Source organism: Anser anser, assembly GCF_964211835.1.
Source record: "Anser anser genome assembly, chromosome: 3".
In the NCBI taxonomy this organism is placed as follows: domain Eukaryota; kingdom Metazoa; phylum Chordata; class Aves; order Anseriformes; family Anatidae; genus Anser; species Anser anser.
In genome coordinates this window covers 31,101,363-31,223,258 of record NC_139722.1, presented here as the reverse complement: position 1 = coordinate 31,223,258, position 121,896 = coordinate 31,101,363, and the positions used below count along the sequence as shown (strand labels likewise).

Below are 121,896 nucleotides of genomic sequence, written 5' to 3'. Positions count from 1 at the left end.
TGCAAATGCTTTAAAATATGTTAGACTGAACTATGATGGAAAAACAAGACCAGTGGAATCCTGGCCTTGAAGAATTTCATGGAAATTTTAGTATTAATCTAAAAGGAGTAAGTAACTCAAAAAAGTAAAAAGTAACTAATGTGAGGAAACTTTGGCATAAACTACATCAGAAGGGAATTATTTGTATGTGCATGCACACACACTAAGCACTCCTAAGTAGCAAAACAAATAGAAAAGCTGAATGTCTCTTTATTTCTTCTATAGGAGAAGGAAGGAGCAAAAAGCAACTGATATTTCTTTTTCTGAATTCTTATAAAGCACTCAGATTTTCAGTAGAGGGGCCAAAATAACTGTCAGAGAAATGCAAAGAGAATACTTACTGGTGTACTTTTGAATTATTGGTTGCCTTGGATCCATATATCAAACTTTATTTTCACTGATCTTCAACACTAAATTTCGTAAAATAACCGAATATTAATAGCTATAATGATGCAGCAACAACAACAACAACAACAAAATCTGTACTTTTTCCTCCAGCTCCAATGGTGTTGATAATCCCAATCTCATTAAAAAAAAAAAAAAAGTTATATCGTGTGCAATATTTAGTGCTATCTGATCTTACTATGTCATAGCTTTAATAATGAACACTTTAAGCTAAAATATATATATTTCAAATTAAATGTAACTCTTAATATATTGCTTATATTTAATAGTTGCAAACATGTCTAAACTGTATCACATAATGTGTAAAGTATTCATGACTATTCCAGAAACAAATACATTTCTGCGCATATACCACTCCTTAAAGTGTTAGTTCACAACTTCAGTGAAAAGTTATTCCAACCTGAAATGGTGTTGGATTTGTAGAATTCAGTATGACATCAGTTCAGTCTAAATTGGCTAAGAGAAACAATGCTAAGAATAGTAGTGCCAAAATATTTAGGTCCTTAATTTATTAAAAGACATACTTCACTTCATCTTCTTATGGATAGATAAATGCATGTTTATAACCACACTGCCATGATACAAACAGCTTGTCATGTGTTCTGTTGCTTCATGAACCACACAAAAAAATACACACAAAAAGAAAAAATAAAATAAAAATAACACCGAAAACCTGAATCTTTATAATTTTTTTGTGTCTTCTTTCTTTCACATGAAATCCACTCTACCTGTAACAGAGGAAATGCATGCCTTTTAGTGGCTTTTGTGTTGCAATAAGAAACAAGCATGTTATTGAACAGCTGACTACCAACTAGAAAAACAGAAAGGTGTTTTCCCAAAACAAGTCAAATGTAAATCACATCATCTGGCTTGTTTTAGATTGAAGTACCTATATGCCTTTAAAAGCCGCTACACATAATGAAAAGATGAAAGCCAGGTTTTAGGCAGCTGTGCTGGGAATTACAAATTTTGGCTCAGTATTTCCACATGAATATGCTAAAATCCTATGTGCAGGCTGAAAACATCTATAAAGCACTGAAATATGCTAATTTAAAGCTGCTATAATGCAAATACTAGAAGAAGGAAGATGAAGAGCAAGAGAAATAGCTGAATTTAAGATTCTACAAATAGACTAAGTTGTATATGCCTCTTACGGTTACAGGGCAACTTTATTCTAGGCAAAGATAAGATCATAAGGGTGAATATTCTATCCTTGCTTTTTAAAACTTCCTGAAGACAAAGTATACATAGCCCAAGAAATATCAGTTAAAATTCCACTGTAAATTGTAACAAATCTGTCTACGCAATTTCAAGTCTCGATATTAGCCAATGCCTCTTACTGTTGTGACCTTTCTGTCCAGACAATTTGCTGCAATTGTATTTAAATATAGAATGCTACATTTAAAAGTAAAATTCTTTTAGGTCAAATTATGAATGGTTTCAAATTTTTCAGAAAGTAATTTCTATAAATTTAGCTATCAGTCTTGAGTCTCTGCAAGTCTGATAGATGTTTCCACCATTTTTATCAACCTATTAACTACAATCACATTAACATACAAGATTCTGAATTCATGCAGAGCTATTTACAATTACGTAAAGCAACATAAAAATGAAACAATAAAATGACAATTATTTTGTTCATATTTACTGCCGAATAAGTGAGCACAATAACCTGGAAAGCCAAAGTATGTGTACCTTTTATCTGTGTGTCTGCATCCACATACTTTGCCTTTCATCTAGGAGTAAATATTCTCAGAATTTAACGAATATTATACTTCTAAGTCAGAAATTTTATAGATCTATGTAGGCTTGATGTCTGCCTAGAACTATCTAGTTATGATCTCAGATGTAAAAGAACTCTCAATTCAATAGCATCTAAATCTGCAGCTAGAAGTGAGACAGACGTACAAGCCAAAAAGTCTAGCTGCTATGTGCCCTCTGAAAGAACCTACTGACTGTATAGGTCAGATGTTGACATTGCAATCCCACATCGCCTTGTGTATACATGTATTTTTGGGAGCTGGGGAATTTGCGCACTTATAGAAAATGACGGTTGAAAGGAAGAATCTATCAGAATGTGTTTGCATGACTATTTGTATACTTATGCACTGCAATTCAGATAAATTTTACTGTTTGTTAGGAATGCAAAAGCAACCATTAGCTCTAGAAGGGCCAGCATTTACATACGTGGAAGGTTCTTAAATATAGCCTTGTAGTGTATCAAGCTTAACATTGGCATCAGCCTCTAAATTGTTTATTTTGGGCATTTCAAATGTGGTTTGGACATGATGGATTAATTTAATTTTGGAGAAAGACCAAGCAAACTAGCATGAATGCACCATTTTGACAAAGCTTGGAGTAGCTAGGAACTGCTCTGTTTTTTCCCTTTTCTGATAAGTGGAATCTAGATATATCCCATTGATTATATTAATTGAGTATCAAACTTAATCTTGCCTGTTAGTTACTGACTCAACAGCAGTGCTGGATCTAATTATGTCCTAACAACTTAAAGTGGCATCCTGCAACTACTTAGTGAGGGAATATTTTCACATGCAAAATTATTCAAGTGCATTTAGCGTTCATGTCTTGATCAGCAGATATAATCTATAATTATTAGAACAGTATTATCTGACACTGATATATAAGAAAGAATGTATCTAATTACAGCAGGAAGATAACCTTAGGCCAAAAATACAAATTCTAATGAAGGTAACTACATTGCTAAGATGTTATCAGTCTGTTTTCAGAGAAGAGTCCTGCTTGTGTGCATGAGGAGGAAGACGGTTTTCAGGAAGATACAATATTTTGTATAATAACTTCTGTTCACCTAAATCTTTTCAGTATGAGTAATTATGTTGCGCCAGGGGAGGTTCAGGTTGGAAATGAGGAGTCATTTCTTCTCAGAAAGAGCAGTCAGGCATTGGAACAGGTTGCCCAGGGAGGTGGTGGAGTCACCATCCCTGGGGGTGTTTAAGGAAAAGTTGGACATGGTGCTTAGGGACATGGTTTAGTGAGTGACATTGGTAGTAGAGTGAGGGTTGGACCAGACAATCTTGGAGGTCTTTTCCGACCCTAATGATTCTACGATTCTATCTTGATGTGCCTCCAAATCTATTTGGGAAGAAGTACCTTAATTTATATATTAAAACTACAAGGCTAGATTCTTAAAAAAGAAAAAAAAAAAAAAGTCAAAGAACTCAAACTGTTTCAAGACCTACTTGCTCAGGTATTCATCCGCAACATTGAGCTCATCTCTCCTGATGTAATATTCCATTTCCCAGAAATTAAAATAGAGGTAAATTTTTAAGGAACTGTTCTTAAGTGACAGATACTTCACTTACAGAGGATTTGACTCCTGGAGAACAAGATATAAAAAAAAAAAAAGAAAAATGGATGAAACTGAATAAACTAAATCTGTTTGGCAGAAGTAAAAAAACAAAAAAAAAAAACAAAAAAAAAACAAGAACAAAACCAACAGGCCACTCTTACAATAAAATGCTTGTAAGTAGAATACGTAGCTTTCTAAATAGCCATAACTGAAAACAAGACCTTGCATCAGGCACAAAGGACAGTAACATTCAGCATTTGTCTTTACACAGGGTTTATCTTCACCACATAAATTATTTCTTGTAATCAGGACCTAGAGTCGAATGCCAAGTTAGACTAGCCCAGTTACAAACAACAAAGCTGGCAAGCCTTCTTCAGTCCTCCCTACTATTGAGCTTTCCTACGTAAGTCACTGGGACTTCTGAACGTATCCCATGGTTTTGTGGTACAGCACAGCCAACTGCTCGAAGAATGTTCCCAGTGCACTGAGGAAGAAGTTGCCTACTTCCAAGCATACTTCTGCCTTTATGGGAAGACAAATACATACTCGCTTGATTTGGCATGTTTCTTCAGTGTAAAGACCACAGTGTTAATAAATCAAAAGCAATTTAAACATGAGTTTAAATCTAGCTTGAAGCAGCATCTGTTAGCTATGGCCAAGGGAACTGTGGGACTTTGAGTTGTGTTATGGTCTGCAGATGCAATCAAACTCTAAGTGCGATACAAACCGACCAGAAGGCACGTGAGATGTCTACATTTAGGGTGTAGTTTCCCTGGTTCCAGATTTGGGATTAACTCCTGTCTGCAAGTGTCCATCTTCCTTTATTTCAGAGTGACGGTATTCCCAACTTCAGCATGGCAGCTATGCTTCTCAATGTAGGCAAGCTGAATCTGTGCTTAGTTAAAGGTTTTATAGAATCTGTGGACATCCAGTACACATTTAGTTAAGTTTTAGCAAGACCTCAGCTAGCACGCTTAGTTAACAAAAATTTAATTAATATTTTCAGTGGAAAATCAGTCCTTTGATATTATGAGAACGTTAAATTTTTTAATTTGTAGAAAAGAGTTTTCCACTTACGTCCTACATGGTCTCAAGGAGTACAGACAGGTGGCGGTAACTCCTTGGATCCCCACCTTGTTTTATTTTCCTTCATCATAAATTGGTTCAGAAGTTCTAATACAGTTTATGCCACTGCCGTTATGCTGAGTTGAAATGTGTTGTCTCAAAAAACTCCCTAATCATTTGCCTTGCCTGCATGGTGACAGTTTTTCTCCAGACTGGAGCAAAATAACAAGCTACCAAGGCAGGAAAAGCCAGGCAAAGAAAAGGGACAGTGCACAGGGAAGAATCTTTGATAGTTAGCATGTGTGAGACCATGAGTGCTCACCTATGTGCACTTTGTTACTTATTTATGTATCTCACAGATATTTTTTGTTTTGTTTTCTAACAGCTAATAAAACATATGCATTATTTAAATATATATTAATATTGAATATAGACCTGAAATATCTGAAAAATAAAACATCTAATTTATTTAATGATTTATTTATAATCTTTCTATGAACTATTTATTGGAATGACAAAGTCAGGAGTGGAGGCAATAAGATGAAATGAAAGAAATAGAAACTAAAATTAAGATACTAGAATATTTTTTGACTGAGTAGCTAGATGGATTGTTTTGGATTCCTTTCAATTTCTTTGATTGTTAGAGTAAAAATTGTCAAGCTAATTTTCATTAAATCAGATGCACTTCATTTCTTTCCATGTAGATTATCGTGCAACATAGTTCTTTTTAAGATATTACCAATCTTACAGTCCTTTAAATGTTTTCCCTTTAACAATAATTAAGATAACAGAGGCATACCATTATATGGCTAATTGCACACACGTTAGTGGGTGTGGACATTAAACAAAGACAATCACAGTGAATTAAGAATTTGATCTTACTTTTCTGATGTTGCAAAAGTGTATGCTTTTGATGCCTGAGAAATACATTATCAAGCCTTATTTTTTCCATGTAAGTACTACTGAAATACTTTCTTTTGTCTGTTTACTCACTTCTCTTCTTACTTTACTTCTCTGTTTACTCTGTTCATAACTTTGAGACAGCTGAGAAGTGCCTTTAGCAGCCATTTACAGAAAACCTATCAACATTGAGATGAACAAGAGAACAACACATTAAGATATAAAAATCAAATAAATACACTTCATTATTACAAAAAACAACCAAAAAAGCCCCCTGATCACAGCTTTATCAACTTAATTTCTAATTAAATTACACTGAAAACAAAAAGAGGACATAGTTAACTTAAAAACTGAAACATTTTTAAACGTCTTTGACAAGCCAGATCTAGAAAGGAAATTTTATCATTTTCTTCTTACTATTTCTCCCAAAAGAAACTTTCTCCTACAGGTCTGATACTATTTCCATTAATCACCTTGCCCTCTGCTTTCAGATTTGCCTGCTTAGTGTTGGGTTATTCTCTCCTCCGTTATCTGCAGGAGACTACTACTTTACAACGCCATTCTAGATTCCCACTAGAAAGAATAAGCAAAAGAGAATTATGAAGTTAGTGCAAATAAAATGCTTCAGTCTTACTGCAGATCACAGGAAATGTTGGTAACTTGTTTTATTTAGAGTGAATTATTGGCTTTGCTGAAGTCAGTGTATGCTTTGCTACAGACTTCAGCTGGGACAGAGTTGCACACCTGGTTTCTATAATCTCTGTTTAGTTGCAGTTACTGCAAGCAGGGAGTACTGGAGACTTCAATGGAGCCAGGATCTCACTCTAAACATATAGTGTTACCAACACTTCCTGTCATCCTTAGAAAGATGACAATTAAGAAATAAATACCACAGAATTATAGAGCTTGCCAGAAAGGCTTTCGTGGATTCTAGGCTGTGTTGTATTTAGTGATAATAACATAAGCTGAACAATAACAAAAAAGACAAACCTTTGTGACCCAAAGACAGGAAAAATATTATTTAGAAGCTAGCTTTCATGAGCTTCTTGTCTGGATTATAATAGAGTCAGTAAGAGTACGCTAAAGTGAATACCGTATTTTTATTTTTATTATTATTATCTTTTTTAGTATGGTTGAAGTTCTTTTGTTTTCCTTTCCTAACCCTTCCCAGCCCCTGTTGTATATAGATTCTTTATTTTCCAGTGGTAGCTGCAGTTCCTGATTACAGACCCGTAGACAGACCACTGGTAATCTAGCCAGCTCTATACAGATTGAGTGATGTTTTGTTTAGCTGTTACTTGTAGTCTTACACTAAAGAAAACAAGGAAACCTTGAAGAAAACAGGGAGACTGGTAGCCTTGAGCTAGCAGAAGCAAGGGAGATATGGGATGAAAGCTAAAAAACAAGGAGAAAAAACAGCTGAAGGAAGATTCCAGATTGACCTATAGCAATCTTTTGCTCATTAAGGGGTCATTGACATATTAAAAACACACCCATCAAAATGCTAATATACGCAAGGGTGTGATTTGCGTATAAATAATGTTTATTCAAGCCTGACTTTGTTTGCTTTGTGAAAGATTGCCAAGCACCTGACTCTACAGAGTTATATAATTAATTATTTAACTAAAAGTCCTTCATGTGTATTTTGGCTCCGTGTGCTTATTGGTGAGGTGCCCCAGGTATGAACCTACGGATAACGTGCTGAAAGACAGATGAATGGTATGAAAAATCAAACTCATGAGAGGAAACCCTTTATTTTTTTTTTTTTCTAGAAGGCTTTGAGGAGCAAATAAAAAAAAAAATTATTCCCCTCCAGGGGTTTTCTGTGTCTGACCATGCTAGACAAGTTCTTGAGGTGGACCTACCTGCATGCTCTTCTGGAATTTATCAAATTAAATTTCTCCTAACTAAAAAGTGAATTTTATAGAATCTTTGATAAAGTAACTCCTTAAATAGAAGAAATTCAGTTTTATTAAGTGAAACAATATTTTAAAAGGTTTGAAAACAAATCTGCTTATAACCCAGTGTATCTTTGCCAGACAGGTATTTTCCTTCCATTTTCCAGAAAATCTTGCAGCTTTCAGTTGTTACTTAGGTTTGAGGAAACTACAGGTCTCCCAAAAAGTCTTTTTTACTAACTGTCATCAACGAGACTTGGGCTTTGGTCTTCTCTTTGATTGCTGAAAGGAGCCTTCCTTAACTATAGTTTCATGCTTCATGTTTTACCTGTCCTGCCCTAGCCTTACCATGCTGAAGCTTGGGGCATGGTAAGCAAGCACCTGAGCATGGTAAACTACTTCCAAAGAATCTGAGGGCCTCATCTTGGCTGCTTCTTTCCCTCCTGATGTTATAATACCTGCCACAACTATTTTGCCTTTTTTTCGTAATCTAGACTATAAAATGGTATCCAATCATTTCTGACAAATTCATTGTTTGTAGGTGAGATTTAACTCCATTTTTTACAGATAGATGACCTATTTTTAAATATATGAAATTACAAAGATTCTAACACATTTCTAGACTAAGAGCTGCAGTACTCAACCATATTTGTGTGTTGGTTTTTTTTTCTTGCCATGTGCCTTGTGTTTCTCAACTTATCTAGCTTCAGCCTTTGGATCATGATATGCTTTTATCTGATAGATTAAATATCAGGATGGTATTACAAGCTTTATTTCAATGTACAAACTTAGGCTGTCCTCAGATGTTCTCCTGAATAACAAAGATGGATTGAGGGGCTTTTGTTTTGTCTGTCTTTCACTACAAAGCAGGACTGTTTATTTTGTTTTGCTTTTTCTTCTGGAACCATTCCTGTTTATCAATTACAGAGCATAATGCTTGGATGCTAGAAGCAAACATAACAGTATAGTTATAGCATTAATACCATACTAAGTAGTAACACAGCTACATTACTGCTACTTAACATTTCTTTCTGTTATTTTTTTTAGCCCTCACAGTTTGCAGGAAGCTATCATTATCTCTCTTAAACAGTTAGTTTTCCAAAATGCTGGAAGCCACTCAGTAAGTGTAGCCATGCAGTATTTGTTTCCACAAGTGTAACCTTAAATTTGATTTCATTGCATCACCTTTTTCCTGGGCAACCTAAGTGACCCTACAAAAATGAACATTTAATTATTCCTTACTCTATCATCTTCATGTCAACAGCAAGCTATTTCCAGTGGTTTCCAGCTGAGTAAAGCAAAGCACTGTGCTCAGTGTAATGATGTTTACCTAGAAGTAATGTGATAGTTTTCCAGCAGGCCAGCTGAGCAATCTCCAGCTTTCAGGGAATATTCTAACTACGCGTAAGAACATTTATTTTTTTTTTTTGAAATTTGGAAAACTGGAATGGGAAAAGTAGGACTAAAAGATTTTGAAGTTGCTTAGCGACGCCTTCATTTTCATCCTAACTTGTAACTGCTTAAACTTCAAAAACTAGTTGATCAGTCATTAGTATCATTCAGACCCGCTTTTTCTCATACTGGTAGGTTTACAAAGGCTTGCAGACCTACGTTATGTATGCTAACAGTCTGTTTCTGAAAGCAGTCACCTGGAGGTCCTCAAAACCCACTATTGATATATCTACAGAGTCCTTTTTGTAAGGAGTGATTGATTCTGTGATTCTGTGCAGAAAATAAAAACAACAAAAAATTGATGCTTTAAATAGATTTATTTAAAAGTCTCTCCTGTAGATGCTAGGTGTGCCTAAAGAAAGTGCTTGTATTTTCCATACTATTTGTTTGAATGATGCCAAGAGTCAGCAAAAGTAAAACCCAAATAGAATAAAACTCATCTATAACAGCTAAGGCTTTAAAGTGATCTCAGTGTATAACTGCACTTGAGCAAATATGATGGTGAATGTAATAATCACAATGTAAATGCTTACACAATAGAAAATGTTAAAAAAGAAACTTCTCTATAAAGTCAGAGAAAATACACAGCACACAAGTACACTGACACAGAAAGCAAATTCTTTACAAATTGTATTTGCTCTGCATCTTGTACATAGCCAACACTGAACAACAATAATTTGGCTATCACCTTGTCCAGGTACATATTTTCAACTCTTCTTTATGTCAAGATTCCCACCAGAGCATGCTTTGTGAAATGCCTTGATGTCATTAGCCTTTGCAAAAAGTACGACCTGTGCAACAGGTTCTTTTGTGCACTGCCTCGTCAGTGACAGTGAGTGCATTATAACAGTTAACTTAGGGCAGAATTTCTCATGATTCCCCCCCCCCTTTTTTTTTATTTTACTGACTATAACAACGCAAATGATAACACCGTGAAGAAACAGGACTGGAAAGCTTATTTGCAGGTTTTTTGTTTTTTTTTTTTAAACAAAAATCAAGTGTACACACAAAATAAATACACGTATATAATAAGTAAATACTTGTCCTGCGTCATTATGCTTTTATGGATCTGCACGTTTCCAGTGTTTCACGTCAGCAAAGGCTATCTGTATCATCTTTTATTAAATGATAGAAAAGATCTCAAGATCTAATCAGCCGTATCAGTAGGATTTATTTTGCATTTGCTTATTTGACAAAACATTAAATTATTAGCAGGCCCTGTATTACTGTGTTGAAAACCTTGTGTGGTGAGAAGCAAAATAAGTTTTCTGTTAGCAAAACTGTTTATGTAATTAAAACACAATGAAAAACACATGAAATAATGAAAGAAGATAAATGAGAATTATGTTAATACAAATATGCATTAACTGTTTCTATAAAATGGAAATATAAATAAGATGTAGAATAAATTTCAGCAATCACCACTTTCATGGCCATCATCTGGACTCACAGCACTTTACGTATTGAACAAAAAATGTGTACCAAGGGGTATTTTAAGACACAAATGAAAGCTTTGTGGACTGACTTATGAAGGATATCTTATATTTTAATATTATATTATCTTATATATTATATATCTTATATTTTAATAGACTGTCTCAAAAAAGATAGGAAAGATTTTGGTGAATGAACTGAGCATTTAATGACAAAAAAATGTGGTTGCTGGATTGAAGGAATGAGAACAGACACTGAAGTCTGTCAGTGTCTAAAAGAAAGGGACAGGATTGTACTAATCCTTACTAGCTTGTCTGTCTTGCAACAAACAGAGACCAAAAGAGAAAAAGATGAAGGTGAAGAGATCAACATGACTAGATTTTCCACTTCTTTTTAGAATGAAAAAGTTCAGAGTTAAGAATGGAAATGCTACATTTGCAAACATGGGAAAGAATAATGTTTTAGATAAAAAAAAAATAGTCACAATAGAAGAGGATTCATTCTTGAATACATAACAGTGAAGAAAGAGCAAAATTTAGGTATGCTGTAGTTGTACATATCTACATAAATGGAGGCTTTGATGATGGCACTAAATTACAGGCTTGAATACTTTGGAAAGCAATGGAGCCAACAATAGCAGCAGAGATTGACAGACAGAGATTAAAATTTGGATCAACCCATTTCACTTTTTTAAAAAAGGAAGAACATCCAGATTTCCTTTAAAGCCTCTATATAGTAAACTACAAAATCACTCATATATTACAAGCCTACTCCTGAAGTTCTTGCTATTCTAAAACTTCTGTGGAAGTAAAAAATTTGTCAGAGTAAGGACTTGAAGATTTGGCTTCCACTGAAATCTCTGGCAAACATACTGCATAAAGCATGGGAACAATTTTGGAGAACTACAATATGGGAGCCCTCTGGTGGGTAAAATACTAAAATGCCCCTAAAATGACAATCACTAAGTAAAAAGTCTCCTGCCACTTAAACTGTATGTTTACATCTAAGATTGCAGCAACTTGTAATTATTAATTAAAATGTATTTAATTGTCTCACCTACAACAAAATGTTGAGTTTATATATCACTCCTTCTCTATAATTGCCTTCTATTCTCCTCCCTCTCACTGCTCAAACGTTGAGCTGCAACCTGAAGAGAAAAACAGTTCACTCTCAGGAAATAAATGAAACAGGAAGAACATGTGAAACTAAATTCTTGTCAACAACAATAAAGAAAAACCACATTAGTACCTCATATCCACGTCTCCTGTTTCTGTCATCAGTGACAGGGAACGTTAACTCTTAGTAGTAGCTTGTAGCCCTAGCATTCCTTTGAGTCTTGTAAAATCAAGATTATACACACCAACATTTTCAGAGCAAAGACTCTGAGACTGTTCCTCCCTAGTTACACAGACAGACCTGGCTCTGCACCATTTGCGCATACACACAGTCATTTCAGTCCTTTGACTCCATATGCTTATTCCTGCTCCCCTTCTCCCCCCAGGATACAGTCTATCTTGCCTCCTAGTAAAGAGACCAGTAGTTGGTTGTATCTATATTTATTCATAACCAAGTGATACATGATCCACATAGTTCAAAACCGTATTTTTAAGAAAGGACAGAAATAGCAGAAAGCAAAATAATTTGCTCCTCTGTGAAGTCAAAACTAAAGATGGACCTGCTGCTACGCTGATGATGATCAAAAAGGCCTAAATGATAAAAACTTAAAAATCAGCAGCTATTACCTCAGCCCATTCCTATTCTTTGTGACATTGCTTTGTGTTACTGTCCTATTACTCAAATCTTGGTGCAATTCCTAAGAATAACAACTTCCATTGCATTCTCCAAACAGTTATGTTCTATCTGAATATAGTTAGTCCGAGTGGCGTTAATCACTGACTGGTTCAGGTAGGAAGGGGCTCCTGGGACCCTTCTTGTGCAGCCTCCTGCTCAAAGCAAGGTCACACTGACTTCAGACCAGATTGCTCAAGGTTTTATCCAGTCAAGTTTCATACATCTCCAAGAACGCAGTCTGCAAAACTAATCTGTTCCACTGCTAAATTATTCTTACACTTCTTTACCTTGCATGTACCCAGTCAGATCATCCTATTTCAATCTATGTCTGTGTTGTCTCCTCACCTCACCGTGCACCAGTGACTCCATCTTCTAGATGACCTCCCTGTAGGCACCGGCAGCCTCCATTTAGGTGTCCCTCAAAGCCACCTCTTGCCCAGGCTGAGCAAGCCCAGCTCCCGCAGCCTCTCCTCAGTGCCATCCTGGTGACAACAGTTTATCGATGCCTTTCCTGTGCTGGGAAAATTGGAATCAGACTCCTTCTTTCCACATGCAAGCATTAAACCTATCCCTTTTATCATTTTGAAACAAAAAAGGAACTTTCATGCTCCTGGGAATGGGTTTAAGGCCTATTTTGCTGGTTAGAGACGAGGCTCAATCCTTCACTGTAATATAAAATCACCTCTCCTGTGCTGCTAGACAGCCCTTATTTTTCAGGATTCTTTATGCAATCTATATGCTAGGCTTAAGTAATGTAAATGACTTTGAATCAGCCTTCTCAGCCAGGGGAAATTCACCTTTATCATGAAGATTACCTTCTAACTGTAGCAAATGATCAAAATCCTAGCTGTTGATGAATTCTTAAGGACAGCCATACTGTGCTGGAATAACTGAAAGATAATAACTGGTGTGGCTGAAAGCTTACTGCATTGACCTTTCAGTGCCAACTGCAAACCCTCTGGAAAACAGGGAAGGCTGAAGAAGTTTCCCTTGCATATCTTGTCGGCTTCTGGCACTCCCCTCTCTATGAACTTTCTGATGTGGAGGTTGCATCTGGATCAGAGTGCTCAATGCTGCTTCATTTATCTCTCATCCATGAATTTCTCTATTAACTTCCAACATGACCATATTCATGGCATGCAAATCATCCTAAGGTAAGGATAGCTAGTTTATAAATTGTATCAAACCGTTGTTGTTTTTTGTTGTTGCTCTTGTGTTTAAAATTTTTATCATTTGTCCCTGAGTAGCATCTTCTCCGACACAGAAATTCCAAATTATTCACTTTTTCTGTGTGCAGAACCTACTCCTTATTAGTTCGTGCTTACCCTTCCCTAAACTATCCCAAATTCTGTATCTTTTCTGAGATGGGCAACAAAACAGCCTGAAATGTTCATGAAGTCTAAGGGCAGCTCTATCTATCTAAGGTCATCGATGTCCTTCCATTTTTTTTCCTTATTTGTCTTTTTGACTAGCAATGAATATTAATGTTTTTGAAAGTCAAAACTATTGGCAGCTTTTCATAGGTCAGAATTTAACCTACTCTTTTGCTTAATCTCCATCTAGTTTCCTTAGTCCATTCTGGAAAAATCTGCACGTCCCTACTCTATGTCTCAAGCCTATGCCTTGGTTGAAGTTTTCCCATGTATATAAGACGACAAGTATCCCTAATAATTTAGTATAAATATGCACAAAACAGTACTTTGGATGATCTAGTATGATCAGACAGTCTATCTCAGTTCATTATTTGACTAGTATCATGTGAAAAATACTTGGTAAAATCTTTTTATTCTGACTAAAAACAACAATGAGAAAGTTTAAGGGGAATACAGCAGTTCAGTCATTTTTATCTATAACCTCTTCCCACTGTAGAAGTTCACATTGTTTTCATTCTTATCAGCTTATACAGAGCTGTCATTTGCATACAGAAAAGGCAATAAAAGCTTCTACTTTAAATATAAAAATAGGCAAACATTGACCTTGGAAGCTCCTAATAATCTTTACAGCCCTCATTTAAAAAAAAAAAAGATAGTTTCCAATCTACACTCTACCTCCTGGAGAAGTCAATCACCTCTGCCTCAGACTCTTTTTTACTATTCTGCTTTCGTTAAAGTAAACAAAGTGAGGAACAGAGCAGAAAAAAAGCCTTCGCAAACATTATTGAACAGTTCTAGGTAAATATTAAAAGAACAACTACTCCACGTTGTTCCATATGTTAATTTTAAATTTGTAACTCAAAATGTATATATGTATGTATGTTCATTCAGCATTTTCCAGCCTTTTAAAAATGATCCCTACTCCAGTTAAAAAATTATTACTAAAAACAAACACGCACAGACACACAAAAACACTTTTCCCCTACTTCAGTGCTACCACAGAAATAAAAGACACACGTCTTATCACAGAATTATAGAATCACAGAACGGTTTGGGTTGGAAGTGACCCTTAGGAATCCTCTAGTTCCAACGCCCCTGCCATGGGCAGGGACACCTCCCACCAGACCAGGTTGCCCAAAGCCCCATCCAGCCTGGCCTTGAGCATCTCCAGGGGTGGGGCATCCACAGCTTCTCTGGGCAACACGTGCCAGTGCCTCATAGTAAAAAATTTCTTCCTAATGTCTAATCTAAATCTCCCCTCTTTTAGTTTTAAAACTGTTCCCCCTTGTCCTATCACTATTTGCCCTTGTAAAAAGTTGCTCTCCAATCTGATTCCCTGTCTTAATGCACAGGTTGCTATTCCTCTCTACCTTGTGACTTGTCCGATGCTTTGATAAAGAGTTTACTAATCCCAAACTTCAACAGATTTTTCTTTGCATGTTAGAAACTCCCATGTTCTGAGGACTTAGGTTCACCTAGGATGATGATCCATTTTGTGTATATCAACCATTATGCATATCAACTATACGATTTGACATATATAAATTATTTTATGGACTTCATTATCCAAAGACATAAAGAATGATATGCTAAATGGACAAAGGACATTATTTTACCAATTAATAGCATAGAAAGTCTCTTCAGCTTCCAAAAACTATGATGCAACCTTTGGCTTGGATTTCCTGAATCATACCCTACCAGTGTCGCTGGGTATGCTGGGAGGATCACCACTGTATGCTTACCGCTTTCATATATGCTTTCGCTAAATTCCACCAAATATTGAGAAAACCTTTTCCCCAATCCCATGTGACCACTTGGTTTTGCAGAAAGTGACACCGTTATTTGCTTTGAAAACTGTTCCCTTCTCTACACTTTGCCAAAATAAGAACTGAGCTGACATAAACCAAGTTAAGGTCAGACAAGAATTTTCATGAAATTCATGAAACTACGCTTTGTCCCTGTTTTTCATCTAAATGTTCAGCCATTGATAAAAAAGAAAGGAAGTACTGCTATTGAATAAAGCTTAGAGGGAAATGAGATTTCTCTTGAGCGATAGGCTAGGGTAAAGCCAAGCAGTCTGGAGACATTAGCATGATTGAGGAGCTTGAAGCAAGGTAATGTTTTAGCATAAGGCAACTACGAGGAGCAAAGACACGAAGAGCACATCATGATGTTCTCTATTAACGTATCGATAAATAATACGCAAGTTAATTTTGTGAATGTCTTCTAAAATGTTTGTTAACAGGCATGCAGACTGACAGATTCCAATTTTCTCCAAAAAAAAGTTGCTTGTTATTTTTTTCCTGCAAAAGTGGAAAATCTTATTCATGGAATGAAAATTATCTCTTAATAGTGTTTAGGAAGAAAAACAAATCTGTGTGACTGGTTAAATAAGGCTAAGTAAGCATCAAAGTGCACTGACGGAAGGAAAGTGTACTTTGCCTGTGTTCACCTAATACAGCATGACAAACCAAACTCGAAATCTAGTTTGATCTGCAGTAATGGAAGTGAGCTACAGCGTTAAGTCAAACATAAGAAAGTTCAAGAAGTTGTAGTCAATTTTCTTCACACAAGTTTAAGAACTTTTAAGAAAAATCTTACTAGTTATTATTGCCAATGGTTAATTGCATGTACTTGCACAGATCCAGGTCCAGTGCATTCCGTTCCATGGGGTTTATAGGCATTACTGGATTCTCAGCCATGCAACACAAACAGTAATTATACCTTTAAGCATAAGGTTGTGATACGTTTTGGCAAATAGTGCTAACTCCAGTTTCAGTACTTTCTTTTCTAACACTGGAAGAAAATACACAGAAAAAGTAGAGTTCCTCATTCGGAGAATTTTAAAATATGGGATTGCCATTAGCCCACACACTTTCACAGCCCCCCTGAAACATGTGGGATTATCAAGTGGTGAGGAGAGCAACTTAGTCAAGTGAGATGGTGCACCTGCTCTCTGTTGGTATGTACACTATCTAGTTCAAGTATGATACTAATCCCTCATCCTGGTCAAAATGAATACTAGATCATGTTTCATATACTTTAATTTCTACAACGTTGCTCCTCTTCTTTCTGAGTCTTTTTATCACATGAATATTAATCAGCAAACTTGCTACTCAAAAGTAAATTTGGCATGTAAAATATTATGCATGGTTTGTACTTTTTTCTGACTATACATTTTTAATATAATGCTTCTTTTAAAATAAATTTAAAAAGAAATTTAAAGTTTATATTCTTTATAAAATGAAATCTTTGCAAAATGCATTTTTTGCAGTCTTTGCAAAAAAGTCTTTTAAAAAAACTGTGCAACTGTCTTGATGAGGAAAATGAAGACAGAATTTAGGGAATGCCATATATAATTCTTTGTTTTTCCATACCATGCCTGCTACCACCACAATACACATCATTTTTTTGAGGAATATGGTAACAGCATTCTCTTCAGACTTATTCATTCTATTTTCATTCACACATTCTTTCACTGATCTGTAAATTTTTTTTAAATTTTTTTTTAAGATGTGCAATAGGAATATTTAAAGAATCAGTTAATTATTAATTATTAATCCTTGCAGTTAGGATGAGAAGCCCACACAAATTTATCAACCCTAGCTACTAACAAGCCCAACAAAACCTCTTCAGAAAATCATCCAAGCCCACTTTTTGTATTATTCTCACCCTGTGACCTCATACACTATGCCCTACCAGGTTCAGTTTACTTCAGCTCTCCAGCACATTTGCAGATCATGCTGCACATTTTGGTACTTTGATGACAAGCTTTTACTTGCAAGAGCAAGGAAATGTAAGAGGAGAAGAGACAAATCTCTGAGTCTTGGCAGGAAGAGGCACATCCACTACTGGAGTGCAGGGGAAAACAGCACCACATGGACAACTACCAGGCTTATTTTGTAAAGCTGCCTGAAAAAACAGCACTAATGTCTACCACTGCAGTTGAGACCAAGCACTCACTTGCACTTGCATAGTACCACACAGTCTTTCAGCTGTGAGATGATCAGCAATTTGGGAATTAATGAAGCTACTTCATAGGCTGGCCCATACCACAACACTTTGTCTTAAGTAGTAAAACTACAAAAATATACACCATGTCTCCTCTTCTATTCGTATGCAGTGATGTTTCCTCTGCAGCAGTGATCAACTGCCTCCTTTTACACGCCTTGAATGATGAGAATGAATGTCTTCTTAATTAGTCTCTTGTTAATTAGTCTTAACGACCAATGTACCTCATGGAGTTTTGTTCTGTAGTTGCTCGTTTTCACAGCATGACATACCAATATGATTACATTTTTGAGTCTTTGCTGATGCCACCCTGAGCACAGCCCCAGGAATACCTTTGTCTGCACCACTGAATGAGCAATCTATGGACAGAAATGAGTAAAGGAGGAAGCTAGTGTTCTTTCCTGGGTGATGTAATCTTTCTTCGTCAAACTTCAGTGAGAACAAATGAAGGTGTGTCCTCTCCTAGCTGAGATCTTCAAACTTACATTCAGCATTTTTGTACATTTAATGATGAACAAAAAATCCAGGCCATATTATATTTTTGTCTCCCTAGTTATCCAAGAAATAGATATGTCATTGAAGCACAACAAACAATAACTTCAGTCACCTATTCTCAGTGCTCTCATTTAGGTTTTGAATCCTGTGGGTGGCCTGACAGACTGTAACTCAAGTTACAGTCAGTGAAAAAAAAAAACCCTACAAATGAAGGTGAGATGCATACATGTTCATGTAAATATACTACCAGTACTGCAGTACAGCAGAAAGGCATAGTGCTAAAGAGAGATGCGTAGCCTTCTGGAGTAAAATGCAGGTAGACTTGGGGCACTACAAACAGCAGATGTCCTGGGGGTAGTCTGCAGTGGTGTGAAAGACAAACTCATCTGTGGTATGCCAAGAAATGTCTAACCAGCATACCCTCAAAGGTCGTCCTGTCTATAGACATTGTGAATATTCCAGAATTTGACCTCAAATTTATCCATGAACACCCCCTTACAGAGCTGTGAGGACAGAAACATGAAGGTTTCCCTGGTACTGTTTTCGGCTGAGATGGAGTCGCTTTCTTTGTAGCAGATGATACGGTGTTTTGAATTTATGACCAAAACAGCACTGATAACACACCGAGTTTTCAGCTATTGCTGAGCAGGGTAGACAGAATCAAGGTCTTTGTCTCTCTCACTGCCCTGCCAGTGAGTAAGCTGTAGAAGAGCAAGAATTTGAAAGGGAACAATTGCAGGACCCTGACCCAAACCAATCAAAAGAATATTCCATACAATATTACATCATGCTCAACACCTATTAATTTAATCATTTTAAACTTAGGTACATGAAATAAGTTTCACTGAAACCTTGACAGGCTTGTTTGTTACCTAATTATGAGCAGGTTAGTTAAGAGAAATTTATTTTTCTACTAGTGGGAAATGTCTGTTGTTGTTTTTTACTGTCTGTTAAGAAACTATATAAACACTTAACTGTTAAAATTAGCCATATTAGAAAGGAAAAGATTTTTTTTATTATGTTGAAGTTACTCTTATGGCTTATTTACTAAAGCAAGTTAAATATTTATGTAACCGCTTTGGTCAAAATAGAAAGACTTGTGGTAAGATAGACCTATAGCATTTCCTCTTTTTTACAGCAGCCTTAATTCTTACCTTGTTATGAGTCTCTGATGTTCACCATTTCAATATTTTATTGGTAAAGGTATGCAGCACTGTACAAATCATAAAATCTTCATATACTCCAAAGACAGATTTCTTCCCTTCCCATTTGGGAATAATTGATTTTTAATGCCATTCTTTAAGTTGTTAATTCTTCATGGGGTCTAGGGTAATTTTGAATTATAATATACATATTTAATAGTAATGACATCCAGAGAAATATTTTCTGTGGTGGAGATAATATATGCACATAAGTAGTAATATATATTAAAGAAATCTAAGAGGGTGTACACTATATATTTTTAATTTAATCCTAAATAGACAGTAGAACATTATTGAGTGTGACGACTTCCCTCTACATGCTTTCATAGTTGAAAAGGAAAGAGGATTGATTTGCCGCTTTCTGTGAACTCCCATTGCTTTAAATTATAAATATTTCCATTATTCACAGACCAAGTATTTCAGTGTTATTTGCTAAAAAATGGAAGGCTATTTGGTATTAACTAGGTATTTTTTGAGAAGTGTTTATGTGCACATCATACAGCATTCATAAAAGTAAAAATATTTAGCCTGTTAGTACCTGTAGGGCTGTTCCACGTTCTGCTTCTGCCACATTCAGACCATATGCATAAAAAGACAGGAAATGCCTTTCTGCCTTTAATTCCCTTCATCCAAGAAACTCCATTAAAAATAAAAAAATAAAAAAAAAATAAAAGAACATACCATTTGTGACTTGTGTATTCACTCCATAAAACTCTTTCTGAAGTCTTTCAATATTCACTACAGAGAACTCTTGAGCTCTAAAATTATTTTTCAAAGACCATTATCACTGGATCGTAAAATAAATCAGGCTGGAAAGGACTTCAGGAAATCACAGAACCATAGAATCACAGAATGGTTTGGGTTGGAAGGGACCTTAAAGGTCACCCAGTTCCAACCCCCCTGCCATGGGCAGGGACACCTCCCACCAGACCAGGTTGCTCAAAGCCCCATCCAGCCTGGCCTTGAACACTTCCAGGGATGGGGCATGCACAGATTATCAGGTCATTTCTGATCCTTCAATATTTGCCTCAGTCATCTACTTCAAAGCATGGTCAAGCATCAGTTGAAACCAGGTTGCTCAGAGCATTGTCCCACCGTGTTTGAGAACACCCAAAACTACACATCTCAAGGCAACCTGTTCCACTTCTGAACTGTTTGCACAGAGAAAGCATTCTCTCACCTCAAAAGCCTGACGTGCTCTTGTTTCAGTTTATGTCTGCTGTCTCTCCTCCTCCCACCACACATCATGGTGAAGTGCCAGGCTCCATCTTTACAGTGACCTCCCTGTAGGTACTGGCAGGCTGATGTCCATTCACCTTAAAACCACCTCATCCCCAGGCCTAACAAGGCCAGCTCTGTTGGCCTCTCCTCACAAGTCAAGTGCTCCAGACCACAGCCACCTTGGAGGCCTTCCCCTGAACTCACTCGTTTATCAATGTCTTTCCTGTACTAGAGGCCTAAGATTGGATGACACAGCACTCTAGATGGGACCTAACAAGTCCCAAGCAGAAGAGGATAGTCCTTTCCCTCGGTCTACTGGCTGTGTTCCTCTTGGTGCAGACCAGCATGCTGCTGCCCTTCTGTGCAGCCAGGGCACCCTGCTGGCTCCTGGTCATCTCGGCAGAGCTGCTCCCCTGTCAGTCAGTCAGTCAGTCACTGACCTGGGTTATTGCAAAGCATATTTTCTTTTCTGGGTGCAGGACTTGGCATTTGTCCTTGCTGACTTTTATAAGATTCCTGTTGGCCCGTCCCTCTAACATGTCCAGGTAGCTCTGGATCAAGCATATGACTAGATCCACCCAGGTGCACAGAAGAGCAAATGTGCTTGCAACATGGGATTCCCAAAGCAAACTGAATCAAACAATGGCTCTCACTCTGCAACAGACCTGTAGCTGTTTGGGCTGCCAAGAAAGGAACTGACTTGGCCTTCAACATTTCCTGCAGCCTGAAGGCTGTAGGATGAGTACAACATTAGAATGGAATGGTAAAAAACTATATTGAGAGCTTTGCAGAAGGGCTGTAAAAAGGGTAGGATACCACTTTCACAAACACCAATCCCTCTCATCAGGAGGCATGGTGCTAAGTAAGGCTCTACTGGCTCATGTTAAAAAAAAAAAAGAAAGAATGAAGAAGAAAGACAGAAAAAGGATGGGGCCAGTAAGGGAGTCCAGATGGATTGGCAAGCAGGTAAAAATACTGTATCCTGCCCATATTTAACCCCCCCTAAAAACCTCCTACAGCAAAGGTTGTGGGATGTGCACTTTGGTTCACTTTAAAGGATGGAAACTGTGTGCACCACTGAATTATGTCAACTCCTTACAATGACACTATACAGTGTGAGGAACAGATTAACCTCTTCTCTTATAGAATATCAACTAAGATCCTGACAGCCATCAATCAACACAGTGAAGAAGAAGTACAAGATTTATATCAGCACAATAACCTTCTAAAAACAGCTAGGAATGAAACAAGAGCAGCTGAAGCCCATCAATATGACATTTTTAGTGGATGGAATCCTACTGCTACTGCTTTGTTTCACCTTTTAACCCATCCATTGTTGTATATTGTTATCATACATGCTGTTAACCATGATGGTTACTGTACAGTATGTTCGAGTATAGTAGTTGGTGCGACAGTTTTTTGTACTTTGTAAAGTGACTTTATATCATTATAAAAACTGCCTTTAATTATATTATCATGCAGAAGAAAAGTTGAATAGTATAGCGGTTTATCCATATATATGTTTGAGAAATGAATGACCCTAGATGGCCAAATGACCTGAGCTAGAAAATAGATCCAGCCAGTCGGAACCTGAATGAACAAGCCCCAGCTGTCCAAGCAACAAAGGGCCTGTGAACAGGTTCACGCTGTTGTAAGGCAGCAGACTCTCCCAGCAGCCAATACAAAGTGTGTTGAGACACGGACCGACTGTGGATGCATTTATATGATCTATCTGAAGTTTCCATGAGGTATTCGGGATGGAAATCAACAGACCTAACAACAACTGGAGTTGCTACAAAGTGGAACAAAGCAGAAGGAGGATGCAAGCGGAGCCCACACATAATGGTACTGTGCTGGGAGGCGGCTTTCAATAACCTAGAGGCTGCAGAAAGGTTAACCACACTCAAAAGGTAGGGATGTCGAAGTTCTGTTAATTTCATTCTGACGTTATGTCTGTTTCACACAGGATGCTGTCACATAGCTCCTAAACAACATCACAGGCTGCTGCACCATTCACACCGCTCTCATGCCAAATCCTCATCTGGCAGAGGTATTTTCTGTTTATTCAGCTGTAATACCTGGCCACACATCCCTGGGAGGCCCCTTTTAACAACAGCATGAGCGTACCTGAGTGCCTGCTTAGCACCCATTACTTGATTTGCAAACACTGTAGCCTGTACCACTCTCACTGCAGACAGAAAACCAATGCAGTTGTCTGTCACTGCAGTATAAGGCTCCTACACCACCGACACACTTCTCCCAGATCCTTTCTCAAGATGTATATGCCAGTCTTCTTGCTCTTTGATCACCCCATTACTTGGCTCCCATGTGCCATCACTTAGACCTCCTTATAGCAAACCTCGACAGGAAGCACTGGCATCTGCTGCCCCAAGGCTTCCTCCTGAAACATGTCCCTTTTCCCTTGGTGAAAAGCCCAACCAACATCCCCCATCTGTCTGAAACTGTCCTGGTTTCAGCTAGGACAGGGTAGTTTTTTTTTTTTTCCTAGTAGCTGGTACGGTGCTGTGTTTTGGATTTTGCATGAGAATAATACTGATAGCACACCGATGTTTTAGTTGTTGCAGAGCAGTGCTTACACTAAGTCAAGGACTTTTCAGCTTCTCATACTGCCCTGCCAGTGAGGAGGCTGGGGGTACATAAGATACTAGGAGAGAACCAGGACAGAAGCAGGGCAGCTGACACAAGCTGGCCAAAGGGATATTTCATACCATATAGTGTCATGTTGAGCAATAAATATAGGGTGGCTGGCTGGGGTACATGGGGGTCGGGGGCTGCTGCTTGGGGTCTGGGTGGGCATCAATCAGAAGGTGGTGAGCAATTGCATTGTGCATCGCTTGCTATTTTTTCCTTCATTTTCTGTCCTACGAAACTGTCTTTATTTCAACCAAGAAACTCTTTTTTTTTTTTTTTTTTTTTTCCCCCTGATTCTCTCCGCTGTCCTGCCGGAGGAGGTGGGGTTGAGCAAATGGCTGTGTGGTGCTTAGCTGCCTACCAGGTTAAACCACAACAATAACTAACGCTATGAACGTTGTCACATGCAGCAGCAGACTGTGCTGACCTGAAAGAAAGTGAAGAGCAGATAGAGGTGACAGCCTCTCCTTAGCAAGCCTCAACCTCTGCTGCTTTTCTCATCAGACTATGAGCCACCAGATTGCCAGGAGCTCCTCTTGGCTCATGAGCACCAGAGTCACTGCACATATCTGTGTGCTGCCTGTGCCTGCACACCAAGTGGAAATCCAGAACAAGTATCTGCCTCTCTGGAATGAGTCTCCTGAACCATACTGCTACTGCATAAGCAGGCCTATTCTTGCAAGGCTACGACAGTCATTGAAAACTGTATCCATGAAGATGTCATGGATGTATGCCATCACATACTAGCACCCTCCACACTGCCCTCACAACAAAGAGAAGTACAGCACATGTCCACTGCTCTGGGGGAAGCTTTCTGTGCTCCTGTCCCCCCAAACACAGCTCTGGTCCCTGGTCCCTTCTTTCAAAACTATGAGTTCACATGAACCCCTGCACCCAACCACTTCACACATAGCTTGTGAGTGCCCTGAGGTAGCAAAACTGACATGGCTTTGTCATTCAGTGCCTTGTCATGAGTTTATGCACCTGAAAATCTCCCCATGTCTGTAAACACACATGAGACCCTAACACACCTGCTGGACTTTTTTTTTTTTTTTTAATTAAGATACATCTCTTCCAGGAGGAGAGACTGAAAGAGACTGTGATGTTTCAGCCTGGAGAAGAGGAGGCTCAGGAAGGTTATTGGCGGTGTGTATAAGGTAGCTGAAGGGAGGGAGAACAGAGGAAAGAGCCAGGCTCTTTTCAGTGGTGCCCAGTGCCAAGACAAGAGGCAGTGGGAACAAACTGGAGCACAGAAGGTTCTGTGCAAACTCCAGGCAGCACTTCTGTGCTGTGCAAGTGACGGAGCACTGGCACAGATTGTCCAGAGAGGCTGTGGGGTCTTCCTCCTTGGAGATTTTCAAAAGCCACCTGGACATGGTCCTGCTCAGCCTGCTGTGGGTGGCCCTGCTGGAGCAGGGGTTGGAGCAGATGGCCTCCAGAGGGCACTGCCAACCCCAGCCTTTCTCAGATTTTGTATATAGTAACAGAAAATATTTTAAGTGTTTTTACTGAGGAAAAAAAAATAATAAAAAGAAAATACTTGATACCTTTTAGTGTATCTTTTCCCAAAACCTCCCCCCCACTTTTTTTTTTTTGTTTGTTTGTTTCTTTGCTTGCTGTCTTTTAAACAGGAATCCCCTCAGGCTGCTCTGCCTCAGCCTGCCCACCATGAAGGAGGACACGACCCATGCGAGAGGCTACAGCCGCCGCCGAGGCGCCTCCGGGCACCCACACAGCCAGCCCGGTCGGCGGGGAAACTCCCCCTCGGCCGGGACTGGCAGCCCCCCGTGCCCATGGCGCCCATGGTGACACGGCGACACGCCTCCGCCTCCGTAATGGCCCCGCCTCGCAGGGGCGGGCGGCAGCGGTGACGGAGCGAAGATGGCGGCGGCCGCTTCTGAGCTGCTGACGGGATGGTGCCTCTTCGGCCTCGCGTTGCTGGTAAGAGGAGGCGCTCTGGGCTTTCGTGTTCTCCCGCCATGGTTGTTCCTCGGCTGGGGGCTGCTCAGAGCCCGCAGCTGCCCCTGTCAGGCCCTACAGCGGGTCAGCTTCTTCCTTCGTTTTCCCTTCCTGCCCCGCTGTTCCCCGTCCCCCTTCCCTTTGGGGACGGGCAGCCCCCCCTTTGCCTTATTTCTCTCCTTTTAGACCCCTCGTGTAAAAACCGTGGGGCTTCCCGTGGTTTTCCCCGGTAGCTCGTCGCCTGGCTGCCCGTGTGCCCCTGGTGGAGCTGGTCCCGTGGTATTGGGACGCCAGGCAGGGTCTGGGTGAGGGTGCGTGGCCGCCTCGTCTACCTGTCTGTGTGCTCGGTGCTACTTGGTGGGTCTTCGGCTGTGACTGCTGTTCTGCTTGTGGCAGCAAACTGCTGATAGTGAAGGCAAAAAGAGCTAATGTCTAGAAGAATATAATGCTGATGATCACGTACAAAGCGGCCTGAGACAGGGCCTAACTTTAGTAGATGCTTTCGGATGTCCTTGTTGTGTTCATCATAATTATCTTTCACTGTTTTACAGGCTATTCTGATTTTCTGCTGGTTTTATGTACGCAAGTATCAAAGTCGACGAGAAAGTGAAGTAATTTCTACCATAACAGCTATCTTTGCATTGGCAGTTGCACTTATCTCATCAGCACTGCTACCAGTAGACATCTTCTTGGTTTCGTATATGAAAAATCAAAATGGTACATTTAAGGTATGTACTTCTAAAAATGTTAATTTTCTCTTTGAAAGAGGCAGCTCTCTTGTGTTGAGAGAGGATGTTCTTTCCTTTACTTGGTTTGTCAAAGTATTTAAAACTTTTGCTAGCACCAATACTGTTGCTCCAGTTCCTGGAAAGCTGTGTACTAGGACTGCAAATACAACACTGTGCTCTGTTCATTACTTGAACTGGATTTCAATTTTCAGTTCTATTACTTTATATTTTTTCCTGTAAGACTTTCCAAATTCTACTTGTTTCCAAACGCTTATTCCTTTTATTGTCTTAAAAGGAGTGTGCATGCTATCCTTGGGTTATAAATACATCTTGTAAATATTGCCCTTTAGTACATTGTCATGGGGCATTGTAGAAAGGAACTTGTTGCCCTACTACTTAGAAACATACTGCTTTGCTCATTTGCAGTTTAAGATTTATTTCAATTCTTGTTTTTCAAGCATTCATTTATTCTGGTACTGAAACATGGCGTAGTGACTCTATGTAGGTCTTTATCTATGGTGTAGAATGTGAGGTTAGCTGCTTGTGAAGCAGCTTAATGCAGCTTTACCAGGGAAAGCTGAAACTCCCCTTAAGGGGTGTGGATGGATGTGGGAGGGGAATATAGTAATATCTATTCTTGCTAGATATTACAACACCTGTAAACAGGTATGAGGACCTATTGCACGGTAACTGTAGGGGATTGCTGTGTAACAAGTTTTCAGTGAGATGACTACTAGGATATTAGCGTACTATGCACTGAGAATAGTACTGAGTATTAAGAAGTATATTGAGGCTGGTAAGGTAGAAAAATAGCTATGAGAAAATAATTCCAGATGAAAAAGTGCATCTGCAAGGGACTAAGTAGAATTTCCTGTTGCAAAGGAGGATCTAGCTGGAGACCTAGTTGGTGAATGTACTCTTTTCCTGATTTGAGAAGCAAACTTGTAAAGGAAAGAGGCCAAATGTAGTCATGCAATCAATACAGTTTCAATTGAAGAAATGTGATTAATAGAAAGAATAGCACCATATTTAAAATACTGTTGTTTTTTTTTTCTAGGTTTAGATCTGTGTTAGTGACCATGTGCTGTGATATGATGGGGTAAATGAAAGGGTGGGTAGATTCCATTTAAAATTGTGCCTGATAGCAGCAAGCATCTATGCTGGTGGTAAAGGTTTTATTTCTTCCAAGTACTTTTACTTGTGTTTCTGACACTTCTTGGTCCTGTTTAGTTCCTAATGTTTGTAGATGCTGGTGGTGGTATGTTGTTCCATACTGGCCTGCAGAAGAATTCTTCCTTCTCTCCTAATGTTTAACTCAGTGAGTTTCTAGCTTTGCAGCAATAACTTGAGGTCTTCTGATTCAATGCAACACAAGTGTTGAAATTGTGAAATAAAAATATGACCCTGGCCTTCCTGATAAAGTTCAGTGAATCTGCAGTCAGAACATACAGACTTAAATGTAAGCAATAGGCTTTGATTTCAATTTGAAGCTAGGAAGTTGTCAGTATGTTGACATGTTGATCTTCATGATTAATTAAGGCTCTTAATGCTGTGCTGGGTACTGTGTACTGCTTTTCTGCTACAGCTTCACAAGTAGGAGAGGCTGGATTGGGTTCTGAGTATTTCTGGGAGTTGAGTGTCCTTACTTTAGACCGTTCCTTCAAGCCCAGCACTTCCACATCTGATGCTGGGCTATGACTCCGGCCAGAATCCTTTATTTTCAATGGCCAAAGTGACTTAAGCATTTGATATATTACTTTTCCTTAGTAAACTTTTGGAGACAGATCTAGGTAGCAGATGTGGACCATATTCTCTGTAGATCAATTATTAGTTCATCAAAAAATCCTTCAACTGGATGATTTCAGAACTTTTGCCAAAAGAGTAGTGGCAGTTATCCAGCTCCTAGGTACACAATTTTAGATGTGCATGATCTTTTTTTTCTCTGCCTCTCAACTGTGATTCACAGTGTCAGTGCTAAAGAGATGAAAGTCAAGAATATTCAACTTCTGAGTTGAGTTTCAACTTAAGGGGTACTACATATGGACTCTCAGGTCAGTTTTTAATCCATCTGACTGTCCTGTCAATAGGTAGAGCTTTCTGAGATTTTTTTCTGTGAACACACTTGAAGCTAACTAGAAGTGTTGTTGTGATTTAACCCTGGTAGGCAGTGAAGTCCCACACAGCTGCCTGCTCACTCTCCCAAGGTGGTGTCTGGGAGAGAATCAGAAGGGTAAAACTGTGAGAACTCATGGGCTGAGATAAAGGCAGTTTACTAGGTAAAGCGAAAGCTGTAAGTGTAAGCAAAAGAAACCAAGGAATCCCTTCACTACTTCTCCTCAGCAGGCAGGCGCTCAGTCAGTTCCAGGAAAGCAGGGCTTAGTGGTTTATTGGGAAGACAAACATCATCACTCTGAACAATTTTATTGCCAAGCATGATAACCATATGGTATGGGACATCCCTTTGGTCCATTTGTTGCAGCTGTCCTGGCTGTGTCCGCTCATAGGTTCTTCTGCATCCCCAGCCTGCTTGCTGGCAGCGCGGCATGACAAGGAGAGAAGTCCTTGGCTCTGTGTAAGCACTGCTCAGTAGCATCTAAAACATCGGTGTGTTATCACCACTATTTTCATCACGAATCCAAAACATAGCGCCATAGGAGCTTGTTATGAAGAAATCTAACTTTATCCCAGCCAATACCAGGACAAGTGTGTTGTGCTAATAGCAGAGACTAAACAGAAGCCAAGGTTAGTCTGGTGGTTGAAAGTTTCTGTGAATAGTATGCGTTCACTGACTAGTGAAGGGATGTGTCCTGGCTAGGAGGATCAATTTAATTGTTCTGGTAGTAGTAGTAATCACCTGTATTAGACAGATTATCTGAAGACTGCTAAAATGATGCTGTTTTCCGATGAATTTTCTTAAAACAGTGTTCTGTAGACACTTTCTATCATGTGGTTTGAGGCGTCTTCCTTGACAAGGGCCATATACTATAACATGGTCGACCCTGCTTAATCTTGATGTTTTGTTAGTTTTGGTGGCATCGTGGAGCTTAACACACTGTTTATACATCTTTCAGTGATGACAACTTATTCTTTACTAGAAACAAATGACTTGTGGCATTTGGTACCTGTTGGTTGTCTCACCATATGTCTTACTGTATTTCATAAGACTTGTCAGTGATAATGCAAGCAAAATCGAGCAATTTCGGTATGTAAAGGTTTTGCACTTACAAAGGTTTTGTAAAGGTCATGTAGTCCTTTAGGAAAGGAGCAGTGGTGCATGGACTTGTGTTGTCGTTATTCTGTGTGCAAAGGAATTCATCGAATAGAATAGTTCAGTTGGAAGGGACCTAAGGGACCTACAGAGATCATAGAGTCCAAAAACAACTGAAATATTGTATTTCAGTACAACAGTGCTATTCATTATCATAAGTTGCTAACTGGACACAGCTGCTGAGGGTAGAACGAAGATGCCTCTGATTCATGCTACCAGGAGAAGAGAATTTTCTTCATAACTAATTTTCTATTTCTAATTTTCTACAGTTATATTCATAACTGTAAAAAAAAAAAAAGGCACTTGAGGGAGCTTTTCTTTGGTTTTATCGTTTAGGTAAACCGGATCTGTCTTAAACTACCTTTTTTATATTCATGTATACATTGCAACATTTTACGGATGTGTTAGCATCTAACACTTGTAACTGTATTTAAATTCCCTGAATTCTTCAACATGGTTTGTGTTAAGGAGTATTTAAGAGTAATAGCATAGCATAGACCATCATACTCAATGTGTGTCCTTGCAATTTGAATCCTTTATCTGTCAATACAGTGCATTGTTACAGGCATTGTAAAGGTGGTGTGATGCATTCTTGCTAAACTGCATGGAACAGAACGAAGTGCAGCAGAACAGTGCAGAATGTGTGAATTCAGCAGATTTTAAGAGAATTTGTGGTCTCACTTTCACATCTTAAACTGTTATTGAAGGCAGTAGTGAAATCTCACCTTCTTAATCTGTTGTGCTTCTAAGGTATTTGCTGTGTATCCTGTAAGTTTGGGTCGTAATGGATGGAGAAGAAAACAGGCTAGATCTAGAGGCTCTCCAGGCGAGTTCTCAGCTGAGTCCTGTACCTGCTTGTTCAGTAAACTTTTATATGCCTATCAATTTGAGAAATACCAGCACTGCTGCTGACAACGTCTGAGCTTTGACACTCAAAAGGCAGCAGCGTGTCTCTTGACAAGACAGTGCTGCTGTCACTAGCTTTTGAAACATCTCAGAGGAACTGGTTACTGCTGATGAGGTGTGCATACAGATAACTTGCTGGTAAGAACAGGAATTTTTACCTCAATTCGTGTAAAACTAAGTAGAGAGTGGCTGAATGGAAGTTTGCACAGTAAGTATGCTCTGCTCTTAAGTTGGCTTGCATTACGGATTTTTCTTGTGCAGAGTAATGCAAAGTTTAACTTCAGGTACATATGTGCTGTGGTGAAATAGATCTTTGTATCTTTACATATGTTAATGTAAGATAACATCTCAATATTTTAATAAGCTGTAATATACACTTCCTATTACTGTGGTCTTGTATGCTGCTTAATTCAAGCAACAAAATTAAATGTATTTATGATGTTTTTAAGTTCTACATCTTTATTCTGTTATAAATCCTGCTAATACTCTTCTGGAGTTGGAGAAAGAACTTTTTTTTTGGTAGTTAAGTTCAATCAGTTACTTGCTACCTCTTCCTGTAAGTGGCTGTGCCGCTTAAGCAACAGTGAGACCAACAGTTGGTTGTTTTTTTTTTCTTGCTTATTCTTGCTTGGTGTGTGTTTTAAATCTCTCTGACTGTGGGAGAAACCTTTTTCTGAGACCTACTGGAAAGTGCCACCTGTTCAGTTAGCACTTTTTTCCCTGAGGCATAATTAAAGCAACACATTGCCTTATTTTTAACACTAGGCAAATTAAACACTTTAATATTCTGAACTTAGTTACTGTCAAATTCTTTCACAGTCATACAGATGCCTAGAAATTTTTCTGTTGAAACACTGTTAGGGTTTTGGCCTGACAGTTTTCAAAGTCTGGGCTTCCTGTGTATGTGACAGGCACTTAACTTTAGGCAGTGTTGTTTCTAGCCCGTCTGTTCAAGTAGTTTCACGCTTTCTTTTTGCTGATGACAAAATGTGTGTATGCTTTTCTCCTTAAATTCCAGTTGGATAATGATGTAAGTTTAAATGCTCAGTGTGAAGTGGCCTATTGGGAATCTTAATACATTAATTTGAAGGAAGATGGTGCTGATTTCCTGAGATCACAGAAAAATGGCTATCATCTGAAATGGGTATGGTCTGTCATCAAGTCCACATTCCATGGGAACTGAGGCAATTCTGAGGGAACTGATAAAGCAAGTGTCTGACTTATCTCGTGCAGTCTTAAGCAGCATTCTTACAACACATATGAAATATGGAAGTATTAGTGTGTGCTTTCTTACAGCAACTGAAAGGGCTTGAGTTTACCAATTTGAAAAATCCTCTACACAGAAATTGTAAGGAGCTTTGATAGTGCTGGATCTCTTCTTTTTCCACTGATTTATTTTGGAGGCATACCAACACAACTAGTTAGTTTTCTAAAAACTTTGCTTTTGGACAGCTATCTTTTTGCCCTCGACTAGGAGTAGGGTGGATCCCACAAGGCTGGAGCAGTTCTGGAACGTTTCATCTGTACAGACAGGCTTGCACCTCTGGATCCAGTGCCTGATTTGGGCTGCCAACAATCATGTTACAGTCATGTTAAGCTTCCTTAATCCTATAGTTCCAATAGGAGAAGGAATAGCTGGGTGCAATTACCAATGTAGCTGTAGCAGCATCTTTGCTTCAGTTTTCGGAACAATTCCCCAGGAGTGCTGTGTAACTGGATTCTGAAAATTGTTAGCTTTTGCCCTTGCTGAATAATGGATATCAGTGCTGCTACATCTGGGATCTGATTTTTAAAATGCACAGATGGGTTTCCTGCAGTTCTGAGGTAAAATTTGAGATACGCTTATTAATTTCTGTGATGAATTTTGGCTTCTTGATCAACATGTGACTTTTAGATAGGAATTTCATGAGGAAAGCAGTCTGTCCTTTGGTGTTATGTAAAAAAGCTTCTGTGCTTAGGCTGAAAACTCAAGGCTGGCATAAAGTTAGTGTCTAAGCTCCACTGGTGAGTGAAATATTAAGTAATCCAGTATTTTTTGAACAAATTGATACAAGGCACTGGTCTCTGAAGCTTACTGTTTATGTAATTCAAGTCTTATGTTAACCTTTACTTTTCAGTTTGAACTTCTGAAAAAGAAGACAAGGATTTAAACTGGGTAGTCAGCTAGTGGAAAAACAAATCTATAACCTACAATAGCATAATAAACTCTTTGCTGTTCTCATATCTAATTATTGCATCTCTGAATTTTAGTCTTGTTTATTCTATGATAGAAATACTGCGTGCAGTCAGGTGTCTTAAGAGATCCCATTCTCAGAATGCTGTGGGAATTGGCACAACGTACTTGGTAGCTGCCCAAACAACTCAGTGGTCTTCCTGGTCTGTAGTATGTTGTTTCTGAAAGTCTATTCTGTATCAGATGGTCCTCTGCTTGTTTCTGTATGCCTGCTCATTTCCAGTGTTGCTAGCATTCTACAGCCAGGAGGTTCTGTAGAAGTAGCCATTTTGTATTTTTACTTATATCCTCATCTCTATCAGTATTACATAGGTATCATTACATGCTTGTATTCTTTAATGTGTGATTATTTCAGTGTTGCTAAATAGAATAGGAACAGGAAGTGAAGTATAGTACTGCGGAGCTTCTCAAAGTCATGTTTTTTTTGTATACTATTAATATCTAGATCTATATGCTTGAAAAATAGCTTTGGTACCTTAAAAGGCTATGTGCACAAAATTAGCTGTTCTTCCCAACAAAGTGAATTCTACTCACAAAACTTGACTCTGTCCCCTCTATCAGGTTGCATCTAGAAAATGCTTCTCTACTATAGAGCTTTTCTTTCTAGAAAGGTGTTCCCAGACTTCAGCGTGTGATGCCATTTCTGTGGCTGAAATCCAGTTAAGTCACTTTCAGCCTCAAGTGGTGTTTTGAGGCTGTTATTTTTAGCAATTCCCATTGTCAGACTTCGTGATATAAAAGTAATGCTTTTCTGACTGAGAGGTAGGTAATAACTTCAAAATGAGTACATCGTTGACTTGATTACGTCCCTCCCAGTTGGCTTTCAGCTTAATGTAGGCAAGCCTCTAAAACAGTTTAAGCTGCAGCACATCTGACTACTGGGCTGGGCAATTCATGCAGCTAAGTTGCCTGTAAAATCTTTTTCTGATGTACTAGACTGCTTCAAAGCCTACCTTATGTTGGAATTTTTTGGGAAATTCGTTCTGAGAACAGCTATGTCCCTGTAAAGACTTGGCCTATATGCTTAACGTCAACTGTGTTACTCCAACAGTCCAGAAGGAAAAGGGCTAGAACTGAGAATAATCCTATCTCCAGGATTTTTTTAACAAAACACTTTGAAAAACTGTTTAGGTTAGGCTTCAGACTCAGTAGTTGTGTTATCTGATATGTATTAAATGAAAATTGGTTTCATAAAAGTGGATATTCAGATTGTACTTGGTATTTAAGTGGCATAACAACAGGAAATACACTCAGCTGCTAAAAAAAATTAGACACTAACACTTTTTATTTCAATTATTCATTAAAAATACATTATATTGTAACTAAGGATATTAATTCCGAAAAAAACCAGAGCTTTACATTTTTAGCTAATGGCCAAAATGAGTGGGTATAGGCAGTTGGGATGCTACTGCAGTGTCTGTCCCATTAAAGGCAGCATTTCTTAATCATAATGTTTAAGTTGAACTAATTCACTTATACAAAGAAGTTCAACTTAATATCAACAAACTGGGTGCCTAATGCTTTTCCTTAGGCATCTGATATATGAATGTTTTTCAGTTCTATAAAAATGCAGTTGAATAAAATGTTGATTTTATTTGGTGCTAAATGCTTTTATTCTGTTCTACTAGGACTGGGCCGATGCTAATGTTTCAAGGCAGATTGAAGACACTGTACTTTATGGATACTATAGTAAGTATTTTTAACTTTTTCCCTCCAGTTAATAGGACGTATCACTTTCATACCTTTACTTAAAGGTATTAAGCTTTCAGGGGTCATACTGATTATTGCTATTTGGTTACATTAGCCCTGCACTTAGAGCCCTTCAGTGAAGTTTTTACATTCAAGAGCCCCTCTAAAAATGCAAATATACTCAGGTCTAAACCAGGAAAAGGCTAATGGCTTCTGTTATGCAATCTGCTGTTAACATGTATCCTGTATGTGTTTAGAGGTTCATTTAGGGCAACTGATGGCTTTGATATATCTTTTTTTTTTTTTTAGCACTCAGGATATGCAGTAGTGTGGAACTTGACTACCACGTGTACAGTCAGTGCATTTATGATCATAGCACTTGTTCAGATTCAACAACTACCATATTTATGTCTTGTGAGGATCTGCTGAGGGAACTGCGGTTATTTAGCCTAGAGAAAAGGAGGCTCAGGGGAGACCTTGTTGCTCTCTACACCTACCTCAGAGTAGGTTGTAGGGAGGTGTGGGTTGGTTTCTTCTCCCAAACAGCATGCAATAGGACAAGAGGAAATGGCCTCAAGTTGCACCAGTGGATGTTCAGGTTGGATAATAGGAAAAAAATTCTTCACTGAAACGGTTGTGAGGCACTTGAACAGGCTGCCAAGGCAAGTAGTTGAGTCACCACCCCTGAAGGTATTTGAAAGATGTGTAGGTGTAGTGCTTAGGGACATGGTTTAGTGGTAGACTTGGCAGTGCTAGGGTAATGTTTGGACTCTGCTCTTAGAGGTCTCTTCCAACCTAAATGATTCTATATTTGAAACTAAGAGCTACTGTAAATGAGCATAAAGGGGCTGATTCAAGGATGGTAATTCTAAGCAACACTGAAGCAAAAAATTAACTGAAATTAGATTAATAAAATTAATCAAATAACTGATCTAAAACTACATGAAAGTTCCATGAACAATTTTTCAGTATGTCCTTATGAAAAGATTCTGCTGCTAGTGAAGATATTTAAAAGACCCTTACAGAGAAGGGATGCTCATGACAATTTGAGTAAAATGACTGCCTTTGTCAATGATAGAAATTCAAAGGCAGAGTAGTTACCTGTTTTTGGTCATGTTTCCTAGGACTCAGAATATGGTAGGTTAGTTCTTTTGAAAATAAAAATTAAAAAAAAAAAAAAAAAAATATATATATATATATATATAAAAAAAATCAGGAAAGAATCAATTCCAAATAGTGAACGCTTGTGAGATTGCAGAATATATATTGTCTGACAGACAGTCTCACAAACCAGAATGTATAATTTCATGCTGAGTGAAGCCTAAAACCAGAACTGGTAAGAAACGTGTGGTTTTAAAAATGAGCTGTGTAACTACAAATTTATCTTCCACAAAAATTCTGTACTATAGGATAGTAGAATTACATCATGTGTGCTTTCTACTCTTTGTTACATTGTTCACTAATGATGTGTGTGAATGGTCTTCAGGCTCTTCTCTGTACCATCTGTATAGATTTATCTAACCAATGGATGAATTGCCATAAAATAGTTTGGGCTAACTAATCACTGAACTTGGTCTGGAAGACTGGAAAATGTTTTCAGACCACAAATGCTTTTTCTGAAATGAGATCAAGTGTATAATTGATTCAGACTGTTTATTTTTGGATATAAGTTGAATGGGTTGCTTTTGTTACTTAATAACTTGAGACTGCATCCAACTGGGCTTTGGATGAAAAATGTTAAAATATGAACTCTATAAAAGTTCACATATTTGAGTTTTAATTAAAATCAGCTATTTTTTATTTTTTTTTAATAGACATAGAATTTGATTTTTATAGTCTGGAAAACCTTGCAATTATCTGTCTGCTAGGATTTCAGCTAGTACTATACACCACTACTCTATGTTGCTTCTGCAGCAGAGACTTGTAGAGAGGTAGGCTTTGCACTAGAAGATGTCTTTACAGTTGCTTTTTAAACTTTTTTTTGTTTAAAGACCTTTATTTTACAGACTGGTGTATACGCTAACTAAATCTACTTAAGTAAAGAAGTTCATTTTCATTACTTCTGTGAGGAGAACTTAGCTGTTTCTGCCTTGTATGTGAAATGCTGTTAACAATCAAAACCTAGTTTAATATCTTCCGAATTTAGTTTTAGTAGATGAATAGTGACTACCAGTTCTAGTATGTTTTGCTGTTATCCACGTTAAGATATAGGAAGTTCTTAAGGCATTGCCAAACTCTTCCTAGTTCATAAGTTTTGGGAGAGAATCCTTTTTAAACTGCAGTGCAGTACCCGATTAAGTAGATGTAGAGTACCCCATGTTTACTTGTAGTTCAGATGTGAGATTATAATTTTCATAGGGTTTGTTTTCTTTTATATTTGGGATTAGTCTAAATAGCAAAGATAAAGGTCTCTTTTAAAAGCAAGATATCTCTTATTAAATCCTCAGCTAACTTTTGGGATAGATTTCAAGCCTAAACCTGAAGAACTTCAAAGTTTTTGATTTTGGTTTACCTGGGCAGGTCTGCTTGAAGTTTTGTAGGACTAATGTTTTATTTCATAGTATATCCTCCAGATGGTGGTAGAGATTTTTAAGATGCTTCAAAATATTTTTCTTTTGTATCTTCTAGTTTGAGGAATTGATGCATTTTTTTATAACTAGAACTACACTGAAGTGAACAGCAATAGGTAACATTTTTCAGAAAAGAGCATCATTCCTGTACAAAAATGCAACTTGATAGTTCTCCTGTCTGTTTAGGTCTAGTTTCCCTGCTGCTGTTGCACAGCATGATGAAATGAAAGCTGAGAATGAATAAATTAAACAACTCTTCTAGTCTTGTAATGCTATTCAGTTTTCTTCTATTCCTATCTTCTAACAGTATGTGGTCTTGCCATGTTTTAAAATAAATGGGGTGACCAGAGTGAAGTCGCTTTTTGTACCTAGTACTAGTATTAGGCATGTGCATACCAGTACTCTCTTTCCAGAAAGTGCACTAATAGCTGTATAGGTCTCAATCTCTCCTGTAACTATATTGTACTTGCAATTCACAGTATGGTAAGTTAATAAGTTTAGGTCACTGCCCTTTAGTACAAGTCACTTGGAGGCTTTGGTTTAACTGCTGTAGAATAGTAAGGATTATTTTACTGCCTGTGTTGCAATTTACTGAGAAAGCTGTCACTAAACTTAAAAAAGAAAAAGGGGGAAAAAAAATGGGTGGGCTCCACAAGCGGTCTTGTTTCATACCCAGCTGGTAGATCGCTTGGCTTGACTATTGATAGAAAAGTGGAATTGCCGTGTACTGGTAGAAAGCAAAATAAGGCAACTCAGAATGAAGCTTGAAATGCCAATATTTCAAAGTGGGACTTAATGTAAGTGCTTAGCATAGGAAAACGTTTCACTGATTGCTTTGAAGCCCTAGCAGCTCAGTGTGTTAACTAATTCTCAGTTAAATACTCAGCTTGCAAGTATTTGGTACTGGGTCTTTGACCCAAGGACTTGGGCTTCTAGGAAGTGGTAGGTGGAATGAATGCAGCTACATGTCTTCTCCTATGGTCAGAATATGAAAACATGCCAAATACTGTGCAAAGCTTGCACAGCTGTACATGAGAAATACTGTATATGACAAATGGAGTGACACTGACCAAAAAAACCACCGCCCTCCTAATAAGTATGGCTTTTGAGAACCATACTACAGTGTGCTAGAATATAAATTGGAGGTCTGTTATAGTATCGGCACTTTGCTAAAGTACTCTTAACTGTCCTGCTTCAAACAAGTGTTGTATGATGAACACCTGAAATTCACTACTGGGTTGTATTTGTTAACTCTCAGTGAGGAAAACAAGCTGGTCGTCCCTGCTTTAAAAATTGTTTTACCAAGCCTTTTGTTAGATGTGAGAAATATACTGGGGAAGAAACAGTTGTCTGTAGGTCTTCAAAAGTAGCTCATAACTCAGATTTGCAGTGGAAGTGAGGGAGTATATAACAAAGCACTGTTTTAAGCATTTCTGCAATGCATCAGTATATAATGCCATCTGGAAGAGCAGATGGCTTGCATGATGGAAGAGATTTTTGATCATATAAGGTTCTTGAGCCTTCTGTAGTCTCTAAGGGATTTCGGGAACAGTATTGATCTCAGATACCCTGCATGAAATCTTCCCAAACCTTTAAGGTATATTAGTTCCTTCTACCTAGTGCTTTTTGCTGTTCCTTGTTGTCTACTACTCTTCCTAATTGTCCTCACGTACTTCTAGAAAAAAAACGAGTCAAAACACAATGAAGGGACCGTGGCAATAATTTACTTGAAGATTACTGCCAAGTCTGAGTCTCATAGTTAAAGTGTCTTTGTATTGATGTGGTACAAAATGGAAAAAACTGCTCATTTTGACTTCGTATGAGAATTGTCCTGAGAAACTCCTTTAAAATAACCTTACCACAGAATTCTTGCTGAAGATTGCTTAGACTTGTTCTGTGACAGTAATCATCATTATGCTGGCTATATGGTGAAGCCCTCTTGCAGTGGTATTGCTTCAAGCTTCTGATACAACCCAGAAAAAATGCTTTGAAATGGCAGTTGAACCTGTGAACAAGTGCAACGAGCAATCACCGAGTTATAACTGAAGTGCATGGAAGTGAAATAAGGAAAACTCAGTCAGTTATGCCACAAGGTCACAGGCAAGGGAGCCAGTGGTAAGGAAATATTTATCACTTGGCTGACTGCTTGCTGCTGCAAGACTTCTGACTTTGAAGGTTAACTTTCCAGGGAGCAAACAGCCCTTTTAGTGGGCAGAACAACAGGCAATTAGATGCTTGCCTGTAACGCTTTTGAGCTGACGGAAGGTGTTCCTCTTGACAATTGGGAACAACAAAATTCACAGCTCGGATCAGTCTCCTCCCTTGTGTTGATAGGAACTCTGCCAAATCTTTTAAAATTTTCTGTGTGATATAACAGAAAGAAAAACCGTTTTGCTCTATAGCGAGTTTTCTTTTAGGAGAAAGAGGAAATCAGGAAGCTTTCTTCTTTGTGTGCCTCTCAGGTGTTCCTCATAGGAAGCTTTAAGACTTTACCTGATGAGTGAATGAAAAGGTCTTAATTAAAATGATTGTGTGTGGGAAACACAAAGACAAAACTGCTTTTAAATTCACTTTTCAGTGGTATGGCCCTGTAAAGTTACCATGGTAACGTGGCTTTTCAACCACTTAAATCCGTTCTGGGCAAATTGCAGAGCTGTTGCAACAGGGAGGGTAACTTGGCAGTTGGTGGATGCTTGTGCTGTGCTAACTCAGACTTAGGCATTAGTAGAAATTCACTTTGACTTACACAAGTGCCGAGGTTGGAAAGAGGCAGCTGCTCACAGCAGTTCGTTCACACCAGTCTCCAGCTGGATGCTGAGTATCTCCAAGGCTGGAGGCTATACTACATCTTTGAGTAGTCTGTGTCAGTATCTGGCCACAGGTAGACTAATTATTCTTGCTTAAATGAACATTTCTATATTTCAATTTGCGCTCATCTTCCTTTCAGCCTTTACCTGTGTAGCACATAATCAGGTATTTATCCACATTGATAAGATTCCATCCAAAGCCTTCTTTGCTCCAGGCTAAACAGTTGCAGCTCGCACAGGTGCTCTGTGTCAGGCTCTCTGCTTTATGTGTGTCTCTTAACGCTGGGAGCCCAAATTGGATGCAGCTCTCCAGACCTGCAGTGCTGGTAGGGCCACGCTGATTCAAGGGGAACAACTACCTTCCTTCTCCTGGTGGTGACACATTTCATGAGGCAGCCCAAGCTGCTGTTGGCCTTCTTTTGCTGTGAGGGCGCTGCTAGATTTGTCTCGTCTGCCAGTGTGATGAGTGAAGATGACCCAGCACAGGGTCCACCACACTGGAGGTGGTGCAAAGAAGTGTTAGCGTGACAGGTGGATGGAGGAGAGAGGGAAGTGGGACCCCTCCTTGGATCAGATAGAGCTTGCCACTTGATGCTCGCTGAAGAAGGCCTTTCAGCATCTGCCAGTCGGATACGATCAAGTAAATACGATTCTGTTTTTTTTGTTATTCGTGTATGATGCTGATATGCTTCATTGTAAGCCTCTCAAGTGTTTGTCTAGAAATAGTTATATCAAAGTAATATTTTTATCTATACTTATACAGTACATATTTAAGCTATTTCATCTTTAACTTGGAAACAGGATCTAGCCCTGTAGTACAGCTTTTAAATGAGTCAAGAATATTTTTTGCATGTGCAGTGTGGACTGGAGGAGACTTGCATCTAGAAGCAACTCCTACATGTAAGGGTATACTTCACATGCTGAGTTTCTCTCTATGGATTTAATTTATCTAAAGACCAACAAAACTGCTGTAAAGAAAAATATAAACTAACCACATCTCTTTGAGGGAGAAAAGTGAAAACTCTTCCACAGAAATAAAAGAAATGACCAGAGAAGCTGTGGATGCCCCATCCCTGGAGGTGTTCAAGGCCAGGCTGGATGGGGCTTTGAGAAACCTGGTCTGGTCGGAGGTGTCCCTGCCCATGGCAGGGGTTTGGAACTAGATGGTCTTTAAGGTCCTTTCCAACCCAAACCATTCTGTTTGTATTTTTACGTATACTCATTTCTAAGAGCAGATGACAATTTTCGATATCTGGTTGTACTTGCTACTCCAAGTATAACTGTAGTTGCTTGTCAGTACCATAACAGCATCAGTCTTGCTGCTAGCTTGTCTTTAAAGTCATTTGCCTGCCTGAAAAGGACTAGTTCTGACTAACTCCAGTTATGGCTGTTTAGGGAGCCATAAAGAATGAAATTGCAGAAAGTGACCAGGCCTGCATGACTTCTCTAAATATCTCCTCCTATTGCCACCATTGGCAATTCTGTACTCACTGTTTCAGGCTTTTTTTTCTCAAATTTGTATTGAGAATTGCAGAAAATGGATATCTATTTCTGCAAGCTTTTGCTCATTAGATTCTTTCCCCAGTTCAGTAGCCAGCACCCTCTTCTTTGGAATGTGTAAGACTTCTGCTGATGGAGCTGTGTGTGAAAGGCATTAATTGATTAAACCTGGAATGAGACTAACCCATTGCAGTCAGTCTTTCCCCACCCTTCTATAGATAGCGTAGGACCAGCTAGGTAGGTATTTCTTGTTAGTATTAGTAGGTTAGTATAGCAGTATTATCCAAAAATAGCTCTTACTGTATCTTGCTGATTTGAATATGAATATATATTTGGCCAGATGTGGCTCGGCTTTTCTTAATAAAGACCAAGAGCTACATCTTGCTCCCTCTTCAGGAAGTTAAGTGGCATTTTTAATATTTGGCTGACTTTTGAGTTGATCGTAGCTGCTCAGGCAGTTCCTGAAGAACAATTCCACTGCTACCAGTTAAGGTTTCAATGAATTAAAGCCTTTTGGTTTGCCAGTTGATAGAAGTGTATACAAAACGAGATGGGCAATACTTTCTCTCAAATTAGTCGAGAGTCAGCTTGGTATAAGAGGGCTTAGTGGGATCTTTAAAAGGTTTTATCCTTCATGATGCCCAGCTTTACTCCATTTTTCCAGAAGATTCAAAGCTTTGCTACTTTGGGTTGCACAAAAGCAAGGTTAAACTCTTCTATATTGTTCTCCTGCTGGCATGACACTAAGCCAGTATGATTTTCTTTTTTTTTTTTAATCTGATAAATTCCTGGCTACAATAATACAATGGGAACATTATTGAGAACTTTGATTGGATTAACTGTGACTTCAAGGAAAGCACAGTTATTTAACCTTCTGGTAAGGCTAATCCGGATAGGAATTTGCTTTGCTTACATTGGCAAAGAAGAGAAGCCTATAGATGTTAACTTCAAAGTTATGAAACTTAGGATGTCAGGAGCTTAATATCAGGAGTTTTATACAATATTCTATTTAGAGCTGCATAGACTTGGATCTAAATTTGATTTAAGTATTCTGGAATGCCAACATTATCTTAAACTTCTTGTATGGTTTTCATGTGAGCCATTGGATGTAGAAAAGGAAACGAGATTGAATTTGAATAGAACTGTTAGTAGCAATACCTGTTTCTTACTGAATTCGTACTGAATGAACCTACCCTGATTTGATGTCTCACACTTGTTTTTTTGTATACACATGAACTCTTTCATGAACTCTTTATATCTTGCAATATATTACTCTGAATGGTGGGTTTGTGGAACTATTATGGTCATGTTTTGGACTTTCTTTACTGTAAAAGTTGGATCTATATAAAAACACTTAAGTCAGCTGCATTTATTTGGTGCACAAAGTTGACTTAAGTATTTATATGGTCATGGTAATGAACTGTTATAACTTCCATAAAATGTTTCATTTATGGAAGTACCTCTGTCTTCAGCTTTATTGTAATAGCTTAAGCCTGCTAATTCATCGCATGAGTTGAGAGGCAGCACTTACAGTCTGGAAGCTTGGAATAGATGACTTTCGGAAAAAAATCTTCATATTATATTTTTGGCAACTAACTTACCAAACTCTTGTGACCGTCCTTTAAAAGCTGAATGTGATGGTATTAATAGCAATACGTGGAAATAGTTTTTGGAATTGTTTCTTTTACTGAGTTGAAAACTTTGCTTAGCTGTCTTACTGTGTGCTGCTCAGATGCTTGTGGTACCAGTGGCTTTTTTCAACCTTTGTAAAGGCTGGGCAAGCTATGCAGCAATTCAACAGCATCAAGCAATCCAGTTAAATAAGACAGTTCAACAAAAGTAGTTCAGCTGGTGATTAGGTGATTGTCAGTGGCCATTGAGAAAGGTCCTCTGCTCTGTACCTGTAGTAGATCAGAAAAGCTCTGGATATTAGTAGGAAGAATTAAGAGAAATTACCAGAAACAGTTTTATCCTATAAAAGCATACTATACTTAGTTTTCAAAAAGAAAATAGTTTAAAAACAAATTCAAGATAGATGTTTAGCTATGTATTTGGTAACTGAACGCCAGCAGCTCAAATTCCAAAAGGTCTCTAAGCTTAGCGTCAGAAGCCTGAAATGTTGGTTTTAAAAAATGAATTAAGATAACTGCAGTAATAGCGTTTTTAGGTAGAACCAGTGTTTGGTGTACTGGTATGTGGTAGCCTTATTTCACTTGGATTGTAGATAATTTTTGAGGTTTGAGTCTTTCTTCCTTTATTGCCTTGGAGGGAACATGGATTGGTCCTGTTATTTGGTGAGCTGTGGTCATACCCCATATGAGTAAGGTATGCTGAAGCAGGTTTACAAGACTTAACTTGGAAGCAGGGTGTTTTCTGTGCTTGCAGTGACCTCTATGGGTTGATTATTCAGATCTTTAATGATGATTGTAATTTACATAACCAACTGTCACAGTGCAGTTTATATTTAGGACTTGCCTAAAAAAAAGGCAGATCATAGATTTGAGACATTTGATTCCTCGAAACACAATATTGAAGCAGTTTATATGCTGTTCTAGAGCATCTAAGAATGCTTTAAGATTGTTTCAAGTTATCTAGAACTGAATTTTACTCCTGTTGAATGTGAGACAGTTTACAAACAAATCAAGAACTATTTGTTACACTGCTTGTTACACTCTTAGCACTCTTACACCAATTCAGCATGCTAAATAGTAGATGCACATAACACTTTAAAATATTTTTCCAAAGAATGACTTCTCTTAAACTTCTCATTCACATCTAGGTAGTAGGTTTCAATACTTTATTTGGCTTCATCAGCTAAAATGCTTTTTTAAAATGATTTTGTGGAAGCAGCTGGGTATTCTGAATATACACTATCCAAGATAAGAAGCAACCAAGCTAAGTAAGGAATAACGTTGTTGTTGTTATATTCTGTTCTTTGTGCCCAGTGTGCTAGTTCTGTATGTCACTGCATGCAGGCGATTGCTTCCTTTAGGCTTTTTATAATTGCTGAATTGAAAATTGATCTGAAATCATAGTCTGAACAGGTTAACTCCAAAGGACTTTTAGAATGAAAAAAACAATAATTCACAGGCTGGCTGTTAAATTTATTAACTTTTCAATGCTTGAAATTGAGATCTAGAATGAGAAGAAACTAGTCTTTTTTTTTTTTTCCTTTGAATTACTATGTAGTAAATGAAGTGCCAATATAACTGCCTTTTCACTTAATTAATCTTTTTCCTAGCCTTGTACTCCATCATATTGTTCTGCGTCTTTCTGTGGATACCCTTTGTCTATTTCTATTATGAGGAGAAGGAAGAAGATGATGGCAACACATGCTCAGTAAGTGCACCATAACAAAGGGAGTTAAAAGTTCTTACATGAGATTTTTCTTAGAATTCATGGAAATATCTGTGAACAGGCTCTGAAGCAGAAGACAGGATTATACTGATTCTGAGATAGTCAGATTTAGTTTCTATCTTGTGCTTTCATTTTCTGAAAGTAGGCGGTAGTAATTTACGTGAAGCTAGCACTTGGTGACTTCAGTAATACTCTGAAGATTTTTAATATGCATGATGTTCCAAGGAACATGAATCCATGCCAGTAAGCTGTGAGCTACTCAAATGAAGAATCTTTTTCTTAAAGAGTCTTGTAATCGTTAATCACAGTCCCTTTCAACTCTATTCAGTTGTAATATTAACATGGGAGATAAAAACTTCTAATTGTAGCCATAATAAGCAATAATATAAAATATTGGTAGTAAGAATTTTCTTTGAGTGTTTTTGCCCTAAACAAGTGCACCCTGGCTTCTGGCCACAGCTGCCCAAGTGCATAGCTTAATGGAAGCATAATTCAGTATCGTTGTTCATAGTCTTCAAGCTACAGGACTCCTCAAGAATGTATACGACTGATTTGGACCTAAAACTACTCTTGCTTATTTTGGAGGTTCTCTTGAAAATCTGTTGCGTCGAGTATGCTTTGTAATAACCTGTTGGATAAATCCCTTTGGATTTACGTTAATATTATGATTTTCTTTTTAATATACAGCAGGTTAAAACTGCACTCAAATATACTCTGGGATTCCTCACAATTTGTGCAGTTCTTCTCTTAATTGGGTAAGTACTTGTATTGAATATTAAAGAAGGATATACTAAATAGAACCCTAAATGGAACTTTGTTCTGTGCAAGATTAAAAAATTACATTATGCTGTGCTCAAGCAATATAACCAATATCTAGCTTATATCTATTAAGGCTTAAATAACCTGGGTATTGCACACCTGAAAAGCAAGAGTTTTAACTAGAAACGAAACTGATATTTTCCTTAATTGTGGAGGTACTTGTGCTTCCAAGTTCTGACTTTTTGTGCAGTGTGAATATCCATCAAGGACGTGATGGCTGCAACTTATATTTACAATTGTATTGATACCTGAAGTACAACAGGGTGTAAAAGACTCGTGCTTTTCCTGCTTGCATTCTCTATGACCAAATGCTTTTGTGGACGTCCAAAAACATTTTTTAGGAATGTGAGTAGGTGTAATGTTTTTAGTACTACCCCCAAATGGAAATCTTCTGTGGAAAAACATGAATATAGTGTGGGGTTGTACTTTACAGAGTTGTGCCTTGTATGAAAAACACCTTACTAGAATCTGTTTACTATGCAGGTATTACTGAAGTGAGTAACTTGTTTGCAACAAGTACTATTATTTTGAAACTCCAGTATTACAAAACCAATTTAAGATCATTGTTAAACATGACATGCACACCAATATTTAATGCTTCTAATGTATGCTGTGCCATATGTGTTTTGACTACAGCAATAAAGCTGGTAAAATTTACAAAATGCATGTTAAAATGACACATGACGAAGTTCTAGAATGTAAAGTAGAAACTAGCAAAACTAATGCTTCTCATTGTATAGCTTCTCATTGTATACTGCCTTATTGTTTTATAGTATTGTTTGTAGTTTGGAGAAACACTTCAAGGTAGGATTCAAAAGAATTTTAGTGTCTTTCCAATTAAAAGCTTATTGGCTGCTAGGAGAGACTAAGGGGCTCAGAGTTAGCTTAATCTGGGTCTAAAAATATTACTAAAATGCTGTGACAAAAGCTGTTTATCTAATCATTGACTTGAATCATATTCATATAAATGTACTGTATAATGTATATTTTGGGTTGTCATCAGAATAATTCTTTTGTTTGCTTTTACAAATAGGAGGTTGCTCACTTCTTTAAAGATAGTTTGATATTGGCATCATCCTGATGCCCTTGCACTGAAAAAAACCTCCTTATTATTTAGGAGGATGCTGCAGAAAAATTGCTCTTGGCTGCCCCCTTTAAGGGACACTCCAAGACTGAACAGCTTAGTTCAGGAAGCAAATGAGAATTGTGCTGAAGAAAAATGTGGACTTCAGTTGTCAGTAATAGTGGGTGTATTCCAAATGTTTATATACCCATTGTTATGGAGGAGTTGGTCCACTGTCTGCACAGCAATGTCAAAGAGCAGTATCAGAAGCCCCACTGCCATAGGAGAGAGCTAAAAGAGTGTTGGAGCTCAAGTCTCAGCGTGAGGGGGTTAATTGAATGTGGGACTGAAGACAATCTGGCAGTACTACCTCTACTTGGCAGTAGCAGGAGATTATTTTTTTTTCTCCACTGGTTTTGAGAGGTAAACACGTGGTCAGGATCAGACCAACATGAAACCAGACTGGAACCTTATGCACTGGATTTATTTTTAGGAGGCTGGGCTTAGTGGACTAGGATAGACTCATGCATGCAGGTTGCAATAGCAGGAGGGGCTGGAATGTTTCCTGTTAACTTCCTAGTGAAATTGGCTCATAGTCTGTCTTGTTCTTGCGCTCATATGGTTAGTGTATGGTACCATCTTGGTTTAGCAAGTCATCTGTATAACTAACAGATCTGTAAGTAGCTTGGCTCCCTTAAAGATAGGGGCAAAGTCTTCTTGGGGAAACCTTTTCTGTGCAGAGTTCCTCAAAGAAACCATAAAAACTGGCTAAGCTGGAAGTCTAAAATTTATTTTACTCCTATCTGAATACTTATCTTGCTCCATTAGACATCAATGTAGCTATTTTGGGAAACGTAATATTTTTTCTTGTGTCAGTTAATCTTGTAGTTTTATTCTAAGTATCATTAAAAGCAAAGAATAGACAAACTTACACTGGGATGCTCAAAACTAAATTTACTGGTAATGCAGTTCCCTTCTTAAAATTCTTTGCTTTATTGAATTAGTTTATTATTTATCCCTAAATGTCATGTGTTGGAGGCAAAGTGCTTGAGGTACTACAATCTACGTTAAAGCACCTCTATATGTCAGCCTATTATGAACTAAAATATTCATGTTTGAGGCTAATAATGTTTGATTTAAAACATAGTTTCCCTGATTATCAGTGTTTATAATTAAACTTGTTACCTTAAATTTTCTGGAAGTACTACTGTCTAAAAAGCTACGTATGTAGCTCTAATTAACCTATAAATAATTATGATTTATAGCACAACTCATTTTAAGGAAGTGAGTTTAAATCTAGTTTGAAACTCAGTTGCTAGAGATCCCAGTTAGTAAATCTTACATCTTTGATTTAAGGATTGAATTTGACCCGTCTACACCTGTGTGCTATTAGCTCTGCCAAATGTTAATAGTCGTGTCTAGCTTGTCTAGCATTTGTTTTTCAATCTGCAGGGTAGTTCTTGATCATGGTATTCCCAGGAATTGTTTTAAGCAGGAGATTGGTTTGACTCTGTTCTGAAAATTAGTACACTTGGTAATTTCTTTTCTGCCAAGACCTCCAAGTGCAAGACAACACTATTGAGCTGCTCTGTTCACTTGAATTAGCCGAATTCACAGTTACACCTGTAAAACTGTGTGTTGGCATTTGTACTCTATTCACTCGCTGTCAATTGACTGACTTCTGTTGTAGTGTGCTGGTGGTAGGTGAATAGTTAGTTAGCAAATCAGTCTTACTCTGATGATAGCTGCTATTGTCCATTGACCATTTAGTCAACATATCAAAATGACTGACTTCTGTCAAATTTCTTCTTGCTTCGTGTGCATGAAAAACAGGCCTAAAGTGCTCTGTATCAGTATCATGATGGCACGATGGATGGGCTGTGTTTTAGAGCTGCTTTGGGACTGTGGGCTGGATGCTGGTCTGTAGACAGCTAGGCATGCTAACTGTGCCTCGCTCATGTTGTGGCCTGATAAGCTAGAGGCCAGAAGTCAAGGTTGGGCTAGTTACAGCCTGCTGGCTAGTTGGCCTCTAGTTGGGGGGGACCCTGTTCAGAAGGTGAGGTAAGATTCCTGCTTGTTTGGGATTTGAGACTCTGAATTCATAGCTACTGTGTGCCTTTCTGAGGCCCTTCTTGCTACACGGAACTTGAACAGGAACAGAATCAGATTTCTCTCATCGAGTCAGGATTTAGCTGAATACTAACTGAAGACCATGTGTGTGACAGGGTACTATACCTTCTACTCTGCTTAATGTCCTTTGACATGCTGGTTTGTAGGTACCCAGAAGAAGGAACAAACAAACAAACACCTTTTGCTCTTGGAGGAAGAAAATGGCAAGTTATATCCTAGGATGTTCTTCCATCTCATTTGTTTCCTCCATGTGGTCTGCAAATAGCAAATGCATAGTGATTTCTGAAGTGAGAGGACTTGAGCTCACTTGGCTTGCAGTTGCCTCCTATTTTTAACTTTTTTCAGCAAATAAACTGCTGTTACTTGTGTTATCTCTCATAAGTGGACAGTTCTACTTAACTTGTTTTAGTACCTGTGATTTGATCTTGCCTGGATACAATTTTAAAGAGAGAATTAGTACCAGGGGCAGTTACAAGACTGAAACCGTAAGCCAGCAAGCATGTGTCAGTTGAAGTATTAGCCTTAGTCTAGCTCTTACATGGTCAAGAAAGTAAAAGCTAAACATTTTTGAAAAGGTTAAGATAAGACCTTTTAATTTTGTTTGCAGGCTAATGGATTGATTTGGTTTTGAATTGATAAGTGTGCATAGTTTAGCACTAATCTCTGAAACACATGCTTGTATTCTATACTTGAAGTTCGAGGCAAGATGTGTGTTACTTGATTATTGGAACTTGAAGCAAGAATCCCATTCTGTTCTTCTATTTTTACAAAAGTCCAAAAGGTACTTGTTCTGGATTTTTGGTTTCTGTTCTCACGTTCTTTATCTAAATTTCTTTGTTGATTTCCGAACTGGCTTCCTTGTGACTTGCAGACTTTCATAGAATGGTTCAGATGGGAAGGGACCTTAAAGATCATCTAGTCCAGTTCTCTCTTCTGTGGGCAGGGACATCTTTCATGAGATCAGGTTGCCCAAAGCCCCATCCAGCCTGGCCTTGAACACTTCTAGGGATGAGGCATCCGGAATTTCTCTGGGTAACATGTTAGAGTCTACCACCATGCTCTGAGTGAATAATTTCTTCCTAATATCCAATCTAAATCTTCCCTCTTTGAGTTTGAAATGACTGCCTCTTATCCTGTCACTACGGGCTCTGATGTCTTTCTCCAGCTTTCTGATAAGCCTCCTTCACATACTGAATGTCTGGAAGCTGTGATTTCAGATTGCTATGGAAGTACTGGTTTTCTAGCTGTTCAATAATAAGCTGTTGTGTCTGTGGAGGTACTGAAGAGTTAGTCTTACTATTGGACTTTGGATGGGATGACTGTTTTATCTGGAACTTTTCTAAGCACTCTTTGCAACTCTCTTTCCCTGAAAGGTCAAAAATACTTAATGGGCTTCTCTGCAGTTCAGTTCTCTCAGGCAAAATACCAAACAAGAAATGGAGTGCAGAAGATTAGTCTCTCTTGTTGTAATAGTGGAACACAGACATGTCCCTCTAAATTTTAATTAAATGCTTGCTGTGGCAATCATGAATTTTATTCTAGCTTTTAGTGATGTGATTTTTATAGAAGAATATCTCAAGTGATAGTTGTTGGGTTTGGTTTTTTTAATTATTCTGCCCGTAAGTCAAGCCAGGTTAGTAAATCAACACAGGACATCGTTTAATGATGCTTGAGTGTAAGGTCCTTGCCTCTGTTAGGACTGGTTAAATTGAAAATTATTTGTTCATTGACTGCAGACCTAGCTGTGCACAGGCTCACATGAACTCTGCTGATCCAAATAAGCCATATATGAGGAATGTATATTAAATGTAACACTGACTTCAGAATTTTTGAAACTTAACATCAAACAATTTTTCTTCAGGAATAAATGGATTCCATTTGCTTAAGTTGGAAGTACAATTTTTTTATATTTGCCTGACGAGGGTAAGTGAGATGACCTTCTGTTTTGTTACAGGGCTTTTGTTCCTTTGGATATTCCCAATAAGAAGAACTCCACAGAATGGGAGAAAGTGAAGCTCCTCTTTGAAGAATTTGGAAGTAGCCGTAAGTTTGAGTTCTGTTCTGAGTTTGCATTGCTTGCTATTAGCTTATTCAGGCATGCATACCATTAACTGAACAAAAAGTAACTTTCCTGGTGACAGTTCTCTAATTTGAGTTTACTTGCTCCACTGCAGTAATTCTTCAGAATAAGATTTGGAATGCTTTGAGCTGCTGATTCCACAGGAAGGAATTAAATAATTAAAAAGAGAACATAGTATATTAGTTTACATTTCAGGAGGCACTTTAGTTTGCTGGAGTTGATTCCACTGTATCCCGCACATGCTTCTGAACTTGTGCATCTACTGTATGTACGCATAATCCAGCAGGCATTTGGCTCTGTTACTGCTTCTAGTTCTGTGGTTGTTGCACAGGTCTGAGGATGCAGTTAGTATTTTAGCAGTGTTCTTTGCAAAGTCTTTCTTAATATGAACTCCGTTTTAAGCTTTTCCTCCAAGCACAAGGGATAGGGAAACCAAGTCCGTTGTTTTGTCATACATTTTGCTGTCCCTTTGTTTGTCTGAAGCTAGAGAAGTGTTCTGACAGTATGGAATAAAATGCATCCTAAACTGTTTATATGGGTAGTGACAGTAGTTGAACTGAGATGCAAGCTAATTTCTCTAAGCAACATTGACATGGCTGTCAATTAAATATTCAGTTCTGTAGCTGTCTTTGCTCTGAAGGTATAGCATAGCCAATGTTTAGTTCTGTTAAGGTCATCAAGATGCTGGGTTTGGATTTGCACATCTGGATTTGATTTCTTGACTCTACTGGCACTTCCCTGTGACTTTAACTTGGTAGGATCAGGCAACAGTCTTCAGACTGAAGGGACCTCAGGTCATCTAGTCAATCTCCTGCTCAAAGCTGGAAGTTGTAAGGTCAGAGTAGGCAGCTCAGGGCTTTATCAGCTAGTTCGTGAAAAACCCTTACAGATGGAGACTTTCATCTCATGGTGAAAAATAATTCTCTTACCCAACATGAATGTACATGCTGTCACCCTTTGTCTCTCATTCAACCACCGTGCACCACTGAAAAGCCTGGACTCCACCTCTTTGATAAACACCTCAGAGGTACTGGCAGGCTGTGTTAGGTCTCCCAAAGCTGTCTCTCTTCCAGTCTGAACAAGCCCATTTCCCTCAACCTCTGTGTATGGTATGTGCTCCAGCCTCTTGGAAACAGGCTAGTGAATGGACTCTGGCTAACAGTTAGGTTGAATGAAAGCTGTTTTGCTCAGAGTTCTTGAATCTCCCAGAGGAAGGGGGAGGACATGAGGGAGAACACGAGGCAGTGGCCCAATTTGCAGTTTCTGTGGCTGGGTGCAGACACGAAACCGATCTGTCAAAGTTAACTTCTCTAATAGCTACTATACACAACTGTGCTGCTATTTAATGAGGAAAGTTCAAGGAAGCTTGCCAAGTTGTGTCCTCGTGGGCAGGATTAGGGACAGGGCTGTTATGCAGAATTATGCAGGAGGATTCTAGAAGCTTGTTGCCTTTGGGGATGTTTGGTATCATTCTTTCCTGCCTATCCCTTCTAATTTCTAGAGTGATAGCAAGGCTGCAGTAACTCCTCAGTTCCCTGACCTTTTTCCAGTTTGTATCTGGGTGTACGTGGTCTGAGTCAAGCTGAAGCCCACAGTCCCTGGCTTGTTTGGTTGTTTGAGGGATCTATGTCTGCCTGATTGTTTGTGTAGTGCTTGATTACGAGAAGCTGGGGGATAACAAATCAAGGATAAAACCATCCAGAATGCATGCCTAAATTGTGGAAGGTTAACCACAATACTCTGTGGAGGCTGTAAATAGATATTGAAGGTTAGACAGTGAGACATTAGACAGTGGTGGGAGCTAAGTTCATCAGTGGCTATTCAACCACTTAACTAAATGCATTACCTTCAAGTCTGTAGTGAGGGAGGGATGGCTGTCCTGCTTCTTGAAGTATTGGAGGAGGAAGAAAAAGCTGCCAAATTCACCTAGCACAGCTTTTTTAATCTAAGTTAATATGGCTGGTAATTACAGCTCGTTTTTTTTCTTTAATCTAATGAACTTAAATTTCAGGAAACCAATTCAAGAAAAATGAGTATCTCTAATGTAGGAAACTTAAGCAGGCTTTTTTTTTTTTCAGATGGCTTGACTGCTCTTTCATTTTCCATTAGTTCCTTGACTGTGATTGGAATGTTGGCAGCTATCACTTACACAGTAAGTTGTTAAACAAATGTTTCAACTTCTTATGTTAATGATATTTGCCGTTATCATGAACCACAGTTGTACAGAAAAAAGTCATCATGGTAAGTAGTTTCAGCAGTATCTTTTAGTTCTGTTTTTTCATGATATGAAATAATACTTCCGACTTCTTGGAATGAGAGGAATAACTTTACTGCAGCTTAAGAACCACTGTTTCAGAACTTGAGCTCAGTTCAGGTTTGGTTTCAATGTATTCCTGCAAGGGGAGATTATTCTTCTTTATGCCTTGTAATACAACTTCGCTGGTTCCTACTGTACTGAGGTTTGTCTCTTGCTCCATTCAGCAGGAGAGAACTAAATATTGCTATTTATGCATTGCACAATGGCATAACCTAGACTTGGCGGTGTCATTCTGACTGTAACCTTACTACTGTTCATCTACATTGATGGTTTTATTCCTACAGAGCATTATAAGCAGAAGTCTGGCAATAACTTTATGTATAATGAAATATGCAACATTTTCTTAATCACAACTACATTTCTTGTAAAAGGCTGTTCTTCATTCAGTAAACAAAACAGCAATTTCTTCAGCAGGTGGCATTGCTTCACAGTTCTGTATTTCTAGAATGCGAGTACAAGTGCATATCTATGCATGTCAATATTCAGTTCTACATACGAAGAATCTGCAGTATCTTCTGCCATGTATGCCTTCAGAAATCCAGAAAATCTTAAGTTAAAAGCAAATTGAGTTTGAAACACTGTAGAAGCTTGTTTTCCAAAGCCTGGGGAGTGTTCTGTTAGTCCTACACATGCAATTAAACTACTGCAGTTCTTAATGTAGCTTAAAAGGATTCAGAAGAGTGCATTCAGTAACAGATCATGAATCATAGGATTAATACTATTTGAATATTTTTAAGTGCAAAGGAAAAGGAAGCATTTTAATTTACAGGCTTTTTTTTATTGCTTGTAACTTGTCTTCAGATGATAACTGATTCTAAACGTTTTGTATGTGGCAAGTGACAATTGGAATAATTTGGCCAACATTTCATATTCATGTTGTCACTTTCTTTTCTCATCTGTTCAGTTTATTCAGTCACCGAATATCGGCCTATTTGTATTGCTACAGTATTAAATTGTCATCAGGGTAAAATTTTGCAGTTAAGATGATGTTTTAAAGCCTAACGGTTAACTGCAGATGAAACTTTAAAGCTTGTACGAGTTCAATGTTTTCTTAATAGGTGTTAATCTTTTAAATGCGTGTCCTTGCTGAAATAGCTCTTTTCCATTGCAGCCTGGCTCTAACATAGTAGACCTGTGTAGCTTTGCTAGTGAATTCTGAGTGGCTCAGTAACAATAGCTCAGACAATAAAAGTTATTTTGAAGCACTGCTACTAGCTTGTCTTCGGGCAAAAGATAAGTGAGCTAAACCATTGCAGAACAAGGACAGAAGTAAGAGCCCTTCAGTCATAACTAGATAAAGGGGTGAAGTGCCTGCTAAATCTTTTGACTCCTGAACAAGTCCAAATTTAATAATAAAGAGACAAAGTTATTAGCTATGCTTTTATTAATGCCTTTAAGCTGGCATAAGTTACAGCAGGATGCTGGGAGGCAATTCAGCACAGAGCTGTAAAGGGGATGTTGAGTGCCAACAGCTGAGTGGTGATGAGGCCACTGAGCCACTGCTGTAGGAGACAGCTCGCACTGCTGTAGGAGAGCACTTTGGTGGGCCACCTAATACGAGCAGTGAAGTCAATAGAGCTGAGAGCAGCTCAGCTCACCTAGCTGCTCTCATCTCTATTGACTAAGTGCTTTATTTTGAACTGAATCATAAATTTAATTACTTTTAAGCCCTTTCTGACTGACATAGGCGCTAAATTTTTCAGGCTATATTGCTGACATCTAGATCATGTCCTGGTCAAAAAAGACCTAGACCTTCACTTAGCTTGTAATAACATGTCAGCTTTTAAATTTGTTTCCCTTAATTATGGAAGGAGAGATTAATCTCTTGTTCAGTTACATTACTGCAGAGCACATGTAGAGTTTTTGACCTTCATGAGACTAAAATTAAGAACAAAATCATTAGCTGGGAGAATATCTTCAATGTTTTTGCCTTTTTTTCCAGACTAAAGCTGGCAAACAGCTACCCAAGTTTGTTTTTTTTTTGTGGTTGTTAATGAACATCTACAAGCATTTAAAATGCAGACTGTTTTACACAAGTTTATTGTTGACTGAAGTGTATACAGTGTTTCAGAAAGTAACATATGAAAGCTTTTGAATTTATTGCTAATACTCCCCACCTACATTTTATTTCCTTACCGTGCCACTGACTTGGATTTACTGCTGAGCCCAGACTGTTTCTAGGCACTGTTCAGCTGCATGTCACAATATGCTTCTGTCCTTGAGACTAACTGAACCTGGGAATATGACTTATGTTTAACGTTCAGTAACTTCAGTGCTCTGTGCTGTCTGGGGCGGGGGGGGTTATCAAATGAAGACAAAACCTGTCCTTAAGGCCGGTGCCTTAGTTTTACTGTATTTAGGACTTTGCAGTTGGTGGGTGGTGGTCATTGAGGTGAAATATCAAACATGAGAACTACAATAGCCTTCTTTGAATGCCTTAATTACTAAATTTTTAAGGTTAGTTTGCTTTGAAAACTTGGAGCTATCTATGCAAATGTTTGGAGCATGGAATTACTATTTACTTTGCTTTTAACTGCTGCATTTTATCCTTCCAAAACCATAATTTTTGTTACACAGTAGGGTTTACGACATGGTGGGAGAAATGGAGGAGTTATTCTATGAAAGACTTGGGCATGAGCTCACAGAGGAGACTGCTGTCCATCTCTGGTGGTGTACTTTTTGGCACTGTTTACAGGCAATCAAAAATCTGAAGCCAAAACAGTGAATTAACTTTGATACGTGGGTGGACTGAGGTACAAATGCATCATGTTCAGTGAAAGCCACTAAATAGAAGGTCTACGTTCTAAAAGTTGGAGTTGGAACAGCTTTTCTAGGCTCTGTCTTTTTCATAACGCTTTTGCTCACTGTAGTGGTGTTCAGGCTTCCGTAAGTATGCAATTTCTGCCTGTAACAGCATGACAGCACTGCTCTCAATTCACTATTCAGACAACTTGAGCAGCATGTGGATGCCATGTCCCTGTGTGAGAAACAATCCGCAGCCAATAACACGGGCGAGAATCTCAGTGAAATAGCATTTTTGTTTGTGATCGCAGTGAGCGGGTGTCCTGCAAGCAGGAGTGCCCAGCAAAAGTGTATCACAACCTTATATTCCCTATTATCCAACGCTGAATTCCTCCCCAGTTTTCTCATTGGCTGAGTACTACTACAGGTTCACAGGTTCACAAACTACTTGATGCTTATTACTATACCATGTATGTACAATTTTATTTGACCATCCCTTAATTTATCCTTTTCCTTTTTTTCCTTCTTCTCTCATGACTAGAGGGCCCATGATTTTTTGTTTTTACTGATTTTGCACTGCTTGTCTTGTTTTTCTTAGCTATCCTCCTTATTTTGGGACAGTGGGACCTTCCACTGTCCCCTTATCTGCTAAACATGCTCGTGAGTTATGCCTGCACAATCGCTTTTAAAGATGCAAGGTTAGTGGAATTTTCCACTGCAAAAACACACTTTAATTCTCACACCTGGGTTGTGGTTTGTATTGAGGACTGCTTTTCCCAGTGGTAGGACTTATAATTTATAAGTTACCTCAGTGAAAAGTTTGCGCATTGTCGTGTTTTCCTGAGAGAGAGAGCTGTAAGAGTATAGTCTCTTACACTGTACCAGTTTGGATAGCTCTAGTCCTTACACTTAAGAGGAAAAAAAGCATAATTCTGGAAGGAGTAACTGCTTATTTTTGTAAACTTACCAGTTCAGTCCTTTGTGCAGTCTGCCTTTTAGGTTTGTATTCTTATGTTAATATTGCATTTAAAAAAAAAAAAAGCCTCTAGATAAGAAGCATCAATGCTCAGGCAAGTTTGAGGCATTGTCTGTAATGCTTGCCTGTGATGTTAGATATCTGACAAGTAATTAAGTTCCTGTATTTTTAGACAGCCTTCTGTAGCATATAGAATTGTTTGTCATGGTTCTTAGTTGTTAAGCTATTCTTTAATAATTGCTGGTAGATTTGTAAATGCCAAAAGGAATACTCTTTTTGTAAGGGTGAGCACAAGAACATCTACTTGAAATCTTCGTACAGATGCTTAGCAGATTATGAGAAAAGGGTAGACAATAAGTGAGAATGCAATACATGTTACTGGAATTTCCTTCTCTGAACAGAGGTGATCTTAGATCTTTTGTTCTTCCTAGTTAAGAGTTGAGGATTTGCAGTGAGGATGGAATTTTTTCCCCTGGTTCCCGACTTCTGAAAATCCTCAGCCTGTTCCATTGCCTGTTTTATATTTGCACTATTAAAGGGCTGTGTGGTTATAAGAAAAATCAAGAACAGATGTATCCAGTCTTCTGTATACTGATTTATATTACTGTAAAAAAATAAAATAAAATCTATTCTAAATGAACATATAATGAAGGTTGTAGTGTAGTAAGAGAGAGCCTAGCAAATTCTTTCATAACTGAATTGCATTAAAATAAATTCCTAAGCTAAGAGTGGTTTTATGTTTAAGACCTATAACTTGAACTCAAAACACTGGAAGTAAACAGTGATGCTGTGCCTGCACTTATTGCAGCTGACTTGAATTTCATTTTAAATGGTATTTCTAGAAGAGTACCACGAAGCAGATGAATTGGTGGATTCTGCGTATGTTGCCTGGAATATAGGTTATACGTTCTACGATTAATCAAATGTTAACAAGACTGTTCTGCATGGCCTTGAATGTGAAGAATTGGGTTATAGCTATTCAGAAATTGCACTTCTGTGCTGTGGTAATATGCAATACTGAGAAAAGTTAAGGAAAAGAAGCTTTGGCATTGGCACCAGGCAGCCTTGAATTTGAGTAGATACTGGGAGCAAAAGCTCACTTCTGTATTTGTATGCTTCTAGGCTTTCTCTCTGAAAGCATACTTTCCTTCTTCCTCAGGAGGAGGGGTGCAGAGGGTGATGTTCTTTAGATTGTAAATGACTACAGTTTAAGTTATGGAACTAACAAATTTACTGTAATGACTAATCTAGTTAAAATCTATTTTTTAAGGAGTACTGTCAGCATTGATGCAGTATGCTGGGCCTCTCTGAAGTAACTATTGATTTAATGTATTGCTTTTGGTGAAATCTATGGCGAGCTCTTCAAGCAGCAAAGAACAGACTTACCAGACTACACAATATAGTCTACACAATATACATTTGATGTGATGTTCCTGGGGGCTAGGGGGGACACATGTTGAAGCATCATGCTGGACTATAATTGCTGACAACTGTCAAGGTACTGCCATGGTGAAAGATAGAGTTCTGTTTGGTCATCATCAGATTAGCATGCTGGTTTTCATTTTCGCCTGGCTTGAATATCAAAATCCATCCACTAAATTTGACAAAGTGATGCAGAGAAGGTGTTTTTTTTTTTTTCCATATTATGTGGAAGAACACAGAACACTACCATTGTTGTGAACTTCACCCCAGCTTCTGAATTGAGTATCATGAAACGCACTGTTAGAGCTCAAAATGTTAAAGAGAGAAACATTTTGGTATGGAAAAACTCCTGAGTTCTTCAACTTCAGCTAAATATTAGGTATAAATTTAGGAGGGCTTAATAATATGTATTGAACCTGAAAGCATCCTGTTCCTGAAAGTAAAGCATTAGGAGAATGCTAATGTAGAAGTAACAGCTTAAGGAATTAATGTGGAAATTGCCAATGTCAGGGAAGGTCAGGACTTACTTAACTACTTCCAGGGATGATTTAATATAGAAGATGAGGTATGTTTTTGCAAATGCTTTTGGGTAAAAGCAAGATCTGTTGTCAGAACTGAACTTGAATTTGAATGTGCTTTTTAGGAAATATTCTGAAGTCAACAGGTAATATTGGAATAAAGGAGCAAACTAAATGTTTCTACAGGATTTCTTAAATCCACGTCATTCAAGCGAGAATAGAAATGTGATGCAAGGAGAATAACTGAAGAACAAAAAGTGTAGAGAAGGGATCTCAACTCCATATTTTAAGTGGGAAAATTGGCTTGTTCTGTCTAGCTTCCTGTGTGATGACATTTGGGACAGTCCTGTAGGATGTGGCAACTGACTTCTGTGAACTTAAAACAGTGTCTGGTTGTGGGGTGTGTTCTAGAGTTGGAACCTTTTTCCAGTAGTACTAGCTTTTTGTAGAGAAAAAGAAGCTACTCTAATGCTTACAAAGGGAGATAGAAGGTGCCTGTTTTTTCACCATATTAAGAACTCCATAACAGTGAATCCTCAGATTACATGTTACAGTTGCTGTATTAAACTTTGTTCTGTTAGCTTTTTCGTGTTTTCATCCTGGCTGTTCCAGTGAACAAGTTGGTAGGTAAGGTAGGCACAAAATCAGAAGATGGGAAAAAAAATTTCTGAATTTTCCAAAAACATAGAACATGTGTGTGCAGTGTTACAACATCCTAACATATCTTACCAGAGGAATTTAAAAAATGTGCATATTTGTTGCAAAGCCAAACCTAGCCCACACTGAGGGTCTCTTACAAGATCCTTCAGAGAAGTTGGAGTATGGGTTCAGTAAACAACTAGTGAGGTAGATTGAAAATGGGCTGAATGGCCAGGCCCAGAGGCTGGTGACATGGGCAGTGGGATCAATTGCACCCTCAGCAAGCTTGTGGATGACGCCAAGCTGTGTAGTGTGGTCGACATGCTGGAGGGAAGGGATGCCATCCAGAGGGACCTGAACAGGCTCGAGAGGTGGGCCTCATGAGGTTCAACAAGGCGAAGTCTTGCATCTGGGCCAGGGCGATCTCAAGCACAAATATAGGCTGGGTAGAGTATGGATTGAGAGCAGCCCTGATGAGAAAGGCCAAGACGTTTGTTGACAAGAAGCGCAATGTGAGCTGGTAATGTTCTGGAACAGCTTAAGTCTAGAGAAATTAAAGCTTGGGGAGATCACATCAATGTCTGTAAACACCTCAGGGAAGGGGTGTCCTGGTTCCAGTTAGGACAGAGTTAAGTAGCTCATAGTAGCTGGTGGGGTGCTATGTTTTGGATTAGGATGAGAAGAGCGCTGATAACATGCTGATGTTTTAATTGTTGCAGAGCAGTGTTTACACCAGGCCAAGGACTTTTCGGCTTCTCGCTCTGTCCTGCCAGCGAGCAGGCTGGGGGTGCAGCAGGAGCTGGGAGGGGACAGACCCAGGACAGCTGACCCAAACTGGCCAAAGGGGTATTCCATACCATCTGACGTCATGCTAAACAATATATAGGGGTGGCTGGCCGGGGTGGGGGGCCGGCTGCTCGGGGATAGGCTGGGCATCGGTCAGCGGGTGGTGAGCAATTGCATTGTGCATCACTTGTTTTCTTACACATTATTATTGTTAATACTATTATCATTATCACTATTATTATTATTATTGTTATTATTATATTCCTTATATTCCTGTCTTAATAAACTGTCTTTATCTCAACTCACCGGCTTCACTTTCCCGTTTCTCTCCCCCATCCCAGAGAGGGAGGGGGGAGGGTGAGCGAACGGCTGTGTGGTGTTTAGCTGCCAGCCGGGTTAAACCACAACAAGGGGGCAAAGAAAACAGAGCCAGGTTTTTTTCAGTGGTGTCTAGGGACAAGTCAAGAGGCAATGGACACCAACTGAAATACAGGAGGTTCCCTTTGAATGTTAGGAAGCATTTCTTTACTGTGTAGGTGACGGAGCCCTGGCAAATGTTGCCTACAGATGTTGTGGAGTTTCCCTCCTTGGAGATCTTCAAAAACTATCTGGGCATGGTCCTGGGAAAGCAGATGTAGGTGTCCTTCCTTGAGTAAGGGGGGTTGGGACCAGATGATCTCCAGAGGTCTCTTCCAATCTCAAGAATTCTGGGATTCTGTCTACCTTATGGACCTGTGGCATTTAGAAATGTACTAAGAGTGGCACCTGTCATGTTTGTAACTGATGTGAGATGTCCTCTCAGGTTAAACTAGATTTTAGCTGAGGAAAAACTTCACAGGACAGTGATTGATGAGTGATTCTTTCTTTGGTTCATTTTATTCACAGTACTTGTTTTGCTCTTATAACCTCACTTAGACCACGCTGGAAAACTTTTCTGTTCTAACAGAGCTGTTGTTTTTAAGCAAATCATTTATTAGATTTTTTTTTAATATTCCTCTTTATCCACTACTGTGGAATTAATGCTCAAACAACGCTGGGCACTTTGTTTAATAACAGTATGCAGTGTATTCAGAGAAGTAGGTAGTTCTGTGTTTTAGGAGCTATGAATTTTTGCAAGATTACGTGCTGATAATTCTGTGCCAGAGGATAGTAAATGCATTTAAAGAATAACTTAAATAGTATGGTAGGAGGCAAATTTTCAGAAATTACTTGTGCAAGTGAGGGGAGTGTAGATGCTTGTTCTGCGGCGGGGGGAACACTTAATGCTTGCTCATAATCTAAACATTATAAATCACTTTATTTTCCTTTACCTTATAACTTCAGAGACTTGGTTGTACAAGAAACAAATTTGCTGCTTTTGCAAGTGGATGCGGAGGAAAAGTATTTTAAGCCTTGGAAATTGCAGTTAAGTTTCTTGTGCCTATCTTTGGTTTGATCCTTGTTTTTAGCCTGGTCTTCTTGGATGCACTGCCAAAACTCACACTTCATGTTGTATTTCCTTGCCGAATGCTCTAAAATATTATTTTCTTGGCATTGATTAATGACACTAGTTGACCCTTCTGCAAAGTAGGAAGGGGGAAGAAGGTGCAGCTAGGAAAGGTGTATATTCCAGATTTTCTTTCTGAGAGGGCAATAGTGGTTTTATCAAAAGTATAGATGAAGTCAGTTACAACTTCTCACATCATAGATATGTCCATATTACTGACAAGAGTGTGAAATTGTATCATTTTTTCAAAGTACATGCAATGTTTAAATTAGCAACATTGCTTGAACTTTTTTCTTGGTGTGGCTTAATTTCCAATATAGTCTTTAATTGCTGGTTCCTTTTCTGTTGCAAAACCTTAATAGCTCAAATCTGCTTTTTTGGTGTTATGTAATGCATAATACTAAAGTACAGCACTAGGTTTTTAAAATACATTTGTAAAAAATATGAATAAGTGATCCTTAGGGGGGTCTCTCAAGATCCATGACCTTGATGATTTATACTGACAGCTTTCTGTGTTTATAAATATGTGATATAATAAGAAAATGATAAATCAGGAGTGCAGTGCTTTGTTTGAAATGGTTTCACAGATGATGTAATTTGAATCTATTCTTTCATTAATGCGTTTTTGCATTGGAATGGTTTTACATTGCCCTAGGTATTAATACAATAGTTGTTGTCAGCTCCAGATTGCTATTTGAATTCAAGGCAGAATAACACATTACTCGCACAATGATAGGCAGATTAATTTTTGAGTGATCTTTTGCATCTCATTTAGCATGTCCTTGAAGGATGATTATAATTGGCTTTGTAATTTTTCCAAAACATTTAATAAGCGTTATTTGACTTTTTATGAAATAGTAAAGCGATCCTTTCTCCTTCATCCTGAGAGAGAAGACGGTACAAAATTCAGTTTGTCAGCTGACAAATTTAATGATCTTTTCACACCTAATTTTTGTCTAGAGTATGATTTACTTTTCTTTCATTTGACTTATTTATATTGAAGGGGAAGAAGCTTAAAGCCTTTTGTAAGCTACCTAACCTTAAAAGCACTCGTTTACTACTGAACTTCTTAGGGAGACTTCAAACAGGTATTGAGAAACCTACAAGTTAGCAGCTTTTGTGGTCATTACCACTTAATCACTTCAATATCGCTTCTTAAATACAAAAGAAACGTAGTTCTTTGATTACAGTCAGTTCTTCATGAACAAATAAGTATCCGAAATAGCAAACCACCTTGTTCTTTTGCTTTAACAGCCTGATTCCTACTGCAGCTGTGGAGATCTATAGATGTTAAACTGCTGGATCAATGATAGTTTTGTACTTTCGCGATTTTAGAGATTATACTTTGAAAGCAAGTTAATCTTTTGGTTGTTAATGCTCTTCTGTGCCTGATGGAGCAATGCAGAAAAACAACAGCTGGGTATAATAGCTAAGCTCAGCTTCTCAACTGACCAAGTAAAATTTTCTAACAGTTAAGTAACATGTCCAGCAAGCACAAGCTCGCTGTGCGTGCTGTAGAGCAGAGGCTGTTGTCCTTGAACATAAGTACTGCAACTCCTTAGCTTCTGCATCTTACAAACCTTAATGGCACTTTTTGGCCAGCTTAGTCTCACTTATTTTTCCTAGTGTTTCTTTTGACTCTCTGCAGTGGAAATTAAAGTTCATTAATATGAAATGTGAAGGTGAATGTATTAACGTAAAGCAGAAAGGTACTGTAGTGATGAGTTAGAGGAACCGGTGAACAGGTATTCAGTGTACTGTTCATTATGTATGCAGGAGATGACATAAATGTCAAACTGAACTGGTACGTTCAGTAAGATCAGTTTGTTCTGTAACCTGAGATTTTAAGTGTTCTGTGAAAAATTGTTGTGCTCTCATATCCAGTCTTCAGTTGCTAATAAAACTTAACGTAAAGGAACTGAATTTTTGCTAGTGAATATACTGAATGATTTCCCAAGCCATATGAAATGAGCATTCAGGAAAAAAAAACATCCCACAAACAACAACAAAAGCCTGTCTGTGAGATGGTCTTACATCTTCAGATGTATTTAAGAGGCTTTCTCCTTTATTCTTCACAATTTAGGAAAGATGTGTGAACCACTGTAACTGTTAGCTGTCCAGAATAGTGTTCCAGAAATAAGATTCTCTAATTCTGACTTTTATCTTTAGAATGATAGTATGGGTAAAGAGCCAGATACAAAGACAGATTTTTTGCTGTGAGGCAAACAGTTGACTATTACTTGTAGAATCAGATTACTATGCAAAAAAAAAAAAAAAAGTACAGTGTAGGTGTGCAGAAAAGAAAGGTACAGCTTAAAGAAAAGGTGCTGCATTAGTGCCTTGTATACAAGCTTATATACAAGTGTTGCCTGTATTGGTGTGACATGTTAAAGTGCACCACATTTGACTCAATTGTACTAGCTTGCCTGCTCCAAGACAAGCAATGCTGCATTGTATCCATATGAAATAGTGCTCAGTGTAGGCAATTGAACTGTATCATATGCTATAAAGGGAAAAAAAAGTATCATGTGGCTTCCCTTGTACTTAATGTAATTCAAATGAAAAAATAGTGAATATAGAACACTTCTATACCAAAATATTTCTGAAATTAAGTTTTTGTTTTTTTGTGGGGCTTTCATACCATGGAAAATTTAATTTATATTTGACTTGTGTGTCTTTAAAGCACTGCATATCCTAAGCTTAAGGTATCTAACCTGAATGGATTCCTTTTTGATAAGGGTTTAGTTGGTAGAATTGCACGTTTTGTGGTCACGCTTTCAGCTGAAGTCTTGAAACAGGCTGTTATAAGAAGATGGGAACTTTGGGGTTTATTTTGGACCCTTAGAATTGTGAGTACTTTCCTTGTTTATGTCTCTTATACAGTGATATAATAGCAAAATGACTTACCTTTTAAATTGGCTGTTTCATGCAACTTCGCTAGAGGGCAGTGCTGTGCAAGAGATGTTCATCAGGATTAATTTCTAGGCATTTTGCACAAGACTGTGTGTATACGTGCACACCCCTTTTAAAACACCTTAGGGATAGCACTTAAAAGCTGTATCAGCTATATGGACTTGTAAAATAAAAAGAACAAGGACTTTATTCTATGCTGTACAAGTACTTTCTGGTAATTTCTTGAAATCACAGGCTTAGTTCTTGTTACCTTAAAAGCTGGTGAACTACTGTCAGTTATAGTGCTAGCTGTGTACCAAGACCAGAATCAATTTGTTCTGTTTGATCTTTAACAAGGAGAGATTATTGCTTGGGCCACGTTTAAGTCATTAGACCATATTTTATTAGTTGAACACAGCAGATGTAGGTTATGAAACATAATCAGCTTTTAATTAACCTATAATGCTTGATAGCTTCAGGCATTTTTCAGTAGGTGTTCAAAACGTAGTTTTAGGTATTTACCTCATTTCTAAGTGCATCTACTACATTCACATTGAAAATATGTTTTTTTCCCTCTGCACTAATGACCGATCTGTGTGCTTATGGCTCATCTGGTTGCATATTAGGTGTTCGCAATTTCATAATACACCTTCTTCAGTGGAAATTTTTTGGTATCTTGTTCAATTTAAAAAATGTTAGACTAGCAGTTATGATTCCCAACCTTTCTGGATCTTACTAAGAGTTTATCCCTGAAGTACTTGCTTGCTGCAACTTCTGTAAAATGGGATTTTTACAACTTATTTCAACATCACTTATTTTATATCTTGCGCTTACAGATCACTATAAACTTAGCGGGTGACTAGTAAGACAGACTGATAATGCCTTATGTAGTCACAGGCTGGGGAATTTTGGCAACCCTAAGGTGTTGTAAGATTCTGAGCCTGCAAGAGACAAAAGGAAAAAAGAGCAGCATCTGTTACTTCTTAACATCTAGTTTTTCCTGGAGGATGTGAGGAGAGTGGCTGGATCTGCTGTTGACAAGATGGGAAGGAAAGAACACGAAGCCTGAAGACTAAGCAAACTGATGTAATGCTAGGGTAATCTCTAATGTGGTATCTTAGTGCTTAGTGATTTCTAGAGTAAAAAGTATATTTGTGTTCTGTGGCACACTGAGAACAGCTAGAGTATGATTCTCACTGTTCTTCAATGCCTACTGACATTGCGTAAACAATATTGAGCTGGTTGTTGTTTCCTTGTGACTTAGAATCATTAAGGTTGGAAAAGCCCTCCCAAGATCGTCTGGTCCAACCATCCCCCTACCACCAATGTCACCCACTAAACCATGTCCCTAAGCACCAGGTCCAACCTTTCCTTGAACACCCCCAGGGACGGTGACTCCACCACCTCCCTGGGCAACCCGTCCCAGTGCCTGACTGCTCTTTCTGAGAAGAAATTTCTCCTCATTTCCAGCCTGAACCTCAACCTAATTTCCAACCTAAATCTAGATGACTCATCTTTCTGTTCTTCATTCTCTGTCTGTATTGATGACTTGAAAGAGCAGTATGTCTTACTATCCCACTGATGATTAGAGAGATCTTAAAGTCTACTTTATTCTCTAGGAGTCTAAGTTAAAACCACTTCTAATATGGCTTTTTCCTGTGCAAGAAAAACTTCGGGTAGTGCAAGTTGTGAAAGATCTAACAATGTGTTCTTCACTAATGAACATTTCAAGTAATATTTTAGGGAAAATACTTTTCTCTTACCCCCTCTTAAATGCTTTCAGGTGATTTAACAGGTACCACTGTTTCCTTGGGTTTGAAGCCTGTTGAGAGAGACATGTGCTATCTGCTTGTTGAAATTAACTAACACTGTTCCACCACCTTACTGGTAACTGTCACAATGAATGTAAGAAGCCTAATAAATGAACAAGAAAAACAAGAAAAAGAAGCCATAATAAATGAACAAGACTGTGAGACTACTAAACTTCTGTTCCATTTTTTTCTAGCCTAATTTATGAAGAAATGTACCTTGAAACAATGAAATATTGTCATTTGAAGAGAGAAACTCAGTGGCATATATTTATACTGAAATACTAGCTAATGAATATTTGAGCTACAGTGCTAGTAAATAAGACTTGTGTCCAAGAGGCTTAGAAATACCTGTTTATGGCAGGGTATCTGGCTTGTTGAAAAGTATGCTGAAAATGTACAGCTTCTTTCTTTGAGTATACTGTTCATGAGACATCAGTGTGCCTGAGCAGGTTCTCAAAGAAGTCAAATCAATTCTTGTGTATAGAAAGCTCATGTGGTCTGACCTAGCATGCATGTAGACATTTATAACACTTCAGCATTTAGTTAAATATTGTAAGAAATACAAAGCTGTACTTGGAGGAGGAAGTAGTATGCCTATGAACATCTATGAAACTGCTGATTTCTGAAGTTAGATAATATTCAGATATCAAGCACTGTAGTAAACAGCATTTGTTCGTTGAAATTCTGTTCAAGAACCTTGCTGCTGAGCTCAGCACTATGGAAAAACCGTCACCAGCAGCCTCCCACCCCCAATAAAACAAATCAGCCATAGTTAACTTGTTGACTTTTGCCTAGGTCTGTAAAATTCAGAGGGGAGTGGGGAGGAATCAATGAAATGCTTCTGCGTATCTCACCTTAAATACTTTTTCTTTGTGACAGTAGAAAGCTTGTAGACTTTATGCCCAGATTTTTCCAATGTAGTGTTACATAGAAATAGGCAGACACTTTGAATGGTATAGGATTTATAGCTAGGAGTTGGTGCTAACAGATGTTTATGGATGTGAATGGATATTTAAGTAGTCTTTTGAATATGAATGAGTTTAGGCTTTTCACCTATTTTCACCTAGCTTCTATGTTTTTTTTACTACAGAAATTTTTATAGTAAATCAGGTACTTTCTAGGTAACTTCATTTAAAAAGTAAGTTGAGGGCTATTGGCTATAAGGAAACTGTTTTTGCTTTACTTCTAAAACTGTTAAGGTTCATTATGTACAAATTCCTTTATTATACGATGTTGTGATTAGGATCTGAGTTGAGGAAGTTTTAGAAAGGTGAAGGAATTGACCAAAAATGGGCTAGCTTGAAAAGTCTTCAGTGGGTTGTGCTTACATAAAGTTTTAACGTATGTTATTGTCTCAATGATCTTGAGAAATTTAATTTGGGAGCAATGTGGGACACTGGAACCTGTGTAGTGTTTATTCTGTTTTACTCAAAAATGAACTAAAAAACTACTGTGATACCTTACAGCTACAACATATGGTAGACTAATTAGATGAAACAGTCTAGCAGAAAATTTGAGTATATATCTTCTTTGTATATATTTTCTTTTCCTTTCTTTGTTTTAGGCTTATGGTATGTCAGCTTTGCCTCTAAACTTGATTAAAGGAACTACCAGTGCAGCTTATGAACGTTTGGAGAACACTGAAGATATTGAAGAAGTGGAGCAACGTATGTTAAGGATTAAGTCCAAGGTATCTGCTGTACGCTTCTCACTTAAACTAAGGATCTTTTTTTCTTGCTTGGCTTACCAGTTTATGCTCTTACTATGAGTTTCTTTTTTTGTTCCAGACAAATGGAAAGAGTAGCAAGATAGATGTGATTAGCGCTTGCAATTCTTAAGTTATTTGGAAATGGGCATGGTTACTTGTGTAGTAGAGATGAAGGTTTCTTTATCAGTCCATTTATCAGTCCATCAGCAGTAGTTATTAGTATCTCGCTGCTAATAGTGCTGATGAGCTAAACTTGAATTTCTGCAGCGCTGCTTAGATATATGGAAGAGACACACCTGGTGGAAGCAGAGAATGTTAACCTCGCTCTAGTCCACTACCAGTTATAGCATCCAATTTTTTGATGCTTACTCAGTTATTATCAGCGTTGGATACTTGCTGCATGGATCTGCCACGAGTCAGATTCATCATACTATTAATCATCTTTATGAATAAGTAACAGCTCTAAATATTCGTGCTTCAAAGTTAATGTACTTTGTTATAAAACATTTATTTGTTAAATGTGTACTTTGGGAAATCTGTTTCGATTTCTAAACGTCAGGATGCTAATGCCATGTGTAAATCTGTGATGGCTTTGCAGCTCACTGAAATGCTGTGCATAATAGAAGCAGGAAAGCTCTAACTACTTGGGAGTGCTGAACAGATTTCTCCTGTATGTGTAAGGTGCTGGGGGTAATCACCTACCCTTTTCCCAGCCCATTTCAGATAATGTTTTGACCAGTGTATTTCACAGCCCTGAGTGGGGGGGATAGGAAAGAAGGGACATTAAGATATGAGCATTTTCATCCTGGTAGTCCGTATGTGCTGTTATGTGCTCTGTGGTGGTAGATTCCCAGCGGTGTTGAAATGGTTCTGACAGGCTCTGCTTGATACTTGCTATTTCCATATAGTGTGGATACCTTCACATTCTACAAATCTTGCATAATGAAACCTAAAAAGTAGCCTTCTGTGGTTTAAATTGTAAAGTTTTGGGTTTTGTGAAAAATATGGCTACAGCAAAGGCATTTTGATTACTGAAATCAATGAGAAAGTCCTGGAAAAATAGAGCATTGCTTGTTACAGAAGACTGTTGGATTATGAGAGTTTGCAAGCACCTAGTGTTAGCTGGGCTTGGTAACAAGACAATTAAGATCAGAAGGCAGAATGACTTTGTTCTAGTTATTTCTATAATTTAATGTGACCACTGGTATCACCTAATTTTCCTTGATTTATGGATTATGGTCAGGATTCTGCATTAGTGTTTAGTTGAAATCTTAGTCGATTACATTTGTGAGAAATCATGAAGAAAATGAGGCAATGAAATGAGTGCAATGAAAACATGCAGAACTGCAAATTTATCTTACTCAATCTTTACATTAGGTTAGATGTGTAGTCTGGTCTTCTGCTGTTAGTATGCCCTCTGGATTCAATTAGTCTTACAGCTTAGGCTGGTTTTGAAAAGTTTTTTTTTTCTTTAAGTCACTTCAGGGTGTTGTAGAGGATATGGGGAAGATACCTTTCTATACCTGAAGTGGTATAAAAACAGTATGAATTATATACCAACGAATCTTAGAGTTGTTGTAATTCATTAAACTAGATACCAAGTCTGTTCTTTGCTTGTGTTCCTTGATCGCTTGCAATATTTTTTGATAATCAGTGCAGAGATGGTCGACCTCTGTCATCAAGGGATAGACGGACTGTGCAACAGCTAGAAGAGAGACTAAGAACACTTCGAAGGAGAGAGAGGCATCTGGAGTCAATTGAGAAAAGTTGGTGGGCGAAGTTCTGTGAAGCTATCCGACCTCTAAAGGTAACAAGTTTTGACACATTTTGAGAGTTAAGTTGCATGTAATACCTTCCAGGCTTCTTCCCATATAAATCATAGGACAAGTTTATCAGTTACCATACTGAATATCAACTGCTTATCGTTAATATACCCTATGACAACCTTACAGCAAGCTCTTTGAGCTCTTGGATAGCTTTTTACTTTATTAAAATACAATTAAGACGGAAAAGCAGCAAGTCCTATCTGTTTCAAATGATCCCTAGAAAGGTGTGTGTGACTCCGTGTGTGTGTATATACATGACATGTAGCCTTACATACCATATTTCTCTGTTTGAAGCCTTTAAGTGCAAGGCATAAGTAGTCGCTATAGTCTTGTGTAGTATAAAGAGAAGCGCTAGTATAAAATTGTAAGAAGCCACTTAGTGATTAAAATACCAAAACGTGTGCTTGGCTAAGATAGATAGTTAAGTTGGAGCTAAAAGGACCTTTGTCTTATTTCTGTGGTCAACTTGTTTAGCTTTTGCTATGATAACCTTACTCCTTTTTTTCTCACAATAGAGAAAATATTAATACTTGGACTGCTTCCAATGCAGACTTGCAAATGTGTTATTTTATCACTTTTCATTATCCTGCAAGTAAAATGGTTCCTTGAGTAGACGATTGGCTTCAGGGGTGTGGCAGAGTAGGGGGCATATTGCTGCTCTTTGCTCATCCAGCCTTCTCACCTAGCAGAGCTCCAAGAGCATGAGGTTACATTTCTGTCTTTCTGATACCATGTTTTCCATTCTACAACTCTTACCAAAAAATAAATAAATAGATAGCTGCTAGTTGCTAATTTTGGATATTGTGTCCACCAACTCTTTTCCTTTGTCAGTTTTAGAGATCTTGGAACATGCTCCTAACAGTGCTACCTGCTTAACTGCAGACAAATTGGTGGTGTGTGTTTTGTACTCTTGGGAAACAAATGCTGCAAATCTGTCTCTGTGGGATTCTCTGAAGACACTGTCTTGTAATCACGCTGATAGAGGATTGACACTGATCACTGATTTCAAAGCTTAGGTTCCTTCTCTTCTCTCTTCTAAAGTAAAAACAGGGCTTTCATCTCATGCACACACACACAAAGCAGTTACATTTATCCAATCCTGATCTAGCTCCTCTGGGTATATCAACCCATGTGTTTCATTTCATATCTATTATACCTTGAATTTCATTTATTCTCATCACTTAGTGCTGAGATTCTTTTAAGCCTTTGTCTTTACCTATCCTCAATGTTATTCAGTTTGTTCTAGCACTGTAGTGACCTCCTTTCTGAGAAATGACCAATTCTGTTGTCTGCTTCCTTGTTCATTAACCGTGGGCACTTCATTCCTCTCTCAAAGCATTCCTTAGTCCCCTTGATTAATTTAATTTCCCTGGTCCACATACTCTGTTGTCCTTTGAAGAATCTGAAAATTCCTAACACAAAGATTTCTTTTACAGTGTGTCTCCCAGTTGTGGTAGGTTGCCAGTGGCCAGCTGCCAGGCACCAACCCAGCTTTTTTTTTTTCTTGTTCTCTCTTCTCCACAGGATAAGGGTTAAAAATGAGGTAGAAAAAAAAAAAAACTTGCCAGTTAACATGAAGATAGGGAGACCACTTACCAATTACATCGTGGGCAAAACAGATTCAGTTTGAGGGGGAAAGGTAGTTAAGTTTACCCAAATCTATCTAAACTGGCAATAGTGTGAAACAAAACTCGAAACACCTTCCTCCACCCTCCCCACCTCCTTTTTCCTAGGCTCAACTTCACTCCTTACCCGATTCCTTTACTTCTTCCCCATTGTCTTCAAGGTTGTTTATGGTCAGTTCGTCTCCTTTCTCTTCAAGCTTTCCCTGTGCTCTAGCATGGATCTTCCCACAGGCTGCAGTTCTTGGGTGGGTAGTAGGTGGGGGAGAGAGAGAGGAGGAACCTGCTCCTATCTGGGTCCTCTACAGATTGGAGGACTGTATCACAGCATCTTTCATAGGTTGTGGAGGAAATCTTTTTTTTTCTGGCACAGAATACTTTTTCCTCTTCTTCCTTCTATGACCTCAATGCTTTAAATTTTTCATTTTTTTCTTCACCCCTCACTGCCATGCCACTAGTGTGGTGCCCTTTATTAAATGTTTTACAAAGGTGCCACCAGCTTGGATGATGGGCTCAGCTGTGTCCTGCTGTTGGAACCAGCTGTGTCCAGCAGAAGGCAGCTCCTGGCCTCTTCTCACAGAAGCCATCCCTGCAACATCCCACTACTAAAACCTTGCCACTCATACCCTATACACCAACATACTGTGTTTTGTCATTTTCTTTTTTCTTTTTTTTTCTTTTTTTTTCTTTTGAAGACTGTGTGTGCAGATAAAATGGTGTGTGTGGTGTATGTAAAGCATGCACATGTAGGACCTAGTTCATACTAAAGAAGTGTCAGCAATTTTCCAAATGAGTTTGTCTGCATAGATGCATTTACAGAAATGAGATTGACATCTTGTGGGGAAAAATAGATATAACACTTCGAATAGATTCCTGTAGGCTAAGGCCTGTTTCACTCTTAAGTCTAAGTTGCGTGACTGACAGGTTGTGGGAAAAAAAACATGTCTAGCTTGATGCATCTTCCAGATGTATCTGCTTGTCATGTGGTTAAGAAAGAGGGGATTACAGAGGTGTTATAAACTGAAGAGAGGAATGGAAATAGAGACCTGGAAGCAGTACCCACACTTAGTGTATGTCTGATAAAAAGTAGCTCTAGCATCTTTGATCATATAATTGGAACATGATTTGCTTCAAAAGCAAAATATTAAAAAAAAAAAGACATGGATTTATGAATATCATTACCTTGGATTATATGGGGTGGAATAGACTTAATCTTGTATTAGACCTTTGCTACCCTTATTGTTTTTGTCTTTAACTTGATTGGCTATAGCCCTTTTTCTTTCATCTTGTTGCTTATTCTTTAAAATCTGACATTTTCCTTGTTCTTTAACTTAATTTCTATGGCCAGAAGAGCTCTTTCCTGTAGAGAGGACATGGAAAAAGTAGTTACTTGGGGGCAGAGAGGGCACAGCGAACACATGTTGAAGATTGATGTATAACTACATCTGACTTTTTTTTTTTTAGAGCTTGCATTGTGGCTAACCATAAGGTAGTTAAGAACAGTTAGGAGTGGTGCAATGTATTAAAAACAACATATGATAAGGGGAATGTAAAATGTGCTATTGTGTTATTGCCATGGCAAATTCAATTATTTTTTCTCAGGCATGTGAAAATAGGAAGAAGAGAACAAAGAATTCCATAGCTGTCAGTTGATTAGTTGAAATTACATGTAGCCAGCAAAAGTGAGAGATGTTGACAAGAATATATGCATTTGGAATGAGCATCTTGCGAAGTAATTTCTTGATCAATAGTAAGCTGGATATGTAGAACTTCAATCCTGATGCTTAACTGGTGCAAAAGAGACTCTTACAGTGTCAAAGCTTTCATCTCGGTCTTTTGATCTTAGTTGACTTATGTATATACCTGGTTTAAAAGAAAATAAAAATAAAAGTACTTCTATGGAACAGTATTAACATATAAAGTATTTCTTGCCAACGGCAGGTAGTAATTTTAGTATGACTTTAGTCTGTACTTTGTAAAGATGAGGGGGGCTATGAGCAATTTGCTCTGCCACTGCTATTGTTAATTCTGAGTACCAATGGAAACAGGCTGAGATTAGTCGGACAGAAGCTTTCAGTGTAAAATTCTTAGTGGAGTTATCTTTCAATGATAACTTAAAAATCTAGATTAAACACTTTTGAATAAAAGATGAATGTAACTATTTTGAATCAAACTGAACAGTTTGTGTAGTTTCTTTAACTTCTAACATTAACCTTAATTTTGCGAAATGCGTTGGTTGCATGTAGTGTCTGTAGGACTTGAATAATTCATTGTATTCTCATGGGATAGTGTACGATACCAGTAGCTACTTATGGTCAGGATAGTATTTCAGTGTCTTATTGTTCTTGTGGTTTGAATCTTTTTTTTTTTACCCTCTCAGTGAGTAGCTGACCTAAGAATCCAAGACTAAAAAAGTAGAGCTGCAATTTAGTAGTTCTTCCTGGCAAATTTTAACTTGGAATAAAGCTGTACTGTGAAGCATGTTACAAAGCGTGTGTTTACTTTGACTTTTCCTAGAGCTGTCCTATGAAAGTGATAATATCCGTCACCTTAATAAACATCTCAACTCTTGCACAATTGTTTTACTTGTTATTCTAATCGTATTTGAATTGCCTCCACACACATGTAACTTCTGAGTGGCTCAATTGGTGGCTTTATGAATCATAGAATCATAAAGGTTGGAAAAAAAAAAACTCCAAGATCATCTGGTCCAACCATCCCCCTACCACTGACAACACACACTAAACCAAGCGCCACGTCTAACCTTTCCTTGAACACCCCCAGGGATGGTGACTCCACCATCTCCCTGGGCAGCCTGTTCCAATGCCTGACTGCTCTTTCTGAGAAGAAATGTCTCCTCATTTCCAACCTGAACCTCCCCTGGCACAACTTGAGGCCATTTCTTCTAGTCCTGTCAGTAGTTACCTGCGAGAAGAAGCTGACCCTCAGCTCCCCCCACCTTCCTTTCAGGTAGTTATAGAGAGCAATAACGTCTCCCCTGAGCCTCCTCTTCTCCAGACTAAACAGCCCAAGTTCCCTCAACTGCTCCTCATAGGACTTGTGTTCCAGGCCCTTCACCGGCTTCATAGCCCTTCTCTGGACATGGTCCAAGGCCTCGATGTCCTGCTTGTAGTGAGGGGTCCAAAGCTCAACGCAGTACTTGAGGTAGGGCAGAGTACAGGGGGATGATCACCTCTCTGGTCCTGCTGGTTATGCTGCTCCTGATACAAGCCAGGATGCCGTTGGCCTTCTTGGCCAGCTGGGCACACTGCTGGCTCGTGTTCAGGCAAGCATCAATCAGCACACCCAGATCTTTTTCCTCTGCACATTTTTTTAGCCACTCTGTCCCAAGATGAAGAGAAGGAAATCTTTTTATAGTCACATATAATACTTCTGATCAATATTGAAGTGCAGAAAAGTCTGTCAAACCTCAGGAGGTACTACTTGTGTCAGTTACTAGATATGGAGAGTGCTATTTCTGCTTTGTTTTGGGTTGTAGACCCTTGCTGGGATTGACAGACTATAATGACATGCCTGGGAACAACAGTTAGTTTCAGTGTGTTGTTTTTTTTTTTTACAGTATTTTAGTATTTACATTCAGACTTCTCTAATAATAATTGTATTTGTATAGTGTCTTCTTACACTCTTGCTTTAATTATTTTGTTAGAGCTAAATATTTGGTAGTAGTATGTAGTTTGTCAAAGCCAAAACTTAATTTTTTCTGAAGAGTATATTTTCTTTGATATGGACTGAAGTAAATTTCGCAGACTACGTTTGTTTTACTCAAAGCTGTATAAAAATATATCAAACTCAGAACAGAATGTCCCAAGTTGGATTGGCCCCACAAGAATCATGAAGTCCAACTCAGACATGAAGCTGCTAATTTTTCAATTCACTTAAAAACAAGACACCTGGAAGATCGCAAAGATGTGAGTAGGGGACAGCATGGGGTTATTAATGGTTATTTTAATGGTTATTAATGGTTAATTTAATGGTTATTAAGTGAAGTCAAACTAGTCTAGTTTCTTCCTACAGAATCTAACCTTTCATGTAGATAGCTAGTCTACTCCTCCTTTCTTTATCACACTTTCGTCTGATATTCTGAGCAACGAGAGATTTTTTTTTTTTCTCTGGATAGAGAGAGAAACTTTAAGGAAAAAATTATAGAGCATGTAGTTAGGTTTGCTCTCAGTATGTGAACAAAGTTGTGAAACGTGGAAGTCTGCTCAACAATGGTAAGTTTTGAGTACTGCATTGGTTTTTCATGGGGGATTTAAAAAACATTTCTGGATTGAAGTGATGTCTAAAGTGAGCAATAATAGAAAATGAGTGCTCAGTTTTGAAAATGAGTTCCCTTTGTGAGCAGAGCAAACAAACTCAAGTGCCTACCTTAAGCGGGGACTTAAAGGCATTTTCATCAGTCCAAGTACATGGAAGATGCTACAGAGAGAACAGCGTTCTTTTGGTGAGTAGAAAATGGCACATATGAACTCAGGAAGGGAGATACAAACTGTTCTTCTGTCTAATCTTAAGGACACAAGGACTTTTTGTATATATAGATGCTTCAGTTTTTCTACTTGTTGCTGAAGGCCTTCAGAGAAGTATTAAGTATGTGTTATTGAGGGTGGAGAGTCAGGTTATTCCTCTTGAATACGTTCTGTTTCTTTTTTTGTGGGCTTTTGATCTTTCACCTCTCTAGAGAAGTGAAAAAGGGGAAAGTAGGCAATTGCTGTGCAGGGCTTTGGGTAACACCTGTGCTGGCGACGTGCTTGTGCAGAAGGGTGCTGTCATGAGTCAGTTCATCTGCCTCAAGGACGTGATGTGGCTAAACTGACAGGCTTTCTTCCTGCAGTCACAGCTGTCCTCTAAATCAGGGAGGCTGAGAGGATAGCAAGCAAGAGGTGTGACTATTCCATGTCCTAAGTTTATATAATGACAACAGTAAAACTTAGGTTAAGCAAAACACTTAATACCAACAATCTTTTTTAGCCTTTTTCCCAGGTTACCTGACACATTGTGGAAAGTAGGTTGTGTCATGGCTTGACTCAGTTTGCTAGCAGATGCCCAGCCAGCTGTTCCCTCACTCTTCATGAATGGGATATTGGAGGAAATAAGATCGGAAGACCTTGTGGATCGAGATAAAGACAGGGAGATCACGTACTAGTTACCATAATGGGCAGTACAGCCTTGAGGAAAAATAATTTAGTTGCTGATTAAAATAGATTTGGAAGGTGAGAAAGACAGCACTCCACTACCACCCCCCTACCACCTTTTTCCAAGGTTCAGCTTCCCCCCTTCATTTCTGACTCCCCTGTGGCACAGGGGGATGGGCAGTGCAGTTTAAAACATCTCTTCTTTGCAGCTCCTTCATCCTCATGCTCTTTTCCCTGTCCCCATGTAGGACCACCCCACCTCTTACCAGATAGCAACCCTACAGCTCCCCGACTGCCAGCACCTTGTCAGGTAAACCTAATCCAAATAGCAGTTCTTACCTGTGAGAAATCCAGCTTTGTTTCTTGGCCAGTGTTAGCCGTTCAATAACATTGCATTTCTGTGCTACCACTTTTCTTTATTCTGCTAATGGATACCAGCTCTGAGAGGATGACTGCTCCTTTAAATTTTTCATTTTGCTTCATTGTTGCTTCAAAGTCATGGAATAGCTGTAACAAGATGATTTGCAGTTTCTTTTTTTTTTTTTTCACCATAGGAAACAATTAGGCAGGCAAGTATTCTTTTAGTTTTTTTGGAGGGGTATGCTTAGCAAGGTGATCGCGCCAGCTCAAAATGGACTGAGGCCTAACTTCCATGATCATCTCAGTAACATTTTGTAATTATCCAAGGATGAAATGGCTTAGCTTGACTGACTTCTGGGAGTAGGGATAGGAGGCAAAGAGCTCAGTGCATAACTCAAAGGGTGATAATGGGGGGAAGGTTTGGGTAGTCGAAGAGAGATACTAAGAAAAATGGTGTAAATGGAACACAAATAATGTCAGAAGAGCTTAAGCTTGTAATTTGATTATGTACAGTTGAAGTAGAAAAATACACTAATTATTAATATTTCTAAGTCATTTGCTCTGGTTTATTACACTAGAATACAAGTCAGCTTTCCACCACGACCTGGAAGTGGCACACTTTTACTATTGAGATATGCCAATTTACACGCTTTTGTCTTGGTTTTTATGTATCCATATCTCTTTAATGCCATATGTTCAAATGTAAAAACAAAGCTTTGAATAGTTCTTACTGCCCTCTGCTTCAGCTGTTTCCTTATATGCTAGTGTAGAGGCTTTATAATACAAAGATGCCAAAGGGACTTATTTCAGGGAGCAACATCAGTTGTAATAGCGAGTGTTTCTGCTCATTGTCTATGTAATGTCAGCAGTGTTGCCAAAAAAACAGTGAACCGCATTTTTATGCGGTTACTTGACTTGTAGATTTGGAAACCCAAGCAGACACAGCTGATCAAAATGATATAAGTGCAATGCAGCAGGTCTGCTACCTGCTCTTCAGCAAATGTTTTGAGTACGAGTGGGGATGAGGTTTGTGTTTTGTAGCTGAGGGATTTGGGGAAGTGGTCTGGCAATGGAGCAGCTCTGGTAATAGGGAAATGGTAACACAGCTTGAGTTGTGATTGCATTGAGGTCCTGCTTTCAAAAGAACTATGGAGTATGAAGAAATCTCATCTTGCATTGGAAGTTTAAACTTCTCTTTAATGTAGATTGAGGGTTGCTTTTTTTCCTTGAGTAATGACCTTCCTAAATTCCACTGTGTGCTGTTTGGCTGAAACCCAGGTTTTTTGTTTTCGCCTGTTCTCATATTAAAAGCTTTTTAACACCCATTGATAAATAGTCCTGTTATAAGATCAGGAGGTTTGTTTTAGTCCTGTCCTTTGCTCTGAAGTCGAACATGTTCTCAGGGATTTGGATTCCTTCTCATTTGTGCTGTGACACAAAGATTAAAACACTTAGTGAATTTTCATGGCTGTATCTAAAATCTTTTTAAGAGATTCTAGTTGGCTTGAACTAGTAGACAACAGTACAGTTATATCCCTGGAACACTGTCTGTAGAAGACAGATCTGTCTTTTGTACAGGTGACAAATAAAAGGCAACAGTGAGCATATAGCTTCAACTACAAGTTTTTTCTAGCTTGTCATAGACTGCGGGAAGGTAAGGGAGGAAAGGGATGACTTACTCTTTCTGTTCTCCAGATACAAAATGGAACCCAATTGCAGGATGCTTTAAATGTGACACAGTCAGGTTGATCTCACTTGATAAGACTCAGATCAACTGCACAAGTTGTGAGCTCACCTATTAGTCTGAGTGTTAGTATTCTTTTATTCATCAGTTACATTTTGGTTAATAGAGTAGAAATAGTCTCGATTGGCCTGTCGTCAGTTATGAGGAGAATCTAGATAATGTAAGGATATCTTCTGTGAAAGGCCTAAGTCAATAGATGCTTTGAAATTGTGTGAACATAAGCAGTTTGCAATTAATATCAACCAGTCGCTCAGTAGTCTTAATAGCACTGTAGAAGCGTAGGATGAACTAAGGCAGAACAAAGGTCTTTAAGTTTGAGATAGAAAAGGCTTTGGATTTGAGGTTAAAACAGGAAGAGGAATGCTTTTTTAACTGCTTATCCATTTTTAAGAGTGTAATGAAATTAATTATTTCAAAACACGGGCATATCACAGAATTGTAGGGGTTGGCAGGGACCTCAAGAGATCATCGGGTCCAACCCCCCTGCCAAAGCAGGTTCCCAAGAGCAGGCTGCCCAAGTAGGCGTCCAGACGGGCTTTGAATATCTCCAGGGAAGGAGACTCCACAACCTCCCTGGGCAGCCTGTTCCAGTGCTCCGTCACCCTCACCGTGAGGAAGTTCTTTTGCGTGTTGGTGCGGAACTTCCTGTGCTCCACTTTGTGGCCATTACCCCTTGTCCTGTCCCCACAAACCACTGAAAACAGGTTGGCCAAATCCCTCTGTCTCCCACACTTAAGGTATTTATAAACATTGATAAGATCATCTCTCAGACTTCTCTTCTCAAGGCTGAACAGAGCCAGGTCTCTCAGCCTTTCCTCATAGTGGAGATGCTCTAGGCCCCATATCATCTTTGTGGCTCTCCGCTGGACTCTTTCCAGGAGATCCCTGTCTTGTTTGTATATACCAGAGGAGTTACGGATACGTGTCTACTGTTTGTAGTTGGCAGAAAGTATTGAAGTAATACAAGGTTAAGACACCTGGTCCTAATTGTTTTTAAACATCTGTTTCCTGTCCAGCTAACACACAGTGGGAGCTTGCTGTGGAGGGGTATGATCTGAGAAACTTCTGTTCTTAGTTGGTATATCGGGCAGTTTTCTACTGGTGATTCAGATTGCCCTGTGCAAAAGCTTGCTAAAAGCTGCCTAACTCTGACTTTAGAAACAGTAGCTGGAGCTGATTCAGTTATAGTGGTCCTTATTAGTTATCCGTGCTTAGCTATGCTTATGACTCGTTGGCTAAATAAACATAGCAGATGATGTATTTTTTTTTAATTTTCTTTTTCAAATTCTTGAGTACAGTATCCAGCCCAAAGAAGGGACAAATGACTCCCCTTGGGCAGCTGAAGGGGTGTGGAAGCTCTTCTAGAACCTTCTCTACAAGAGAGGTCTTTATCTGGCTATTGTGATGTGGTCACAATAATCTCATCTGTATTTATCCATGACTGATTAAGATGTATTTTAGAATGATAGCTTTTTAAGTTGAATCTGCATATTTCTGAAGCTCAAGTGTCTTTCTTCCTACTTTGGTAATTCTAAGCATCTTATTTTTTTTCCTGGTTCATTCTGAAGTCGTCACGTCACTTCAAAGGTAAATTTCTGGGTAACTTAAACCTTTGAGTCAAAATACTTTGAAAGCTGCTTTCTGTAACTTGAAGCTTGAAACTTACTTTGAAATAGTCAATACTGCTTACTAACTGAGGACTTGCAGATAGAAGCAAGACGTGGAGCTGGTATTTAGGCTGATTTACTTGAGTTTTATGTCAGCCCATCCAACTGATTTTGTCAGTTGTTACTAAGTTGCTCTGCAGAAGGGAACTCTTGGTTGGGAAAGGTGAGTTATTCCTTGTAAGTTCTGCTCAGGTTGTCTTCTGTTGAAAGGAAGTACACAGATGTGGTAGTGTGGCCATGGAAATAAATTCTAATTTCCCTTAATTAAACCCAAATACATGCATATAGTTAAGGTTTTCCATTTTATATAGCAAGTACAGGTAGCGTGTTCTGGTAAATGCTGTGTTCATTTAACATCTCATCTGTGTTCTTAGTAGCACATTTGACTTGTAGGTAGACTTTACAAGGGCATGTAGTGATAGGACAAAGGGTAACGGTTTTAAACTGAAAGAGGGTAGATTTAGATAAGACACTAGGAAGAAATTCTCGTGCCAGGGCGGTTGGACCAGGTGATCTTTAAAGGTCCCTTCCAAGCTAAACCATCCTGGGATTCTGTGAGATGTACTTCAACGCTTGGTTCTGAGTTTAGTATGTCCACCAGACAAAGAGGTGGTTCTCATCTTAGGTGATTGTCTTTTAGAATGCTTGACATAAAACCTGTTTAACTAAAGAAGCATTTTGTTAGCGCTTCTGTCAAGTCCTTACCAAAAAGTTATTTTAAGCGTGTTTGAGCTCTGATCTGGTCCAAGATCATTAGTCCTGTATTGAAACTTAGACAAGTTTTCACTTACTGTATCATCTGCAAGCATTTTCTGTTTCATTGTAATGTATCTTTGCTTCTAGATTGTGTGGGGAGTATTCTTCATCGTTGTGGCACTGCTTTTCACTGTCTCTCTCTTCTTGTCAAAGTAAGTACATTTCAGCACTTTTTATCCACTTGAACTATGTACTTTCTCTTCTAACATCAAAGTCAGTTCAGGGGTGGTTTGCTTCAAGAGTCAGCACATTGCTTTCCTATGGTATGTTTCCATAGCTAGTGCTGGTTTTCTCATTGTAATAAAACATTGAAATTGAACAAAATGTCCTAAAACAGGTTCAAAGAAGGATGTGGTTCAGCTTGCTTAACTGCATGCTGCTTAAAGCAGTTCTGATGCAGCAGGGAAATTAAGGATATACTTCAAGAAAGCTTAATTCAGACTGTAGAAGTATTTTGAGTGCTTGAGTGAATCTAAATGTGTAGGTACTCATTGGGCTGGGTAACAGGTGCTTATCCTTGCAGTAAATGACATATATAATGCATTATCATGTGCATTGTATTGTAATTGTTTCATGGAATTGAAAGCGATTTAGAGAGCTGCAAAAGTGGTGATTTCAATGAAGGTTGATATTTAACCAGTAGTCTCAAATGTTGGCTTCTTTAATTTTTCAGACTGGGCAAATAAACTGTTTCCAAACTAGGGAAAAAATAAAGTGGCAAGGAGATACAAAAATCAATGTACCTTTCCATAGAACAAGTGCAATGAGTGTTGTAAAACAGCATGTGTCTATATAAGTACAGAAAAGCTTTTAATCTTTGGTTTTAGTTCAGCTTTTTTTGACCTGCCTTTTTTAATTGAACTGAAGACAAAGTTCTCGGAGAACCATAATACTTACCCTTTTTTTTTTAATTACCACAGTTTAGACAAGGCTCTACATTCAGCTGGATTCGACTCTGGATTTATAATTTTAGGAACTAATCTGACTAATCCGTTGAATATGCTGTTACCTGTTCTTCAAACAGTAAGTAAATGAGTTGGTGGTGTACAGATATAAGGATGGTTCTTTTTTTTTTTGCTCAGTTAATAGCTTATTACCCTTAAGTGCAGTAAATGCACTTTGGGTTTTAATGTTATTTTTACCTATTGAAAAGGTACACTGCACTCTGTGCAGTTACGTATGTCACAATAATGCATTACTCTTTGAAAGAAAACCTACATTAGAACAAACATTTACTAACTTCAGTAGGGCTGGAATGCAGCATGGCCACATAGAAATTTTGCGAACGGTAGTGGGTAAGTTAACAAAAGGAAAAGCAGTAATTGTAAGTTAATGCTTTACCCTCCCCTACCTGAGTTCTTTCCACCTTCTCAGTATAATGGGTTGGTACGAAGCATTGTTTATCCCATGGTTTCAAAAACGATTAAACACTTCAGTTTGTAGGTCACTAGGAAGAGCAGTGTTCAGCAGCAGTGTTTTGTCTAGCTGTTCAAATCACTTTTTGTATGCAAGCATTTTCAGAAATAATCACAAAAAGAATGCCCATGTAGTTCTAAGATGATTTTTGCTGCTGCGGATTTTGTTCTGACAGCGTATTTAAAAGAATCAGGTATTTGGCCTGAAAATGTGTAACATCTCATTCAAAATTAAGGCATGTTTAAATTAAGAAAAATGCTGAGTTACTTTCACAAACTAATGGTGTAAGCTCTCGTAGCAGCAAGCTATACTAGCTCTAGTTGGAGCTAGCTATATAACTTTTAAAGAGAATGTCTGTTACTACCTCAGATGCTATAGGTAGAAACTACTTAGTTTGCTTTCATTGAGGGGAGAGCTTGTTTTCTAATTTGAAGGCTGTATTGTCATTTGAACTACTTGTATGCTTCTTGTTTTAGGTTTTTCCACTCGATTATATTCTTATTACAACTATTGTTATGTACTTCATTTTCACATCGATGGCAGGGATTCGAAATATGGGTATATGGTTCTTCTGGATAAGGGTAAATATTGCTTTGTTTAAAAATGTGACATTGAATATGTTTTATAAATAGTCATTATTTATGTACTGGGATGCCACAATTAAGTGTTGTTTGTATATGTAATGACTGTTAGAAGCATAATGTACAACTCATACTATTTTTGAAAGGTACTCTGTTTTGCAGAGTTATTAGACCAAAGCTGATAAGCGTGATAAGCAGTGCAGTCAGCTGACCCCTGTCAAGTGTGAAACGAGTGCCACTTTGGCTTCTGCCTTTTAAGTTGAAGCAATATGATTCTGATACAATGGAAGTATTAATGAATTTCTTGGTCAAAATAAGAAATGTGCAGTCAATAAGGCTTGGCTTGCTTTTTAAGTGGGAAGCAAGGTTTTCTAACTTGGTAAGAGTACATTGATATGGCTTATCTAAATATGATGCAAATAATATTACAAAGCTGTTTTTTCAACTACAGTATCAACAGTATACCAATCATACCTATGATCCTTGGTTAATATTTCCCTGCTTCTGCCTTCCCTGCTTTCTTTACCATTGTCAACCCTTCATGCAGTGACGCCCCAAAATTGTGAACACTGACACTGAGTCCAGGCAGTGAATTATGGGGCTTGCTGCTAGTTTTGGTCTTCCATCATTTACCCTTCAGCTGCTGGTTGCTTTCTCCTTAATACGGCACTCCGGCTGAACCTGTGGGGATCACAGGAATAGAGTAGTATCTACAGGTAACAGCAAGGGATTATGTCACTCCCTGCAGAGGAAAGTGGAAAAGATGCAACTGTATGGCACACAAGTTTTCTCAGTGCCTGGGGTTATAATCTCATGATTCCCTTCTCTGGTTTTAGATCTGATCAGAGAGGTAGTGATAGATGACATCTCACCTTAACCAGAGGACACAATGTTATTTGACAAATCAAGGCAGGGCTTGATGTCAGTGATAAGCAACACTATTTAAATCTTGCTACTAACTGTTTCAGGAAGCTTCCTCATCTATACTTTTTCTGGGTCATTTGTACAATTGTAATAGTTAAATAGCAGTACTTAGAACTTCAGGAAAATACACCTGAAAGCCTGTTTTAACTCACCGGAATGGAGTTGCTGGAGGAGAATTTATAGCAGCCTCCCACTTCTGTTGAGAGAATTCAACTTGTTACTTGGATTAAAGAGAAATGTAAGAGTTTAAAAAAAAAAAAAAAAAAAACTTGAATTTCAGTTGTTAATATTTGTATGTTTTCTGTTTTAGCTGTATAAAATCAGACGAGGAAAAACTCGACCTCAGGCACTGTTATTTCTCTGTATGATACTTCTATTGATAGTTCTTCATACAAGTTACATGATCTACAGTCTTGCTCCTCAATATGTAATGTATGGAAGCCAAAAATACTTGGTACAGGTGAGATGTAACATGCTGTGTGGGGGTTGTTATTAAAAAATAAGCATGCTGTTTACAATGACTGAAAGCCAGGCTCACTTTCAGTTTTAAAAGATTTGTTAGCCAGGATTTTTCAACTACTAGTAGGTCTCTTGGTACTGCACAAGCCAAAAATTGGCTGTAGTGTATGTAATGTGACTTAATTCCTTGAGCATCTTCACACAGTACAAAACTTTGAATATTGCTTCACTTCTTTTGATAATACAGCTGCTAGCTTCCACTGGGCTCTGTGCTGATATGCTTAGGTTGCTGAGTGGCTAGGAAGCGTTGCTATTCCACAGTTGCTGTCTTTATGTGTGTATTTATGAGAGATGACAAAGATACAGCTTTGTACAGTACAGGATAATCAAAAAGAAGCTGAGCACGTACTGATTAATCAAATTTTAGGGTCATTTTTTAAAGCTGTAATGCAGTTTGAGACACTAACAGGAATGTTTGAGGTTTTCAGTAGTTCACTTGCAGCACAATCTTCTTCTTCCCTGGATATCTAATTATATTGGATGCTATCATCTTAAACCAGAATAAAACTGGATTTGGTATCATTATTCAAGCCTAACAATTCCATAGTGTCTTCATCACCAAAGATGAATTCCAAATTATGTTTTAAAAATTAAGATTTAATTTTGGAGATGAAGTTCTTATTTTGCATGAGTTTTCACAAGCTGTTATTTTTTCTAAATGAAAGCATATTTAAAAAATTCATATTAAATTACTCTTAAATGATAGTTTACTTAATGCATTTACTGTTAAAAACCTTAATCCTTCTGAATGTGTAAGGGGGTTAGTCAAAGCCTCTTCTATAAATCCAGTTATTTATTGAAAGGTGTTTATTTGAGAGACTATCATTGTGTATGGAATAATACTACGATAGACTGGTGTACTAATTTTGCATATTTATAATGCAGAGTAATAAGACAACTGATGGGCAGCCAGGGAATGTCACAACATTTGTTTCTAAAGACTGTGATGCAGATGCACCTGAAGGTAAGATGAATTAATTTTCTTGCGTTTCCTATGTTGTATGTGCATGCTCAGCCGTAATAAGCAGCTTAATTCTTTGTTGACTTTGAATTGCTTTGGTGTAATATGAAGCTTTGACATATAGTTACGTTCAGAAAATTCATACTGACAGATTATTGAATTTGTTTAAAGAAAAGATTGGTTTTAGTAGAATCTGTGTACAACAGTGCATTGCAATTAACTTTTAAAGTCTACCATTTACTTCAATATGTATGTAGAAGACCTTAAAAATAAACCCTAGGCACTGAATAGCTTAGCATCTGAAATACTTTAGTGTATACTTACCATACAAACATGTGGAGAAGTATTCTGTCAACATTTGTAATGTACTCAAGAAAATTAAGATCTGAATTTCTCAGTGTGAATTTACAGATGAGAATTCTGCAATTTTTATTAAGATGTAAGTACAGGCTATTCCTAGAGCAACAATACCAGAGGAACTAGATGTCTTAGGCTATTGTCCTGTAATCCTCTTAATTTTAATCTATTCCCTCTGACATCCAGTGTAATACTTGCTCATCTGTTATTAACCATCCCTTTTTGACTTGCTGTTTGGGCAGAAGCTGTGCCATGGGTGATTTGGGGCTGTGAGCAATGACTAGCAAGCAGATCAATAATGGCGGAGCTTTCCCTGACTTTCCATTTTTGCAGTCCTTAATGCTGAATTTTTTGAGACACTTTGTATAGATTTTGTTCCTCTTTGAAACTTGGCTAAAGCCGGGAATTTCATTAAGAAACTAAGCTAAATGAAGTCATGGTGGATTTTTTAATGTTGTCTTCCCTTCTGCATATAAATAATTCTTGCACCATCTGACTTGCACTAGCCATTTCAATACCGATACTGCCATTTAAGGCCACTATCAATTTTTATTGATTGCCTTGGTCTTTTGTTTAAAAAAAAAATTGATCTCAGCAAAAGATTTATGGCCTTCGGTATGGTCCAGATTTTTTTCAAGTTGAAGTTCTCAATTGCTTTCTCTGGCAAACTTTCAGCTTCTCTGTGTAAAGAGAAGTTGAATTATACGTGCCTTAGTGTACTTATAAAAAGGCTTGACGGTGTCTGTAATTGTTAAAATAGATGAATACCTGTCTTGTATTCTAATCTTTTCATTCTGTAACTATTGAACCCTGACTGCTTCTAGAAGACTTGAGCAACTCCTCAGCTTCTCTTCCCGTTTGTGTGTGTTATTGGGAAAGATACCTAATTTTAAACATTTTGTACTAGTGGAGTTAACTGGACATAAGTTCTTTGTTCCCAATTTTTCATGTTGTAGTCTGTCTTTTGCAGGATGGTTCCCTTGTATTTACACTTGTCGTCAGATTTAGTATGTAGATGTTGCTCTTATTCCTTCCTGGTGGTTCACACCATCTACCACGGAGGATGGATTTTTCTCCCATCTCCCCGATACTTCATCCCCCCTTCTATTTTTGATGGCTGCTTTTAGCCATAATGTAACATGTGAAGTGTTGTGTTTTTTAAGGAATGTGATAGCTCAACTCATATTTAAGTTGCCATATTGTTGTGATTAGAAATAGAAGCTCTTCTGTGGCAAAGTTCAGAAGAGTAAAATCAGTCGTCTTTCAATATGAGATCACTTTGAGGAAGCTATGCAGATCATTTTTTTTTCTAAACAGCTTCTAGTCTTAGCAAATATTTTTTGGAAGAAGAATGTACTCATTGTCATCACTGAGCTCATTAGTCTTCACTTTCCTGGGAAAAATTCAAGTGGTCTCATTTTCACAGACTTTGCTGCTTAATTGAAGGAAGTGAGGTTGGACTGAGAAATAAATTTCCACCTGCAGTTGATGGTACTTTAAATACTTCCTGTGATTTTTTTTCCATAATTTTCTTTGAGAGATGGAAACAATATAGCTGGTGCCTAAAGCTTGTCTTCTGATGGGCTGAATGCAAGAATTGGCTTGTGTAAATGATGACTTCGATTTGCCATTGTTAACATGCATCATGTTTGCCTGCTTTAATAGAAAAGAGGTGGCAAAGGTATTGATATGCTGTCTTACGCTAGCCTTGTATAAGTAGAAGAAGACGGATGGATTTTTGTTAAATGTGAATGTTAATGCGATCAAAAGGCTTTAGTGGAGTTTTGTATCCATAAATACTGTCAGGTTATGGTCTTTTAATACAAGAAAGAAAAATTTCTTCAACTTTAATAAATAAATGTTTAATGAAAACCATTCATTCTTTCATCCAGTCACTTGGATGGACTGTGTTAGGAAGGTGAAATGTAGTACTTGCCTGCAGAGTACCTGCCATTTTTTAGTACCTGTTAATGAAAATTAATGAAAGAACTGTTGTGGATCCTACTTCTGTGCTCTCTGATCAGCTAGGAGTTGCTGTCAAATGAAACATGCTGAAGGTAGGAACTAGGTTTTAAATGTAATTTCTCTTCTTTATAAGGATATTGGATGCATAGTGAAAACAGATGCAACTAACTTGAGAGAGGGTGGCCAAGCACTTGTGTTTTTTATTGACCTCTTTGGTGTTAGGGTTTTATCTTATGAAAACCACTGAACTAGAACTAAATGCAAATATTGATTTGTCTTCTCAGCACTTACTCTATTTTGTTTTGTTTGAACTGAATTCATTCTAACTGGTGTTTTTACTTAAAGCTACAACCTTTTAATAACAGTGCTGATTGATGAGCTTATAGCAATCAGCTCAGTAGTATCGAGTACTCAAATACTGTAGAGATGATTTCTACTATAAGTACACTTTTTTCAGAGATGGTAGAAGAAACCTCGTCTGATATTGTTATGATAGTTATAGCAACTAATACTGGAAAACTTTGCTATTGTTGAAACTTCAGTTTTTAATGGGGAATGTTAACTGTATGCTAGTATCAAACCAGTGCTCAGTTTGAAAGGGAAGGTTACATTTTCTGAAGAAACATCAGGCAGTTAAAATAGAATTTTAGTATTAAAAAATCCTTTAGATACTTAGGGTTAAATACATATTTCATGATTTTTTTTTAGTATTTTTGTCTGCTTTCATGCACTAAACCTTGTCATTATTTCCTTCTGGTATGCAGGAGGTGAGTCTGCTTTATACTGAACGCCAAAGGCCATGATAGCACAAACTACAGGAAACAGACAAAACAGAAGCCAAAAAGTAATAGAGCAGGCTACATATCTTAACTCAAAATACCTTTTCTTAGTTGCACTTTAATAACTTACAAAAGGCTTATGTTCCGATTCATATGGACTTTTTTCTTGTAAAGTTTAAAGAAGTCTTTGGAGTGGCAAATTTCGTATGTTATAGGCAAAACAAACATTAGTTCTCAGTGTTTGATACAGTTGGGCAAAGATCTCACTTGATTGTTTTCGGGGAGTATTGCTAGCTGAAGTGCTGGGTTCATAGTTCAGCTGAGCATAAGGTCAAGCAAAGGAGGTTCAGTTATGTGGTGAAGAACTTTGCAGTTGGACTAATGCACTGAAAAACTGGTATAGGTTTAGCTAAACTGGTTAACAGGACTTCATGTAGGTGAACAGTGACTCAACTGAAAGCCTTTACTCAGGACTTTTCCCAACCTCCTCTGTGAGATCTTATAAACAATATTTGTCTCTTTCTAGGTTAAAAATCACAAAAGTGTTTTTATAATATGGGAAGCATCATTCACTTTAAATGTGTAACAGGCTGTGAATCCTCCTGATCTGGAATCTTTTTTGCTTAATTGGAAAAATTAGACTTATTTGAGGTTTGTTGAATGCTGGGCACAGTGCTGAGCCTTTTCCATAGGACCTGCATTAACTTCAACTGTATATAAAGCAAGCAAGAAAAAAGATTATATCCATTTTTTAAGGATTAATCTGAGCAGGATTTCCTGTATTAAATGGCAGCTAGCAGCAGTAACATTTAATTCCTACTGTGCCGTGGCATTGTTCTTATCTCTGGAAGATGACTTCTCCTGTTTAATTGTTTTGCTTTTTTTTCTTAACATACATCATGAGAATATTCTTTACCACATGACTATGTACTTTTACAAAAAGGTGGTAAACCACCCTACCTGTAGGGTTCTGAATATCATTCTTACAGAGCAAGAAGGTACAGCTTACTTAAACTATTGCACTGTGTAGGAAGTCTGTACCTATCCAATGAAAATACCTGGAAGCTTCTGCCTAGGTGTGGCATGAGATGTACCACATCTCTGCTGCAGAGGATTTTACATCTGTTAGGCACCCATACAGTACTTGCCAATCATACATCTTATTGTATTTTTATTATCTGAAATGCACCATATAACTTATGACACTTTTCTCGTTAATCATTTTAAAATACTGTAAATCATCAGAACTTCACTATAAAAAGCACCTCAGGTTGCACCAGGAGAGGTTTTGATTGTGTATCAGGAAGAGTTTCTTCAGGGAAAGGGTGGTTATGCTGTGCCAGGAGGTGGTGGAGTCCCCGCCTCTGGAGGTATTTAAGAGACGTGTGGATATGGTGCTTAGGGACGTGGTTTAGTGGTGGATTTGTAGTGTTAGGTGGATGGTTGGGCCTGATGATCTTGAAGGTGTCCTCCAACCCAAATGATTCTATGGTTCTTAAAGGACTGTGCTGTTTTCTAGAAGTCAATAAATGCAAGACCTCAGGTTTTATTTTAGCCTGAATAAAGACTAGATTTAGACTTTACTCGAGTTATAAAGGTGACACACATTTGAATGCCAAAACAGGAACATATTCTGTTTCTCTTTAAATAGAGAAGTCTAGGAGACGTGTAAAGTGAATGTTCTGAGCAACTTGCTTGTGCTTTTAATATTAGCACTTCTGTAGTAAGCATCTTAAGACCATAGATTGCTATTTCCAAATGCTTGTTTTAACTGAATTGATTTGTAGTTATAAAAAGCTCCACAAAAATCCTAAACTGGGCTTTTAGCACAGGCTGTTATCCTTTCCTGTTACTTTTCTGAATGACCTTGCCTAGTACTTAGTCCTGAATCTCCACTTTTAGCTAACACTATTGAAGTTCTCCATAATCATAACAACTCAATAAATGAGTACAATGGTGCATGTTTGACTCCAGACAGCCCAATATAGCAGCTGTACATGGTGTGAGCAGCTAAGATTCCCTTTTTTTTTTTTGCATTACACTGTTCATTGACACAGTCACAGAAACACAAACTCCTATACCCTTTTCTCTGTACCTACCACTGTTGACAGATATGAGCTGCTCTGAACTACCTCTTCTTTCCCTCCAAGAGATCTTAACTGGAAAGCAAAAAGGCCATGGTTACTAAATGTTCTGAACAGTTAAACGGAGTTCAGCAGTAAAGCGACAGCAACTGTATATTATCTTCTTGGATCAACATCTTAACTATGGTTGTTGGATTTAAGTCCAGCAGTAAAGTGAGATGCTCTGATATTATCAGTATTTTGGAGTAAGAGTTAAAGCTCCTTAAAAATGATTGAGGAGGATGTGCCTATTCTTAAAAGGAAGTAAGGAACCCAGTGTAAGTACTCATTTGAGTAAGAAACCTACCAACAATGTCTACAAAATGATCCTCTAAATAAAGGCAGTACTTCTTACCAAGGCATCATATCTGGTCTCTGTAAATGACAAAAGCCACCAAATCTTTTTATAACTGAGAATATAACACATTGGAAATATTCAGTGAGATGCTGGGAGCTGCTTCTGCTGGTCTAATCAAATCCATCTTTTATTTTGATATAGACAGCTGACAAATTCATATCATAACATGCTCAAGAACAGCTGTACAGGAAAAAATAGGCAGAAGGCTGTTACTACAGCTGATGAAGCTACATACAGATGTTTCCTGTCCATCTTTGAATAAGGATTGCCCAATAGACTTAGAGCACCTTCATGAATACACAGTGCCTAGGACCTGTGGTCCTGCAGCTAGACTGGATGGATGACTGAAAAATAGTATCAGAACTATGAGAGAAGAATATGACTGGAGTACAGTCAAATGCATCGTAAATTCTGTGTGTAAAGGAGAGAGAAGGTGGGAAAGAATGGGAAGCCATTGTTTTGAGAGCATCGTTAGAGATAAAATCACTCATTCACATCCAAACTTTTATTTAAAAGAATTTGGCATCAGATCTTTCAAGTTTGACTCTTTAATGATAGTCATAACTGGTTTTGTTCTCCAGAGAATAATTAAGGAGTTCCAGCACAGAAAGTTGCACTGCTTTGTGAAATGCATCTGAGTATTAACCAGCTATAAATTCTTCTAAGGACTAAAGGAGTATTCCATGTGAGGATATTAAGAGGTCAAGATCAATCTGTTAAAGTTTCTTCTTCCTCCCCTTCCTCCAAATCCTTTTCCATATACCTGTATCTCAGGAAGGGGAGGGAAGAGGGAGGTGGGGTGGTTGATCCTTCAGTTACGCAGGACAGACATACTCTTTCTAAAGTGGTCAGCTGAGGACAGCGTGAAGTGGAAAGGACGTGACATGAGGTTAACATTGAAGGCCAGGTGCTGTAACGTAGTTTCGGGAATTCTGAACTGTTGTAAGCTGAAGCTTGTGCAAAGCTGATACTGGAAAAGGAGATAGGTGGCTAATGGAAAGTGGCTTGATTAAAGTGAAAATGATATTTTGTCTATTAGTTGCTTGCTTTCTGGAATCTTGCATCCTTATTCCTCTCTAGGATATTGCCTTCAAAGTTAATAAATATCTGGACCTTTAAAATAGGAATTGTTTGTCTTCAGTTACTTAAAATAAATGTTCAAGGGAGACTCTTAGAAAATACCTCTTGCAGAAGTTCAAATCAGGTCTGTGTTTTAAAGGCAAGAAATGGCAATTACAGGGCTTGTGTCCAAATGCCTCAGGCCAGTTATGGTGATTAACCTAAATTGTACATAGCATTTCCAAATGTATCCAGTTGCAGATGAAACAGAAAAGGTACCTTCACCCTCTGCTGTCTGATCCAGTGGTTTGTAGAAGGATGTGATCTCTGGAATTTGTGGCTTCAGATTTCAGTCATTGGTTAATGCTCTGCCTTATCACTAGGTACATGGCCCTTTAGCACTTGGTATATTCTTCACTTAACAGCATTTAAACACTGAAGGAAAGTCATCCTTAAAATTTATGGAAAAAAAGAGATTAACAGATTTAGAATCTCATTAAAAGGTTTCCCTATAGTCTGTAAATATATGCAAATCTTGGCACCCTCTAAGATTCTCTGTAACCTGACTACAATAGAAGCCTGATAGCTGGGTGCCATTTTCCATTGTAATGCAATGGCTTTAAGGTGAACTCCAAATCTAAAATGGTGAAAAGAGTACTGATAGGCTCTTTCAAAGCATACAGAGAAGTGGTGAGAACTTGCCTATGCTCAGCTAAAGCTTTTTGGGCTCTTCCTCTGTAAGATCTAGTGCCCTCTTTCTGCAGCTGTGTCCTGCTCTTCCTGTTCATCTGTGCCACTTTTCTTCCTCAATAGTCAAATCTAAACATTGGCTGTGTGACCCAGATCACTTGATAGGGCTACATTCTCAATATTTAGCATTCAGAAACTTAGCTGGCCAGGGCCTTGTCTATTCAACATTTTTCTTCACCTTTCAGCTCCAAGACCTACAGGATCTTACTGGACGTCTCTTTATGCTATGAAGTCCTGCTAGCACTGTCAGGACTTGCAGATTCTTGAGCTGTTTAATGTGAACATTCATAGTGTGTAATTATCAAAAAGTTGTATGACTGCTACAATAATTAAGGTACTGTAGAGTAACTATGTAGCTATTGGTTATCTGACTTCTGCTACTAAATCAGATCAAACTGTCATAAAACTAGGATTCACGTTCATTACGTCATTTTCTGGCTTTGTCTGGGATTCTAATAGGGTTGGGTTTGATTTACATATATGCTGTAAAAAGTATCAGGTATACCTTATCTATAGCTTGAGTCACTGAAAAAGCAGAAATTGCCTTCTAAATGATAGTCTATCTTAAATGGTTTACTTGACACTTAAGAAATCATGTGGTAACACTGTTAGCAACTCTAATTTAGAACTAATGAGCCTTTTCAGAGTGAGTGTAATTCTATCTGAAACTAGCTTTCTCAGAGTTTAAATATCTACCGGAACACTGCTAACTTCATTTTGAGTGTTTGTGGAAACACAGATACCTTCCAGTGGAAATAGGATGTACTTCTGAGCACTTGGGAAGTTGGGATCCTCTTTCTGTTTCCAATGACAGCCACATTCCAGGTTCCTTATTAATTCCTGGTTTCCAAGCTCCTGGCTCCTCCTTAACTTGTTAAAATCTTTTTCCTTTGGCAGGGTTTGATTCCAAAGGTAATAAGCAGCTCTTGTTGAATAAAGTAGTTCTTGAACTACAACTAGGCTGATTCAGCTCAACTTCTGCTTGGTTTCTACAGGTCCCTTCTACGTGCATCTCACTAACACTTCCAGCTCAGCGAACAAAAAGGCTGGGATGAAAAAGTAGCCAACTTCTCGTGCTTGTATGTTGGACATATTTAAAAAGACTGTAGATGGCTGCTAACTGTTTAACATCTGAGTGATTTGATATTTATCTTGGGTGTCCTGTAGTACTTTAAAGTGCTGTCAGTTTGAGAAGTCAGAAGCTTAGTGATTCGTGTCTTTTTAAATGGGGAGCTATTGTAGCTGCCTGCAATCTGCTGGAAAGTGTTTTCAGGTCCTTGTTCTACGTGAATGAACCAATTACAGTAGCACATTTTTTCAGTGTGATTTCCATTCTTATAAGGAATCAAAGGTAAATTTATTGCTGGGTTGACCTTGAGGCTAGTGCATCATCGTGAAAGATGAAAGAACAACTTGAAAGTTTAAGCAAATTCTAGAAAGAGTTACTGAGGGGAAAGGGACAACTGGTATGTGATGCCACAAACGAAACGTTTTAAAAGCTTTGTATAGCAGATCGATTTAGCTAGTGAAACCAGAGAGGCAGCAGCAGAGGGGCTGGGTTGTGAAGTGCAAAGATGGTCTCAACAGCTGAATGTATGAACTCTGTATGTGTATGTCCCAGTAAAGAATAATATAGGACAAGTGGGGAAGTAACTAGATGGAATATGCTAGCAGCCACTTTTCATGTAGAAACTGCTGAGTAACAGGCAACAAAACCAGTCCCTTTTTCCCTGTTTATTCAACAACAAAGATTATTGTTTGTGACTGGAGGCAGCTGTTGCTGCCACTCCATGAATGTGTTTCCATTGAAACCTGTGAAAGTGATATATGAAATAGAATCTTAAACATCAAACTTCTGTGGCAGCTTGAAGTCCTGGAGTGACCTTAACACTTCCAGAAAGACTGGATGAAGCTGTTAAATTGCTAGATGATAAGTACAAAAGCAAAGGGGAAACTTGTAATTAGAAAACTTTTGGTATAATTTTGTAATTAGAAAACTTTTGGTATACCTGCTTGTATCTGAGGACACCTGAAGCTTATTTTCTCTTGTCCATCTGGTCTGCAACCAGAGCCAGAACTGGAAGCAAGTCCATGTTCTGTTTCTTGAGGCTTTATTTAGCAGAGTATTTAAATTTTATTATGTGTTGCCTATTTCCACTATTTTGTGTGAATGAAAAATGTTTTTTAAATCTGCAAAAAATGGTACATGTCTCTTGGGATAGCTTGCAGTGCTGTAGCACTCCTTCCATCAACAGGGATTATGATCTCTCAACATGTCATCGTACTAGAAGTGGAAATTTTGTTGCTCCCTTGAGAAAAATGATTTGGACATTACACAAGGTGATGAGTAGGGCTTTATGGGTGTCTTACACTGTTAGATGTCCCTTGGTTTCTTACCTAGTTGAAACTGTTTTGTTTTTTTGTGGGCTATCAACTTCCTCACATTGCTTCTTTATGTAGGCAATGTTACTTTTTTTGATTTCCCTAGTGAAATGTTGAATTGCAAGACAAAACTAGATAGTTGGACTTCTATTCTGTGTGCTCTATAGCCACAGATTGATCCATTGTTCTTAAACACTTTGGTAGTATTTCATATGGTGGGAGTTACATCACAACTTTTTTTTGTCCAAGTTGAGATATTAAATTAAAAAATTCTTTTTATTTTGGAGTTTGAGAAAGCATTGCATATATATTGCTGAGAAGAAAATGCTGTCATTATACAAAATAATATGTTTTTTCAGAGTCCTTAGTTTACCTTAGGTATGTCCCTTAAACAACTTATTAAATGGATGGCAGTGTTTCCAAGAAAAACCTTTGCTATTATAGATCTTTCAAGTAAATGCAAAAGCTGCTCCATCTTCTGCTATTGCATCCTTTCTGGTAACTAAAGGCATGTCGCTCTGGGACTATCTTTTAAACCTGAGATCTCTGCCCTGTACTTGCTCAGTTTATAGGAATCCCAGTGTTTTTCTCATTTTATTCAAAATACTGATACACTGTGACAGAGAAGAACGTTAACACTGACACAACTTGTAGGAGGTTGCAGATGCCCTCTGGAAGGGTATCCTAGAAGTTGTCCAGCTGAGTGTTCCACAAGTTACTGTGTCCAAAACCAACTATTCTTGCTGAAGTTCTTCACCCTCTTTGTCAAAATGTGATTTAGCTTTTTTGCAGGAAAGCCACAGTAAGAAAACTCTAGTATCTTAAATGTAATTTAGAGGCAGTTGACTGTTTTATTGCAGTGTGGAACTGGCTTGGACTGTAATGTAGGAATGCTGTTCATTCTGTGGTACAAGATGGTGCTTGTCTTGGGTCACGTAAACCCAACTGACGCATATAGGAATGGCAGTCAATAATAGGTGTGTCATGTTATTCTTCATTGTGCTACTGAAAGGCTATCTGGAAACCAAGGAGACTAGGGAGAATGCTTGAGATGTCACAGCTGTTGAAGTGCTGCTGCATGTGAGGCACCGAAGATGTGCGGTAACCATCATCCTCTCTTAATGCTCTTATCCAAGTTTTAGATGACTTAAATTAGGAGTAGCAGCACAGCTGGAAGTGATGCCTGTGAGGATGAAATGTAGGTTTCCACTTAGTTACACTTTCTCAGGAGAAATCTCAAACCTTTTGGAACTTGATAGATGATTTAAGTTTATAAATGCATCAAACCCTTTCTTGAATCTCAAGTTGCAAGCTGGAGTGCCAGCAGCAGCTGCTTTCTGTCACACAGCTCCTGAATGATTGGCAGCAGGGCCATATGAAATGCGAAGTGTTTCTGAATACCTGAAGCCGTGCCTTCAGTGCTTTTAGTATTTGGAATATGCAGTGCTTATACATTCTAACACACAGAGAAAAGCTGCAGTTTTTCTTTTGGAAGTACTTTTGAGTGTATTTTTACCAAAAATATCTTCTGCTCAAAATCAGGCATGTAAACTTTGTTCTTGACACTATCAGTCTAAGTTTACGTTTTTCATCCAAAATGCCATGTTTAGTGTTAGGTCTGTTTGTGTTGTCCTCATGTATAAATATACCTTCCTGTAATGTGAATTGTAATAGTTTTAAGCACACAGGACCTAAAGAGATCATCTGGCCTAATCCTTGGGCAGGGTCAAACAGAGCAGGTTGCTCAAGCCCATCCAGTTGTGGGTGTCCCCACAGATTCTGAAACCTTCGTGGGCAACCTGTTTTAATGTTTAACTGTTCTTATGATGAAGTTTTATCCTGTTATCTAACAGGAATATTTCTGATGCAGCTTGTCTGTCATCTATTGTTATTTCACTGTGCAGGTCTGGAAAATCTTGCCATCTATTTTTTTTTTTAAGCCCCCACTAGGTAGCAGAGGTAGCAATAAGGCACATGTGCAAGCACCTTTACTCCAAGCTGAACAAACACATCTTCATTGTATGCTTTGGGTTCTAGCTGTTGTAGTGGTCCTCTGTTGGACCTGCTCCAGTATAACGATATTTCTTTTATGTTTGGCAGCCTGAAATAACTCAGCAGATGCAGTTCCAGTTAGAGTAGAAGGAGGTAATCTCTTCCATGGTCCTGCTGGCTGTACTCTTTTTAGCGAGGCACGGTTTTCAGTTACATTTTTCAATTGCAGGTACACACTGGTAACTCCCACTTTCAGTTTGTTTCCCAGAACACTGAGACACTTTCTGAAAAGTTGCATTTTACCTGGTTGATCCTCAGCCTGCACTGTTGCATGGTGTTATTTTGTTCCAGGTACTGCCCACCTGTCTTTGTAGAACTTCAAGTATCATTTAAAGGGGCTGAAATAATAGGCTCCCTCTGGACAGCATCCTTACCACATAGTGTGTTGGACCTCTGTTCCTTGCTTCCTCATAATTTGATCTAGAGTCTTACTGAGGATGTAATGTGTCATTACCCAGTTCACTAATGAACAGGTAAAAGCAGCATGCACCTCAATACTGACTCCCAAAGAATGCCAGGGTTTTTAAATTACTTTGTTCACACCTCTTTGTACCTCTCCCCTAAAATTATTTTTTAACATCCCCTTGGGAGAGCTCACTGTGTTTTGAGATGCAGAAAAGATACACTGCAATATATGTAAATAAGTTGTTTTATGCACTGAAGACTCAGATTATAACTGTTTAGGTGCTAGGATTTGTTTACCAACAGATTTCTTTATCCTTGTAATTCATCTTAAGCAAATTCACTTCCCAGAAAAAGCCTTTGTTCAAGGATACAAGTAAATTGAGCCTAAGGGTTTTCTAATTCACCAGAATGAAAAACTTTCAGTGGATCTGAAGTAAAATATAGTTGACTTTTTGGGTAATCGTGGCTATTAGCACTTGTTGCTTGGTATCCTTTGTTTAAGAAACCTTTCTGTCTTGAATCCTTGTTTTTTGGCTTGATTGCTTGGTGAGCACTACATAATATACTTAATTCTTAGTGGTGACACTTACCTATCAGAAGCTTGGTAGTTTTCCGTACATGCCTTTGTTCCAAAAGGTCAAGATACTGTCAGTATTATTCACAAGTATCATTCTTAATAAAAAGATTTTTATCTTAATTCAAGTTTTTTGTTAACTTATTCTAAATTCTGTCATCGTAGGAATAAATTAAATGTTGTTGCATCAGCCTATGTAGTAATATTTTAGTTCAGAAGGAATAACTAAAACTTACTTGAACTTGTGACACACATTCAGTTGAAATGTTTTCTCAAGGTCAAACTGTTCTAAAATATTTACTACCATTTATTTAATCCAATTACAGTAGAGAGACATCTGAAAGTCCTTTAGCTGTTCTTTAATTCAAGTAACCAGCTGGAGAGCTGCAGATGGTGTTGACAATACTATCTGCAATTATGAAGCATCTTTACTTTACCACTATTTCTTAGCTTTACTTCACCTTTCTTATGGCAGTGTCATCCTAGCGAATGATGGAATATAGTGTGCTACTTCACTTTTCCTCTCGTGTAGGGTATGTTCTCTTGAATGGTATCAACAGGGGAACAAAAACTGAATCGCAGTTATGTGAGGAAAACTGGAACACCAGGAAGGATTACTTCAGCAAAATTCCTCTGCTTCCCGCGTGCTTTCATTTGATGCTAGTGGAGAAGCATGCTTTCTCTACGTGAACTGCTTGGCATTTTAATTATTTGTAGAATGTCTCTGTGTTGTATGCCTAGCGTTGAATACTCGTGAAGTCCCAGTTTAGCTTTTTTTGTCTGCTGATACTAACTTGCAGCCTGTTAGGCTAATGGAAATTGGTGTGCTGCATAAAGTAGTAGTTAATATTTTAATTATTCTGTTATTTTAATCAAATGTAATTCATTGGAGAATTGTTGAAGGGCTGGAGTTTTGTCTGTTTAGATACAGGATATTGTACACATTGTAGAAATTTGGTTTCATGGGACGTTACCTTGGCAAGGCCAAGCAGCAGACCTTCCTGAGAAGGCCTATCCATAACTCCTACTTTTCCTCTCTCCAGAAGTAGTGAGCTATAGGATGTGGTGGTGTTAAAGCAGCTTCTCTGATGTGGAATTGTAATCTTTAAACAAAATACTTGCCTTCAGAAACTGATATTTGTCTGTTTGTAGCTTGTTATATATCTCTTAGAGTGAAATTATCTAAGAGCAGCATATCCCTTGCAACTTCAGGAAGTGGAAAGCTCAGTTGCACCTAGGGGGTATTTCCGAACCTGGGGTAAGAAGTGACGGAAAATTAGACAAATTCTGATTTGCTTGTGTTCTCTAGTGTTCAAACTGTTTGGATGCCAGTCTCTGCACTGAAATAGCCTTAGGTGGGGTTTGGAGCATAGTAAATGAGAAAAATAAGAGGTCACGTTATTTCGTAGCATGAACTCAGTGCATTCTTACTTGCTTTGGAGCAATGATTCAGCTGGCTTGCATGTCCTGCTGACTGCCCTCTTACATGATCTATCGAATGTTACAGTCTGTGTCATGTACAAGCCTTTATGCTACCAGTCTGCAGTCTTAGAAGTGTCTTGACAATTTGATCCTTAATTCTGTTAAAAAAAAAAAAAAAATGAATAAAAATTTGCCACTTTATAATGGAAAAGAATACGTGTTTTTAAAGGTGGCTGCGTTTACAGTTTACAGAATAAGATTTGACCAGCATTGTCAGGTCTTAGGTGCAAATAACACTTTGGCTCTCTGGGTCACCAAAGACCCTGTGTCTGTGTGTGTGTGTGTGTGTGTGTTGCCTACAGAACTCAACATTATTGTTGACTTAAATTTTTGCAAAATGCATGCACTTACGGTAAGGAGAGGGGTTTTTTTTGAGGTACTGAAGTGCATTTTTATTACAGAATTTGCTTTATATCTCCTCTTATTGATTACAGTTCATCTAAAATGGAAGATGATTATAATAGGATCTGTGTCAGAAGAAGCAATAATTGATAGATCTGTACAAATACCCAGTAGTAATGGGATTACCTGTGTAACTGTCAGCTTCCAGTGCCATTCAGTATGCAATAATCAAATATCCCTCTGCTATATAATTTTGATAGGATAGTACATTTGATTTAGTGGAGTGGAATTGTTTTTAAAAGCTGAATACCCTCTGAAAGTGCTGAATTTTTATCCTGTAAGTTAAATTGGAATTAATTGATTTTGTTTGGTCTGTGTTAATCAGTACTATTTGCTTTCCTTTTAGATCAGTGTATCGTTACTCGGACATACCTTTTTCTTCACAAATTTTGGTTCTTCAGTGCTGTCTACTACTTTGGGAACTGGGCATTCATTGCAGTAAGTACTTTTAATTTGGAGATCACTGATAATCGAGTTATTTGCATCACCACACTGCTATTCAGTTTTACATATGTTGCCCTTAATTGACTAAGAGTAACTTTATTTATTTTAAATTTGCAGGTCTTTTTAATTGGATTAATTGTATCATGCTGCAAAGGCAAGAAATCAGTCATTGAAGGTGAAGTGGATGAAGATGATTCGGATATGAGTGATGATGAACTGTCTGTTTATTATCGTTGATAGCCTTTTACCCTCAAGATGGGAAAATGTAACTTAAAATTAAGCTGAAAATAATATCCATGAATTGCTATCCAAATGAGCATCCTTGTACCTGTAAAAATAAGTGTTCTTGCTTACAGGAGGTCAAAAACTGAATGTCACTTGAGTATCTCTGTTATATCAGAGCAAATAGTGAAACTGGATTTGAATAATATATAGAAAATACTGTTTTATGATTAAATGTATATGTGTAACTTTCTGATGTACAATTTGATAAACTGACTGCAGTTATTTCATAACTCATGTTGTTTTTCTCTTAACTTATGCTTCTTAAATGATTTCATACCTAACTTGTAGAACACTATTTTTTTATTCAAGCTCATAAATAAAGTGAGCTAAAATCCTGCAAAACAGCTGATATAAACATTGCTAGGAAGATGTGGATCAAGTTTTCACTTCCAGGCGAATGCAACTTAACTTCTGCATTAACTTTGCTGATGTTTCTAGGATTCCCATAATAAACTATAGCTGGTACGATACTGTACTTAAAGTATGCCAGAAACCTGAACTTGAGGTAGGTAGCAAGTTCCCAGTATATGAAGAATAAGTCACTTGCACTGTCTTATCCCCATAAAGCTACAGTAGAATCCTCTAGTAACCACGAGGTGGCTTTTGCTCTGTAAGGAAAATTGTTAGTGTAAATGACAATATTCAGCACTGTTGCAGTGTTTTAGTATGGCTCAGTTCTGAAGCTGCCAGGTGCCTGACTCAGTAATAACCAATGGAATAATTAAGATTTGATCAACTGTCGATTTATTTTTTCTCTAAGGCATATTGTTTAGTTTGAAGCTTTTCTATTTTTAATGTGAATGTTGTCAACTTGTTTACAAGCCAAAAAGTTTATATAAAAACAGTCCATAAACATTTTTGTCCTTCATGTATCTTTAAATATATAGTTACTGAGCTATATTTTTGAGACTGAAAAATTTCTTGAGGCAGAATAAATTCTTTGGCAGCCTGTGAAAGAGAAAATATTTACAGGTACAGGTTTTTAAAGTTCTAGTGCTACCCGAGGGGATGTTATAGTCCACACAAACACATGAAATGTAATTCAGGTCATCCTAATAAGTTGTTAAGTAATTATTGAAGTATACGGAAACTTATGTTCTGCTTATGTATGATGTTGGCAAATTCTTTAAAACTGACAGCTTTCTGCTCAGTTGTTTCAAGAACAGTATGCCTCTCCCTGTAGTATTTCAGACCAGCAGACTCTTAGGAACTTCTCTTCTGAATTTTTAATTCAGTTCCAGTATTTAAAGGAGCCTTAGATGAGTTGCTTAGTTAATTTGTGAATATTGGGAACTAATGTTTGGACTCTGACAGGAACAAAACAAAAAAAAAAGTGAGTCTTCTGTGCCAAGTATTCCAATATCCATGTTCACGTGGCAATGTGGATATCGGATCCTGATCATAAGCTGCAAGTATGCAGTCAAGGTTGCTGAACTAATGGTAACAAGTTTGTTAGCTGCCAGTGTGACATTTGAAAGGACAGATACATTGAGATGCTGATAGCAGGTACTGGAGCTTGATTAGGCAGTCTGAGCTACCTTTGACTAGATTGAACTAAATTCTGTTTAAACATGACCATGGGGAAACTGGCAGGGAATTATAAGAAGTTAAATGACTCAAATGGAAAGTAGAGCCTGATGCTGGCTGTCTGGAAGCTCCTTACAAGCTGCATCCAGAGGATATTAAGACTTTACAGCAAATGGTTCTTTGTGGATGCGCTACTGGAAAAGTTACATGAGCTAATTTAAATAAAGTTAACTGCTCAGATGTTTTTTTTTTGAGGGTTTTGTTCGTATTTCATCAACAGATTTAATTGATTATAATTCACTTCCCTTCTCTGGCTGTGTCATACACAGGTTTGTTCATTAATATTTCTGGTCCTAAGACTGAGCTGTGATACCCAATTTTGCAGAGTTGCATCCATTCAGTCTCAGCTTCCCACTGAGGAGATTGCTACTTGTCTGGGGAAGATGGGCAGGAAGGTATTGCTTTTGTGCCATGCAGCTGCTTGTAAGTTGCATGCAGTCTCAGGCTGGGATGCCTAGCCATCCCTGGATGATTGTCACTCCGTTGGCCTTCCCTGCTTCTAGGCTTTTCTTAATTTCTAGATTCTTCCCAATCTAGTCCTGATCCATTCTTGATGTTGTGGCATTGTCTCTCTTGCCTCTTTCCTTAGGAGGATTTGGTAAGTACTGCTTGTTTATTTCAGTTGTTACCAAGACTTTTACAACCAGACCCTTATTACCTGGAGCTAGTAAGAAGCAGGCCATGAGACTTCAGAAGTTTTATTTCATTTTCTCATTTCATTTTTTTATTTTATTTTATTTTCTCTGACCATGACTTGTCATACAAGTAGTAAATAATTGTCAGCATTCATAATCCAAATGGTTTTTCACCTGTCCCATCGTCACTAAAGTTTCTCAGGAGTTCAATTGAACATTTTGACTGACAATATTTTAAAAGGTTTTGTATGCACTAATGTAATTCTCTTGAATATACACTCAAGAATTAATCTCTGTTTAGCACTTCCTTCATGTGATGGAAACTTGATGTGTTTAACTGAGCTGTGCCTTTAAAATGAGCCCGAGGTGCTGTTGAATTGTGTGTGAAGTCACCAGCTAGATTTGAACATCCCGTATCACTCAATAAAGTAGACTAGCAGTGATTGTAAGATAGCTAGGACTTAAATGCTTGTTATTGATCAGTACTTGCAGCAACTTTTAAGAAACAGAACTTCCAATATATTTTTTCATTGTCTCTTTTGCTGTGTTCAATAAAATACCAGTAAGTAAAACAATGAATTACTTTGCTTCCACAAAGTTATTCTTTCTGCAGTAGCTCTTGTAATATGACTGGTGTAATTGACTTATTGGGCTTTTAGCTGTGAAGTGATCATCTAGAGTTTTCTGCAGGTTTTTCAGCAAATTTGAACTTGCCAGTCATGTTATAACACAATATTCTACATTGTAAGGGAATTTCTGACATCTTTAATTAAGTTTCAAAGATGTAATTTTTTCTACACTAAAGTCACTTAAAATAGCATCAGAATTGTTTCACTGTTTTGAGTATGTGAATAATGTTCCAATTTCATCTGCGTGAGCTTTTGAAAATTCTGAATAGGTGTAGTGCTACAGTCAGACTTGGCATATGTTTGGGTTTTTGGTTATATTTTCTAATCAGTTTCTATTGTGTTTGAGGCTTGTGAACATTCAGAAGCTAGTGAGCTTTAAATCTTACTGATTTAAACTACTGTCACCACAAGTATGCTTAATAGAATTCAGCAGCAACACCTGCCAAATGGGACCTCTTCTTGCTACTTATTCTGTGGTGATTGATGGTTTATCTACAGTTACAAATCATAAATACAATAAAGCCTGTAATAACCTGCTTTATTTCTTAGCTGAAAGCTGACAGTATGCGACAGATTTCCTGCTGATTGTCAGAAACTAATGAAAAGCCTTTCCTGGTGGAGTGCAAAGCAACATTTGGTACCTTGTATTCTTCTGCTCTGGCTTCAGGTGGAGATGTGAAGGTGGACTTGAGATTTTGCACTCAAAACAGTAACTTGGTAGGTAGAGTGTATCTGTACCAGAATCATGCCACACAAGACATTCATTTCATACTTAGTGTGGTAATTTAAACTGCATCTTATAAACCCTTTTAATGCTCAGGTTTTGCATATCAGTGTAACCAGTGTAGGCATAACTCTTCAAGTTCTTTGACATGTCTTCTGCTGTTTAGAAAATGGTTCTTGGATTTCTAGCTGTTTTGTTCTTAACTTTGTGAATGCAAGTTCCTGAATTATACAGTGGCTTATGACAGAATTTGGAGAAACTTTACCCTCTTAGAAAAAATATTATGCAGTTTATTCTAAAATATTGATAACTTACTGGCATGCAAAGCAGTGTTACAGTTGAAGTATTTAAAATAATAAGAAAAGCTGAGAGAGTGAGCATAGATGGTAACTTATTTCTGTGTGAGTAAGTAGATATTCAACCTGTTCTGACAGCATTAAAACAGTGAAGTTACAGTCTGAGAAGGAAATAAAACATTCCTTGTGACATTAGATAAGGGGAAGAAATCATCCCTTCCTGAAATCAAGTCTAAAATAATTTGGAATACGCATAAGCTATAGCATTCTTCAGGCTCTTACCTTAAAATTATAGTTCATACCAACAAATTTCATTACACTTGTGTGATCTGTTCTCTTGCAAACTTCTGCAAAGTCAGCTGCTATCTTACGAATAAAGCAAAGAAATCCCTATGTTTCCTGTATATGTGTATTTTGACTGTACTTTCCATGAAAAAAACACATTGTTTTGATTGTGGTAAGAGTTTGTTTTCTGTGAATATGACAGCCTGAATTTTACAACAAATCCTGTTTCTAAATTAAGCTTGTTTCTCTGGATTATCTCAACTGGCAAATTCCAGTATTCTTGACCAGCTTTAGGGAGCTGTTTTTATTACACAAATTGTCTGGAAGTTGGGCTGACTTAACATCCTCCTGCTCAGGGGGATTACATGAATGATATCACTTAGAGTTATACCTTTTAAGATGGTTATTCATTTAAAATAGACACTTTAAGCATGTCTAACCACAACTAGCATTGTAGTTCCCATCCAGATTCTCTCCTAAGAAAAGAGTAATATATTTAGGGGATTAGAGGAGGACTGATCTTAGCGGTGAACCAGACAGACACAACATACAACTTCAACTTTTCAAGCGACTTGGAAGTGTGATGTCAGAGTTCTTAGTGTGAGAATCCACATTTCCCCTGTAAGGCTGGACTGTGGGAACATTCAAAGCAAACACAAAGCTTATTAACATGCGCCTAGTTCCTACTGTAATTTAAGTCTGTGGGCTTTCCACCAGAATGTATTGAACTACCTCTTGAGGAAATAAAATAGAGACTGATTTAATATCTACTCTGCTTCTGCTAAGCTGTTTAAGCATAAATCATTATGTTGCTGTGATCTATACAGAGTGTGAAAATTCTCCCATAACCTGTAAATATATTGCTTCAACCAAGAGTGCTTCAAAATCAGGACAGCAAGAAGGACTTATACACAGGTTATATTAAATTAATGTGAATGTCCATGATAATTTTACTCCTTCCCCCCTCAAAAAAAAAAAAGCACATGAAAAGGCAGCAAATTGACTTTATTATTACTTTATTATTGTATTAAGTGCTTGAAAGAATGTCGTGGGACTGGAACATTTAATTCTAACATGTAATGTCTGATCTAAAGATAGTCCTTAAGTCCTAAATTTCTCAGAGTTGCACTTGTTCTCTAAACTTTTAGGTTAGAACAGTACAAATCTGAGTCCTTATTTCCTGCTGATGCCAGGATTATTTTAGGATCAGGTTTTTAAAAATGAGGGGTGCAGCTGAAAACCTCCAAGTTCGGATCTTAAGTGATTTGGAATATGCTGCTTTGATTTTGTATTTTCCCTAAGTACTTCAAACACAAACTGTTTTCCTTCCCAGTTCATGGAGGAATTAAAATTTTATCTTTTTAATGAAGAGTTGAACAAGCCAGAAGTTTTTCTATATTTGAAAATACGTGCTTGATAAATTAATACTCAACTAACATGTTTATTGTTGAAGTTCTCAGGCCTCCCTCGTTCTGCCCCCAGTTCTGATAGGCAGTAGAATAGCATGCAGAAGAGGTTGCTGTTCAAAAGGTGGATTGTGTCTTTCTTGAGCTCCCTTTGAACATGGTGGTAGGAAACAGTGATAAAGAACACTTATTTTATTTTTTAGGTATTTTTTTGATATGACTTCTAGCCCTGTGCTATTTCAAGCCTATCCAGATGCTACCTGACAGTATGTGGGAAGATGCAGACATCTCTAGGGAAACGGTGTTGATGAAAAACCAGTTTTCCTCGATGAGACAAAGGCTAGGGGAACAGACTCACCCACGTGCTACATCTACAGAGTAACTTACAGCTTGCGCTGTACAGCTCAACATGGTACTACGTTTTAGATAACCTGATGTCTAATAGATGCTACTTCACTCTAGTTGATTTCTCTTTGTGGGGGCAGGTAACGTTGAAGGATGGCGTATGTAAAACCAGAGAGCTATGAAAGGAACTTCTGTGTTAGAGGTAGACGTGACCTAATGGTTCATGCTTTGCTTCCCATTTTTTGATCTACAAAGAAGCTTTCAGTGTGGGATGGGAATCAGATCCTTCCTGATTAGATAGGCATCAAGAGATATACCACTTACCTGGAGGTATGACTTTACACCTTTTGTAGGTGAGAAATGATCTTTGTCTGGTGGAAGCTGGGCTGGGGCTGAATATAGTTTTTCTTAGACCTGGCACTTCAATTACCTTGTATTCATAACAAAGATGGATGAGAAGATGTGGGCAGAACTCAGTCTGAGCAAATCTTGAGCTGTCCCATCCTAGCAATCTCTAATTCATATCCCTTGTATATTCAGAGAGATGCTCTGCAGATGTGCCTAAACTCTGATTGTATTAAATCTGAAGTGCAGCTGGAACTACCCACTCCCTACTGGCTGCAATACCTGCCCAGTACTGGTAGGTCATGACACTGTCCTTAATTTGGATGGAATAAGCTTTGGCTTTCACACTGAGAAAAGTATCCTCCTCACCATATTCTGAGAGCACTCGCTACCCCTGCTGTTGAATGTGGTCTGTTGCGGATATCTAAACATCTGTTGGTATCAAAGAGAGAACCAAAAGACCATGCTCTACAGTGCATGTGCAAAGTAAGAGCAGTCATGGTGCTCTGGCTACAGAGGGTGGTGCACCTGGCTGGCAGCAAAGTAAGATTTGTGGCCTTGGAGGTATTCCAGAATGGTGAGGTCTATCCTACAGCATTGAGAAAAAGCTGCAGTGTAATGCAATCGAGCAAAAGAGCACTCGTTCAACCCTCATCCTGCCATGATACCCCACTGAAAGGAGGATTTTTCCAGCTGTAGAGCCAGTGCTGCCCAAGTGATGTTTGTGGAACCAGCGCTGGCGTGCAAGACTTGCTGAGCAGACAAGCGGTGCCCAGCCATAGGTGGTAACAGCAGAAACCTGCATCCCACTAACAGCAATGCTGCCTTCTTCCAGAGATGGAGCACATCCGCTTTTGCTTTAGAAGAAGCTTCAAATCAGCATCCCGACAAGATGGCATCCTCCTACAGTGGAGCGGAGAGCTGCTTTAATGCCTTTCAACTGCTTCCACAGATTTCCGATGCAGCCTGCAGAAGTCATGTGAGGATGGTTGTCTCATCCTCTTAGCTATGTGCGAACAGCCCCTGTTTTGACAGGCTTGCTGGATGTGTCTTCGCAGTTCTCAGTGAGGCTTCCAGGTCTCCTGCCAAAGACACAGCGACGAGTACGTCATTCAGGCTTGGCAAATCTATGGTGGGGCTTGATGAGCAATGTGGAGAAGGGCTGTTCTCCACGTACATGGATTTGTCTTAAGGAATATACTCTGAATAGAAATGTTTCCATATTAGCATCCTCTCTTAGGCTAGTGCCTGCACAAATCTTTGTAGCAGCAACAGTCTCGTCTGATATGATGGGGATGGTCTTGGACTGAAGTTATCTCTTAAAAATACTAGCATATCAGTCCTGATAGTGTTACTTTTAACCTTACGCCATCTGTTTCTCTAGGGCCTTAAATAAATTTACGTGTTCGTCTTAAGTTAAACATAGAACTAAACTCATTGTTCTCCAAGGGTGATTTTTTTAGGCAAATTTGTAAAATTTGTTTTACAATTTACTTAAAACTGCCTTTTCAGGATTATAATCCAGTTCTGTGAGCAACTGATCTCAAAGTGCTTTGAGGAATCTACTCCATTTCGTATAAAAACGTTGCAAAATGTATCCTCAAGTACTGTCTGAATTGCATTTAATTAATCTGGTTGCCTGGCTGAGTTCACCTAAATCATGATCATCTCGAGAATAAAAGTACACTCGCGATGTACCTAATCTCCTGTTGTTGCCTTCTGACATGGATGTATTGTTTGGACACTTCCCAGAACTGTTCTTAGTGATTATTTTGCAAAGCTTCATTTTTTTTCAACTGCAAAGATTATGCTACTAGTTGGCAGATGTATGGGAAATAATAAAAAAAAAAAAAAGTAAATTTCATCACAGCTCATACAGCATCATTATTTTTTGAAATATGCCAGTACTCCCAAATCTGTACTGCTCCTGTGTGAGCAATTGCAGTCATAAAACTTTGCGTGTTGGACTTGACTATTGAATGGCATGCAGGATGAGAGCTATTCTCCATGGTGTAATGGATTCAGCTATCTCTTGTTCCTGCTGTTCTGGAGAGAATCCTGCTCTGTAGACACCTACAGTGACTGTCATCAATGTGAAGGAGGAAAAACTATCCGATGTGCTCCAGAGGGTGGTTAGCACGGTATCTATGGAGTTCCCCAGTCCTAGCAAGCTATATGTAGTTCTTAATTGTTCGTAAAGCACGTTTAGCTGTTTGCCACTGTGTTACTCTCAGAAGAGCTAGTAATGACTCCTGTTGTTTGCATCTTGTATGTTCATATGATTAGCTCTTGGTTATGAAAAATGCTTTTCTACTGTGGTGTGAATCTGATTTTAAAAGCTTCCCAGAGTGGAAACTGTTGCCCCAAAGTGGTAAAATGACTGTTTTGTTACAGCTCATCTCAGCCAAGAGATAGGAATGTTAAGTGTCATAATGCAGACACTTCCATGTTTTATTAATATATGGGTTGATGTAATATATAAAGACTAATGTAAATTATTTTGCATTTAAGCATGCTTTGACTTATCAGAAGTGAAAGTCATCAAAAACAGGGAGGGTATTCTCTTTCTTGAAGCAGATTTTTTTTTAGCAAGAGAGGTACAAAAATATATCTAAGGAAGTGAAGCAGTGCCTATTTGAATTAAGAACAATAACATTTCCCTTGAGTAAGGAAGAAATAGGATGAGGATGGAACTGCATCATGCTGAACTGCTCTAACAGCTTGCTGCCAAAAGGGGTAATTCTGATCCATTTTTTCTGCCCTTCTCTGCATATTCCTTCTTCATCTAGTGTTACCTTATCTGTTTGTGAGCTGAGTTAGTCTGCTACTGTAATAGTTTTAAATAAAATAAAAAAGCAGTGTGCAGGAGGTGCAAGGGGAGGGGAAGAACTGCACGACTTGGTGGAGGAAAAGAGCTGGGGAAGGAGCATGGCTGCCCTTCTTGGGACCCCCAGCAAGTTGTTCATAGGATCACGCTGGAAGTCTTTGGAAGAAAGATTGTCCATCCTTTGGGAGACTCCAGAAGGACACTTGTAAGAATTGATGTGCTCTACCAGAGATGAAGAAGGTCCCTTGTCAGGGCTGCAGATTCAGATATCAAGGTGGATGTGATGCTCTCCTAGGACACTTATTTGGCTAAGGGAGACCTTTCTGCTTAGTCTTAGGCTGCTGTGGAGCTGTGGCCTAGGGAAGTCTGGTTTCCCAGGGCTCCTCCTTTTCTCATCCCTTCCCCTGTTCTGCTTCTAGCTCTTACCATGCATTAATCTTACCTGCTTCAGTGGGCTGAACTGGCAGTATAGAGATTATATATATATTTTTAAAGAATTTTTTGGAATATTCAGCTGTAGCTTAAATTAAATGTACTTTACCAAGCAAGTTGATAACGCGACATTTTTCATGCAAGAATGCAGCAGATCTCCAGGACGCCTTTGCAATGCCCTGCTCCCTTGCACGTGGCCTGAATACCCAAAGGGCGGCAGACATGCATGGGCTGGGGAAGAGCTGGTGCCCACAGGGAGAGAAGCCAAACTTTTTGACAGGCAACTATAAAAGAGCTCTTGGACTGTGGTGAGGTGTTGCAGTACATGCATGCTTCAGGAGGGTCCCTGAGGAGCTGGTCAGAAAGAGACAAGACAGCTTTCTATCAGCTTTTTGTTCTGTAAGAAGGGAGTGCATTTTCATTGCCTGAGCAGGTGGGTTTACAGCTAGCTTTGGAGTAAGCCAGGCCCATGAAGGATCAGCAAATCCTAGGGTATGTGCTCCATGCAGGTAATAGTGTGTAATGGCTGAGCTCATTCCACGATGGTAGCTGTTTTACAGAGGAGTTTTAAAGGGGCTACTTACCAGCTCTTCTGGGAATTCCCCGCCTCATCCTGGGAATTGGCTTCATCTGAAGAGAACAGAGGCAACATCATAAAGCCAAACCTGTCAAAGTTCTGCATAGCTATCTTCATACAAAGTTTAACCGCTATGTCTAGCAAAAGTATGGGTATGTAATTTTGCAGGTGAAAAAAATTACGCAATGAGGTGTAATAGATTAAATACTACATAAAAATGAAAAATAAGTGAAAATACTTCAGTTTGAAAACCAGTTCTTTAAGGACTTCAACTTTTTTCTGAGACCAGTGGTGTCTTAGATGCACAAAACCAGTCAGTTTACATTATTTCTGCAAGGATATGTTTCAGGCTGTAAGAAATCCAGCAGGAAAAGCAGGACTAGAAGAAATCTGATGGTCATGTAGATAATTGGGACATCTTATACTACTATATAGGCATTTGTGCAATATGGTATCATATCCATTAGTGGTTTTGAATCAATTCAGAGAGAGCTCTAGATAGTCTGTCTCAACGGCTGTTATCCTTTCAGATATACCTAACAAAGTGCTCTACTGTGAATGAAGTTGGCATCTTTTTGTTCGTGCTAGGGGTACAGAAAATAGTTGTTCACTGTTCCTCTAGTGATCCTTGTTTGTATCGTAAGACTGTTACCATGATTTCTTTCTTTTCCCTGCTTCCTGACTTGATTATTATTTTTTTTTTAATTTTAGAAAAGATTTTTTCTAGAGTCTTGCTGTGTAGAATGGTCAGGTTTTTTTTTGAACCTCCTTTTATTCTTACTACTGTTCTGTGGATGCTTTTGACTTTGTCTGTTTTTGTTCAACTATAGTGTTGAAAATAGGACAAAAAAACATTCATTTCATGATTAAAAGGATAAGCACTGCAGTCTCTATTAACCCCTGGATTTTTTGGCTGAGTTTCTACTTTAGTTTCATATTTCTGCACTTTTTCTCTTTTCTAAAATGTTGCAGGATAAAGAAAAAAGGCTAATAAGAGTATTGCCAAACAGCTTGCAAGTGTCTTAACAGAACAAGTTGCATTTATTTTTAGCAAAGTATTCCCAGTGGGGAAAAAATGTATAGTACAGGAAAAATGCGGACCTTTTTTCTTGCGACTGTACTTTGGTCTGTCCTTTTTATGTCCTTAAACAACAGAAGAGGAAATTCAGTTAGCTACTGGAGTGCATAAAACGGATGTGTAATGCACAAGTTGAAGGCTAAAGTGAGACACAGAATGACGTGCAGAAAGGAGAGACTTCAATTTCAGTAAAAGGTAAATCTTGTAAACATCAGTAAGAAAACAGGGAGGGACTTCTCTGCTACTCAGAGCAGGAAAGGTAATTAACATGCCTGAGTAAGATCATCAAGATCATTGCCTTTTTATTGTACCTGGCTGACTGTTGTGGGCTGGTGTCTGAAAAACCTAATCTGTAGATAAAATGATAAAATATTACCTTGAAAAATGTTGGAAAAGATTAAGAGGGTACTTCTGTATGATACTTGAAAATCGGTTAGGCCTGTTGGACTTGATCCTAAAATAGAACACCATCCTCCCTCCAACCCCTTGCCCCCTTAAAGAAAAAGCAACTGGCTGAAGAAATCTCAGAGCCTCTAAGTTGTTTCGGGAAATTCAATGATGACATGTTGGAACATGGGGGGAAAAAAGAGCAAATCTAGTGTTTGTTTCACACGGAGATCTCAAAGTAATAGAAAAATCTAACGCAGTCAGCTTCATTGCTTCTCCAAGATACATACTCGAATAATTTGTAATTACCTGGAGGCTTGCCAGGAGATAAGTAATAGTTGATAGAGATTTACTGAAAACCTGTCTTGCAGACTGGTTCAGTTTTCTACCCTGAGAAGGTATGGGCGTTGTGGGCAGAGCAGAAAGCTCTGGCTTTGGAAAGCATTTTGACAGTCCTGATGACATTCTACAATAGTATCATTATGGACCTGGATGAGAGAATGGAGAATAGATTTAATAAACTTGCAAATAGTTAAAGTCTGGGGAGGAGTGCAAGCACTATAGAGTGAAAGCATAAAATTTAAAATGCTCTGACAAATGGTAGGAATGGGTGTTGTGGTCAGGCGGAAAGCCAATGTGAAGAACAAGTGGCTACTGGTTGTAATTTAGGGAAGGCTCTGGAAAGTACTGTGCATTACCAGCTAAATAACTAGAGCTTGCGGCCACTATATTTTTAATTCCCTTAACAACTTCATAGAATCATAGAATATCCTGGGATGGAAGGGGCCCACAAGGATCACTGAGTCCAGCTCCTGGCTACACACAGGACCACCCAAAAATCAGACCATGTGTCTGAGAGTGTTGTCCAAGTGCCTCTTTAACTCCGTCAGGCTGGGTGCCATGCCCACTGCCCTGGGGAGCCTGTCCCGGTGCCCGAACACCCTCTGGGTGCAGAACCTTTCCCTAACCCCCAGCCTGACCCTCCCCTGTCCCAGCTCCATGCCGTCCCCTCGGGTCCTGTCGCTGTCCCCAGAGAGCAGAGCTCAGCGCCTGCCCCTCCGCTCCCCTCGTGAGGGAGCTGCAGGCCGCCATGAGGCCTCCCCTCGGCCTGCTCTGCTCGGGGCTGAACAAACCCAGGGACCTCAGCCGCTCCTTCTGCGTGGATAAAAGTATAGTAGACTTGCAAAAAAATGTGAAATTACTGTTCCACTTAGCAATCTTAAGGCCTTACCTGCCTTACTTCTTACTGCTTTGCGTACTACATTTCAGAAACAAATAAGCAAATGTGAGAAAATTCCCAGGAGAGTAACAGGAAAGACTAGGTGTTAAAATATGACTTACCAGGACAGGCTGGCTGGACTTCTGGGAGACCCATTCTAATAGCAAGAACAGTGAGGTACTGGAACTCATTGTTTAGGAAAGTTATGGAGTCTATCATGAGAGATCTATACCCTGTTCTTAAGCATCTGTTTGAAGGAAATTAAATGTCTGCCTTTACTGTGTCAAGGAGCTGTAAGATCCTGCATTATTCTTCCAAACGCTTAAGCTGTCGTAGGAAGGCTTGCACTTATGCTAATGAGTACATGTTAGAGCCCTTGTCTCTCTGTTTAACATCTGTATTGTAGTAGTGGACAATACTTTTGCTCCTCAAGATTTTCTGTTAGTCTGTCACTTCCCATAGGGGAGAGTAAATGAAATGGAGATCATATAGTTTTGTTTGTTTGTTTGTTTAGAGTACATCTGTAGTGTGATGGTTTTTCCATGGTGATGTTCCTGTAAATTAGTTGTAGTTATTGGATGTTCCAGGTGCACAGAGACACTGAATTCACACTATAGATAGAAATGGCCCATCAGAAGCTAATTCCCCTTTATAATGGTTTGTGTGACAAAACTGTCACAGTTTTTTAAAATAGTGGAGCAAAAAATTACACCCCTGACTTCAGCTGATGTTATCTTCTTAAGAAGAAAAAACAAGTCTGAATATCCACTGCTGGTGATTACTCAGTGATTAAGATAAATTGGGGCAAAAAAAAAGATATCAGAAAAGCTGAAAATTGATTCCAGTGATATAAAATCAATAATGGAAACAGGCTGATTTGAAACAGATTTTCTGAAGGTAAGCAAGTAGTTTAGAGAAAATCAAAATGTGATAATAAGCTGCACTTAAGTGATACACGTTCACCCTCCCTCCCTATTCCCCTGTTAAAGAGCATTTGTGTTCTTGTTTTCACATTGAAGCACGGGTAACAAGAGCTATTCAGTTAAAGATTGCCATAAAATGTTATCCTCAGAACACAGAGGAAAATGAAAAGGAAAAAAAAAAAGTGGAAAACACTGTAGAAGAAAATGCAGCTGATTTGATGACTTTTTCACAGGTTCACAAAGAAATACAGCTGTCTTTGTGTTGCTAACACATAAGTTTCCTTATGTTCCAGTCTTTCCTTGGAAATTGAATTAAAGCTATTTCATGATTTTTGACTTTTTGTTGTACCCCGGTGAGCGGCAGATAATGACCTTTTCCAGCTTCTCTGGAATTTCCTCTTTTCGAGGCCCTGATATCTGTCAGTTCTAATATACAGAAATAGGTAACACAAGAATAGCTGTAGTGGGTCAGACTAAATGTATGTCTAGTCCAGGATCCTGAAAGCCCAGGGAAGGAGGCAAAAATATATGTCTATAGTGATGCTTTCCAAAACATCTTCTCAATATCCAGTGGTTCACTGGGGCCTTGTCTTTTCTCTCAATTTCCATCCAGAATTCTCACATTATTTATCTTTTCACTTTCTTTTCACCTCACTGTTTTTATTGGCTTGGATTCAATGCCAGTCCAATACAGCCATATAGTGTTTGGTTGGTTTACAGCCTAGATGGAGGAAGGTTATTATAACCTGCTCTACTATTTATGATGAGTAATAGTAATTGGCAAAAGAGACATGTAGGAATATAGATTGGGTATGACTGTAGGTGAAGTACTCACCTGGAAGATTTATTTTTGGATTTGCTTTTGTTCCTATTTCAACAATAGCATTGTCTTTAGATATTCCAGTTGTGGGTTCTATCTTTCAGGCTGGTGGCAGTCTAAGCCTGTTTCAGCCTCTGCTAATCCAAAGTTGTTCTACTCCATTAAAATAAATAGTTACTGAAGGAGGGACTTACACTTGTCTCTCTTTGTAGTGCCCCTACAAACTATCTGTTTTAATATTTATTTTTGAACTACAGTACTGAGTCCTTCTATTTTGACCAACTACATTAGTGGGTATTTTGCTGCAATTAAGAGTAGATCTATGGAAAAAAGCCCTTGGTGTGAAGACCCTTGTGTCTACACAACCTGTATTTTGAAGTGTCTCTTTGAATTAGGTCTGGACCTTTGGACTGAATGCACATTTGTGGTTGAAACTCCATAGGTTAACTCTGTGTGCAATTTCTTGCTTTGTTTCGTTCATCTCAGTTTGTACATGCTTAGAATTTTTTGCAGTATGAACCAAGGCACAGTGAGTGTGATGATCAAGAAATGTGCTTCAGAAATGCACTCCAGATTCAAACTGGAGTTGTGATCCATTCGCAGCTCTTGTCCTTGTACAATAGATTTATTGTAATGTTGTGGTCTAACTCCAGCAAGCATCACAGCCACTCACTCACTCCCCCCACAGTGAAATGGGGGGCAAAACTGGGTTGAGATAAAGGTTGAGATAAAATCCATAACACAGAATGATATGAGTCTGTAATGAAGAAAATTAACTCTATCCCAGTCAAAATCAGGACAGAGAAATTTGTATTCATTTCTGAGAAGTCTGATACCTGTGAAAGACCAAAAGAAACTGGTGTTGGTGCAAACATATTGGCCATACATACATACATTGCCTGTGCAGTAAGACATAACTTGCAACGACTGTGCGATAAAACTTGTGCTGGCAATAAAACATCCCTTGGCTGTTTCACCTTGGGATGAAACAGTTGATATTTGACCTGTTCTGAACCTCTCTAGGATCAGATTCCAAGAATCCATAAGGCTCAAAAGTGCCCTTTAGCTGTTCTGTTAGCTTTCTGTATCTAACGTTTTGCTGTGTGGTGACTTACAGCTGGCAGGAGGGATGAAAAATGCTTTTCCCTTCAGCCCTGGTCAGTTATGCTGTAATGCTGGATTTAGACAACTGCCGAGGAAGTGGTATGTTGCTGAAAGCCCTCGAAGGAAAGAGCTGACCCCTTGTCTGCTGCAGGAAAGAGCTGACCCCTTGTCTGCTGTATCCTGCCTGAATTAATTTATTTCTTTATGATGCTGCTGTGTATACTTTCTCTTTTGCCCCAGGTTGTATATAGCTAAAATATTTTTTGTATGTCTTAATTAAAGTGTGTCAGGTCCAGAAAGTGCTTCCCACAGGCACCCTGAGTTTTCTTACGGCTGCCCAAGTACGGCATCCTTGACCCTCATCAGAAAACAAGCTGCTGTGTGTCCCATTCTTAAGTAAGCCCTATTGGCTTTACAAGGAGCTGAAGCATGCAATTCAATCCCATGTAAATGTTTGATTGAATGTTCAATTATCACAATTTAAAGCTCTTTTGCATCTGGAATATAAAGCTTTTGATAACAGCAAAGTTGCAATGTTAAAAATTCTACTAGTTTGTAAGGAAGCAGATGAATGCCTGCATCCTTTTGTTGCAGCTCCTGGCACACTCATTTCAGAGCATCATTTGCTGGAGGGTCAGAATCAACAATGCAGAAATTAAATACTTGCAGCCTGTTTTACTATGACAGCCTGACCATCCTACCGTCTCAACTGCCGCTGGATGTAGCAGATTGATTTAACCCTTTATTCTGAGTTATTGAAGCTATAAAGGATGAAAAACAGTAGTTGTCATACTTCCTTCTGTTTGTGTTGAAATTTTATAACCTCAAGTGTAGACCCAACTGTTTGTATCAAAGCCATAGCGTATAAACAGCGCTTTCTTTATAAGTTCTGTTCCTTGAGCCTTTTGAAGTATTTATGAAAGATGACTAATAACATTCTCATTAAACCTTTTTTTTTTTTCCAGTCTGTGAATATTCACTCTGTATGCTAGTATTATTTGCCTTGTTTGAATGGGTGTTACAGCTAAAATTTTTGTGCTCTTAGGTGAAATAGTGAAAAACTGTCAAACATGCTCAGAACTTAAACCCTGTTTCCATAGGAATTCATGAGCAGCAGAATAATTTTAAAAGTCTTTCATTTTTTCTTGGAATTCAATTTTATTTAAATATGTAGCAAAACAATGTTTTGTTTCCAGAAAATATCGACTGAAGACTCGGAACAACAGGCTGGCCTCATTGCTTTTAAAAAAGTAGTAATGACAATACAAAATTATCAGTGTGGGAGGAGAAAATAAGCGTGAATTTTCTGTCTTCTGGGTCTCAGTTCTTTTCCTGAAGGCTCTGGTCTGATTCAGAGATTCACAATAATCTTAAAATGTCATGCAACATTATTTGACGCAGAGCTCATGTGGGAATCTGCTGCAAATTATATGCAGCTCCCATCAGCTGTTTCTGTTCTAGTTTCTGGGTACAAAACTAAGCCCCAGCTCCTCCTCACAGAACTCTGAAATAAGACATGGTTGAGCTCATATATGTACACAGGTTTATTGCCAGGGCTTTGAGAAGGAAGACTGTGAAATAATTGTGTTTCATAGCCTATTTCAAATCAGTTTGGGAAAGGACGTTTTATATCATAAGGCAACAAAGCTTCAGAACATCTGTAATATAAGATAGTTTTCCTTGACTGTATAACTGGAAAATAGCATAACAACTTCACTTGCCAAAAAACTTCAGTTTTCCAAAAGAAGAAAGAAAAAAAAATCCCAGATTTTGGAAGAGTATGACAAAATTTAAAAATAAACAGTAATGACTGAAGGGATCACATGGCTGAAGGGCTGTGAAGATTATGAAGGGACCAGAGCACCTTTCACATGAGGAAAGGCTGAGAGAGCTGGCACTGTTCAGCCTGGAGAAGAGGAGGCTCAGGGCCCAGGAGCTTCTCTCTGAACATCAAGGAGCACTACTGTGGAGGTGACAGAGCACTGGCACATGTTGCCCAGGGAGGTTGTGCAGTCTGCCTCCTGGAGAGAGTCAAAAACTGTCTGGACATGGTCTTGAGCAACCAGGTCCAGGTGACCAAGCTTGAGCAGGGGGCGTTGGAACAGATGACTTCCAGAAGTCCCTTTTTACCTCACCCATCCCATGAAAATCAGTTACCAATTGCTATAGCCCACAGGCCTATTTCGGAGAAAATGACTACATTATTTTCATATCTCACTATTTTCTGCTAAGCAGAAAAGCTCTTGAAAACTCCTCCTTTCTTTTCTGTGCTCATATTCTCTGTCAGTTCACATTTTGGGGTTGGTTTATCATCTGCTCAGTCCCATGTTTGTCCTCTGCTTGAGATGAATGGTCTCACTGGGTGCTTAATTTTTCATGCTCTCAATGTCAATCCTTTGTTAGTGACTATGGGGAGGTAAGTGAGGAACCCACAGATAGCTGTCGAATGCACGACACATGCCCTTCTGCTTGTATGTGTATATATATACACTTACACAAGCATATATATGTATTCCTCTATACTTTAGCTGTTATAAACACATTACAGCTCAAATGCATCCACAGCCTTCCCATCCTCATCTCATTCTAAATTTTTACTCTTCACCTGTAATTAGATTTAGTTAGTAGTTGACTGTAAGTGCTAGGAGTAAGACCTCTCTCTTTTAATGGGTTTGTGAAATGTCAGCAATAATGGAATCCAGTCATGATCTACATCTCTTAGTATTCCAGTAGTATAGACAAATGGCTTCTGCTCCTCTATTGCTCAGTCTTGCAGTGCAGGGACTTTTATGATTTTCAGGCAGAAATTAAGTCAAAGCTCATTTGAACTTGGTTACTATTAAGTGAATGACACATTTGTTATTTAAATACTTTTTCGTTTAACTCCTTTGTTGTAGCTTGTCTTAGGCTTTAGCTTAAGGTTTTAGTAACACGTTTTTTTCAGGTATTTAAGGGAAATAATACAAAAAATATGGTGCTCTGGAAAAATGAATTTGTGACATCTCCTTTAGATAGCTACATGTGAGAGGACCATGGTCATGCTGACAAACACTACCTGAATACTGATTTACAGAATTCATCTAAACTACCACCTACCAATAATAATAGTAAAAGAAAAAAAATACCATGGTTCTTTTTTTTTTTTTTAATCACAGGTTGGGCCTTCAGTCATACTTCATATCTCTGTTATTGTTTCAGAACTTCTAAATTTTAGGAAGAGTATCAACTTTTTATTTATTTATTTATTTATTTATTTTTACTAAATACTGCTTGAGACTTTCAAAGTTTTGGATTTTTTTTTAAATTTATTTTTAGTGAAATAAGTGATCTGTATGCAATAAATTCATCATTTTTCTTCTCAAAAGCCTATTTGAGCACTCACGGTAACCAAGCCACATGAAATAATCCAAGATTTCCTTTTATAGTCTTAGTAACTCGTGTAGGCATGTCTAAATTAGCTGCCTCCTTCCCTTCTCCAATAGCAATCAAAGAAGCCAAAAAAGTGATGATTAACAAGGAAGAAATTTGTTATGCATTTACTTAAAAATTTTAGAAATTCCCTGGCTGTTTTCTCCTTCAGATTTTTTTTTAGAAGTTCATGAATATTCAGTATTCTTTGTCTGAAGTGACTGGCATCTCACTTCACTGCATCTGAGTAAGCCACCTATATAAAAGAAAATAACTTCCACTTTTTAGTAATGTCTGATTTGGAGAATCTGTGGCTATCAAATCAGTCAGCAGTATGTTTGAGTTTATAGCTCTAGCCATAGATTTCCACAATCCTTCCTCAAAGTCCATACTGTGAAATAAAATTAGACATGTGAGGCTAGCAAGAGCTGAAGTTGAAATAATTGTGGTATGACAATTGTATATTCAGTTAGCCGTGTATTTAGGAAGACAATTGCTTATTCCTCAGCTGTTCCAATTGTGGACACACAATGCTTGTAAATTCCAATACAATACTCAGCTGCCTGGCTTTGAACAGTAATTTTCGACAGTAACTTTTCTATGTGAAAAGTTAAATGTTCACTTGATCACAGGAAAAAAAATCTTCTTTCTTTTTAAAGTTCTCTTCCCCATATCTAATCTGACTCCTACACTTTTTTAAAACTTTTTCCCCCTTAGGAGGCCTGAGAAAGGTTTTTTTTTCTTTCTTTCTTTTCTTTTTTTTTCTTTTTTCCTGAGGAACAAAAGAATCTCTGTAATATTTTCTTCTACAAAATATGTCTTCTTTAATTGTATTTTTAATCCTGTAGAATTCCCTGTGCTGTTCAAAGCTACCCATTTAAGGAATTGCAGAAGTATCAAGTCCTGTCCTGAATGTGTGTCCTGAATGGAAACACTGCATGTACTCAACCAGGCAGCACAAGCACAGGGGAGACACAGCCTAGAAAGTTCAGAGTTACTGTACGTGAGGTCAGAGCATCATGGTGGCTTTCAAAATACGTATCAGTAGAGGTCAGTGTGTTTATATCATCAGTTCCTGATGACAATATACACTTTTTCTTGTTTTGTTTTCATTTGGCTGGCTCAGAGTGAGGGATCCCTCTCAGTATGTGTACATGCAGAACCAGTCAGCTCCTCTAACTCCTGTGGGAGCAACAAGATATTCTGTACTTGGAGAAATCAGATTTTTAATTTGGGTACATACAGAAAGTTAAACTCATTTAAAAAAAAATAAATTAAAAAAAAAAAACACTTCAATACGACAACTCTAAAGAGCTAAATTATGATTCGTTGGTTGTTTTTAACATTTAGAGTTGCAGATGACCTTGCTTTCAAGTAAAGATGGTGACTTCTGTCATGAGAATGGAGATGCCTTTTAAGTGACAAATATTTCTTATAACGGTTTTGCAATTAGATATTTGTAAAGTGTGATTTATTTTATTATTATTTTCAGAAAGAGAACCAAAGATCATTTTAAATGAAATGGGACCTGTCAGTTGTAGTCCTGACAATTTTAGAAAATTCAGGAGCTCCGCTGAACAACTTCTAACAGCTAGTTTTAGCACACACAAGTTTAGGACTTTTCTGAATTGGCAGTAATCCAAATCATTGACTCACAGTCTTAGAAACTGTTATGGATGATTTGTCTAATGGCCTAGCACGGTGCTCCAAAGCGGAGTAAATCACAAGCCACAAGAGTTGGATGTGTGACCAATGTGTTTTGTTCACTTGGTCAGCAAGTAATTAAAAGGAAGATTCAAGCCCTGGCACACAACACAAGTTATCCCAAGGAAAATGAATACCCCCACCATCATAAGCTATATCAACCTTCAAATGTTTTCTGTTTTGCCTCCAAGACTCATCAGCATAAAGTCCTGTATTAAATGCACTGCTTGTACGAGTTACTCCCATTCACAAGTACAAAAAATAAGATTTGAAGAATTTGCATGACATTTTATCTTGCATCTTAATTCCTCCTTCATATCCCTGTTTTTTTCGTCTTGTGTTTCATTTATTGACATTCAAAAAAAAAAAGGAAAAAAAAGTTTGCATGTAGCTACACTTGTAGGAATTCCTGGATAGTCCAGATGAAGAAGGTACCACAAAGAAAGTTCCTTTCGATTAGGTAGATTTTGAAAATCAAAATATAAATTTTCTTTATATGTATAACTAAGAAAAGTGTTCTACTACAGTATGATACCTGAGTGGAAAA

General features: G+C 38.2%; 1 protein-coding gene and 1 long non-coding RNA gene across 2 annotated transcripts; one reads left to right on the top strand and one right to left on the bottom strand.

Moving 5' to 3' along the window:
* Positions 1-462: 462 nt before the first annotated feature.
* Positions 463-7,490, bottom strand: LOC310897451. Its single transcript, XR_014582336.1, has 4 exons — positions 6,211-7,490; positions 5,831-5,916; positions 3,663-3,799; positions 463-1,172 (listed from the first exon to the last, which is right to left on the bottom strand). It is a non-coding gene; the product is annotated as an uncharacterized lncRNA (long non-coding RNA).
* Positions 7,491-25,054: 17,564 nt separating this feature from the next.
* On the top strand, positions 25,055-100,848 carry LMBRD1 (LMBR1 domain containing 1). The gene is made up of 16 exons (XM_083830422.1): positions 25,055-25,207; positions 25,777-25,953; positions 33,989-34,049; positions 44,168-44,265; positions 44,971-45,038; positions 50,250-50,338; positions 52,454-52,527; positions 67,529-67,654; positions 69,327-69,479; positions 80,888-80,952; positions 81,721-81,823; positions 82,693-82,797; positions 84,032-84,181; positions 85,126-85,204; positions 100,236-100,327; positions 100,451-100,848. Exons 1-16 carry the CDS (start codon positions 25,148-25,150, stop codon positions 100,568-100,570), a joined length of 1,620 nt encoding a protein of 539 aa, XP_083686548.1. The 5' UTR covers positions 25,055-25,147; the 3' UTR covers positions 100,571-100,848.
* Positions 100,849-121,896: the final 21,048 nt, after the last annotated feature.

Excerpts from the sequence above, each read along its gene's own strand:
- LMBRD1 (XM_083830422.1), top strand. The coding sequence starts at position 25,148 with ATGGCGGCGGCCGCTTCTGAGCTGCTGACGGGATGGTGCCTCTTCGGC. Across the intron at positions 25,954-33,988 it reads ATCAAAATGGTACATTTAAG|GACTGGGCCGATGCTAATGT; the intron begins GTATGTACTTCT and ends CTGTTCTACTAG. Across the intron at positions 52,528-67,528 it reads TGGCAGCTATCACTTACACA|GCTTATGGTATGTCAGCTTT; the intron begins GTAAGTTGTTAA and ends TCTTTGTTTTAG.